The 109,134-nt window shown below is 47.7% G+C and overlaps 6 protein-coding genes, 1 long non-coding RNA gene and 1 other non-coding gene across 19 annotated transcripts in view; 3 read left to right on the top strand and 5 right to left on the bottom strand.

The window, feature by feature from the left end:
- REM2 (RRAD and GEM like GTPase 2) overlaps window positions 1-4,156 on the bottom strand; it is an 8,507-nt gene extending 4,351 nt beyond the window's left edge. For all 5 annotated transcript variants that reach the window (XM_061157767.1, XM_061157768.1, XM_061157766.1 and 2 more), the window contains exon 1: window positions 504-4,156. In XM_061157767.1, the coding sequence (XP_061013750.1) occupies window positions 504-606 (103 nt within the window). In that variant the 5' untranslated portion in view covers window positions 607-4,156. The remainder of the gene's footprint in view (window positions 1-503) is intronic.
- A 141-nt stretch (window positions 4,157-4,297) lies between these two features.
- On the bottom strand, window positions 4,298-9,381 carry LRP10 (LDL receptor related protein 10). 2 transcript variants are annotated; one of them, XM_061157745.1, is made up of 7 exons: window positions 9,250-9,381; window positions 8,804-8,848; window positions 8,154-8,289; window positions 7,130-7,320; window positions 5,997-7,014; window positions 5,515-5,644; window positions 4,298-5,419 (listed from the first exon to the last, which is right to left on the bottom strand). In XM_061157745.1, the coding sequence occupies exons 1-7, from the start codon at window positions 9,278-9,280 to the stop codon at window positions 4,832-4,834; spliced, it is 2,139 nt and encodes a 712-aa protein (XP_061013728.1). In that variant the 5' UTR covers window positions 9,281-9,381; the 3' UTR covers window positions 4,298-4,831. The 2 variants fall into 2 exon arrangements, with proteins under 2 accessions (XP_061013728.1, XP_061013729.1); XM_061157746.1 differs by lacking the exons at window positions 7,130-7,320; window positions 8,804-8,848; window positions 9,250-9,381 and having other exon boundaries at window positions 8,154-8,293.
- LOC133066570 (uncharacterized) lies at window positions 8,836-10,351 on the top strand. Its single transcript, XR_009695164.1, has 2 exons — window positions 8,836-9,029; window positions 9,254-10,351. It is a non-coding gene; the product is annotated as an uncharacterized LOC133066570 (long non-coding RNA).
- An 11,225-nt stretch (window positions 10,352-21,576) lies between these two features.
- Window positions 21,577-31,959, bottom strand: MMP14 (matrix metallopeptidase 14). Its single transcript, XM_061157744.1, has 10 exons — window positions 31,587-31,959; window positions 27,510-27,658; window positions 27,120-27,242; window positions 26,470-26,777; window positions 25,764-25,925; window positions 25,319-25,479; window positions 24,798-24,936; window positions 24,524-24,674; window positions 23,945-24,060; window positions 21,577-23,573 (listed from the first exon to the last, which is right to left on the bottom strand). Exons 1-10 carry the CDS (start codon window positions 31,689-31,691, stop codon window positions 23,239-23,241), a joined length of 1,749 nt encoding a protein of 582 aa, XP_061013727.1. The 5' UTR covers window positions 31,692-31,959; the 3' UTR covers window positions 21,577-23,238.
- Window positions 25,021-25,092, top strand: TRNAC-ACA (transfer RNA cysteine (anticodon ACA)). Its single transcript has one exon. It is a non-coding gene; the product is annotated as a tRNA-Cys (tRNA).
- A 1,903-nt stretch (window positions 31,960-33,862) lies between the features above and the next one.
- On the bottom strand, window positions 33,863-39,746 carry MRPL52 (mitochondrial ribosomal protein L52). 4 transcript variants are annotated; one of them, XM_061157775.1, is made up of 5 exons: window positions 37,401-38,176; window positions 37,236-37,293; window positions 37,092-37,159; window positions 34,408-34,472; window positions 33,863-34,042 (listed from the first exon to the last, which is right to left on the bottom strand). In XM_061157775.1, the coding sequence occupies exons 1-5, from the start codon at window positions 37,504-37,506 to the stop codon at window positions 33,890-33,892; spliced, it is 450 nt and encodes a 149-aa protein (XP_061013758.1). In that variant the 5' UTR covers window positions 37,507-38,176; the 3' UTR covers window positions 33,863-33,889. The 4 variants fall into 4 exon arrangements, with proteins under 4 accessions (XP_061013758.1, XP_061013756.1, XP_061013759.1 ...); XM_061157773.1 differs by having other exon boundaries at window positions 37,236-37,296; window positions 37,401-38,164; XM_061157776.1 differs by having other exon boundaries at window positions 33,933-34,042; window positions 34,401-34,472; window positions 37,401-38,755.
- Window positions 39,747-43,000: 3,254 nt separating this feature from the next.
- On the top strand, window positions 43,001-76,620 carry SLC7A7 (solute carrier family 7 member 7). Of its 4 annotated transcripts, none has more exons than XM_061157749.1 (11): window positions 43,001-43,221; window positions 45,293-45,404; window positions 49,443-49,985; window positions 70,962-71,087; window positions 72,147-72,291; window positions 73,744-73,867; window positions 74,108-74,211; window positions 74,483-74,579; window positions 75,324-75,473; window positions 75,684-75,867; window positions 76,101-76,620. In XM_061157749.1, the coding sequence occupies exons 3-11, from the start codon at window positions 49,487-49,489 to the stop codon at window positions 76,205-76,207; spliced, it is 1,536 nt and encodes a 511-aa protein (XP_061013732.1). In that variant the 5' UTR covers window positions 43,001-43,221; window positions 45,293-45,404; window positions 49,443-49,486; the 3' UTR covers window positions 76,208-76,620. The 4 variants fall into 4 exon arrangements, with proteins under 4 accessions (XP_061013732.1, XP_061013731.1, XP_061013733.1 ...); XM_061157750.1 differs by lacking the exons at window positions 43,001-43,221; window positions 45,293-45,404 and adding exons at window positions 48,368-48,386; window positions 48,991-49,088; XM_061157748.1 differs by lacking the exons at window positions 43,001-43,221; window positions 45,293-45,404 and adding an exon at window positions 48,229-48,386.
- Window positions 76,621-91,436, bottom strand: OXA1L (OXA1L mitochondrial inner membrane protein). Its single transcript, XM_061157765.1, has 10 exons — window positions 91,295-91,436; window positions 90,695-90,856; window positions 80,670-80,883; window positions 78,993-79,136; window positions 78,653-78,738; window positions 78,266-78,430; window positions 77,966-78,070; window positions 77,726-77,888; window positions 77,559-77,639; window positions 76,621-77,474 (listed from the first exon to the last, which is right to left on the bottom strand). The coding sequence occupies exons 1-10, from the start codon at window positions 91,355-91,357 to the stop codon at window positions 77,344-77,346; spliced, it is 1,314 nt and encodes a 437-aa protein (XP_061013748.1). The 5' UTR covers window positions 91,358-91,436; the 3' UTR covers window positions 76,621-77,343.
- Window positions 91,437-109,134: the final 17,698 nt, after the last annotated feature.

Here is a 109,134-nt window from a genome sequence, read left to right as displayed (position 1 = left end):
GCGGGAGCAGGGAGAGTGACAGTGCACGGGTCCGGGTAACTGGAGGAGGAAGGAGACACAACAAAGGGGGATGCAGAGAGGCTGGAAATAGCCCAGGATCAATACTTGACTGGCAGCCAGGGCCTCCAGGAGCCAGAGGAACCCTTACAATAGGTCCCCAGGGTAGCCCCCTGCCTGTGATTCCCAGGCTTGTGGGCTGCCCCTTGTCTTTACCCTTTCCCTCCTGCCCATCCCAACCTCTCAGGAATGAGGCAGACCTAGGGGCTAAGTACCGGTTTCTCCAGCAAAGCCCTGGGTGATGGGTGAGGGGACATTTAGGCAGCCCCCCTCTACCCCTCTACCTAGCCCAGCCCTAGCGTGGGCAGGTGGCTCCCTCATTTCTCCAGTGGCTCTTCCCCTCTTGTTGGGTTCAAGCTCCTTCAACCCCTAGTTCTGACCTCCCCACCAAAGCTTCAGCTCCCACCAGCATGGTTTCAGCCAGAACCTGCCAGCTTAGCTCTCACCTGGTGTGGGTGTCTCTGGAGGAGAGGCCCGGTGGCTGCTGGAGGGGCAGAGTGCTGTGGTTTCCGTGTCGGTGTCCATGTCGGTGTCGAGGTCCGAATGCATCGTTGTGCGTGTGCAGCCCGGTAGCTTGCAGCACCCGCTCGCTCACTCAGCAGCACTGTCAGCTTTTCCCTTTAAATACCACCCCCCCATGCTCTACCCCCCCACACCTGGGGAGATAGCCCCGCCCCCTGATGAGGTCACACATGCTAATGAGCCGTGATGTCAGCGGGATTCCCTCCTTTCTGCCCCCCCTTCCTTTGTGTCTCTTCCCTCTGGGAGCACACCCACAGCGGAGTCTGGTTAAGATGTGAACAGAACAAAGTCAGAGGGGCAGAAGAGACGGGTTCAGAGAAGTGGGGCGAGGGGTCATGGGTAAGGGAGCTGAAGATGGGAGGAAGCAAGGATCCAGGACCTGGGTGGTCTTTTTCCAGGAGCTAGGACTATGTGTCATTTGTCTGCGTATCCCAACCCCTTAGCCCAACGTTCAGCCCAGAGTGGGTGCCCAGTAGCTAGATGGAGGGGCTAAAGGAAGAAACCAAAAAAGACACAGGGACAGAACAGCCACCCTGCCACCAGGTTTTCCTGTCACCCCCTCCTTCCGCCTGTCACCCCTTCTGGGCTAAGACCCACAAAAGTACCCATTTCCCAGCCTGGCCTCTAGGCAGATGGGGGCTTTGAGGAGGGAGACTTGGTGCTTTGTTTGGGCAGCTTCGTTTTTTCACTTGGTTCCGGTGGGTACAAACCACTGTGGAGACTTCCCACCTGTCCCTCCGTGCCAGGTCCACCAACCTCGTGTTAATCAGAGCAGGAAAAAGGGGAGGGGCAGCTAGCCATCTGTAAGTTCCCAGTCCCGAGGCGGGCAAGCCCCCTCAGTGCACTCTGGAGCAGCCCCAGCCCTTCTGGGCTACACCGGGCAGACACACAGTGACACCCACCTCTCTGGGGGAAGCCAAGATAGAGGCACTGCTCTACTGCACCTTTTCTGCCAGGTCCCTTTCACTTTAGGCTCCCACTCTTGTCTTCCTGACATCAAGGACCCAAACACGCATTTTGATTTACTGGCCCCTTCTCACCCCATTTTTGTCAGATGCTGTGCTAAGCACCTTCCTGAATTATCTCCTTTCATCCTCATGACCCTGAGGCTCAGAGTGATAGGTGAGTGACCTGTCCTCCAAATCAATCATGCAGCTGGAAAATGGGGACACCATGATTCCCACCCAGATCCTTCCAGTGCCAGAGACTACCTTTCATCTCTATGCTATGCTGCCTTCTTTGTCTTAAATATTCCAGCTGTCTCCTATTATTGGGAACAATCTTTATTGCCATCTTCAGTGGATTTTTCCAATTGAAGCAAATCAGTGATCTGGGGATTGCTAGTGCAGTATGTGGATGGAGGTCAATAATAGGGCAACAGCGTAGGGTCTAGCGGGAGCAGAACTAAGCAGCTACAGTCCTTGTGTACTTCACTGGATAGACTCTACAGTCCTTGGTCACAGCCTACTTGTCCTTAACTTTATTCACAATTTTAATGTTCCACCTGTGTTCTGTACTTGAAGATTAGAAGTACATCTATAGCAGCTAGTGACCCCTACAGTAGCTAATAGCAAGAGAAACAACATCACAGAAAACTTTTAAAGCAGTCCTAACATTTAAAAAGTGCTCCAAGGTCATCTGGCATTAAGGCAAATAGCTTTTCTGACACTGTTCACAGCTTCTGAAGACATTGCTGCAGAGTTGTTTGGTTTCTGAGTGATCCTCAGCTATCTAGAGGATTTATGTTATATTGCAGATGTGCTGAAGATGAGTGTAATGTTTTAGAATGACTTCCTTCCAAAATGAGTTTTTTTAGAGTTTTAAATTATAAAGGGGTGAACTTTATATATCTGGAAAGTTCATTTAGATGGTAGAATTCATTTCTATGATACTAGATAAGAGTGTCAGCATCTGCAGAGCCCAGCGAGGACTCTTGACCATGACTTCTGCTGGCTCTCAATCTAGCCTCAGGCCACAGATGCAGGCTGGGTTTCATCTTGAACCATCATCTCTCTCATCCCACTGGTAAGTGGCTGTGCACTTGCCCAACTTGAGGCTCCCTCAGGAATTGGAGGTTCTGTATAATAATGGGACAGACTGAGATTTGAAATTGAGCCTATCCAGGTTTAACTCTGCCTCTCAATAGAGACTGGACCAGTCTTGTAATTCTCCTGAAGCTGCTGTGAGCTCGTGAATTGGGGCTGTGGTATCCATGGCACAGCTTTGTTGTGAGGGTTAGCTACACGTGATAAAGGGTCTGATATGCAACAGGTTCCCCTGCCATTTGGTGCTCCACAGCCTCAGGCTGGGTATTCCTCTCCCCTCCCAGCATGACCTGGAGCTTGCTTTAGGCCAATTCTGCTCCTCAAGAACCAAATTCTGCTATCTGCTCAGATTGTCTAATTTTCAGGCTGATTCCCATCTCATAACTGAGATCACCTCCCTCCTTCCCACCAAGGGCCTTTGCTTAAGTCCCATGCCCTGGTACTGGGTGTCTATCTTGACAGGATTTGAAGTCACCTAATTTCTTTTTCCTTGGGCCATGGTGAAAATAAACTTGGGTGACAGCCCCCCAGTGTCCCACCCTTACCTGGATAGGATCCTCTGTCTTCATTTCCCATTATGCCAGTACAAGGTCAACCCCCTCTCCCTGCCACTGGGGCTTCCCTAGGCTCCTACTTGCTGGGAGAGGAAATGCTGAACAATTAGTGCTGGGTGTGAGGACATTGACAGGGTGTAAGCAACAGGGCTCCTCCAGCAGACGGGTGGGGATAGGCCAGGCCAGGCAGGAAGGGGAAAATGAACCTAAGGGGGAGCCCGTTTCTCTGGAGACTGATTCTGTTAGGGAATGCCTCAGCTTTGCTTCTGTAGGCATCACACTCACTTTCATAGGCTCTTTCTAAATCCTTTGTGCCCATTAATTTTCCTTTTAAACTCTGGGACAGCTTTGTCACCTTGCTTACCACAGACTGGTAAGCAAGCATATGTCCCAGCATTTCTCACTGATCATTCCCTCCATTACCCTCTCCAGCTCTTTGGGTCTCTCCTACAGCCCTAGCCCTCACTGTCTGCTTAGTTGGCTTATCCTGTGGCCTCTCACCGTGCCTAAAATTCACAACTCTATTCCAACTACTGACAGCATTCTTTAGGATCTAGTTTGGACCCTCTTCCAGGAAGACCTCTTGGATTTGGCCAAGGTGATGCTAGCATCCTCATACCCTGAGTGATTATGATTTTTCTCTGGATGCATCTTTGTCTGCTTTGAGGCATGCTGGAAGAGAGTTCATCTGTCTTGCCTAGGACAGACTGAAAATGCTTGGTGGGGTGGAGTTTGGAGGGCAGGAGTGTTCCACCAGGGGACAGTCTGCCTCTGTGATAAGTACTCTGAGAGTTCTCCATAAATGGGAAGTTTCCCAGCTGCAGAGCCCAGCTGGCTCACGACTTCTGGCCTGGCAGTAAGGAGGCTTGGTGCTCACTGCTGGTGTCAGTCACTATAGAGATGGGCCCCTGGCAGTAAGTGGAGATGGAGAGCCTTACTCTTGGGGTTCCTAGAATTTTCTTACCCTCTGAGTGGTATAAAAACCAAGGATGGGTGATTTGAAGATAAACAGGAAAAGGGCAGGGGGTGAGGCAGAGAAAGGCCTTCATAGTGAGGAGCAAGGTAAGGGGAGCATAAGCTGAGGTAGGTAGAGAGGCAGGGCCCAGGAGCACAGCTCACTTACAGTCTGAAATCTCTGATTCCTTTATTTTCAACCTTGGCTTCCTGGGCAACAACCTAGCTATGGGACAGAAGCATTTGTTGTGCTCTTTTTATGAGCTGGGCCTTGTAGGAGGGATCACTGTTGGCAAAACCTCAGGCCCTGCTCAAATCCTCCCTTGGGAGCTGGAAGTCTCCAGCCAGTTGGCATTCTGGTGCTTAAGGCCACTTTTGGGTGGGTGTGGCAAGGATGGAGTGTCCAGGCCCATGACCCTTTAAGAACTTTACTTTTTCAAAACAGCCACAACCGGTGGCAGTGTGGGGAGAGGGTGGTGGTGGACTGTGGTCTCTGGCCATGCGCAGAGGGGGCTCTGAGAGGGCCCTCTCCCCGTCTGAGGGACACCTAACTTGACAGCAGCTACATGGGATCAACGGGAGGCCCATCAAGTCCCCTCAGACTGAGGGACAGGGAGGGGAGTAGTGGATGGGAAGCTGAGCTGCCCTCTATAGGATTGCTGTCTCTGTGAACAGAGTGCCCAAGGGAGCCAGGTCACCTCAGGCCAGCAGTGGCTCATCCTCCGCTTCGACCACCCAGACCCCGGGTTCAGCCAGTGGCACCAGCAGCACATCGTCCTCATCCTCTGGGGACAGGACTGTTGTGTGGGGTCCAGGTGGCGCCCGGGTTGGTCCAGGGGGCCGCAGGCTGGGCAGGAGGCGGCCTCGTAGGGCCTGTACCACTCCAGACAGCAGTGATGGCTCCAGGGGCACCGCAGTCAGCGGCCCTGGGGCTTCAGGGACAGTAGGGAAGGCTGGGGATGTGCCGGCAGGTGGCAGTGGGGCTTTGACAGGCAGCGGGGGTGCCTGTTCCCCCTCCTGCCCGCCCACCGCCCCGCCCTCATGGGCTGGACCTGTGCTGCCATCTAAGGTCTCAGGAGGAGCAGCGGATGGTGTGACCTGGGATCTGGTTTCAGGGGTCCGGGCTGGGGGGTTGGTTCGGGGAAGCAAGCCCCAACGGCGAAGACGGCGCACCAGGCGGCGCATAGAGCGGCCTCGCTGGCGGCGGCGGGCACCTGATGTGCTTCCTGGAGTCATGTCCTGGCGCAGGATGTGTAGCAGAGAACGCAGGTTGCCCAGAACAGAGTTCTGCAAGGAGAGGAGGAAGACATCAGTCGGAAGGGGTGGGGACAGCCACAGTGGGGCTGGAGAGGCAGGTGGTCTGGTTGGGGAGGGTGACTTACATCATTAGGGTTCTCTGTAGGGAAGTCCTCTACAGGGGGGATGGCGCCCTGGGCAATGAGCTGCCCGTAGGAGGGAGGCGCCTGCTGCTGCACAATCTCAGCCTCCATCCGAGAGAGGGGGGCGAAGATGCTGGAAGGCATGAGGGCTGCTCAGTCACAGGTGCCGGTGACCAGAGCTGCCTGTCCCAGCCCAGACAGGCCTCTCTACTCCACATCCAGGCCAGGACACCCAGTATTTATGCCCTGGCTCTCCAAAGTCATCTGAGGTCTCTGTCCTTCCTTGAGGTGGCTTTCGAGATCTAGATCTTTCCCTCCCTCAGCGGAGCACACCTGCCCCCAAGTGAGACAGCCCCAGGAGCCAACCCAGCAGCTGGTCACCAGAACCTGTCCCCCACATGGCACCCTCAGGTCTCCCGTGGCCACAGGAGCCCTGTCCCGCCCCCAGCGCCCACTCCTCTATCGCCAGCTGCACTCCCACTGACCTGTACTCCTGGGTGCGAATGGCATAGAGCTTGCAGGTGCAGCCCAGGGCGATGACCAGCAGCAGGCCGCACACGAGGCTGCCGATGACGGCGGCGGTAATGACCTTGCGGGGCAGGGCGTAGGAGCAGTCCCACTCGTCACTGCCATCAGCACAGTCCGGCTGCCCGTCACACACCCACGTCTCATACACGCACTTCTCATCCCGGCACCGGAAGTTGCCTGGCTGGCAGTGCCGACAGCGTCTCTCGTCCGCTCCATCAGCACAGAAGGTCTGGTAGTTACAGCGGTCAGCGGGCAAGTAGCAGGCTGTGGCCCCAGGGGTACCGGCGGCCCCACAGGGGTAGTGTCCAGCTGGGCAGCTGGGGCAGTTCTCCTCGTCCGTGCCGTCTGCACAGTCCCATGAGCCGTCGCAGCGCTGCGCCTCGCTGTAGCAGCGCTCGCTGAGGCCTTCGCTAGCCCCCAAGCCAGAGCCTAAGCCGCACGGTCGGTCCCAAGGCAAGCAGTAGCCCCGCACGTGGTAGGTGGCATTGAAGCCCCGACCAGTGCTCCAAGGGACTGTGTGGTAGTCCACTGTGGCCTGGCCAGACAGCGTCTCCACAGTGACAGCCTTGCCATTACTGAAGTGGGTGAGGCTGCGCAGTAGCCGGAGAGTCTCGAGGGGCCCCGCGCCATCATACACACGCACTACATCCCCATAGCCTAGATCCAGGGCCGTGAAGCGCACGGCCAGGCGCCGGCCATCGCGTGGGTCCAGCAGCCAGCGGCAAGACTGGGGGTGGGAGACTGAGGCCAGGTGTGAGTATCCGAGGGAGGAGAAGACCCCATAGAAGTCTTCTAAGGTGTGATTGCAGGGTGGGGTGAGGACAGGGGCTAGGGCCAAGTCAGGGAAGGGGTCTGAGCTGCAACCTGCCTCGTCAGAGCCGTCGCCACAGGCGTCGACCCCGTCACAGCGCTGGAACAGGGGCACGCAGCGGTGGTTCAGGCACTGGAACTCCTCCTGCAGGCACATCAGCCAATCTGCAGAGGCACCACGGGGAGGGGCTGTGAAGCACTGGGGCGGGCAGGATCCTCCCCTCCTCCCTGGGGCTTCCATTGCCTGTTCTAAGCGCCACAACAGCCCTGTCCAGCCCACCTTGGCTATAAGAGAGCAGGAAGCCCTGGCCCATGGGCGCTCTGGCCCCGACATAGCTGTAGGTGATGGTGACGTTGCCTCCAGGCAGCTGCAGAGGGCTGGCAGGTGCCTCGCACAGGGAGAGCTGCGGCTGGATGGGGGAGCGCAGGGTTAAGCGCTCTGAGCCACAGGCCAGATGCAGTTTTTGGAACCTACAGGGGTGAAGGAGAGCAGGACCTAAGATATTCCTGACCGCTGCTGGCTTCTTCCTCCCCTGACAGTTGTCAAGCCTCTTCTACCCCAAGTAGCACAAACACCTGCTTATCCACAATCCAAATGGTCAGATGAAAATGGAGTTAGCCAAATTCGTTTGTAATCAAGGCAACAGCCCTAACAGAGGCCTACGGTACCTGAGACCATGATACATCTTAGAGCCTCTTGGAAAAACTGGCATGTGTTCTGGACTGAGTTCGATTCACTGCTTTCCTGTTGTTGCAGCACTGTCACCAGAGTATGGTGCCGGCAACTACCATAAGCTTAATTAACCAGAACTCACCATCCCCTCCCAGCGCCCAGTGGTGAGACCTGAGATCACCATAGCATTCTGATCGCTCTGCTCCAACAAGCTCTCCCCAGATGGCCTCTCTTTTCACCTGTCCTTTTCTGGGTAAATTTATGGGAAGTGAACTGTGTGAAGCAAACAGCCAGGTACTTAACATAGGCCCCAACCCCACGGCCCAAGGTTGGAGGAGCCGAGGGAGACCCGGATTGTTTAAAAGATCTGAGGAGGCTGAGGAAGGTTCTGGAGTGACTGTTGTCCTTCAGAGATGACAGGACCCAAGCTAGATGTCCACTCCAGCCCACCTGCAATTCATTGTGTCTGGCCCCAAACAAGCCAGGCTTTTAGGGCAATGACGCCAAATCTAACTCTCCTCTTTCCCCTGTTGACAGGATGGAAGCTCCATGGAGAAGTGATCCCCGCAGGCTTCTCCCTGGTAGAGGAGGGGGGGGTGGGGGAAAGGTATAGGGTTGTGCCTGCACTCACCTGACCGTTACCGTCTGCTCTTTGCTGCCCAGGATGAGCCAGGTACAGTTGGCAGGGGAGCTGCGGCTGTCCCGGCCCACAGGCCTCTGTAAGGTGCCTTGCACTTCCAAGAGCACCGCTGGTGGGTCCTCACAGGCTAGAGAAAGAGAGGAATGTAGGGACATCAGTCGAGAGCCCCTTACCATCACACCCCTGCCCAGGCTTGAGGTGTCCAAGGGCCTGGGCTCTTCGGAAGGAGCACAGACACTCCCCCCACCCCCGCCACACACACACTACAGGCATAATCTTCAGCCAGCCTCCTCCTCTCCTCCCTCATCATAATTCCACTTTAAGTATCAACACCACAAACAACATGAGGTCTGCTCTGTGCCAGCCACTGGGCCAGAAGGAACAGGAAATACTGTTTCTATCCTCAGGGAGAGTACATTTTGGCTAGGCAGATCAAGGATGGATATTTGGCGGAAAAGAAAAAAGTACATAACTACCAGCTGAGGGCTTACTCTGGGTCTCAGTTTCCCTATCTGTAAAAAAAGGGTGGGTGACGTCCACTCTAAAACTATGGTAGGTGCTAGAGGAATGCAAGGAAGAGAAAGTCTTGAGTTCTCATTACCTACCAAGCCCATGGGACCCCTGGGGCATCCTCTACTCACCAGGATTCGGGAAAATGAGCCTATCTGGGTGGGCCACAGTGCCTCCTAGAGGAAGAGCGAGAAAGGGCAAGAGTCATGCTTCCGAGTTTCCTTCACCTGAGCAACTCAAGGAAGAACGAGAGCCATTTGCGGCTTCTGGGTAGTTTACGGGAAGGGGTGGTGAAGCAGAGGAAGACAGCGGTGTGTGACCTCGAGGGAACGTCTGGCAGCACGGCCTATGGGATGGGTACAGTGATTTACGGAAGTCAGGGGAAGACTGAGGGAACGGCTGGAGAGTTCCCGGGGGCTGGGGCAGGCAGTGCCGGGGCGGCGGCAGCGGGTGGAGGGCACGAGCGGGCAGGTTAAGATGAGGAGCTGCATAGCAGGAAGGGAGCTAGAGTCCTCTGGGCCCTGTGATAGCCCTGGGAGCGGGGTGCCAGGCGAGTAGTCTCATTTCGATTTCTTACCCAGGAAGAGGAGAAGGATGGCCGGCAGCATCGTGAGCCGTCCGGAGGTGCAGGAAGAGTCCCGGAGCTTCCGTCGTTTACTCAGTGGGGAGGCGGCGCCGCTCCGGGCGTCCTGGCTCCCCAGTGCCGCCTCCCCCAGGGGGCTCCATGCCCCAGGCTCCCCGACCGATGCTCTAGATGCCAGGGCTGGGGACGGGTGGGGGGCGGCAGCGGCCCCGGTGCAGGGGCGGTGCCTCTAACCAACTTCTGAGCTGTTTTCCCCGGCCACCGCCGCGCTTTCTCCGAGGCCAGTCCCCGAAGCCCCGGAAATCGGCTCGAAGTCTGGCGCTGGAGCGCGCCCTCGCCTAGAGCCCGCCCGCAGGCCGCGAGCGCCCAGGTCCAGGCCTGGCCGCCACCTGCCGGGGCTTGAGGCCACTTCCTCTTCGGGCCAAACTTTACCGAGTGTCAGCCCCCAGGGCCGGGCCGGGCGCTGTTCAACTTCTCCAGCGCGTCCAGCCCGCGGAACGCGGCAGAGGAGTGGGGGAGGGGTCAGGCGACTCGGTCCAGCGCCCAGTCCCTTGCCCAGACGGTACCCCCGCCGGCCCTAGGGTTGGAGAAGCCCGGGCGGAGGAGGGGGCGGGTGACGAGCCTGGCCACACCCCTGCCAATCAACGCGCGCCCCGCCCACCCGCCCGTCTTAACCCCTTTCCGGTTCTGCCGAGTCGTGGCACGCTGGCTTTTAAGGTGCTCACCCTTACTTTTAACTCTGCTTTGTTTAGTCCTTTCCGTGTAACGTTAGTTACAGGACACGTTTGTCAGAGGACTACTGCTTATTCTGTAACTGTCATGTCTTTCCTTTGGATCCTTAAGCTCTCAGTACTTCTCTCGTACCAATGTCTGGGATCCGGTAGTACTTTTTTTTGTGAGCCTCTATTACAACAATTACCACACCGTGTTATAACTATTTGTTTACTCTTTCCTGACCCCGCCCCCGCCCCGCCCCTTCTGTGGAAACCGAAACTTCCTGTAGGTTGGGGCCTAGACTGTTTACCTTTGTACCCACAATGCTTCTCGCCTGCTGAGACACAGTAATTCAACAAACGAATAAATGGTGCCTTCTCTACTTGCTGTCTCTGTGACCTTGAGAAAATTGTTTAACTTCTCTGTGCTTCTCAAAATGGGGTTAATAATGTACAATTCCCTCTTAAGGTTATTGTCAACATTTAGGGGTAATGCAACTTGAACATCTAGGAAGTGCTTCATACCTGCTAGCAATTATTATTAGTCACAAGAGATATTTCTAATTTATGTGAGCTTGGGGTTGCTGATTTCCTGTGGCACTTACAGGTAATAGATAGTTTTTGAGCTTTTTTGTACATTTCAGCACAGATCTAAGCACTTTTCAAGTATTTCCTCTTTTAATCCAGGTGGCCATAGTGGTAAAAAACCCTCCTGCCAGTTCAGGAGCCATAAGAAATGTGGATTCGATCCCTAGGTTGGGAATATCCCCTGGAGGAGGGCATGACAACCCACTCCAGTATTCTTTCCTGGAGAATCCGTTGGACAGAGGAGCCGGGTGGGCTATGGTTCATAGAGTCGCACAGAGTCGTACACGACTGAAACAACTTAGAACATACACATAGTCTTGTGAGGTACTTATTATTGTTACTCCCATGTTACAGGTAAGGAAACTCTGGCACAGACAGGTTTAATATTGCCCAAGACCATGGATCTAGTAAATGCTGAAACAAGGGTTTGAACCTAGTGTACATTCAGAACCTCTCTACAAATGGTACCAACAGTTTTCTGTTTGTGACATTTGTAGTTGACATCAGTTTTGATGTATTCAAAACTGAGGCCTCAGCAGGGCCTGAAGCCATAAAGGTGGCCATAAAAAGGCCCTTCTTCCACTTGGATCTTGGTCCCATGCCAAGGAACTTGGCTCCTTGATCTCTCTATGCTCCCTACTGCAACCCTTGGGATTATGATAGGTGAAATTGAACCCTAAATGTGGGAGGATGGTATTGAAGAGCCAGAAGCAGGGCAAAGAGGCTGGGGAAATTAAAAATATTTAAGTTGTGAAAGTGATCATGGAAGTTTTAGTTCAATGCTGGCTATGTTCTCTATGTTGGGTACTTGGCAGATGCCTGGAACTTGTAAGACTTCACTTTAACATCAAGGAGCTTACAGTCTAGTTGAAAAGAAAGGTCAGACACATAAATTTAAAGTCAGACAGCCATGGTAAGTACCCATGGAGGTGGACTTGTGGGGAGTTTAGAAGTTAATTTAGAAGTGAAACAGGAAAAGTGATGGTGAGATGGGTAGAGTTTTAAGGGGCAAGAGGAGGAGGAGGAAGAGAGACCACGGTCTGTGATACTGAATAAACTAAGAGTTGAAAAAAAAAATCAAGATCTAGGCTGTTGGGAGCAGTCATCATCATAAAGAAAGAAATGGCACCAATTAGAACAAACTTTCACTCTGTATAAATATTTATTAGAGTGTCTTCCAAGTGCAAGGCCCTGTGCTAGCCACGAGGATTAATGTTTAAGAGTGAATTTGAGCCAAAAGAAGATGAGAAGAAATTAAAGAGAACCTAGGTGCTTATAATGAGTTTAAGCTTTAATTTGTTTAGTGAGCTGAAGTGTTCAGGCCCATATAAATCCCCATAGATCATCAAGTACATCTAGAAATGGATCTTTGTGGGGAGGGAGATGGGAGGAGGGTTCAGGATGGAGGAACACATGTATACCCATTGCTGATTCATGTCAATGTATGATAAAAACCACTACAATATTGTAAAGTAATTAGCCTCCAATTAAAATAAATTAATTTAAGAAATAAGAGAAAAAAATAAAAATAAATAAGAAAATAAGAAAAAATTACAAAAAAAGAAATGGGTCTTTGAAGATGTTCTTGGAATACTTTGAGAAATTGTGAAAAATAGTGGAAGTACTGAAAAATGGGCAGATTTCTGGTTTTCAAGATGACAATATCTAACTTTGAAAGAGTACTCACCATATGCTTGGCACTGTTCTCATCACTGCGCGTATATCACCTCATTTAATCTTCACTACATCTCCAGGAAGTAGGTGTTATTTTTGTCCTCATTTCCTCAATTGAGGAAACTGAGTCACATATAGTCATAAACTAAGCAAGTCATTAGATAACTTGCTGAAGATCAAACTACTAGCATGTGCAGCAGCCAAGATGCTCAGGTCTGAATGTTTGTGCCCCTCCCCTTCTCCATTCATATGTTGATATCCTACCCTCCAATGATGATAGTGGACATCTTGGAGATCAAACCAGTCAATCCTAAAGGAAACCAGTCCTGAATATTCATTGGAAGAACTGATGCTGAAGCTGAAGCTCCAGTACTTTGGCCACCTGATGCAAAGAATTGACTCATTGGAAAAGACCTTGATGCTGGGAAAGATTGAAGAAGGAGGAGAAGGGGATGACAAAGGATGATATGGTTGGATGACATCACCAACTCGATAGACATGAGTTTGAGCAAAGTCCGGAAGTTGGTGATAGACAGGGAAGCCTGGCGTGCTGTAGTCCATGGGGTCGCAAAGAGTTAGACATGACTGAGTGACTGAACTGAACTGAACTGAAAGATGATAGTATTAGGGGTGGGGCTTTGGGGGATGCTTTGTTCCTAAGGTGGAGCCCTCAGAGTGGAACTAGTAAGAAAGGCTCTAGAGAGATCATTAGCCCTTTCCATCATGTGATGAAGTCCTAGCTGTGACAGAATGTCCAGAAAGCACTGGCTGTGAACCAGGAAGACAGCCCTCACCAGAAGGTGACTATGCTGGCACCTTGATCTTGGTCTTCTCAATCTCCAGAACTGTGAGCAATAAATTTCGGTTATTTATAAGCTACTTCGTCGGTTGTATTTTGTTATAGTGGCCTAAGACCAAAACTTGGTACTACAAAGCTGGGATGCTGCTGTAACAAGTTCATAAGAATGTGGAAGCAGCTTTAGAACTGAGTGATGGGCAGAGAATGGGAGACTGGAGGTGCATGCTAGAGAAAGCCTATATTGCCATAAATGGACTGTTAAAGGTGATTATTATGAGGGCTCAGAAAAGGAAAGCTATGGAGAGAGCCTCAATCCCTCAGAGCATACCTAAGTGAACAGAATGTTGGTGGAAATATGGATGTTAAAGGTTGTTCTGATGGGTCTCAGATGGAGATGAGGAACACATGTTGGAAACCGGAGGAAAGACGATCTTTTATAAACAGGCAAAGAGCTTGGTTGAATTGTGCTGTGTCCCAGTGTTTGGTGAAAGGTATTAATAGAACTTGTGAGGAATGAAATTAGATATTTGGCTGAAGAAATTTCTAAGCAAAGTGTTGAAGAAGCATCCTGGCTTCTCTTGGATGCTTATAGTAAAAGATAAAAATGATTTAAAGGTGCAGTCGTTTATCAAATAGGATTTGGAACTTAAAAATTTGGAAAATTCTTATCATTATCTAACATAGTATATTTTACTCATTTATCATGTTTGTTCCCTGTGCACTCACAAGAATATAAGTTCCATAGAGGAGACTTCCCTGGTGGTCCAGTGGTTAAGAATCTGCTTTGCAATGCAGGGGACACAGGTTTGATCCTTGGTCAGGGAGCTAAGATCCCATGTGCCACAAAGCAATTAAGCCCGTGCCACAACTATAGAATCCTCCATGTGCCAAAATGGAAGATCCTTCATGACGCCACAAAGATCCTGGACACAACCAAATAAATATGTTTTAAAAAGAAAGAATTCTTTAAAAAAAAAAAGAAGTAAGTTCCACAGGGGGTAAGGGCCTATTCATTTACTGGTGAATCCCCAGTGCCAAAAGCAATGTCTGGCATAAAACAAATACTCAATAAATGTTTGTTGAATGAATAAATGAGTGAGTCGTGACTGCCAATCGTAGGCATCACATAGGTTATGTCTTTTAATCCACTCAACTACCCTCTGAGTTATTAACCCTATTTTAAAGATGAGGAAATTGATGCTCAGGGAAGATATATAACGTGCTGAGGGTCACCCGACCAATAAGTCATAAAGGTTGGATCCTAACCAGGATTATGTCACTCCAGAGTCCTTGTCCTAACTGTTGTGTGGTACCACTTCTCTATGAAGCTATGCTTTTAAAGACTGATTGGTGATAGAAATAGTGAGGGGGGGTCTCTAAGCCACTTCGTGTGAAAGCTGTTTATGGGACGAGAAAGGCTTTTCACCTGTAAAAGCTTAACTTCAGTGAGCGTTTGTATATATGAAAACTACACACAAATATTTGAAGAGCTGTAGTGTGGAACAAGAATTTGTTTATTCTGTACAGTCTGAAGGGCAGAAACTGGATTTAACAGAACAAATAAAGACAGTCCCTGATCAAGGTACAGAAGCTGAGGGCGCAGGGAGGGTTGAGGCAGAGGGACACCCGTCCTGGGCTTTCAGGACTCCTTGGCAACAGTGTGATTCATGGACTGTAGGATGGCAGAACTTCTCAGAAGACAGGGGCATAGGAGCTTCTTGAAGTAAGCCATGGTAAATGTTGATACAAGGCCAAAGAAAGTGAAAGCAGAGAATAGGCCTGGGGTTAGAAGAAAGGGGTCATCATGAGGGCCTTTTAGGGAGAAGTTTCAGTATATTCCTGGTTGGGATGCAGATGCAGAGTTTGGGTTAAAAAGCAATGACAAGGGGGACTTCCCTGGTGGTCCAGTGGTTAAGACTCAATGCTTCCAATGCAGGGGGTGTGGGTTAGATCCCGGTTCGGGGGACTAAGATCTCATGAGCCACTAAGATGTCACATGCCACACAGCCAAAAAATTAAAGAAAGAAAGAAAGAAATGACGGGAAAGAATGCAGACAGCTTTTGGAAAACTTTGGCTTGACAGAAAAGGGGAAAATGAGAAAAATCATTCAAGACCGCGGCAGAATCCAGGAGAGCTTTTCAAGATGGGGAAACCTCTATGTTAAAGACTCTACCATATGGTGTCAGGAGCAAGTTTCCTTGTGCTTTGGAAAAAATGAGATGCAGGCTTGGGGACACCCCTTGGAGGTTTGAGAGAAACCTCAATCATGTCCATTTAGAGGGCCTCTGGCATATTAAAAAGTTTAAAAACTAAGATTGTTTTGAAAATGTTTGGTGTATTTTAAATGCTTATATTTAACAAATGAAAATTTTTTAGCATAAACAGACAATAATAGAGTGATATTCGCAATATACCTCCAGGCATTTTTGAACTACAAAATTTAAGACTTTTATCATTGTAAGACCGGGAGTAAAGGAGTCTCCTGGTCCCAGAGTGTGGATGACTTTGGAAGAATGGGTGCAGGTCAGGAACCCCCCTAGAAGGCTTGGGCATGACGTCTAAAAGCCTCAGACAAGTGGCACAGAAATGTCCCACTCTAAGATACAGGAGTCGCAGAGGCCTGCTTGCCTTGGCCAGAGGTAGTTCTGTCCTAGCATCCTGAGATCCAGGAGTGTAGCTTCACCTGCCGCTGACCTGAAGAGCCCAGGGTCCAGGCATCCTGGAGGGGTCAGTGCCTGAGGCGTCCACAGGAGGGCAGTGTGGCAACTCGGAGGCAAGGACCCCAGTGCCCCTTTCACTTCCTCTATCAGGCACCCTCTCCTGCAACCCCTCCCCTCCCCTCTTCCTTCCTGGAGTTATTCCAGGGCTGTTCACCAACCCCCATAAAGGGGCAGACAACGGAAACTCTTGACTTTTCCCTCTCTGCAGCTGGAAGACTAAGGTTTGTCATCCTGTCGCGCCCACAGTCCCACCCGTTTAAGTACAGGTGTCCTGGGTGGAAGTGTGGAAAGTACAAAGGGGGAAGGGACAGGCCGGCGGTATCCTTGGCCCTGAGTGTGGCAGGCTTTGCCTCCGCCTCTCAGTTCTCCCGGCTTGGTTTGCAGTGCCAACACCTAGCACGAGGGGGCGCTACCACCCTGCAAACCCTGCCCAGCCGGTCTCTGCAGCAGTTTGAGCTGCTCCCAGCCTGAGAGGATGGGGTGGGCGTTCCTCTTGGTCCCCTTCTCCAGCTTTCCTCCCTCCAGAATTTATGGGCAGTTTTGTGCAGGCGTGAGGTAGTTGGGAGGACCTCTGGAGCACAGGCCAGTAGAGTGGAGAAGAGACTCTGAGGACACCTGGGATGAAGCTTAGAGGGATGAAAGAAAGAGAGACCTTCCTGCTGGTGCTCCAGGGTCCTGGCGCTGGCTGTCCTGAGTGTGCAGCCTAGAGGATTGGTATTTCCAGAAGAGCTGGGCTGACACAACCCAATACCAATCATCCTCCGATTAAGGGCACTCTGTGGGGTTAGGCCTTCCCTGGTGGATCAGATAGTAAAAAATCTGCCTGCAATGCAGGAGGACCTGGGTTCAATCCCTGGACTGGGAAGATCCCCTGGAGGAGGGCATGGCAACCCACTCCAGTATTCTTGCCTGGAGAATCCACATGGACAGAAGAGCCTGGCGGGCTACAGTCTATGGGTTGCAAAGAGTCGGACATGACTGAGTGACTAAGCCCAGCAGTGGGTAGGGTTGGCACATGAGGAGGTCTACAGGGACAGAGCAGCTGTTCTGGAGTTATGAATCTCTTCCCTCAATACAGTTTCTTTCTTTTTTGAACCTTTTAAAGATTGAGGTGAATATAAAAAAATTAAAAAATAAAATAAAATAAAGATTGAGGTGAAATATACAGTAAAATTTTTAAAAATGTAATAAACTTAAGTGCATATAGCTCAATGATTTTTTAACCTATATATTTACTATGTCACATACTTTTTGCACATATATAGAATATTTATGTATTCACAACTACAGCTGTTTTCTAAAAAATATGTATTTATTGAAAATTTTTTATTTTGTATTGCATGTGCATGTTAGTTACTCAGTCTTGTCTGACTCTTCGAGACCCCATGGAGCCCATCAGGCTCCTCTGTCCATAGAATTCTCCAGGCAAGAATGCTGAAGTGGGTTGCCATTCCCTTCTCCAGAGGATCTTCCTGACTCGTGGATCAAACCTGGGTCTCCTGCATTGCAGGCAGATTGCACCAGGACACCATTTTATATCGGGGTATAGCCAGTTAACAATGTTGTAATAGTTTCAAGTGCACGGCAAAGGGACTCAGCCATACATATACAGTATTTATTTATTTGTCTGTGCTGGGTCTTCGTTTCAGCACACGGGGTCTTTAGTTGTGGCATGCAGGATATAGTTCACTGACCAGGGATCAAACCTTGGCCCCCTGTACTGGGAGCATGTAGTCTTAGCCCTGGGACCACCAGGGAAGTCCGTATCTACAGCTGTTTATGTATGTACATCAGAGCTCTCACTGGTAATTCAAGTCAGCAAACTTTTATTAAGAGGGGCTCTTGTGTACCTAGCACCATCCTACTCTTTTCTAAGGAAGTGAGAACAGAATGTTTGTTTGGTGGCTGTGATGGGATCAGTGGTGTTACGAATCTTAGTTATTCCTCCACAGAGAAGGCAATGGCTGGCTGTATGATCTACCCGCAGTGCCCGTATTCTTGGAATCCAAAATGGGATGAATTGTCTTGTGTGTCTGAATATACAAACTCATGGAACCTCAGGAAGATATTGTGGGACCCAGGGTATTGGGTCAGGGCAGCCACGCTCCTAGCACAGAGCCAGGCACGGAGTGGCCAAGGAGAGTGTTTTGAGGCATTGATCTTGCTTGCTGGCCTGGTGCTACATGTCTCTGGAAGCTGGGCTCAGGGTGACGTCTTTGACCACAGGCTGGATCAAAATGAGCTGGAGCCTGTCGCGTGTGTGTGAATCTGCTGGGCCCTTCCGAGGCCCCCGTCTTTCCCCTGCTTTGTGGTCAGCCTGGCCTTGCCCTGCCCAGACCCCATCCTGCCCCAGAGCAGGGAAGTGGCCCTAGCGGGAAATCAAGTGAGGGTGCAGGAAGTGATCCATGGTGAGGCAGCTTCCAGACCTGGCCAGGTCCCTGAGTCAATGAGCTACATCAGGCTAAGGAAGTGCTTCCTTCAAGTCACTACAGTGTGGTCACCTCTTCTTTCCCCTCTGGCCCCTCCCTATCCAGGTGTGAGTCTTTGGGAGCAGGAAACTCGTCTTTTCCTGCCTAAGCCACAAAGTCCCATTGGAGTGAGGGAACCTGGGGAGACCTGGCCCTAGTCTGGAGGCAGAAAATCTGCTCCCTTGGGGTGTGGTGACAGCCCCGGGCCTGGGGTGCCCAGTCCTGTTGTGGAACCGCAGGGTCCAGGTCTGGTGAGGGATCGGGGAGTACAGAGGGGGCTGGGCCTGGCTGGGGAAGGCTGGCCTGGAAGGCACCCAGCCACGGCCCTGGGCCAGGGTGGAAAATATGTGTGTGAGCTCATTTGGAAGGTGGCTTCTGGCCAGTCAAGCCTGCCTCCTTTCCAAGCCCTGGCTGCTCAGCCCCCTCAAAGAAGGCTGCCTCTGGGTCTCCCCGGTCTCCCAAGACTGTCTGAGGGAGGCAGGCAAAGATTTGGGGGGTGGGTTTGGTGGGGCTATGGGGACCACAGAACAATGGAGCAACCTCCCCTGGGGTTTCCCTGGAGCCTCAGGGTATGGGAACCATCCTGAAGGCCTCCTCCTCCCCCGAGGCCCCTGCCTCAGACTTTGACCACCCTCATCCCTCCCACACCTGCAGCACAGGAGCTTGGCGAAGTGTGGGTTTGATCTATCTCTGGGTCAGAAAGATCCCCTGGAGGAGGAAATGGCAACCTGCTCCAGTATTCTTACATAGAGAATCCCGTGGACTGAAGGGGGCTGAAGTTCATGGGGTCACAGTGAGTCAGACACGACTGAAGTGACTTAGCACACACACGTCCCTCCCCTAGCTGCTGCCTTTGCCCCTTTCAGTTCCTCTGGCTTCTCAGCGCTATGCCTCTTCCATTCCATCAGAATACCTGTTCTTGCCCCTAAGGAGGAAGGTGACTCCTGGCCAAGCAGATTCCTGAGGAACAGCCCTTCTCCCCGGTGCCCCTGTGACACAGCACAGCACACAAGCACACATATGCTGACAGAGTCCACAGAATCTGCCATGCCCGTGCCCGGCTACGTGGGGGTTCACACTGGAAGGGACTCCAAACAGACATGGTTAGAATCTGCTTGTACAGGAAAAAAATGTCAGACAGGCCCTGATTTTGGACTACCAAGTTGGGAGCTTGAGCACATCTTATCTGGGCCTCAGTTTCCACATCTGTAAAATGGGGGCAATGTCAGTGCCTGTGTCCTTGAGTATTGCGAGGACCTCAGCAGGCATTAGTTTCCCACCACCTCCCTTTAGCTGGAAGAGGAAGTGGGGATACAGAGTAAAGAGAGGACTGGGAAGTCCGTCAGATTGTGGGGAGATGGGGGCTGTGGGGGGGGGGAGGACCAAGACAGCTGCCAGATTGTGTGTGGGGGTCACTCTGCTCAGTCCCCGCTCCTCTAGAGAGCTCAGCTCCTCTTAGGGCTTCCCGTCTCTTTTCCATACCGTGGACCCAGCGCCTGGCTGGCAGCCTTGGAGGCATAGGCCCAGACGGTGGCAGGAACCCCCAGGAGGGAGGTGATGCCAAGGGTGTCCGTGGCTCCCCCTGGAAACATGTGGGATGCTGTGGTGGGCAGAGTGTAGCCTGCGTTCTGTGTTTGCCCCCAGTCCAGTCTCCCGAGAGCCCGCTTCCCTGGGTTTTGCCCAAACCTCCTTGCAGATTCCCCTTGGCTCCCTCCTGGCTGCTCTCACTCACATGCGCTGCTTTCGAATAAAGGAACTTGGAACCATAGAAACTGGGTCAGGCCCAATGGACAAAGCAGGGTAGGGCCAGTGAAGGCAGTGTTTGCAGGTCTCTCGGGAGCCACGGGGCCTCTGGTCTCCCCTCACCCAGCCTGACCTGATGGTTCCCTCAGCTGGGGCCGGGTGGGGTCCCCCAGCCACCTCACTAGGCTGGATCCCTCAGACCCAAGGCACGTCAGAAGCACGGGACTTGCGGCCTCCACCCTGCAATTCTCCCTGCTTGCGAAGCCTCTTCCCCCTCTTCCCCCTTTGTCTCTGGTCCTCCATTCCATCCCCTTGGCTTCAGAGAGCATCTTGTGATTCCAGAATCAGAGCCAAACAATTTCCTCGTGATGGGGAAACCACAGTCCAGCCACGGGAGCCCCAGGCTCCCCCCGCTCTTCCCTCTGGCACCCCCCTCCCCGTGCGCCTCCGCTGGCTCCAGCTGTGTTTTGCAGAACTCCCACTGGATAACATCTGTAATTGCCTCCAGATGTGAGCCACAAAAACACAAAGGGGCCATGAGCTCATCTTTGAGCTCCTTGCCACACGCATGGGCCCCACTGCCCCCAGACGCCCCCGACTTCTCAGGGTCCGCATCCCCTCCGGTGAGGGTGGCAGGGAGGTGGTATCCAACTCCACGGAGACGCACAGGCCGTGCCAAACAGCTGTTGGCAGGAGAGGCGCAGGAGGCCAGGCGTAGGGTCAGGGTTCCTGGCTGGCAGGAAGGTGGGGTACCCCTTCTGCCAAAGCAATCACACCCGCCAGCCCTGAATAGCAGCTGGATAGAACGCCTGGCCTAGGTGGGGCCAGGGCTCTTGGAGGCAGGCCGTGGAGGGGGCCTGGGCTGGAGCCCGGGGAGGGCCGGGCTGAGGCAGGAAGGGAAGGAGGGAAGAATGAGCACTGCTCCCCTTCAGCTGAGCTGACTCAGCAGCTGATTCTTCCCTCCAGGCTGCATTGGTGGAAGGGTGGGTCGACAGCCTGGGAACCCCGTTTGGGGCATCAGTTTCTAGGGAAAGAGGAAACAAGGCCTTGCCGTTCTGCCCTTCCTACCTGACCATCCTGCCTCTCCTGGGCAACTGGGGTGAGGCCGTGGGGCAACCTTCTCCCTTCCTGTCTGTTTCTTCTGCCCCTGCAGGGGAGCCCTGGGCCTGGTAGAGGCTGAGGTCCTGAGGGCTGGGGAGAAGGGCCTGCCCCTGAGCCTTAGGCTGACTGTGACACGGGGATCCCCCAGCAACCAGCACGAGGCCTGAGGACAGAGGGTCTGTGGCTGGGTCACACGACAGGGTAACGCAATTTAGGAAGATTTTCCGAGTAGCCTCAGCTTGGCCACTTCCTCTTGCCTTTGTAGTCCTGGGCCTCAGAGGCCAGGTTGGGGTACAGTAGCTTTAGCTGGCCTCTGTGGACCACTCCCCTGCCCCCCAAAAGCATGCCCGCCTCCCCCCAGCTCTGGCGTCTGCATCCCTTTCGTCCACTGAGAATAAACATATTCCTTTATGAAAAATACCAAAACCCCGCCTCACGGAAAACACTGCAGGGCCCCCCTGCTTTCCATTCCCCTGCAGCCGCATCCCAGGCACACAAACTGCAGCCACACAAAGAATGTGAAACACTGTTTATTCTTTGTGGAAAGGTTGAACAAGGTCAAAAATGTCCTTAGAGGGCAATGACCCAGCCCCGCCCTGCAGGTTCCTGGGGTCGGATGCCTCTGCCCCCCACCCCCACCCCACCCCATGCCCCTTGTTAACAAAAAGGAACGATTTGAAGGGAATTCATATATAATAATTATAATAAAAATATACATTAAACAAAACAAAAACCCCAAACAAGACAACTTTAGCCGAACTGCCAGCACCGTTCACCCCACTTCTCCCACCCCCCTGCCCCCCAACCCCTGACATCCCTTTCCTCTCCCTGCCCCCACAGGGCCTCTCACTCTCCCAAGTCTCTGGTACCATGACCACCCTCGGTGGCCGAAGGAGACTTCAGATGGGTGGGCTGGGTGGGAGTGGGGGCAGGACACCTGTAGCAAGGGCTGAGTGGCGGGGGGCATCGGGAAGTGAGGGGCTAACCTGACGGAAACGCCCAGGCCGGTGCCCCTTTGCAGAAGATGGCTGAGGCAGGCTGATCCTCAGCGCCCTAACTAGGTGGCTGCTCTCATAAAAGTCCCGAGTCACCGATCCCCGACGGGCCCCCTCTCTGCCCCCTGCCTTGCCCTCCATGCTGTCTGATTGAAGCCGGGGCACCCAAACAGGAGCAGGTGTGACTTTCTCAAGCCCTTCCTGAGAGCGCCAATGAAAAGTGCCCTCCCCCGGGTACCACAGCCCACCCTGTGGCGTCCCTGCCTGGCGCTCAGCCATCCACTCCTGCTGCGCCTCCCTGGTTTGCCTTTTGCTCCTGCCCCGTCCCCTGCCCTTGCGCCCCTACCCCAGCTGCCTGCATTATAAGCGAGGTTCTTTCTCTGTGGCCTCCAGGCTCACGCCCGGGGCTCCTGGGCCCCCACCGTGGTGGCTGCACCCCTGGTCTCAGCTCTTCCAACCTTGACTTCCCCATCCGAAGCTAACGTTGGGGAGGGTAGGGCTGTCGAGGGTTTCTGCAGCCCCTGTTTAGTCCTAATGGCTCAGGCTCCTTCTGTGGAAGTTCTCAGGGGCCGGTGGGGCAGAGGCAGATGTTTGTGGAAAGGACTGGCCCTCGCTGAGTTTTCCTCCCAAGGTCTTAGGGTGGCTGTGCAACCCACGCTCTCTCACTCAGGGTCTCCTCCCACCACAACAGGATTAGATTTCTTTTAGCCAGAGGGAGTGGTGGGAGGCTGCCAATTGGGTCCACCTGGGGGCTGAAGTGCCCAGAGCCTCCTGAGGTCAGAGTTCAGAGGTTAAAGGTATGTCAGGGAATGGAAAAGGGGCAGATGACCCCATGTGACCTTTACCAGCGAGGTCTGAGGGTCCTGCCTTCAAGTGCAGAGCCCAGACATTCAGATGGGGCTGAACACACACCAAGCCATGGGGGCCCCTGAGGGGCAGGGGCTGGGAGGGCGGCCCCTGCTCAGTCCCCGGGGGGGGGGGGGGGGGGGACCCATCTAGGGAAGAAGCAATGCCAGCGTGGAGGGTGGGAGAGGCCAGTCATGGGACAGAGAAGAAGGGAGGCGGGGAGTGCTGGGGATGGGGCTCGGGACGGGTGGGAGCAGCCCACCCACCACCATCTGCTGCCACTGGCCTTCAGAGGCAAAGTCCTCGTGGTAGGAGTGGGCGGGCGGCCGTGGGGGTCAGACCTTGTCCAGCAGGGAGCGCTGGCAATATAGCAGTCGCTTGGGGGTCCCGTGACGTCTGAAGAAGAAGACGGCGAGGCCCACGGCCAGCACCAGCAGCAGCAGCAGCACAGGGAGCACCACCGCGGCCGCGCTCACCGCCCCGCTGCCTTCCTCGTCCACCTCGATGATGATCACCTCCGTCTCCTCCTCAGTCCCCTCGTCCGGCTGGCCCCCCGACGACGGGCAGCCCATCCAGTCCCGCAGGGCTGACTTGGGGTAGCCCGGCTCAACCTTCAGCTTCTGGTTGTTGAATTTCCAGTATTTGTTCCCCTTGTAGAAGTAAGTGAAGACTGCAGGGTCAGCAAGAGGGTGGCGTGGAAGCCGCGAGGTGGACGTGGTGTCCGGAGAAGAGCCAAAGAGAAGACGCAGAGTGGAAGAAAACTGTTAAGTGTGTGAGCCCGCTGAGTTCCTCTCCTGACACTTCTGAGCACCCGTCTCCTCAGCTCTGAAGCCAGGTGACTATAGCACCAGGCTGAGAGAGTGGGGCAGATAGAAGGGTCTGAAGCGCTGGAAGCACCTAGGGCCCCGCACGTGGCAAGGGCTCCCCGGTTCTCAGCATCATCCATTTTCTAACACCCAACACCCTCGGTCTTTCGTCCTGCTCTTCCTTAACTCCCCGTTCCTGTCCTCCCTTCACCCACACCTCCTGTGCCCCTCTCACCTTCGTCGCTGCCCATGAACGACCCTCTGGGAGACTCAGGGATTCCTTCCCAGACCTTGATGTTTTTGGGGTACTCGCTTTCCACTATCCTGAGCTCCTCGTTGAAACGGTAGTACCTAGGGGAGAGGCGGGGAAAGGAAGCGGTTTGACGCTGGGCACATCCTCCGAGGGGAGTGACCTGGGACTGAATTCACCAGTGAGCAAAGGGTGGGGGGACAGGGGTTTTGACTAATGAGGGCCTGCAGCTGAAGGCAGCGGAAGCTGGGGGTGGAAGGGAGGGCCCAGGCTGCAAGGAGCCACCAGCAGCCCTTAATGACAGTGCCTGGCAGCTGGGGCGGAGGCATGGTGCTGGGGGCAGGAGGCGTCAAATGACCAGGTCTAAAATGATGGTGACCGGGTCATATCCCACTCAGTCAGCACCCAGTGGAGGCTGCCTCTTGCTAGGCAACAGCGGAGGTTCAGCCAGTGCCTTCTTCAGGGAGACATCTCGGGGGGCAAGTAGATCTTCCACTAGAACTGAGGGAATCTGGTGGTGGTGTGTGACGAGGAAGGCCTGCGGTCAAGGGGCTGAGGTCTTACTTGTTTCCTCGGAAGAAATAGGTCTTTCCGTTGGGCATCCAGAAGAGAGCAGCATCAATCCTGTCAGTAGGCAGTCCTCGGCCCAGCTCCTTAATGTGCTTGGGGTAGCCAGGCTCCAGGGAAGCTTCGTCAAACACCCAGTGCTTATCTCCTGGGGTGGGGTGGGGAGGGCAGGATCTCATTCCACCTGGGGTCTTTGGAGGAATCAAGTGGAACATGCTCCTCCAGGGAGACCTGCCCCGCACCCCAAGACTATGGCAGAATGTCTGGTTACCTTTGAAGAAGACAAACTTGCCATCCTTCCTCTCATAGGCAGTGTTGATGGATGCGGGTAGGCCCCGCCAGAATTGGCCGATGGGCATGGGGTATCCATCCATCACCTGGTTTTTCCTCACGCGCCAGAACCAACGCTCCTGGGAGGCAGTTCATTCAGTCTTTAGCTTTGTCCTCCAGCTCAGGCCCCAAAGCTCCCCCACTGCCTCAGTTTTATTTTGATTTCCCTGGTGGCTCAGACGGTAAAGCGTCTGCCTACAATGCGGGAGACCCAGGTTCAATCCCTGGGTTGGGAAGATCTCCTGGAGAAGGAAATGGCAACCCACTCCAGTATTCTTGCCTGGAAAACCCCAAGGATGGAGGAGGCTGGTAGGCTGCAGTTCATGGGGTCGGGTCGCAAAGAGTCGGACACGACTGAGCGACTTCACTTTCACAGTGTTTGTCCTCCTGCTTCTGTGCCCACCCTGCCACCCGGTTATAGAGCCCTTTTGTCCCCCACACCAGCCCACTTCTTCCTCTTACCTTGAAGACAAACATCTCCCCTCGAAGCATGGCCACAGTGTCAAAGTTCCCATCACAGATGTTGGGCCCGTAGGTGGGATTTTTGGGCTTATCAGGGACGGAAGGCCTGGAGGTGGTCCTGGGTTGAGGGGGCATCTTGGTGGGGAATCCTGACTTACTCCCTGGAACACGAGGGGTACTTCAGACTTTGGCAGAGTAGGAGGAAAGGACAGACACATGGGCAGAAAACACCTTGAGGGGGGAGACTGAAGCAATCAGCTGGGAAAGGACAGAAAGGGTGGGGTCAAAAGTGGGGGCGATGGAGGTGGAGTCATGGGGCGGGGGTTGGGGGGTGGGGGACGGGAAGACTGTAGGGCATGAGGGAGGGGAACATGCCCAGGCCAGAGAGAGCTGGAGGAGACAAGGAGCAGAAAGAAAGGAGCAGATGTGGGCATAGATTAGTCACCATAAAGTTGCTGGATGCCCCGGCGGTCGTCATCAGGCAGCACGAAGTTCTCTGTGTCCATCCACTGGTAAAAGGGTGCCATGATGGCCGAGGGATCGTTGGAATGCTCAAGGCCCAGGGCATGGCCCAGCTCATGCACAGCCACCAGAAAGATGTCATTCCCTGGAAGGACGGGGCTGGTTATGATGGCAGCCTGGGTCCCTCCCCTGACTCACTGCTTCCCCATCAGAAGTTTCACAGTGAAGCCTGCCTGCCAAATTTTCCACCCGAAGTGAGCAAACCCTGAGTTCCAGCCTCATATTTGGCAGATGAGGCACGAAGCCAGTCAGCAACTCTTCTGGATAGAGGAGAGACTGGCCAGATCCCAGTCCCCGCGAGGGTTGTGTTAAGGGAAGCTGAGGTCCTATCTGGGCCTCAGTTTCTCCCAGGAGCCAGATGTGACATTTGCCTGGAAAAGTGGCTGATGCAGATGCTTCAAAGTCTTTGACTGGGAAGTTAATTATTGGGCGAGAGAAGGGACCAGATGTAAATAGGCCAAAACAGGATTCCTGCTTTTCCTTGGAAGTCAGACCAGGAGATCTTTGTGGTTCCCAACAAGCCCTGTGATTTGGGGGGGGTTTGAGGTTTGAGGAGGAGGCCAGAGAACCCGCATGCAAACGACTCTTGACTCTCTGAGGGATAAGAGATCCAGGGCTACCTCGCTCACCATTCAGATCCTCATTCCGGACAGTCCAGGGCTCGGCAGAGTCAAAGTGGGTGTCCCCTCCAATGTTGGGGCCTGGGAAGTAGGCATGGGCCAGGAAGCCGCCCTCGCCATCGAAAGGCGTGCTGTCACCATGGAAGCCCTCAGCAAAGAAGATCATGATGTCGGCCTGCTTCTCGTGGCCCTCACGGATGTAGGCATAGGGTACCTCTCGGAAGCGCAGAGGCGTGGCACTCTCCCACACTCGGAATGCCTTGCGGATGGCCTCGAATGTGGCATACTCGCCCACCTTGGGGGTGTAGTTCTGGATGCTGAGGTCCAGCCACGTGGGGAGAGGATGGGAGCGTGTTAGGGGCAAAACTCTCCTTCCCTGTACTCTCCCAGGTCTGACTGAGCCGCCCAGCCATCTTTGTCTGACCCGGCGTGTCCTGCCGTCTCACGATGCCTCTGCCCCAAGAACTGAGGGCCTTCTGGCCCTGGAATATACCCTCCAGGGACTGCACCTCTCTCCAGGATGGGAGCCATTTTCCTCCCTACTCCCCAGGATGCTTTGCAGGAACAGGTGTGAGTAGGGGAGGGGGCCTCTGAGTCTCTAAGCATCCCTGGTAGGGAAGGGTAACGTGTGAGAAAGGCCGCTCGCCTGTTGGACTCACCAGAAAGTGATCTCGTTATGCTGCCATTTGAGTCCCTGGATGGCATAGCGCTTCCTTCGAACATTGGCCTTGATTTCAGCCCCAAACTTGTCTGGAACACCACAGCGGGGGCGCCTCATGGCCCTGGGGTGGGTTGGGGTATGGGGATTGTGGTCAGGAGAGTACATGACAGAACAACGTCGGTCTTCAGAGGAGAGGGGCAGTGTCTGGCCCCAGGGTCAGTGTGGGGAAGAGTCAAGATCCTGAGGTCCGGGTGAACAGGAGAGGGTCAGGATCATCTTGTGGGGATGAGGTACGGGGGTAGGATCAGGCATTCAGGTGGCAGCCTCTCTGGTGCTGGGTCATGTGGGTGGGAACTGGGCAGAATTCCTGCCAGGTTCTAGCACTTACTTCATGGTGTCTGCATCAGCCTTGCCTGTCACTCGCAGACCGTAGAACCTCTGCATGGCAGCGATGGCAGCTGAGAGGGACTGGGGTGAGCGCTGTGTGTGGGTCCGCAGGTCTCCAGGGGGCAGGTAGCCATACTGCTGCAGCCAGGCCTGTGGGGAAAGGGGTGTGGCCTGGAGCATCCCCACCTGGCCCAAGGGAGCCCCTGCCTCCTCACGGCACCTGGAACACACGCTTGGCTTGGCGTGGAAAGGGCCATGAGCTCCCAGCCTGGCTCTGGCAGTGGGTCTGGAAGAACTCCCAGGCTGGACCCAAACTCTGGCCCAGGTCCTAGTATGGCTGATCCTCTTGGAGGGGAGGGGAGCCACAGCTCTGCGCTTTGGCTGTAACTCTTCTGATGGGAGCCCTGGTGGTTTAATTGAGTTCTAGGATGTCTTCTAAGAGTCGAGATCCCTTCCAGCTCTTTCCTCCTCTGTGTCAGTGTTCTTGTAAATACAGCATGTTCTACCTGAGGCTGGGGTATGTCCCATAGTAGATGGAGAAGGGAGAGGCTGAGGGGGCTCCACTTTGAGGCCTGGCACAAGGTTCTCCTGGGACAGGCATGCCTCCAGGATATACACAGTTCTGAGATCTTTTTGGAAGGAGGGCAGAAAAGAAACTAGGGCTCAGGCTGACTGTTGATAGAGGAAGCTGGGGTCTTTGGAGGTGGTGGGGATGTGACTAGACAAAGAGCCAGGATCCTGCCACTGTCTCTACCCAGGCAGAATGAGATCGAGGATTTGGGACCTAACATCCCATTTAAGGTTCTCAAAAGAGGGAGTGGGAGATTGAGGTGGTGGTTAGCATTACGGTTAATATTTTATTTAGTACTTTGGTGACTGTTGTTTATTTCAGGTATGATTTGAATTGTTCATAATATAAAGGGTGGCATATTGCCTTAACATAACGTTACATTTTCGGTGTTTGATTGAAAGGTACACAGACTGCAAAACCCTGTTGAGGAAAAAGTCAGTTTATTGTAAGAACAATAGAGTGTTTTCTTAAGGTTGAAAAAACTAAATGAGTCAAGTTATACATGGAACATTAACATGCTTAGAGCCTCGATGGGGAGATTCTTCTAACCCTGACTCTAGTCCCTGCTCCAGCTTTGCCTTCTTAAAAGAGTCCAGGGTTGGGGGCTGCAGGTTCCTGGGATAGGAACTTGGAGCAGAGGTGCATCCCCTACTCCAGGTCATTAGGATGGCTCTGCAAGTGGCCCTTCCCCTTGAGGGCCAGGCCTTGGAGATGGAGCAGTGCGCTTGCATTGGGGCTGGGGGTGATTCAGGAGCAGCTGACTGGGGACCTGAGCCCACAGGGGCAAGAATTGCAACATGGTTCTGGGAAGTGATCCCCCAAGGCTGATGACGGGAGTTAGGGATTGAGATGTAAACAACCCAGCTTTTCCTCAGCCAACAGGCCTGGCCAGAACAACCCCAGCACCACCCGCTCTGAGAGCCCCTCCTCGGGGTGGGGGAGGGGGAGCAAAGTTTAACCTCTGGGGAGCAGAGCAGAAGGCTCCTATCCCGGGCTGCTCTCTGGGGAGCTCTGAACCTGCCCTGACCTGTGCTGACTGATGCCACAGCTAGTGCCTGCAGGAGACCTGCTGTGGCCCTGTGCCCAAGTATGCAGGAAACTCCCTCTGCCCCTGGCCTCACCTGTAGGGTAGACACACCCCTGGGCTTATGCCCTCTGTTAGGGGAGCAGCTGCTTCAACTTTGAGAAAAGATGGGAATGGCTCACTGCTGTTGGAGCTGGCAGGAAGATGGAGGTCAGCCCCCGAACCCTCAGCGGGGCAAAGCTCCTAGGGCAGGATGACAGAAGGGAGGGCAGCAGAGAGGTGGGGGAAACCCACATCCAGGAGCTCTGGGATTTGGGATAAATCCCTCATGGCGAAGCGTCTTTCAAGCAGGCAGACAGGTCTGAATATTCACACCCACCCACCCCCACCCTATCCAAATCCAGTAGAGAAAGGTGGGGACTTAGTCAAGAAAGGGACTTTCTGGAGTCAAGAGAGCCGCAAGTCCTGGAAAGGAAGTGCCCCCCATTCCTCTCCTCCTCCCAGGCCTAGGCTCTGAGCAAAGCAAGAACCACAGAGGAGACTATGAGGTCTGAACCACAGAAGAGAGGACTCTTGTGTCTGCGGCCGAGTGGGGGAAGGGCCAAGTGCCAGACTGGCCAAGGGGAGGAGTGCCCTCCGTCCCGAGCTGGTGCAGGACTCCGGAGGTGCTAGAAGGGAGCCGCCGCCTGAGGCCTGGGCCACCCCAGCTCTCTCTCCCTCCCTCCCGACAGGCCCGGAGAGGGAGCAACTCGGTAGGGTCAGAGAACTCAGTTGGCTGGCTTTGTCTTGAAAATCGAGAGGTGCAAGGTATTCCCCTGGGGGAAGTCAAGGACAGGGAACCCCTTTCCACTCCTGGGCCCACTTCTCTGGCCTAAGCATCCTGGAGAGGAGCTGGAGGGATCTCTGGCTCTTCTGCAGGCCCTGGATTCCAGCCTCTGGGCCTGCTCCTCCCTCCTTCTGCCTCCCACCCCTCCATGGCTCAGAAGCAAACGGTGGTTCTGGCACTGTGACTGCCCATGACCCACTTAAAACACAGCCAGGTCTGCGGCCCCTCCTCTAGGGGACCTAGTGGGGCAGGGGAGGGAAGGAAGGCAGGGCTGGCGAAGTTGGCAGCGGGAAGCCCCCCAGATGCCCAGGCTCCTTTTGTTAGGAGCTCTCCCCTTTAGGCCTCTGATGAAGACTCCAGGCCTGGAAACAGGGTGCCTCCTCCTGGACCGAGTCAGGCTTAGCCCGGGCAGATTTTCGCTCTCCCTGGTCGCCCCCCTTCCGAGGGCCACACTTCTGTCAGCTTCAGATCCCTTCAGGACAGAGAGAGTGTGTTCTTTCTGGAGAGGTTTCCTCCGGGGAGTGGGACCAGCGCCGGGACCAGGAGGGAGGAAGCCAAGTCCAGATCCCCTCCCCCTGCTCAGGGGCCCTTCCCTGCCCCTCCCGACCGCACCCAGGCCTTGGCCGAGCTGAGTGGGTTGGGATGGCCCAAAATAAGAAACTGATCAAATCCGTCTCCCACCTTCACCCCAAAATAAAAGAGAGAGAGAGGAAAAACTTTCTCAGACAACTCCCACGCGGCTTCCTCCCGGGCCCGGTGGGCCAGCTTCGGGGAGGAGAAGCGGGGAGCAACCGAGTCAGCGACCTGTGCGGGCGCCCTGGGCCAGGCCCTCACCCCTCTCCCCGTACAAGGCCCCCAAGTCTCCGTGCAATTAACACAAAAAAGCAATTAACCAAAAAAGACTAAAGGCGCCGAAGCGGGAGCAGGGCGAGGAGGCGGCGGCCCGGTCTAGCCCTCAGCTCACAAGGAGAGCTTTGTCCGGAAACGCGGGCCAGGGCGCCAGCGCCGTGACCCTCGACGCCAGGGCTGCGGGCCGGGACGCAGAGGGTCCTCTCGGGGAGGCGGGGGTGGGATGGGGGCCGGGGCCGCTCCGCCGTCCACCCCCGACCGCACCTGGCAGCCGATGTGTCCGAAGAGGGTCGGGACCGCCCGGGAGGCGGCGGCGGAGGGCGCAGCGTGGGGGGCCCGGGCCGCGATCCCCCGAGCCTCGCGGCCGGCCGAGCGCCTGCGAGCTGGAAAGCTGAAGGAACAACAAACTAGCACTGGACAAGAAACCAGGACAGCGCGGGCTCTGAGCGGAGTCCAGATATTTATCAGGCTCCCGACCCGTTCCAGAACTGAGCTTAGAGCCCAGGGGAGCTGGGGAGGGGTGCGGAGGGGGCTTCGGCTGGAAAGCTCTTCCAAGGAAAGGAACGGGACAGAAAGTCGGCAGCGCGCAGTGGGGTGGGGGGGTGGTTGGAGGAGGCAAAGTCGATGGACTTGAAAGTTTGGAGATGAGGACGGAAAGGAGAGGAAGTGGAGAGGAAGGGGGAACCTGCAGGCCGGAGGAGCCGGCATCCCGAGCGCTCGCCCCTCCGATCCGGGGCTGTTCTCTCGGAGACCCCCGGGCTCGCCTCCCCGGGCGCGACTCCGGACAGGGCCGGAGGAGCTCACTTACTTCGGGGCTGAAGCTGCTCTGGGCAGAGCTGAGGGAGGCGAGCGCGGAGGCGAGCGTGAGCACCGGGAGCAGCAGACTGCAGGCGGGTCGTGGGGCGGGAGACATGGTCCGCGACTGTCCGGGCAGCCGGGCCAAGCGGGCTCCGCGGCCGGGCCCAAGCCCTGGGGTCGCGCCGCCACTCCCGCGGGGCGCCTTTGTCTTCCGTAGGCACTGAATTTGGATTCCCAGAGCGCTGTCCACGTGGAGATGAGGGGATCGGTCTTGAAGGCGCCTGTTTGCTCGTCCCCTCTTTCCCGTTTTTTGATCTTTCTTCTGCTTAGTCGGCGAACTGGATTGCGAGCCCTCTCTTGCTCTCTTCTCTGGTCCCTCCCTTCTCCCACAGCCTCCCTCCGCCCCCGCCCCTATGCCCTCCTTTCCCTGTGCGGACGTGGTTGTTTCAGCCTGAATCCAATTACAGCCAAAAGTCGGGTTAAAAAAAAAAAAAAAAAAAAAACTCCTAAGTTGCCTTTCTGTGGTGGAGGCTGCCATCTGCAGGGGTTGAGGCCAAGAGCGGGGGGCTTGGGGGGACTCAGGGGACGGGATGTGGGACACTTTTTCCTTCTAAGCATATTTTGGGTGGCTTGATTCCTCTGCTTTCAGCATTTGTTTCACTTCCGTGGGAAGTGCTAGGCTCAGTGGTGGGGCAAACAAGGAGCTCAGTCTGGGATGGTGGTGGTGGGGTCTTCTATGTTCAAGAGATCTGGTTTGGGGGCTTGTCTGCTGGGACCTGTGGCTTGACAATATCGAATTTTTTGCCCCTTCTTCTTGACAACCACCTGTCCCTCCCGTGTAGCGGGGTGGAGTGGTGGTGAATGCAACAATAACAAAATGCAACTACCCACTGACAAATCCCACAACAACATTAGACCTGGGGTTCCTGTCTTTGTAGAAGGACACATGTGCTCCCTTTATTATTGTCTTTTGCGATCTACTGCCCCTTAAACTACAGCGGGAAAGGAGTGCAAGGCCATGGCATCTGGGGGAAGACAAATGAAGTTTGGTAAGATTGCAGAAAAGAGGGGCTAGGAGTCAGGACTATGGGGGTTCCACCTCTACACTGGAAAAGGAGACAGTCCCTTAGAGAACATACCCTCCTCCTTCAAGGGCAGCCTAGACTCTGAGAACAAAAGATGGAGGTATGCAGAGAAGGGGGAGGGCCGGCCAGGGCAGGCAGTGGGAAAGGGAGACAGATAAGAGGTTGAGGCCTAGATCTGGAAAAGCAACACAACAGAAGCAGGAAAAGTGTGGGAGACAGAAAAGTCGACCATCAGCAAAAGTTAAGATCCAAGAATTGCACTGGTCAGCCAGAGAGGAAGGAGGTAGTGGGGAGTGGGAGTGAAGAGAGGAGGGAAAACAAGGAAAGGAATAAAGGAGGCTGGACAGAAATTATTTCAGGTAGAAAGTTCCATAAATCCTAGAGATCCAGGAACTACCACATTTTGCAGCAGGAAAATGGAAAAGTCCAGTACTCTGTACTGTAATGGGTCCTTTTCCTCTCAGAATCCATGGGAGGAGCCATGACCAATAAAAGGAAATGTTTCCCGAGGCCTGTGCAGCTAAGGGACTTATGGAAGTACATGGTGACCACTGGGTGCCCATTACAACAGTGACTGTTTGGGGGCTGAGCACCTCAGGGCTCCCCTACACAAACGGAAGTCAGGAAATCTGGACCTCTCTCCAACCAACCTCTGGAATTCAGTCAGAACCACAGAAACCTCAGGATCGAACTCTTCAGCAGAACATGCAACACCCGCGTTGGCTCTCATGTCCGCCTTCCCAGTGGGAGTATCCTCTAGGGCCATCTATCTGAAGTGTAGGAAAACTGATACTGTTTTCTTGCCAAAAAGGAGATCTCAGCTAGAAAGCCTTTTTCATCAAAATATTTATGAAATGCGTAACTGCATGTGGCCTCAACTGTGTATGGGCTATTAAAGGCTTGAGTGCCGGGCTAAAACCAGGAAAACTGTTACCCCCTTTTTCATGTTTGCAGAGCAGCTACCACTGCTCATAGTTGGGCCAGTCCTATGGCTTGTAAAAGAGGGAGTAAATACTCCAGAGTAAGATTCTGCTGAATTGGGATGGAGCTGGCGGTGAGGGGACTGAGTCAACCCTTCCAGGCAGTGGTTTTACAGCCCGTTCTTCTTGGTGTCCATCCTTTTGCCCTGATGGGGAACATAAGGCTTTCTTCTGGAAGGGATGACACATCCAGGTAATAGAAAAGAAAGCCAGAGACAGGCTTGGGAAGGGAGACTGGAGTTGCTTTTTTATTGACTTGGTCGTGGGTTTTGCAGTAGAGCCCCTTTGGGTTTAAGAGCATTCTGCTGCTTCCTTTTTTCTTCCTGCAACTTCTCCTGCTGTCTGAGCTGCCATGCCTGTAATCCAGCATCCATTTCCTGTGACAGCAGTACAACTCGTCTCTGAAACAGACAGGAAAACAGTGTGGATAACATCTGGGGCTTGAGCTCTGCACCATATATCCTTTCATTCACAGATCAAAGTCAGGTTTCAGCTGGAAAGTGACACCACTGCCTGGGGAAGGGGTGGAACCAGGTCCTGGGCTGGCAAGCAGGAGGAAGGAAGCAAAATGGGTGTCTACCATTGGTTTTTGCCCTAGGAGTGCCCCAGTCTATTCTCCCTTCTCACAGTACTGTTAAAACCTTCAGTGGCTAAAACCTCCAAGTGAGGGGTACATGTCAGCTTAGGTGCCAACTCAGGACAAATTACAATTTAAATGTTCTCCCGCCAGTTACAGTTTGTTCTGGCTGGAGAGCTAGCCACTTACCGCAAACTTTTCCCTTTGGGCTTTTCTTCGAAGCTGGCCTTTCATTGGAGGAGCAGGGCGGCCATCTGCAGATAGAAGTGAAAGGAGAGGCAAGTGTTATAGAGTCTACAATACCCTGGCCAAGTGGCTGTGACAGCAAAAGAGGGGAGAACCAATCTCAAGCTCCTCTCTTCTATTTCGTACCCATTGTAGCTTCATTCCCCTAGAACACTTCCTTCATCTTCAATGGTGAAGTGTGCCAGAACCACCAAGAATAAGCTCCTAGTCATGTTCCTACTCTACTCTACTCACCCCTCCTTAGCCTAGAATTCAAGGTCCTTTGCGATGCTGAATCTCGCGATGCTGAATCTCCTGTTTTATCTTCAGAAACCCTCCACTCAAGCAATCTGATTACTGTTCTACTCACCACTGAGTCCTTGCTGAATTCTATCTCACTCTATAATGAAATATCCTCTTTTCCTTTCCTTCCAGCCAAATTCTCATTCTTAGGCCTACCTCCAGCCCTACTTGTCCCAGAAACCCTTCTCTAACCTCTTCAACTTTGTCACTCTCTTCTGAAAGAAATGCATCTCCATCATTTAATATTTATCTATTTCGGGACATTTAAGGGCTTCCCTGTAGCTCAGACAGTAAAGAATCTGCCTGCAATGCAAGAGACCTGGGTTTGACCCCTGGCTCAGGAAGATACCCTGGAGAAGGAAATGGCAATCCACTCCAGTATCCTTGCCTGGAGAATTCCATGGACAAAGGAACCTACTACTTGGGGACATTTACTGTACTACTGATTATTTTTAGTCTTATTTAGCTATCTCAAATTCTTGTGGAAAGAGACAGAGCATTGAAATATTAATTAATCTTTAAAATGTCATGCTTTGTTTTTCCAGCTAAGACTTTAAGTTCCTTGGGATCAAGGACTATATCTCTTACTTTTACTGTAATATATATAGTGTAGGCACATAATAAAAATCTCATAACCATCTGCTGACTTGCTGGAAAAAAGAAAGATGCAGTATCTTGATCTCAAGTAGTTTATAATGGAGATTAAAAGGATACTTTCTACAAAGAAATTGAAAACTCTGCCAAAGTTTGAAGGCAAGACAAATAAGAGATATTATTCATCAAGAAAGGGAACCAATACTGTGTACATCAGGTGTTTTACATTGGATGTTTCATTTTCTCCTTACAAGAACCATCTGAGATACATATCCTTTTACAGAAGTGGAAACTGAGAGATATAATTAACTTGTCCAAGACCATAAAGTTAGCAAGTAGAGAAGGAAGTCTGGATTAAGAATCAATTCTAGGACTTTCCTGGTGGTCCAGTGGTTAAGAATCCAATTTCCAATGCAGGGGACACGCTGTGGGGCAACTAAGCCTGTGCTGTGCCACAAAAGCAGCTAAGATCCCACATGTCTTGAGGCCAAAAAACAAAAACAAAAAAAACCAAACCTGGCAAGACATAAAAAAACAGAAACAATATTGTAACAAACTCAATAAAGACTTTAAAAATGGTTTGCATTAAAAAAAAAAAAAAAAACTAAAAAAAATTAACTCCAGAGTCCTTCCAATATTTCAAGAAAGCCTAGACTTCCTACAGTAAATAACAAGCAGAAAAAAATCTTCCCCATCCTCTTCAGCCACCACATATCTGATTAACCAGGTTTATACCCCTATAAATGGCAACCCTCTCCAGGACTCTTGCCTGGAGAATTCCAAGGACAGGAGCCTGGCGGACTAGAGTCCACGGGATTGCAGAGTGATACACGACTGTGCGACTGACTTTCACTATTTTTTTTCATACTCCTATAAACTATACTTCCTGCTGTTGAAGGGGGCCTGGTCTCTGCCCAGTTCTAGTCTTGGCTTTGCTATTACCGAGCTGTGTGCTCTCAGACAATTTACTTCTTTAGGCCTCAATTTTCCCACTTCTGAACTGGAGTTCCAATGGAGTGGGGAGTGGCTTCAGCTTTTCTAAAGTCCTTCTTTTTAAGGCTTTTTTTTTTTTTAAAGAAAAACTTTTTTCAAAGGGAACCCACCACCTCTGTCCTCACTCTTCTAAGCCTCTCTCAGAGGATCATTTAGGCAGCCTTTCAAAAAGCTCTCCCTGCATTTGGTAACAAACTCTCAACAATGTACTCCCCACACAGAAGGGCAGTTCTCTGTAACTTTTAAAAAATGTTTATTATTTAGTTGACTGTACCAGGTCTTAGTTGTGGGTGGCCTGCGGCATCTGAGCTGCTGCAAGCAAACTCTCAGTTGTGGCACGTGGGATCTAGTTCCCCGATCAGATGGAACCCAGGCTCCGTGCACTGGGAGCAGGGAGTCGTAGCCACTGAACCAACAGTGAAGTCCCCTTCTTAACTCTGAGAAAATCACGTCCCTCTTTGACAACACAAAGTCTTGTCTCTCCCCGGTGACCCCCTAAATCAGAATTATTTTCTGCTTATCCTCACAAGCCAAGAGATTCCGTCCAGCTTTACTTTCCACAGGTGTAGTTTAATTCACAAAGTAAACAACAGGGTTTCTTCCCTCCCAACTACAAATATAAAGTTCAGTGAGTTGTCCGCTCAGACACACCTCCACTTTGACACTCCTTCCCCCCACTCCCCTCTCCGCTACGTCCAGGGGCGTTCCCTCAGGGTGATAATCTCCGAAGTGGAGTTAACAATCTGATCAGCGCTCACCCGCGTACGACCAGTCTGGGAGCTCCGTAAGGGGCCCGTAGCCGGAGGGGTTGGCAGCAAGGCCCTGCCTGGGTGGAGAAAAACAGTTCGGTAAGGACTCAGGCCAACTTCTGGCCCCCCAGTTTCTTCCAGATGGGCACTCACCGGAGTCGCCACTGGCTGCCTGCCCGAGCCGCGGCGCCGCAGTGCAGTCTCCGGACACCTGCTGGGAAAACGGGGCAGAGCTGGGAGACAGGCCGCACAGCCAGCCCAGGGATCCGGGGCCCACCCCGACAAACTCCGGAGCCCACCGAACTCACACCCACTTACTAGAGAGCAGTATACCCAAAGCAGCCATGCTGAGGCGCAGGAGCCGGAAGTAGGCGTGGCCTCGCTGGCCACGCGCGACGCTGCGCGGGAAGCAGGAAGTCGCCATCTTTAATCTGGTTTTTAAACACGGGCCCCGCCATCTTGGCTCATCGTACGGAAAAGAGGGGAAAACTGCTTCCAGGGTGTTTTGGGGGAGAGCGGTTGTTCTGAGTATGTGTTCTTAGTGTTGGGTACAACTTTGTGGAAGTCGCGTCCTCTCAGACGAAACCGTTCTGAACTGTCTCCCCACAGCCTTCTATCTCCTAGCCGCGGTCACTAGTTCTTTGAAATTTATCTCAGTTGAGTAACATACACGTGACCTCATTCTGTCTTCTAGCATCACTGTAACATGTTTTCCTCAGCCGGAGTGAAATCTACAGTGAATCAAAATTAGGGTTTCAGTTCTCACTCATTTATCAAAGTTGAAGAGCTTACATGTGAGGAGCACTGTAGTCAGTGTGGAGAGCAAAGCAAAGGTCCCTATTCGGATACAGCTCCCAGTCTAGAGAAAGAGGACAGTAATCATACACATTACAGTAATATTATAGCTGAGATGAGTACTGGGAAGGGAAGTAGGTGTTGCTTGTAAGCATATCATGAAAACTTGATCTGGAGTATAGTGTAAAAGAAGGCTTTCTTGAGGAAGCCGAATTGGAGCTAAGCCCTGATTCCATTTTATAAAGCTACCACCGCACATTGTGTACTATCCATGGGAAAGCCTTGTGAGGCAGGTACTAGTAAGTAGCAAACCCAGATCCTGTGGCTTCCTCCCTTTTTTTTTTTTTTATCTTAAATCATTTACAGACATACTTTTATTGTGCTTTGCAAGTACTGCATTTTTTACGAATTGAAGGTTTGTAGCAACGTTGCATAGAACGTCTTATCAGTGCCAGATTTTTCAAAGAGCATTTATTCACTTCGTGCCTCTGTGTCATATTTTGGTAATTCTTGAGATAGTTCAGGCTTTGGCATTACTGTTAAGGTGAACTGTGATCAGTGATCTTTGATGTTACTCTTGTAATTGTTTTGACATTTTTTAGCACTTTTTCAGTTAAACTTTTTTTTTTAAAGACATAATGATAGGCAGAGAGTGATGGACAGAGAAGCCTGGAGTGCTGTAGTTCATGGAGTTGCAAAGAGTCAGACATGACTGAAAAATAACAACAAATGCTAGTCACACTTAATAGACCATAATGTAGTGTAAACGTAATGTTACATGTACTGGGAGACTAAAAAATTCATGTGATTCTTTATTGTGATATTTCTTTTATTATGGTGGTCTGAAACTGAACCTGAACTATCTTACCCTGTACTATCTTTGCCTGTACTTACCCTGGGGAAGTCATTTATCTTTAACTTCATTGACAAAAAAGCTGAATATATCACATTTATAAAAACATTTTAAAAATGATAACGTAAGTGAAAGTGCTATAAAAATGGTGAAGCTTTTACAGAAGTGTCCATTACTCTTGTGCCAGGCTAGACACTTAAATACATGCTGACCAGGGAAACCTGAGGGAGTGGTGTAATGGTCTATCTGGAAGTTTATCATTTCCTTCTGCAAGACTGGGAAGTTTTTCCACAGGAGGTGGCTCTGAACTGCACTTTGAAAGAGGGGAAGGGTGGATCCTGGTTTAAGGAGTAAAAGGCGGCTGTTTGGATAACAATAAGAATGGTATAGGGGAGGGCTGAACTAGAAAAAAAGATGAGAATGAAACAACCTTGGCTATAAGCCAATGGATGGACCCAAAAACTTAGCAAGGGAAGTAAGACCATAGAGTACCGTTACCATTTTACATTCATACACTTAATTTTCAGTTATCAAAACACTTCTGTATAAATGATATAAACACTTCTATTGAAATTTTCATAATAAACCTATAAAGTAGATAAGACAGAGCAGGAAGCAGTCACTATGGAGATTGCTTGTAATTTTCAGAGATCAGGAAATTGAAGCAAAATGTGGCTGTGGATTTATTTTACAGTTGGAACAATGACTGAGTAACACCTTTCCCAAGCCAGCCTACATGTGTCATTGGCTGGTTCTGAGAGGCAGCTGAGGCAGACAGCACTGAAATCCCATCACATAATTTACAGTTGGACAATCAAGTAATAGAAACCAAGGACTGGAAAAATAAAGTCGGTGTTAACATTCAAGATTCATAGGAAAGCAGGCTGGCACTACCATCAACACTATATAAAGAAGTTAAACCAGCAATACTCCTGTCTTCTAGTAACTCATACACTATGGGTACAAAATCATAGAAAAGGCCACATGCATTAAGGTGAACTAATAATGTAGATGATAATTTCTCCAAAGACATACAGATAGCTGATACACACATGAAGAGATGCTCACCATCACTCATTAGAGAAATGCAAATCAAAACTACAATGATAAATCATCTCACACTAGACAGAATTGCCATAATCAAAAAATCCACAAACAATAAGTCCTGGAGAATGTGTGGAGAAAAGGGAACCCTCCTGCACTGCTGATGGGAATGTAAATTGATACAGTCACTATGGAAGACAGTATGGAGATTCCTTAAAAAACTAGGAATAAAACCACCATATGACCCAGCAATGCCACTTCTAGGTATGTACCCTGAAGAAACCAAAACTGGAAAAGACACATGTACCCCAATGTTCATTGCAGCACTATTTACAATAGTTAAGACATAGAAACAACCTAGATGCCCATCGACAGATGAATGGATAAAGAAGTTGTGGTACATATATACAATGGAATATTACTCAGCCATTAAAAGGAACACATTTGAGTCAGTTCTAATGAGGTGGATGAACCTAGAACCTATTATACAGAGTGAAGTAGGTCAGAAAGAGAAAAACAAATATCATATATTAACACATATATATGAATTCTAGATGGATGGTACTGATGAAACTTCTCAGAGCAGCAATGGAGACACAGACATAGAGAACAGACTTATGGACAAGGGTGGGGGGAAAGAGGGAGAGGGTGAGATGAATAGAGTAGTATGGAAGAACATACACTAACAGATGTAAGTAGAAAGTCAATGGAAATTTGTTGTATGACTCAGGGAACTCAAACTGGGGCTCTGTAACAACCTAGAGGGGTGGGAATGGGCAGGAGGTGGGAGAGAGATTCAAGAGGGAGGGGGCATATGTAAACCTGTGGTTAATTCATGTTGATGGATGACATAAATCAATATTGTAAAGAAATCACCAAAGATAAATAAATGTTAGAAAAAAATAATGTAGACAGTATGAACTCCACATGCAAAAGTGAACACATGTACTAGTTTAATAGCTGTGGGAGTCAAGGAGCCAGGGCTGGAGGATTTCAGGGCAGGATGGGAAGCTAAATCTGAAAAACTGGGGAATGCGGGAAGGGAAAGGTCTTTGGAAGGAAGATAAGTTCAGCCTTTGACGTGGTTGGAGTGATGTGGCAGGGGGACAATCTGTGGGTTGTAAATAGCAGGAAATAGGTGTTAGGATTTTGAGAGGGACAGAGAAAGAGAACTCTAGGTGCAGACAGCTAACATCATCGGCATTCTCAGGGACCTTATGGAACACTGTTGCAGGGGGAGGGTTTTGGCACTTGGACAGCACTCTGCAGTGACTTCACCAGACTCTAAGCCACAGGAAAGCGGCTTCATCATCCCCTAACTCAATGTCTTTCAACCTCTGGACTTCATCTGGCAAAGGCTGGAGGTAACAATGGTGAGAAATATCAGGAATCTGAGCTCTATGTCTTTCCCCCCTTAAAGTCCTTTGCCTCTCAAGGGCTTCACACCATGACCTGTATTTGGCGTTAACATTTTGTTTAACCACTGACGTTTTTGTCCAACACGTTTACTCAAATATCGTTCTGTCAGGTCTGTATAGAGTAATTTCTGTACAAGTGCACTGAGAATTTTGGTTCTTTTCAAACTGTTGTGATGAGTAATGATGACTTTGGAGAAAAAACATAAGTAAGGCTGACTCTGGGTGGCTAATTCTACCTCATTTTGCAACCTCTTCCCCTTTCAGCATTGGGTGACTAAATTCTAAATTTGAAGAAGAGCGGAACTATTTGGGAAGTGTCTTGTTTCACATTCCTTCTTAGGACAGCTCAACAAAGATCTAAATCACTTGTCACTCTACGCAAGAACTGTGGGAACTGACAGCTATAAACCACCCACTCACACAATACATAGCTTTGCATATTATTTCCTTATTGCTTATGTAATTTATTGTAACATATTCCTTTTCTTTTCCCATGGTTGTCAAATCCTTGCTCATTCAGTATAGGCTAAATTGTGTGTTAAATGCCCCAGCTTCAATATGGGTAAATTATAACCTCAGGGCTACAATTTTTTTTTTCTTGCCTTGTCCCTGGGAAGTCTCTTAAGCTGTGTGCCTTTCCACCAGACAGGTCTTGAAGGTGGGTGGTTCGTTATGAATCTCTGCAGTGAATCTTTGGCTTTAAAAGATGCCAAAGCTGGACTGTCCATAAAGTATACAAAAGGAAATTGTATTATTTACAAGTCATCTTTTAGTTGTAAAACGTGGTGAAACATTTCCAGATTCCTTTCCTTGAATTAGCCCAGCAACTCCCTTTTATTGGGTTCAGGAAAGGTACGGTGGGGACTCCAGCCTCTGGGGTATCCTCAGCTCGGACATCTTTGGTTACGTGCTGCCTCCTGGCGGCGGCTCTACGGCCTGACACCTTCCAGCCGGGTGGAGACCACTTGCTTTAATTTGGGATCTCGAAGCTGACGCAACAGCTTCCCCGAGGGGGCGGAGAGTTGAGTCGCCCTTCCGGAAGACCCCTCCCCTGGCTCCTAGCGGGAACGTCTCCCTCCCCTCCCCCAAGGGGCTTTGCGGTCCAGAGTCCCTCCGGAGTTTCAGCCGAGAACGTCTCGGGGCTGGAGGCAGGGTTGCCAGGGTTTGGGGCCCTCGCCCAGAGCCCCTCGGGCCCGCGAGCTCGAGCTGGATTGTGGGGGGAGGGAAGAGGAAGCTGAGCGCTCGTGGGGCGGAGGACGCCTCTAAGGGTATCCGCGGTCATTTTCATTGCCCAAGGGCAGCGCAGCTCTGGCTGAGCGAGGACAGGGCAGGGGAGCGGGTTGCGGGGCCTCTCGGTTCTCGAACCTTTGCGATCTTCGACTACACCCACCACAATCTCCCCGCTTCTAGCGCCTCCTGCAGCCCGGGGAGGGGCGGGGGCCGCTTGGCCAGGTGGAGGGAACGAAGGGGTCCAGGTGAGGTGAGGTCCTGGTGCCCCAGCGCAGAGCCCGCCTCGGCCTCCGCAGCCAGATCTGGACATCGGGGGCTAACCGAGCTCTCCAGAGGGCTTTGGGGACGGGCAGTGGCTGGGTCGGGGTTGGGAAGGCGAGACCTTAGGGCTGCAGACACGGAAAGAGGGCCGAAAGCGGGAAGTAACGGGAAACGACGGGGACGACGTCAAGGGGCGGGGCGGAGAGCCAGGCTGGGGGGCAGAGTGGGAGACCGGGGCAAAGGTGAGCGCGGCGCGCCGGCCCGGCGGGGGCGGGGGGGAGGGGCGAGGGGCGCTGCGGGGGCGGGGCTGGGAAAAGAGTTCCCGCTGAAGGAGCTCCTGCAGGGTCCGCTCTGCTCGAGCCCACCTGCATCTGCGTGAACCTGAGCACTCGCCTCACTCCGCCTTCGTCCCCTCTGTCCTTTCACCGCTTCGCCGACGTCGCGCCTTGTTCTCGCCGCGCCCAGACCGGCCACCTGAGCCTGGGTGTGGGACAGCAGCACAGAGCTTCCGATCGATCGCGGAAGGCGCGTTAATGAGGTGCTTTTTGTTTTTATTTTCCCATTGATGAAACAGAAAGTCCCTTTCAAACCATTCTAGGCCTCCCAGTAAAACTGAGAAAACTATACTTTTTCCTTCCCTTCGACCCATTACTATAAAAAAAGGTTGATACCTTTCAAAGTTTCATGGGAGCCAGGCCAGCAGCAGCATAGGAGGGCCTGAAGAGCAAGTGCAAGACATTCCCGGAGCTCAACTTGGAAACCAGTCTAGGAAGAAAGGCATTATTCATTCAGTTATTCTTCCAGCAAACCTTTTTTTGACTGTCTACACGGACCCTGCGCTGGAGATACCGGTGAATGAAGAAGCTCCCGTGGGGCTATGTTCTAGTGGGGGAAGTGACAACAAACTCACTCCGGGTGATAGCTAGTGCCTTTGAAGAAAAGTCAGGCATGGTGAAGGGGATGGAGATTGGCTGAAGGAAGAAGTTACTCCTTCAGAGACTCCTCAGGGAAGGTCTCTTGAGAGTGGTGTTTAAGCACAGACCTGAATGGAATGAGTGAGACAAGGAGCAATATCATGGGGAAGAATGTTCCAGGCCAAGGGAACAGCAAATGCAGATGCCTTGAGATGTCAGGGCTTCTGTGGCAACAGCAAGGGGGCCAGCGTGGCTGGAGTGAGGGGAGGTGGGTAGGGGCCAGTTCCAACAGGGGCAGCCTTAGGACTGTCTTCCTAGGATTTCCCTCATTTACAACTTGGCCCTGAGTCCAGGGTGGCATTAAAGGGCAGGCCAGCCTGGGTCTAAAGGGGCACTGAATTATCCTGGAGTAATTCAGACTTTTGGAGCCGATGAGCTCTGCTTTCTTTCTCTTGGTGAACTGTAAGTTGGCTACCTTCCACTGACAGAATCCTTGATGACTGTTTACCTAGACCACCTGTCTCTAGAATAATTGTGCAACTTGCAGGTACAGGTATTAATACAAGTTGCCTAAAGGCAGTGGTCACAGCTGGAATTCGGAAAATGCTGCACCTCGCTGTGAAGTGCCACTCCCTGAGACTTGTGCTATTGTCTACATTCAAAATCGTTTGATATGCCTACCAAGAAACTGTCTGCTTCAGAAAACTGCATGTAATGAATTCATGCCTTAAACTCTACTCTTGAATAGAAAGAATGAGGCTTCCAATTTTTATTCTGAGAAAATTGGTATTCCCCCACTTCTGCTAAGTAAACATTCAACAGATATTTAAATAATCTTGGTTTAAGGGGGTGCCAACTCATTAAATTGCCCAGGGTGCCAGGGCTTGCTCTGGTCCACTTGCCTGGCTCTTACCTGGGTTGCCACGTGTCACCTGAACCAGTTGGGGACCTGAGGTGTGAGCAGGTTTGCTTAGTGTTTGGGTGTGTGCATGGCTGTGCCCCCCACAACTGGCCTTCCTCGGCATGTGTTGCCCTACATAGGGATTAAAGTGGCTGAGGCTTTTACAATGAGAGCACAGAGTTCTAATGCCCTAACCATGGATCTTGTGCCCTCCACAGGACCAAAGATAGTATGTGAGTGGGAGTTGAGCAGGGAATGGAATGAGGGGCCAGGGGAGTTGTAAAGTGCATCAACGGGCTTTCCTGGTGGCTCAGTGATAAAGAATCCTGCAAAGCAGGAGACACAGGAGACATGGGTTTGATTCCTGGGTCGGGAAAATCCCCTGGAGGAGGGCATGGCAACCCTCTCCAGTATTCTTGCCTGGAGAATCCAATAGACAGAGGAGCCTGGTGGACTACAGTCCATGGGGTCACAAAGAGTCTGAAGCCACTGAGCATGCACGCATGCAAAGGGCATCGAGAGAGTACCCTAGGTCACTGGGAGAACTTAAGAACTGAGTAAAGGTAGGACAGCCAGGTAGTTCAGGGACTGAGGCGGGTGGGGGAGGAACCGAGGCTCTGGGTTGAGAAGGTGCCTGGAGGCAGGCAGCCGTTGAGGTCCTCAGGGTCTGAACAAGCAGTCCCAGCTCCAACTCGTTCCCTGGCCCCTCCCCACTGCCGGCCAGAGTCACACATGTGTTTTCCTGTTTTCCGTTTCGGTCCCCGGAGTCACCCTCTGCCTTTTCTGCTCCTCAGAGTCAACAGTTACTGGAGCTTGAGCCTTACCCCTTGTTCCCTTTCCCAGCGCCGGCCCCTCTTCCAGAGAGCTGGAAGCTCCTCCTTGCACCTGTCCAAAGGTCTCAGACAGGTAAGTGATGGGATGGGCGGGACAATGGGCAAGAGGGAAAGTGCTTGCGGGAGGAGAATGGAGCGAGTCCTGAAAATTGTTTGTTTCCTAGCCTCAGCCCTCCCCAGTCTCAGCCCTCTGCCATGAGACTTCAGCTCTATGTTAGTGGAAGCCATGGTCATTGAAGTAAATCCTTTCTTGCTTGCTTGTTGCACTTTTTTTTTTTTTTAAGAGACTGTTGTAGTGGAATACAGAAAAACAAATGGAGAACTGGGGAGGGAGGAGCTGAGCTTCCAGCTTGGGGAGATGGAGGGAATTCAGCTGTAGCAGAGTGTGTCTGTTTTCTGTTTCTGTCGTTTGGGGAGCCAGCACAGTCCAGTTGGAGCTAGGATGGCAGGACCTGGTATCTAGGGGAGAAAGTGCCTTCCCACCTCAGCCACCTGAGCTTGACTGAGGAACTGTACGCTGGTTCCTGGAGGAGGTGTGTTTGGGTTTTGCCATTCATGGGAGGAGTCAGGGCAGGGGCTTCACTGGCTGCTGTGCCTGGCGCTGCCTGCTGAGAGCCCTGCTTCTTGTGTTCCCTGAACCCCTGAATCTGAAACTTCTCCTGTTGGATGAGTGTGTTGTCCTGTAATCTCCACTAGGTCCTCAGAGATGTATGTACCTCAGGAACGCTGGTTATCTCCTGAGGTTCTAGACTCTGCAAGATTCTCTTGTAAAGCCTGGGATAAGAGAACATTTCAGGGCAGGTCATGCTGGTCCCAGGCTGCCTGAATGGTTGGAAGCATTACCCTGAGAGCTGGGGTCTTAGGAAGGAATGTGAACCACCAAGGATGGTGCCTTCCTTCCCACAGAGCTGGTGGTGGGCAGTAGTTGAGAAAAGGTGGGGCATCTTTTCCCTCAAGTCAGCCTCCTCTGTCCAGTTTGAGCAGGTTTATTGAAGAGTAGGCTAGGAAGAGGATTCTATTCTTATAGATAAGGCATTTCCTGGTCAGACCACTAGGGTGTGCTGTTTGCTGGAGTGTGAGTTTCACCCCCAGTGGGTGGTGAGGATTTTGGTACTTATCAGATACCACCAACCAGGAACTAAACCCTGCACACGTCACTCCCCACTCACTGTCACGGTTTTCTCTTCTCTCGTCCCCTTCATCCCTTTCCACTATGTCCCATTAGGACACATACCCATCCTTGGTGCCAGGGAATTTGATCTTAAAAAGCCTGGCATGATGATGTGTTTCCGTGTGCTTTGTTTGCGTTAGAAGTGGGCTCCCTAGAAATAGCAGCACTGCCAGGAGGACTTGTAATCACCTCTCATCCCTGCTAAGGGATGAGAAAGGGAAGAAGCAATCAGGAAGGAGATGGACAGGCTTTGTTGGAGTCTTTAGCCTGGACTTCAGGCTGAAGGATGGTGGAGACTTTCTTTTAATCTAATCACATCCTCCTCTAGATAATTCATTAGGGAGCCATCTAAAGTGCTTTCTTGCCTAAGAGGAGGGCTAGAGACTGGGCAGGTCAGAGTGGCTGGGGAGGCTGAAGAGACAGAGCTTGGGCTGTGTTGGCTAGCCTGCCCGCCTACCTTGCTACTTTGGCATCCTGGGAGGTGACTTAGTGTCTGCCTTGTGGGGCTGCTGGCAGAATTAAATGAGATAAGGCATGTAGATGTTCAGCAGTGTGTCTGGCTTAGGTAAGTGCTCGATAAATGACAGTTACTGTTACGGAAGCATTTCGCGGGGAGCTGGGAGAAAAGGACAGTCTTCTGGATGGATTTCAAGATGTTTTTGTGAGGGTGGCTTGGGAGACACGTGATCTCTGGGGAGGCTAACAGCAGAATCAGCTTCCTGAGGGTTAAAAAAAAGTTTAAGGGACTAGATTGGGAGGTTGTAGGGTGGAGATAAGGCCCCCTGGGGCTTTTTCGATCTTAGTTCTCTGATAATTGAATAAGGAAAGTGGGTGGGAAAGGGCTTGAGAAGGGATAGACAGTTGCATTTCAAAATGAACACATTTCTGTTGGTAAAAGAAACCAGGAATACCAAATTTAAGTAGCCTCTAAAAACAGAATTTTTGCTTTCCCCAAAATGCTCAACTTCCTCTGTTTTGGACCTCTCCAGTATAGCTCTGGAGAGGTTCTTTCCAGAATAAAATTCTGGAAATACAATTCTTTCCCCATATTTTTAGGAAATTGGAGTAAACTTGTATTTGGGGAAGGTGTTTGTAGGAATTTATGCAGAGATCCTGGTATGTTTTCTCAAGGATGAAAGGATATGTGAGTGGGGCACAGATGCAGCCAGAGGTTTGAGTCTCATATTTTGATCTTGGAAGCAGCCTGGGCTCAGCCCTCGGGTCATGGCACAAATTTCGGGCAGCCACCGTCACTGTATGTGGGGAAGTGTGCAGAGTTCTCTTAGGACACTTGGTCACGAGTGGGACTGTACTTACACTTCCTCTAATCTGCATGTGAACAAACCCCTGTTACAACGTGCCGCGTTCCTGCCTTTCTAGTGGTGGGGTGAGAGAAGGGGGGCTAAGGTGGGGCCTGGAGGACAGGGAGAGAGGGCTGTGCCTTCCTTCTCGGCTGCAGCCCTGTCCTCAGCTGATGTGCTCGGGGTTGGGCGGGGCGGGGGGGAACTTCCCTGGGGTTGCAGAAACTGCACTCAGCTGACCATGGGTCCTTTCTTCTGGGCCCCCAGTCCTGGAGCAGAGCTGACAAAGGAGATTCCTGAGAGCGCCTTCTTATCGCAGAAACTGCTGAGCCAAGAGCTCCTAGCCTTCCTCTTGTAGTGAAAGAAGTGAAAGGCCAGTGAACCTTGGACCCAGACAGTTGCTTAACACCCCTCCCTCTTCCTCCCCCCTCCCTTCTTGACTTCTTGATTTGACTTAAATCCACAAGCATTTGCCTAGCCTTTCCTTTTACTGAAACTCAGGAGGGATCAGACCACAGCTCTCAGAGGCTGGTCTCTGTGTGGCTGGCTGCTGCCGGCGCCCTGCTTCCTTCAGGGCTGGGGAGTGAGTGTGCTTCCCCGCTTCCCCTCAGCCCTGCTCATCTTGCCCAGTCTGCCTTTACTGCTCTGCAGTGTCCAGTCGCTTCCTTTCCTGAGTGCCTCTAGCCCTAGGATCTGTCCACTTGCTTGGCCGGCCTGGCCTGTCTTCCTTCTAGCTTTTCCTGCTCTGCGATGCCCGGCATTTGCTACCCCTTCAGCTGTTTCCTTGCCTCGGCTTTGGTGCTGTCTCTGCAGTGGCAACACCTGGGTGGGGGGTGGTCATCAGCCGCCTCCAGTCATCTCTAGTTGGGCTGTACATTTGGAGCACCCATCTCTCATCCGTACCTTTTTTGGGTGATGCAACTATGCAGGGATTTGATGGCTAGAGGCCTGCAGTACTAGGGGCTGTGGTATCTGGGAAAGGAAAAGCATGGAAAAGAGAAGGGCCTGTCTTCTTTCTGGATGGGGCTGGGCTGCTTGGCCTTGGCTGGGGCTGAAGAGTTCAGCTGTTGTTATGGGATGCTCCCTGAGCAGGGGCATGGCTGTGAGTTTCCAGAGAAAGGGATCGCTGAAGCTTTTGGGTTTGCCAGAGCCAGGTCCTTGGGTGAAAAGGGCGATGTTGTGTTGAGAACCCACAGGTTAGCTGCTTGCAAGTTTGGTTTCCAAGGTTGCATCTCATCACGTGACAGATGAGGCTGAAATTGGAGGGAAGACAGACTTTTAGGGGGTAAGGCTGAAACACAGGCTTACGTCCTGATAGTGACACCTGGGAACTGCCAAACTGCTTGTCTTCCTGTCTCCAGTGAGCTCAGATAGAACCAGAATTTAGTTTTCTATTTTGTAAATCAGGTGGGAAGTGCCGGCCTAATGATGAGAAAAATGTTTTCTCTCTGAGAAATGAGTGCCTTTCTTTTAAGATTCAAGTTGGGGACATTTTGATGAGCCAGATGGAGAAGAGATTCCATTCAGAGGCAAAGGGTCTCCAAAATGGTGGACGTGGGTGGATTGCCTATGCTGTTTCTGGGGCGCAGAGTTCTCTGTAATTGCAAACCTGATATATATCTTCATCTTTCTTCCTTAGAGGGCAATGCCAGGAAGCTGGTGAAGGCTTTCTTCTCCTCCACCATGGTTGACGGCGTTAAATATGAAGTGGCCTCCCAGCAGGAGAGGGACGCCACCCCCTTGGCTGATGATGCCAGCCCCAAGCCAGAGCAGGTGCAGCTGAAGAAGGAGATCTCGCTGCTGAATGGCGTGTGCCTGATTGTGGGGAACATGATTGGTTCTGGCATCTTTGTCTCCCCCAAAGGCGTGCTTATCTACAGTGCCTCCTTTGGCCTCTCCCTGGTCATCTGGGCAGTCGGGGGCGTCTTCTCTGTCTTCGGGGCACTGTGTTATGCAGAACTGGGCACCACCATTAAGAAATCTGGGGCCAGCTACGCCTACATCCTTGAGGCCTTTGGGGGACTCCTTGCCTTCATCCGTCTCTGGACCTCGCTCCTCATCATCGAGCCCACTAGCCAGGCCGTCATCGCCATCACCTTTGCCAACTACCTGGTGCAGCCCATCTTCCCAAACTGCTTAGCCCCCTATGCTGCTGCCCGCCTGCTGGCTGCTGCCTGCATCTGTAAGTGGGGCTGGGGCAGGAGGTATGGGGTGGAGCCAGGGGCAGAGGCTGGGGTGTGAGTCAGCTTAGCTGATATGGAACTAGAAAGGAATGCCTCAGGCAAACACTTTTGTTGTTGTTACTGTGTGCGCTAAGTGTGAAAATTCAAGGGCTTCAGTGTCCAAAAAAAAAAAAATCCTTTCTTCCAACTTCTCACTGTAAACATCATTAACAGTCTCTGCCCTTGCTGACCTTTACCTTCAAGAGATGTAGTTCTGTTTTACAAAAATGGGGTTCTAGTACACATATATTTCTACAGTTATTTTTTTCCCAGAATTTATCAGTAGTGTTCTTTTCGACATACAGATCTACTTAAAAAAAAAAAAAAGCTTCCATGTTATTGCATGTTAATTTTAAGGCTATATTGTTTATTTAACTAATCAGGCCTCTGTTAATGGCCATTTCAGTTGATTCCAGTTTTTAAAACTAACACGCCCATGAATATCCTATTGTGTTTGCATGAGTTTTTTGTGGGCTAGATTCTTTTCTTTTTTTAAACTTACTTTATTGAAGTGTAGTTGATTTACAGGGCTGTGTTAATTTCTGCTGTACAATGAAGTGATTCAGTTATACATACCTATACATTCTTTTTTTTTTTTTTAACATTCTTTTTTATATTCATTCCCATTATGGAATATCACAGGATATTGAATATAGTTCCCTGTACTATACAGTAGGACCTTGTTGTTTATCCATTCTATATATGATAGTTGTGTGGGCGCTAAATTGCTTCAGTCATGTCCAACTCTTTGCGACTCCATGGACTATAGCCCACTAGGCTTCTCTGTCCATGGGATTCTCCAAGCAAGAATACTGGAGTGGGTTGCCATGCCCTCCTCCAGGGATTCTTCCCAACCCAGGGGATTGAAACCATATGTCTTACATCTCCTGCATTGGCAGGTGGGTTCTTTCCCACTAATGCCACCTGGGAGCCCATGTATAATTGATGTCTGCTAATCCCAAGCTCTTAGTCCTTCCCTCCTCTCCCCTCTCCCTCTTGGCAAACACAGGTCTTCTCTTTGAGTCTGTTCATTTGTGTCATGTTTTGGGTTTCATATATAAGTGATTCATATGTTATTTGTCTTTGTTTGACTTCACTGTGTATGATAATCTCCAGGTCCATCCATGTTGTGGCAAATGGCATTCTTTCATTCTTTTTTTATGGCTGACTAACATTCCATTGTGTGTATATACCACATCCATTCATCAGTCAATGGACATTTAGGTTGTTTTCATGTCTTGGCAATTGTGAATAGTGCTGCTGTGAACACAGGGCTTTGCGTATCATTTTGAATTACAGTTTTGTCCAGGTATCTGCCAGGAGTGGGATTGCTGGATTATATGGCAACTCTGTTTTTAGTTTTTTTTTTTGAAGAACCTCTGTACTGTTCTCCACAGTGGCTGTACCAGTTTACATTCTTTGTGGGCTAGAGTCTTCTTCTTCTTCTTTTTAAAAAATATTTATTTATTTGGCTGAGCCAGGTCTTAATTGCAGCATGTGGGATCTAGTTCCCTGATCAGGAATTGAACCCTGGCCCCCAGCGTTAGAGGCACGGAGTCTTAGCCACTGGACAACCAGGGAAGTCCTTAGATTCTTTTTTTTTTTTCCTTAGATTCTTAAAACTATCATTTCAACCTACCCTGGCCTTTTCTCTATCTCATAAATATTATTTAAATTTGTACATTTAGCAAAGCCACGTGGAGGTGCCCAGGGGCTGATCCTCTGCAGCCCCATCCCTCAGCTGCCTCTGCTCTGGAAAAGTGCCCTCCCAGCGTGGGGGGCCCTAGGACCTTGGAGGTCCCTCCCTGCCCCTGCGGTGGGGCAGCTGTCGATCTGGGGGAGCCATGGGGCACAGGCGTTTGTGTCAGGTCCAGCCGAGCGTGTGCCTGGTGGGCGTCGGCTTGACCGGTGGATCAGGCCTCAGTCACCCTCGTGTGCCGTTCCCCTTCAGTTTTTCCACCGCCCCATTTTACTCTCAGCTTCCTCCCCAGCCTCCCTCCTTTGCCGGTTGTGCAGAGAGCCGCTGTGCCCTGCGGATGCCTCCTGCGCTGTGTGTGCCCGCGCGTGGGCTCTGGCTGTGTGCCGGGCTGTGTGTCATGCTGGCAGCGCTTAGGGAGGGGCGACGCTGTTGCCCTGTGTTGTAGGAAGGGAGTTTTCCCTTGAGGTCTTAAATGCGATCTGTAGTTTCTCTGGCATCATTTACAGATGATTTGGTAGAATGACTTACTAATGAAACTAATTTTAGAATCTGTTGGTCTTGGAGTGCCTTCAAACGTGGGCATATAGTTACATATGTTGTGTAGAGTAAGGATTATTCCACCTAAGTAAAATTTCCAAGACGGCTGCATTCCTTTAAGCACCGGAATTCTACTTTAGCCGCCTTGATTGAAGTCTCTTTAAAATCAGCGCTATGTCTTCTTGCCTTCATAATGTGACTCTTTCGTGTGTGTGACTCGAGGTCACCCCACTGTACATGTCAAAGCTTATATGACTGAGGCCTTTCCAGGCCCGTGGGGTGGGGATGAATATTTATTTGCTTCTTCCGTGGCCTCAGAGGACTGGCTTGACTTCAGGCCCTCAGGTTTTCTCCTTTCATGATTTTGATCTGTGTCTTCTCTGACAGCTATTTTTCCTTGATTCTGACATTGGGCCTGCCTTCGGTAGTCTTTTTAATTTGCTGCTTCTAATTTGGGAGTAGGGAGGTACTCAAACTCTTGTGCACTAAATACACATATGCACACATGTGCGTCCTCCTCAGAATACATGTTAAGTAGCCACAGTTATGATTAGTCTGGACAGCTCCCTGGTTAATATAAGACAGAGTTTTGTGACTGGATTTATGGCATATATTTGAGATAAGCCCGATAGAGTGGAAAGCATACCAGACTTGTGTTTGAGGCTGGGTCAATAACTGTGTGTAGTAACCTTGTTACTTCCAAGGTCCTAGGAGCATGACATGGGATTCAGTGAAAATCATAAATCATGACTCAAGTATACCGTTTTAATGATTGTGATGTTTAAAATTGCCCTCTCCCAGTTGCTTGTAGGACTTTGTTCTATCTCTGTGTTCTATCTCTAATAATCTTCAGAGATACATAGAGATGTGGAAGAAGGTTCAGAAGGGCAACTGAGATTGTAAGTAAGAATTTAGGGGCATATAATTCATGAGCTTTTTCCTTCAGCTCTTGTTTAATGAGCACCCAGTACAAGTCAGTGGAGTAGGAAATGGCAACCCACTCCAGTATTATTGCCTGGGGAATCTCATGGATGGAGGACCCTGTCAGGCTACAGTACCTGGGGCCACAAAGAGCTGGACACGACTGAGCAACTGAACACACACAGTACAAGTCAGATGCTAAGACATTCTGTCCAGGTAGCACCTAGGCAGTAACATCTCATTTATCTAACCATAACCCTTCAGGAGGGCTTCCCTGGTGGCTCCGTAGGTAAAGAATCTGCCTGAAGTGCAGGAGGCCCGAGTTTGATCCCTGGATCGGGACAATTTCCTGGAGAAGGGAATGGCAACCCACTCCAGTATTCTTGCCTGGGAAACTCCATGGACAGAGAAGCCTGGTGGGCTACAGTCTATGGGGTCACAAAAGAGTCAGATATGACTTAGTGACTAAACGACAACAATCCTTCAAGAGAAAACCAAGAAGTAAGGAGAGGAAAAGGTTTACAAGCAGCCAGGAAAGAGACACCCTAGGAGCAGACAAGATGGCTTTCTTCTTGTGGGGAGGAGCGCTTAGGAAGATAGCACAGGGACTGTGATGTGTACACTGAATTTTGAATACATACATAGCTGTCTCCTCAGACACTTCTCACAGAGAGAACTGCATGTGAAGGTACTGGGTGCAAAAAGGCACAGAACCAGTCCAGGTTCAAGAATTCCAGGTGGTTGATGTGGCTGGAATGTGGGTAGGAGAGGGGTGAGAAGGGAGAGGCTGGGAATGTAGCCTCAGGGCCAGCTCAGCGGGGGTAGTTTGTGGTGCCTAAACAGGTTAGATCTTATCTTGGGAGCAGGCAGAAACTTTTGACTTTAAGTGGAGATTTGAAATCAGATTTGCTTTGAAGAGGAACTCTGTGGAGAACGTTTTTGGAAAAAAGTGAGAGATAGAAGATAGGGAGACCAGGTTAGGGAGCTGAAACCTGAAGGGTGGTGATGGCCTGCACTGTCAGGGAGATGAAAGAATAGATAAAGAAATAGTCAGAAGGTGGAATTTCTGATTCTGGTTGTGGAGGATGTAGGAGCTCTCAGAGATGATGCTAAGGATTCAGGCTTGGACAGATGGAAGGTTGATGGGGTTACCTTCTGAAATAGGAAGGTGGGCAGTCAGTCATGACTGATGAGGTTGAAGGGGGGCGTCTGGGGCTTCTGCTGGGCTGTTCATATGCCCTTTCAGGAGCCATGCCTTTGTTGTGACGCAGAGTTGTTGTTTTCCCACCAAGTCACACTTACCTGGGCTTTCCTGGTGGCTCAGTGGTAAAGAATCTACCTACCAATGCAGGAGATGTAGGTTTGATCTCTGGGTTGGGAAGATCCCCTGGAAAAGGAAATGTCAACCTGCTCTTGTATTCTTGCCTGGAAAATCCCACGGACAAAGGAGCCTGTTGGGCTATAGTCCACGGGGTCGCAGAGTCAGACGTGACTTAGCGACTACACCGCCATCACCGCCACACTTACCTAAAAAGAGGCTGATGTGTCCATGATGATGTCAGCCTATTAGTGTACATGGTGAGCATACCTGTATGGTTCATGATCAAGACACCCATTCATGATCAAGACACCCCTTTCCTAATACTGTAGTCACTGGGGAACCCATCTATTAATAGTAATCTGGGAATTGTTCGCAGGGCATGTAACCAGAACAAAGGAAGTTTTGACTGTTTGAGGAAAATTTACTGAATGTGGTGGGTTCTATAGAATACGGAGCTGAAAGGTAAGAGCCCTTCCTGCCGTCAGTGGACTGGAAGAGCAAAAGTAGTCAGTTGTATGTGATGAGTGCTGGGAGTGGGTGGAGTGGGCTAATGAGTGCTGGGAGTGGGAGATGAGATCCACTCTCAACACTGAAGGATGGAAAGAAGTCAAGCGGCCCATGAAACACCCACTCACCACAGCCCACAAGGCCAGTGCCATCTGACAGTAACTTGCCTCAGCCCTCTGTCCCCACTCTCTGCTCCAGCTTCTGACCTTCTTGCTTTTCTTGCAATTTGCCTGGAATGTTCCTGCTTCAAGGACTTGTACTTATTTTTCCTTCTTCCTGGAAGACTTTTCCCCCAGATACCCTTAGAATTTATTCCCTCACTCCACTCATGTCTTTGCACAAATATTACCTTGCTGAAGGCTTGCCTTGTCTAAAATGGTTACTCTCAGTCTTCTAGCTGGTTTATTTTTCTCTGTAGAGTTTTTTTTTGGTCGTGCAGTGAGGCATGCAAGATCTTAGTTCCCTCAAACAAGGATGGAACCCATGCCCCCTGCAGTGGAAGTGTAGAGTCTTAACCACTGGACCGCCAGGGAAGTCTCTTGTCTATAGACTCCTTACCACCTGACACTGATTATGTACTTGCTTATTGTCTCTCTCCCTCTAGAGTATAAACATCATGAGAGTAAGGTCTTGGTTTTGCTCACTACTGAGTCTCTGGCACCTTCATCATGCTGTGTACTGATGTCTGCCAGGTACTTAGTAATTATCTGTTAAGTGGAGAAGGGGCAAGGAATTCTAGGCACAGGGAAGGGCAATGTAAAGGCACAAGGTGGGAAAAAGTGTGGGGGTGTGGGGTGTGTAGCGGGCTGTGGGATGTGGGGACCCCGGGGGTGCAAGGGGTTAGCGCACAAGGCCAAACCTTCCTCGTGGGTTTAGATTTTCTTCCGAAGCATACAAGGAGCTGTTGCAGGATTTGAAGGAGGAAGGGATGCAGTTGGGCTGGGACATAAGAGCAAGGCTGGAGGCAGAGACACGGGTTAGGAAGCTCTCTTAGAGATCTAGGCAAAACCAGAAAAGCCTGAACTAGGGCAGTGGTAGGTGAGGTGGACAGGATAGATAGGAGAGTATGAAGAAGTTATAACTGGTGCAACCAATAGCTCCTACTGGAATGTCTGACATAAGAGAGGCGGGTGATGAGGAAAACATCCACAAGCCTGTGAGTCTCTGCCGCAGGGGCTGAGCCTGTCTTATGATCCACTGGACACCCAACAGACAAACAGAGAGGAGCCGGATACATCTTTCAATGATGAGACGAGGTTTCTGGTTTGGGCAGCTGGTAGGTAGTGGCATCACTTGCGGGGAAGGGGAGGAGAGAATCATGTTGAAGTTGAAATTTACTTGTAGGATGGTGGGTGGATGTGCCCTTTGGGAGCTCAGGGTAGAGATGGGGCTGAGGCTGAACATTCAGCAGATATTCACGAAACACTTGCCGTTTTCCCAGTGCTGGTCATCGTCTTTATGAAGGTCTCTGTGTTGCGCTTGTGTGTGTACAGGGTGGGTAACTCACCATCACAGTGGATCATGCTAAGCATTGTGATTTTCAGGCACAGGGAGCTACAGGAGGAAAACTGAACTAGCCTAGGGGTTTGAAAACTCTCTCAAAGGAAATTTAAACTGGCACCTAAATGAAGAAGAATTAACCGAGAGTAGGGAGGGAAGAGGAGCATCTCAAGCAGCAAGAACGGATGTATGAAAACCTGAGGACAAGAAAGGACATCTTTGAGACACTGAAAGGAGTTCAGGTTCAAGTTTTTTTGTTTTTGTTTTGGCTGCTTGGCATATGGGAGCTTAGTTCCCTGACCAGGGCTCAAACCTGGTCACTCCCTGCAGTAGAAGCTTGGAGTCTTTTTTTTTTTCTAATAAAAAACTTTATTTGTTTACTTTTAAAAGATTTTTATTTATTATTTATCTTTGGCTGCACTGGGTCTTCGTTGCTGCGCCCAGGCTTTCTCTAGTTTCTGTAGGTGGGGACTGTTCTTCATTGCGGTGGGCAGGCTCCTCATCGTGGTGGTTTCTCTGCTTGTGGAGCACAGGCTGTAGGTGTGAGGGCTTCAGTTGCCGTGGTGCGTGGGCTTAGTTGCCCCGAGGCATGTGGGATCTTCCCAGACCCGGGACTGAACCCATGTCCCCTGCATTGGCAGGCAGATTCTTAACCGCTGCACCACCAGGGGAGTCTCAGGGGTTCAGATATTGAGTTTAAGGTAGGAAATGTTGAGAGTTGGCTTGTAGAGGTAGATGGAGGTCTTTCAGATAAGTTGTTCAGGTCTTTATAAACTGTTCCTATTTTTATCACTGTGTAACAAATCACACAAAACTAAGTGACTTCAAACAGTCATTTTATTCTTTCATGGTTCTTAGGAATTTGGAAGGAGCTAAGTGGGGGCAGTTCTGGTTCAGGCTCTTATGTGATTGTAGTTAGATGGTGGCAGGAGCTGTAAAACAGAGGAATGCTGAAGCAGACAGGGACTAGATGGGCATTTTTTTCTCAAGTTGGGTTGGGGCTTTTCCCTGTGGTCTCTCCTTATGGACTATGATGAGCTTCCTCCCATAATGACAGCCTCAGCACAATCAGACTGTTCTAATTGTGACCGAAGGCTTTAAGAATGAGTATCCCAGCAAGCAAAGTGGAAGTTGCCTTGCCTTTTATGACCTAGCCTCTGAAGTTGCATGGTATCCCTCCTGCAGTACTATATGAGTAGAAACACTCACAGAATACCATCCAGTTTTCAAAGAAGAGGCACAGACCCTCTGTCTTGATGGGCAGAGTGTTAAAATCACAGTGTATGAAAAGCACACATGGGATGGGATATACTGCCTAGATATCTTTGGAAAACACAATCTATAGCACACCCTATATTAAGGAGTTTGGTGAGTTGCCTCTTTTTTTTTTTAAAGTTTTTTTTCCTTTTGATGTGGGCTTTTTTTTTTTTTTTTTTTTTTTGATGTGGGCCATTTTTTAAAGTCTTTATTGAATTTGTTACAAAGTTGCTTCTGTTTTATGTTTTGGTTTTTTGGCCATGAGGCTGTGAGGGATCTTAGCTCCCCAACCAGAGATTGAACCCACACCGCCTGCATTAGAAAGTGAAGTCTTAACCACTATATCACCAGGAAAGTCCTAAAATTTAGTGAGAAATTACACTTTTTTTCCTGGACCTTAGTTCCCCACCCTGGGATTGAACCCGTGCCCCTTGCATTGGAAAGCAGAGTCTTAACCACTGGACCACTGGCAAAGTCCCTTGGTGGGCTTCTTCTAAGGCAATGAAAACCTCTTTGGGTTTTCAAAGCAGGGGAATGATATTTGTGATTTACATTTTAGAACTTGTGATTTTTAGAAAGATTATTCTGACTTTGCAGGATGGAAAGCAGGGAGACCATTTAGGAAGCTGTTGCCATGATCTTGAGAGAGATGAGAGATGATGAGATGAGGTGAGAAATGATGGTGGCTTGGACTGGAGTCATGTTTTAGGGATGAAGAGACTGGTTAAGACTTGGATACCGATTAGATACAGGTAGAGGTTGTCGATGATAAGATACTTAGATTTGGCATCTGGCTTGGGCAGCTGGGTGAATGGTGTTGCCATTTACTTATGGGGGCGCACTGGAGGAGCAGTAGGTTTGCTGGAAATGGTTGGGATCAGTTTGTGCCTGGTGATGCTGAGTAGGTGGTTGGATATTCATATGTGTCTGGAATCATGACAGTTAGGCTGGTGATATACTTTTGGGAATCATCAGTGTATATTTGAAATCACAGTAGGAGATGAGATCATCCTAGGAGAGCGTAAGAAAGGGAAGAGAAAAGGGCTTAGGATATACTCTTAGAATTCTTAGAAGAGGAGAGCAATTTGAGGAGTCAGTGGTCGACAGTGTTCAATCTGCTAAGAGGTCAAGCTAGATAGGACCAGGTGGAGTTGAATTTATCAACATGAAGATCACTGGTGACTTTGGAGAGGGAACTTGCAAGGGCAATGAGGGTAGAGTTAGATTTCAGAGAGATGGTTTATTCATCCTGCAAGATTTATTGAGTATCTAGTCTATGCCTAGTTCTAGGTTAGGGCCTGGGAATACAAGGATAAGTGTGACCCAGTGTCTACCCTCACAGAGCTCACAGTTGACGGGAGAGACAGATATGTAAAGTGTTCAGAGGAAAGGCAGCGCTCCCAACAGAGGTTGGTTTGCACTCAAAGTTAGTCTTTTTTGGAGGAACTGTTAAGTAAGATAAGGAACAGAACAGCATTAGACTTGAGAAGAAGGAAGTCAAGGAGTACTTTGGCAATTTTTTCACTGGAGTCCTGGAGCTGCATTGTGGAGACAAGGACAGGTGAGGAGGGAATATAGGTGTGCTTTCTAAAAGATGGACTCTGCAGGCAAGAAGGGCAGTGGTTAGAGGAAGGGACTCAGGCTGAGGGAGGAGTTTATGGGAAAGACTTAAGCCTGCCTTATGTTGGTTTGGGGGTGTATTTATCAACTTGGATGAAGTATTCTTAGCCTACAATGAGGTCTTCTTCATTGGAATGCTTGGGTGCCCAGAGTCAGCATCTCTCTCCCTTGAATGGTGCAGCGCATACCCTCACCCTTTTAAGAGGTAGTGGTGCATGGTGGTTAAGAGCATGAAATCAGGCAGGTTGAATTTATTAGCCTTGGTTTCCTCATCTGTAGAATGGGATTCTACCTCTAGAAGCTTGATCTATATTTCTACCGTACTTTCATCCTTTTCATCAGTGACAATTTCGAGAGAGCAAATAAAGATTCTACTTCTTTTGGGGTGGCATGTATTTCCTTTACAGGCCATAATCTTCCTTTAAAGCTGCTGATGAACTAACTACAGCCCTAGATAAGCTAGTATTGCTAATAGATCTTGAAATGACTGACCGATTATTGCATAAATAAGTTGTTTGTATGCATGGGTGACTCCACTCATTGCTGATTTCATTGTTAGGGTAATTACATGGTGTTCCCTCTGCCAGGAATTCCACCTCCCTTCCACCAACCCCAGCATGAACATTTTCACTCAGTCCAGATAGCAATGGTCCTGCTGTCTACCTAAGCCCACTTTGCTGCCCCAGAATGGATGGGTTGCCTCTCAGTAATTTCATAGCACCTGATTCTTGTAATTGTCCATGTTCACTTCTCTGGGAAGGCTGGAGAATGTTTTTATTTTTAATATTTTTAAAACTTATTTACTTGGCTGCACCAGGTCTTAGTTGCACCATGTGAAATCTTCAGTCTTCGCTGTGGCATGTGGGACCTTTAGTTGCAGCATGCAAACTCTTAGTTATGGCATGTGGGATCTAGTCCCCAACCAGGGATCGAACCCAGGCCCCCTGCATTGGGAGCATGGAGTCCTAGCCACTAGACTACCAGGGAAGTCCCAGGGTACTGGGTCTTAAACACAGAGTCTGCACAGGGTCTGGAATATAGTGAGTTCAGGCTCAACACATGCTTGTTGGATGGGTGGATCCATGGGGGAATGAATGGATAAGTGGATGAATTTTGAGTTCTGAAGGAACCTTGCTGTCCTGTCCAGGGTGCTATAAATGGTTACTTTTTCCAACCAGAGGGGTGTGCATTCGGCCCCTCCTGAAACTAATTACTGTGGCTTCTAGGAGCTCTTTGAGGATTGCTCCAGTTCTTTGCAGCCAGAAGCCCCGATACCCCAGAGGGCAATAGTCCCACTCCCTGGCCCACATCCTTGCATGCAAATAGAGCATATGGTATAGTGGAACATGTCCAAGCCTTGGAGCTGGCCAGTGAGTAGCCTCAGTTCCCTCAATTGTAAGATGAAGATAGTAAACCTACTCTGAATAAATTAGATAATGTATGTAACAATGTTGGGATTCCTTGGTGTCTCAGACATTAAAGAATCTGCCTGCGATACAGGAAACCTGGGTTTGATCCTTGGGTCAGGAAGATCCCCTGGAGAAGCGAATGGCAGCCCACTCCAGTATTCTTGCCTGGGAAATCCCATGGACACGGGAGCCTGGTGAGCTACAGTCCATGGGGTCTCAAAGAGTTGGACACGACTGATCAACACACATACATGCACACATGTAAGAATGTGAGTGACCCAACACATAATTGTCAGTCAAAAAATGGTATCTATTGCTGCAAGTTATACCCATAGTCATATACATTTTATTAATTTCTAAAACCTTGACTTTCTGATTCTGTCTTTTTTTTTTTTTTTAAATTTATTTATTATTTTAATCTGCTTCACCAGGTCTTAGTCAGAGCACGTGGGATCTAGTTCCCTGACCAGGGATCGAACCCAGGCCCCCTGCATTAGGAGCTCAGAGTCTTAGCCACTGGACCACCAGGGAAGTCCGTGATTCTGTCTTTAGATGATTAAAAGCAGTGTTAATTTTAAGTAGCTTAGAGATCAACAGGGATGGCTGAGACTCCTCTTCCTCTTTGCGGGGGAGGTGGAGGTGGCGTTGTTAGGACTCCGTGTCCAGAAATGCAGCTCCACACGGCCGACTGACTGCCCTTTCTTTGGAGCCAATGTGCTTTGGTCCATTGTTTATTTATTTATTTATTTAGACTTCTGGCTTTTGGGAGTTCCCCAACCAGGGACTGAACCCGGGTCAGGGCAGTGAAAGCGCTGAGTCCTAACCACTAGACCCCCAGGGAACTCCCTGCTTTGGCCCACTGTTAGCAGCCCTGGATGTTTCTGCTCCTGTCTTGCCTACACTCACCCTCCCTGTGACCTAGTTTTGTTGGTCTAGATCTTTGCCTTTGGTTAATGAGCTGGTTTATCTCCTGTGTGTTCTGTAGCAGTCAGCTAGCAGCACACACGTGGGGCTGGAGGGGCAGCTGTGAACAGGCTGCTCTTTAGTGTCCATAGTCTTGCTGTCCCTGATGCTTGACCCTTTGATTTGTGTGTAGTAAGTGCTTTTCTCAAGAGGAAAGGGTTATATGTGTGCATATAGCTGATTCCCAGGTAGTGCTAGTGGTAAATGCAGGAGACGTAAGAGATGTGGGTTCGATCCCTGGGTTGGGAAAATCCCCTGGAGGAGGGCATGGCAACCCATTCGCGTATTCTTGCCTGGAGAATCCCATGGACAGACGAGCCTGCAGTTCTTGGAGTCCCAAAGAGTTGGACACGACTGAAGCCACTTAGCAGCAGCAGGTGCTTTTCAGTGAATGTTGGCTGGAGGAATGAACAGAAGGTCCGGCTCCATGTTCATCTTGGCAGAGAAGGGCATTGCCTGCCCTTGGCTCTCAGGGTGCTGGTGGGGCAGATGGCTGCTGTGGGCTGAGGGGAGGGCAACTGCTTAAGCTGCTCATGAACTCCCAAGGACCTCAGATCTCTGAAAGTTTTGGCCCCTGCCCTCGGGCAGCTTCTTCTAGTACCAGAACTACTGACTTCATGTTCTTGCGGCTAATGAGGTGGAACAGCCAGACGCTGGGCCCCCAACTGCCTGTTGCCCTTTGAACTTTCTACTTGGAAGCTGGTTGCCTCTCCCAGAGGGGTTTTCCATTGTACATTAGGGGCGAGGAAGCTTACATTTCATGTTCCACATTGACAGCAACGCAGGGACTAGAGTCGTTCTGGGAGGGGGTCACCATGGACCTTGGAACAGACCCATCACCAGCAGGGAGGGCAGTGGGGCTCTGTGCTGGCCTGATCCCCAAGGCTTTTCAGGGGTTCACCTTAATCTCTTTTCCTGTTCTCTTTCTCTCTGTCTCAGAAGAGGTTAAGGGAATGGCCTAGAGGAGGCTGGTAAAGGAGCTTGGGCCCCAATCTCAGCTGAACATTGGAGTCACCAAGGGGGTTTAAAAAACATTCATGGCCCCTTCCTCTCCCTCTCTTCTTCATCAATCAAATAACTCTGAACCACTGGGTAGAACAATGGGAATAGACTTGGAGGACAAGACTTGAGGAAGCAGAAAGCTGCTGCTGAGGACAACTAACTGTGGCCTTGGGAAGAGAGGTTATCAATGGGCAGCTTTAGAATCACCTGGGGAGCTTTAAAAACATGCCGATGCCTGGGCTCCACCCCAGAGCCTGGCTTCTTTGGCCTGGGTGGGGCCGAGCACTGGACTTTGTTAAAGCTTGTCAAGTGATGCCTTTGTGGAGCCAGGAGAGCTGAGCTAAGTGAGGGTTTCGGCTTGCCTTGATCCAGGTAGTTCTGTATGTGATGATTTTGTTTTGTGATGAACTAAGGTAGCCTGAAGCAAGCAGATAACCAGACTCCCCCAGGGGAGCCCCATCTCAGCCCTTCTGAATCAGAATTTCAGAGGTGGAGACCCAGAGCTGTAGGTTCACATTCCTTGGGCCATTCTGATGCTCACTCGGGCTTGGTGTCCCGTTTCTTAGAACCTGAACTGGACCTAGCTGAGAAAACCAGTAAGAATCCAGTTAACCAGGACTTGCTGGCTTCAAGATGGGAGCTGATGGAGTGGTTTAATAGGCGGGCCTGCCGGTTTGCTTGCTCCATCTGGGCGGTGCGGAGCCACGGCGACTGAAGTGCTGAGTCCACTAGGCAGAGTGGGAGGGATGTGATCCGGTGACCCACAGGGTTTATGCTGTGTGTGTCTTCCTGCCAGCTGCTGTCACACATGATGCTGCTGTAAGCAAAATTTCTGTAGCCTGTAAAAGAGTCTGAGGGTCATCTGTTATCTGGGAAATACAGCGGCTCCTCAGAAGGAAGAAATAAGCCATCAAGGAAGCTAAGAAGAAAAAGGGATTTTTGAGATGCAGAGAGAGCCCTAAACCACCATCAGACGACAAAAAGCAAAACAAGCAGCAGTGGGACTTCCCTGGTGGTCGGGGGTTGGGACTTGGTCCTTCCACTGCCATGGCCCTGGGTTTAATCCCTGGTTGGGAAACTAAGAATCCCGCCAGTCATGTGGCACAACCAGAAAACAAAACAAAAAACAATCAGTGGTAGAGAAAAGAGGGAAACACTTGAAATGCTTGGCTTAAGGCAGCAGATCTGAGGTTTTTTTGGAGAGCTTACATCTGGTCCTTCTGAGGAAACACTGTGGTAGAGGACCCTGGAGATGTCTGGTGTTTGCAGGTCTGAATGTTCCATCTAAGGGGCTAGGCTGCTCCGTAGCAGTTGACTCTGACTACGCACAGCCATGGGCTTCCCTGGTAGCTCAGATGGTAAAGCGTCTGCTTACAATGCGGGAGACCCGGGCTCGATCCCTGGGTCGGGAAGATCCCCTGGAGAAGGAAATGGCAACCCACTCCAGTATTCTTGCCTGGAAAATCCCATGGACTGAGGATCCTGGTAGGCTACAGTCCATGGGGTTGCAAAGAGTTGGACACGGCTGAGTGACTTCACTTCACTTCACACAGAGCCTGGCCTAATGCAGAGACGGGTGGTTTTTCTTGGGTACCATGTGACAAAGAGCTTGCTCACCCCAGTTAAGCCCAGGGACTGCTATCCTGTCGTTGACTGCTGAGGAATGAATGATGTCACCAGTCAGAAGACATGTGAGAGGCGTGACCACTGACTTTGAAGTTTGAGACAGCAAACTGAGTGGCAGGGGGAATCTTCCTCTCTGTCATCTGAAGGCTGTCAATGTGGAAGAAAAAGAACAGAGCTGAGTGCTGAAATGTAAATGCTAAGACACCCAGAAATATACACTCTGGTGAGGAGCAGATTTCATAGAGATTGGGAGAGGTGCATTTGATAAAACTTTAGACTGAAATTTTAGAGGAAAGGAGAAAAATACACAGATAAAAATATTCATCTGGGTATTTTGGAGGCTATGAGATATTATAGGGAAAGAAGAATAAAGGTGAAAAGTTGCTCAGTAATGCATTTGTAGAAGCTAGAAGGCCGGGAGTGATGCTTTTGGACTCATCAGCATTCAGTGAAGCTAATAAATACATTTGCTTTTTACTTTTACTGCGGGAAGAAGCAATTTCATATTTGAGTAGAATATGACAGCGAAAGAGCACGTGTGTATGCTCAGTTGTATCTGACTCTTTGAGAGTCAATGGACTGTAGCCCACCAGACTCCTCTGTCCATAGGGTTTTTCAAGCAAGAATACTTGGGTTGCCACTTCCTCCTCCAGGGGGTCTTCCCGACCCAGGGATCAAGCCCACATCTCCTGTATTGGCAGGAGGTTCTTTACCACTGAACCACCTGGGATGCATACCTTGTTCAAAAGTGATGGACCTGTGAAAGAGCTGAGATTGCTGTAGTATATCAAAGAGAGGTACTTGTATGAGGATCTGCTGTAATAAGGGATGCCTGCTCCCTCTGGGATTGATTGCAGTGAGAGGGGAATTTCAGGACCAAGATATAGAAACCTGTGGAGAGGATTTTACCTCTCCTTTTTCACTTTCCCCATAAATGTAATGGACAATGCTGTCTGCTACTGCTTCCAGTTCTCTCCCTAGAGGAGGGCTGCTTCTCACAAGTAAGCAGGAGAAGTCTCTTCTTTCATCATTACAGATATGTGGCCCATCTCTTAGAAAGGGTGCCAAGGCCCTGGCCTCTGTTAATCCCATCTGCTTACCATGGGAGGGATTACTACGTGGTGCTATCAGAGGGCTCTTGGGTTTTACCTAGGGATTTCTGCTGAAGGTTTCCCTTAGTAAAGAGCATGGAAATAAACCCCTCACCCTAAAGGAAGAAGCGTGGTAAAGAGAAGAGGACAAAAGCAAAAAGAAGTGGGAGTGATGTAATTGTGGGCGTATACTGCACAGCATCAGATGAGAAGAATAAGTATTTTGCTTTCCTCTTAAGTACAAATCATAAAATTTGTACAAAAGGGAAATATGGTAGCAATGGAAACTTCAATTCCCTGAGCTGCTTTGGCTAAAATCAGTTGCCTTCTATCAGAAGCAGTACTTCTCTACATTAAAAAAATGACTTATTGTGGAAATTTTCACATATACAAAAGTAGAGCAAATTATACAATGAACTCTCAGGGTTCAAGCACCAGATCAATGACTGTCTCTACTGTTTTATCAATGTCTATGCTCCACCCAGTCTTTCATCACCCACACTAGATTATTTAAATAAAATCCAAGACATCAAGGTATGTAATCCATAAAGACTTCAATGTGAATATATAAAGGTAAAGATTAATTATTATTATTTTATATAACCAGGGGAAATGTGGAATCCTTGTGAGGAAGTGACTATGCCTTCTCAGAGTTGGTACTTCCCAGAAAAAAAAATTGCTAAATTTCCTCCAAAATGTACTCTAAATGTTAGGCAAAGAGATTGCAGGAAAATTCAGGGCAAGGAATTATAATTTTATAGCCAGGGATTTAAAAACAACAAAGACCAGGAGTGTCTTCAAAATGAAATTCTGATAAAATAGTGACATTATCTTTTTTAGGAAGAACAGGAGAATCATCCGAAGATGATGTGGTTGAACTTACTGATTTTTGATGACCTTAGATCTTTAGAAATAAGATATACAAGAGATAATGAGAGATGACATAATCAAGACTAAATAAATATAGGAGTGGCCCAGACCTGTGAGGAGAGTGTCCTGGAGGTTAATAAACTAAGACCTGAAAAAGTGAGTTAGGTCAACAAAAGGTTCTGAGAGCAATGTGCAGAGTCAGAAGAGCAGGAGAAAGGCTGGATGCCCTAGGGTCACTTAGATCCCTAATAGTAGATGGTAGAGAGAAAGGAGACGCCACAGTCCCACTTTTTCTCTAACTTTACCTGCAAAAGAATTGCTCACCTAGGAAAGGGTTCAGTAAAAACCCAACAAGCCAATAGATCTAGGCCAGCAAAGAAACAAGACCAAGAGAGTTGAGGAGATAGTAATAAAGCATGTCGTTGCTTTAAATGTTTTTAATTACCCACTTACAGTGGACATGAACTTGGGCAAACTCTGGGAGATGGTGAGGGACAGGGAAGCCTGACGTGCTTCTGTCCATGGGGTCGTGAAGAGTCGGACACGACTTGGTGACCTACCCCCTTCAAGCAAATGGAAAGGATTTATAATTAGTTGTGATGACAGTGACCACTAGGCATCTCCTGGATCTTGGAGAATAGGAAGGGTGTAAAAAGGAAGCTATTGAGTGATGTATTAGTTTCCTATTGCAGTTGTAACAAATTGCCACCAATGTAGTGGTTTAAAACAACACAAATTTATTATTCCACAGTTCAGTAGGTCAGAACTCTGAAATGGGTCCCACTGGGCTAATGTCAAGCTGTCAGTGTTGCTGTGTTCCTTTCTAGAGGCTCTAGAGGAGATTCCATTTTCTCACCTTTTCTAGCTTCTAGGGGCTGCCCAGATTCCTGAGCTCTTGACCCCCTTCCATCCTCAAAGCCAGTGGTAGCTAGTCAAGTCTTTCTCACATCAGAAGTCTTTTGCTGACTCTTCTGCTTCTCAGGGTCACTACTATGCCCACCACAAGTGATAACCTGGCTTTCCAAAAAAGAGAAAGAGGTGGATTCTGAGCATTCTGCGCTGGTAATCTGAGCTTGATTCTTGCCCAAATTCTAGGCTCATCTGTTAAAACTGGTTAGCAAAATATGAAGGGAAGAAAGGAGGATCTTTAATAACCTGGATGGATTTGCTAAAAGCAAGCTAACCTCAATTTTAATTTTTTATTCAAGTGTATATAAATAGAAGAAACAGTGCACATTTTTTTTGAAACCGTGCACATTTTATAAGCGTACAGCTTGATGTGTGCTCAGATTGTAGAAAGCAGCCCCCTGAACCTTTCTTGTGTTCAAGTCACTCACCCCATGCCCACCATGCACACTTTAAGGGAAATCTCTGTTCTGATTTCTAGTAGCGTAGATTTATTTATGTTTTTATGTAAATGGACACAGAGGGTATGTCCTCTTGTGGTCTGGCTTGTTCACTTAATGTTCGAGAGGTGTATTCCTGGCTTTGTCTGTGGTTGTAGATGATTCATTTTTATTGCTGTGTAGTATTCCATTGTTTTCATTTAACTATTCTACTCTTGATGGCATTTGAGTTGTTCTGTTCTGGATTAGCCCATGCAGGTACTCTCCTTCGTTTTAGTTCTAGAGTTGATGCTGGGCCTTATTGCTGGAACTAGCCTCCTTCTCTAGGTGTCCATGGAGACTAGGTTTCATGACCATTGAGGAGCATCTCTTTAGATAATTACAGGAGTGACTTCTTCGCAGTTGCTTCTTCCTCCAAAGCAGGGGTCAAAGCAGGAATGGAGGTGCACCTGAGTCAAGGGTCCGAGGTGATTTTCAGGCCATCTTTCTGTGGACTTGGCCCAGCATTGGGTGGAGACTGAGTTGTACCTAGAGGTAGGAGGGTAGGGCATCCCTGATCCTTGAGGTTAAATGTCCTTGTCCTTACATTATCCTAACCCCAGGCCCCACCCCACCCACTTCCCTGCCTCTGAAGCAGGAGGTCGGGCTCTACTTCAAGAACAGTGCACTTGGCTGCGCTCCGGGGCCACTGGAGCTGTATCCACCGCGGGTGGGGACAAAGAGCTCAGTCAGCACTGCTGCCTGCGGGCCGTTTCCTGCTCTCAGGCCAAGAGGCCCTGCAGGCAGCTGAGCGCTGGGGAAGATGAGGGCTGGCGCTCTTGCCAGAGGATTCCCTCCTTCATTCAAACGGAGCCTCCCATGCTTGATGCAGAGAGCAGATCAGGGGGTGATGGTGGGTCCGTGGCTGAGAACAAAGGCTCAGGAGTCGGGGAGGAGGAAACACTGGTTGTCAAAGGAAGGCTACGAATGGATGGATATGGAAGTAGACTAGAGAAGCTATAGGGATTAAAATGTAAGTGATCCCTGAAAATTTTCTTTTCAGAATTTGCTGTAGTAAAGGGTGATGGGTCGGCTTTTCCCTGTCTAGCTCCCTGGACAGAGCTGAGAACAGAACCTGGTGGCATGGGGCTACAGACTGACTCAGAGCTAGAGCCAGTCCCTTAAGCCTCCTGCCCATCCCAGTTTGGTGTTGGCCCCCTGGTGATGCTGAGGGCTAACCGTGAATATTTTTTTCTAATTAAAGAAATGTTGCTGTGTGCGGGCTTCCTCTAGTAGCGGTGTGTGGGGGCTTCTCTTCTAGTTATGGTGCTCGGACGTACTGCCCTGAGGCATGTGGGATCTTAGTTCCCCGACGAGGGATCAAACCCACATCCCCTGCATCGGGAGGCAGATTCTTTACCGCTGGACCACCAGGGAAGTCCCTAACTGTGAATTTTAATTATGGGATCCTGTTCCTTTGTGAATGTGGCAGCTCCAGGTGTCCCGGGTGTTTCTAATCCAGCCTGGCTTAAGTTATATTTGTGTGTCAGCAGCAGAGCCTGAGGGTAAGGGGTGGAGGTTACAGGATGCAGAGAAGTGGGATGAGGGCTGCTGAGTGGCTGGAGGCAGAAGCCAGTGGGGAGTGAAGGATGAGTGACTGGCTGAGGGGGATCAGCAGATCTGAAAGGTTTGGCCATTCTGTGGGGGTGCTTGTGGCAACTGCACACTCGTGCCTTTAATTATTAACTTAACACTGCATTGGCCTGGAGTTCTGGGTGCATTTTTGCCCAGCCCTGTGATAAGGTTTGGTTGTTCATTGTCTTGTTTATTAGGGACAGGAAAGCCCCCTTTCTGGAAGAACAGAAAGAGACTTGGGCAGTGAGGGAGGGGGAGACAGAAGGTAAGACGGCTTGGTTGCTTTTTCCTGCCCCTCAGGAGGACGTAGTCTTGGGCCAGAGTGTGTTGAGACCAGGACACAAAAAACCAGGATGGCTGGGGACCCTAAGGGCCACACCACCGCCAGGATGGAGACAGGGAGTCCGTGGGGCTGAGCTGGGGGCCAGAAGCAGGCAAGCCCAGCGCTTTCTCTCTGGGAAGGCAGCCCTCCTCCTGCTGCCCCAGTTGCTGAGCTGGGAAAGAGGGAGCAATGCCGGATCCGGGATGCACTGTACTGCAGCAGGAAAGCTGCGGGGTGTGCTCCTACCTGCTTGTTTAAGAGGTTGTGGGGGGAGCGGTTGAGGGACATTCTATTGAATTTCAGAATTGTTTCTTTTGATTTTCCCCATGCCCCCCCTGCCCACCCCCCACCACATCCTGGGGCTACTGGTTGACCTCACAGCCTGTGTGGGTTTCCGCTCTAGAATTTCTTCTTCTGAAGTAGCAGATTATAGGTGTTTTTGTGGGAGGGGGATAGTGGATTTCTCTGATATTCTGATGGAAGTTATGGACCCTTTTTCTTAGAGAAATGCATATACTTTGGACATATGAACATAACACTTTACAGAGAATTCCAGGCCTTGTGGAAGCCCTAGGTTAAGAACCCTGGCTCTAAGGGCAATTCATGAACTTTGCTGGAGCTCTTTCAGGTAAAGAGTTTGCCTCTACCCCAGGGTGGAAGGACTTGAGGAATGTCCATGGCTCTGACTTTTGCATTGTCCAGTCAGGAAAAATGCCCCGTTCCCTTTGTATAGGAACCTGTTTCAAGAATCTTTCCAAGCGTGAAAACAAGCAGCTGAACAGGCCGGCAGAGGCAGGAAGTCTGGCCTCCAGCCTAATCCTGGTCACACATCCTGACCTGCTGGCCCAGACACTAGATAAGTTACAGCAGGGCTCATCAAGGTTAACAGTGATCTACAGCATCAGAGTGTTTATTCCTAGGCCCACATAAGGGGCTACGGGGCTGGAGATGGGGAGAGACTGTGACTTTTCAGAGCCAACAGCCAGAACACATCACTAACCCTGTTCTGCCACCAGTTGCCTCCTATTGCTGTGAGCACATTTGTGTGTAAGCAGATCCAGTCACTTTGTATCTCTTATATAAGTGCTGAGTGTGTGTGTGTGTGTGTGTGTGTGTGTATTGCTGTGCACCCAGGTGCTCAGCAAGTGCCTTTGAATGATAATGGTGAGGAAATTTTGGGCAGAGATTTCCAGTGCAGAGCAGGTCAGAGCCCAGACACCTCTTTGACCAAAGGGTCTGTTTTGGTGATGGGTACTAGAAAAATTGCTTGGGGGGTCTAAGGCCCTCTGGATGGTAGGGTCAGTCACCAATCAGCATTATTTTTCTTTCAGGTCTCTTAACCTTCATTAACTGTGCCTATGTCAAGTGGGGAACCCTGGTACAAGATGTTTTCACCTATGCTAAAGTATTGGCACTGATCGCCATCATCATCGCAGGCATCGTTAGACTTGGCCAGGGTAAGAAATAATAGTAACTGCAACTCAACGTTTGTTAAGCATTTTCCATGAGCTGTATGTACCCTTCTAAGTAGCCTTTGTGTATGATTTCATTTAATAGGTACTGTTATTATTCCCTTTTATTTAGGCCATGCCCCACAACTTGAGGGATCTTAGTTCCTCCACCAGGGATTGAACCTGTGCCCTCTGCAATGGAAGCTCAGAGCCCTAACACCTGGACTGCCAAGAAATTCTCTAAAGTCCCTAGCTTAAGCGCATGCATGGGTGCTCAGTCATGTCTAACTCTTTGTGACCCTATGGATTGTAGCCTGCCGGGTTCCTCTGTCCATGGGATTCTCCAGGCAAGAATACTAGAGTGGGTTGCCATTTCTTTCTCTAAGGGATCTTCCTGACCCAGGGATCAAACCTGGGTCGCTTGTACTACAGGTGGATTCTTTACTATCTGAGCTACCAGGGAAGCCCCAGCTTAAATAGTGGAGCTGAAATTGGTACCAGGCAGACTGACCCCAAAGCCTGTCCTGTCGTGTCTATGCATGCTGCCTTCCAGGGGAGGTTGATCTTGAGCTGGCTTTTGCAGATTGTCGAGCCCAGTGCCATGGCAGTGACTGTTCTGCCCCTGGGAGTGGGCATGGGCAGAGATGAACCCGTGGTACTCACGCCTCTCCGTTTCCAGGTGTGAACACCTGTTCTATAACTGCCCTGTTGACTGGGCGCACTGAACCCTGCCTTCCTCCACTCCGTGTCCGCTGTGCGGTTAGGAGGGGAGCAGGCAGAACTGCATCGCTCCTGTTCTCTAGCCCTTGTGCTGTTGTTCCTTCCCCTAGAAATTCACCAGGGTCCTGCCTGTTAAGATCCGGCTGCTGATCCCTGCACTCCGGCCCATTTCTGTAGGTGTCTCTCTTCTGCTCCCCATTCCTTCACTGATACCCTTACTGCTGCGGTGTTCTAAACCACAGGCCTCCTGTTATTGTCATATTCTTCCTCTCCCTTACTGAATCACCTTGTAGCTGGGGCATAGGCCACTAATCCTTCTGCCTTTCTGTGTTCTCTGGGTTCCAGGAGCCTCGACTCACTTTGAAAATTCCTTTGAGGGTTCATCATTTTCAGTGGGTGACATTGCTCTGGCGCTGTACTCGGCTCTGTTCTCCTACTCTGGCTGGGACACCCTCAACTATGTCACTGAAGAGATCCAGAACCCTGAGAGGTAGGTACTTCACTATCAACTCTCCACAGCGAGGACAGCCGTCATTTACTGAACTCCTACTGTGTGCTGATGGCATACTGCACCTGGTCAGTTTTGTCAGCATCATTTTGACAGGCCTGAGGCTGGACAAGTAACTGGCCCATGAGCACAGTAACAGTGCTAAGAGGTGAACTTTCTTGTACCAAAAAAAAATTTTTACAGGGCTTTTCACATTTGTTCATGCATTTCAGCATTAATCAAAGCAGGTTGTATCATGTGCTTGTGTTTTTTTTAATTAAAAAAAGACTTTTCTTGATAGATTTTCACACACCCTTATTCCTATAACTTTAGGGTCACAGACCAGCAGAAACCTTTTCCTTCTGATCCCATGTTTCTCAAATTCGTGACTTAGTGGTATTGTTTGTTTCAGTACGTCACTGAATTGTCCTGTAGTCACGGAGAGTGAAAAGAACACTGGGCAGGAAGTCAGTGGAGGCAGGAAGGGCCTGGATTTGTCTTTCCACTGATTTGTTGGGTGACCTTGAGGGAATTCCCTGCCATCTCTGCCTGCTCCCTATCTATAATTGAGGGGGTTGAACTATATGACTTTCAGAGCCTTTCCTGGCTCTAAAATTTAGTGACTCTAGGAACTAAGATTTGCCAGGAAATGAGGTTTCTGAAAGTTTTAAGTTAAAATAATAATAAACTCCTTTTGGCTTTGAGAAACAAGGGTATTCTTGATACACATCTAGTGTTGCAACCCTGGGAGCAGATAATAGCTGATGAAGGCCTGGGTGGTGCTTCCACCTACTGGACAGAAGCTGAATGATTTGAATATTTGCCCCTCTACACCCTGCCCCCCCCCCCCCCCTCCAAGTCTCACTGCAAAGAACATTTATAAAGATCATGGCTTATTTTGGGCCAGATGGACTATGAGCTGTCTTTAAGTCTTTCTCTTGGCCAAGGGTTAGGGTAGCACTCAAGGTTCTCAAACTGACCAAGGGAGTGGGGCAGACATATTTCTAATTGCTTGTTCAGGTACACATAGTATTCTTACTGAGGGCCTGTCTTACTCTTTAGAGAGGTAAGATTTCACAATTTCCCTCCATAATTTCTTTTCTATTTAACCTTAAGACAAATTTTCCAGTGTTGATAATCTTGGAGAAGGAAGCCTGATCCTAAGAAACCTCTAGAGTAAAACAAAACCAAACCTTCCTTTGCTGTTATCACACTGTGACATGGTTGGTAATCCTTTCCCCTTTTTTTCGTGTAGGCCTTTCTCTGAATGTTATATTTCTTCCACCTGACGCTCTTTAGTGCTTGAGTTTAAGCTACTCTCCTACTTAAAGGCAAAAGCACTGGGGGAATGCCTAGGAGGCCCCAGCTCTGGATTGGTGCAGGCAGTCTAAGAATCAAAGGACAATGGGGATGAGACTGTGGGACTAATGGATCCACTGTTCTGTTTGGCTGCAGGAACCTGCCCCTCTCCATTGGCATTTCCATGCCCATTGTCACCATCATCTACATCTTGACCAATGTGGCCTATTACACTGTGCTCGAAATGAGGGACATCCTGGCAAGCGATGCTGTTGCTGTGGTAAAGGATTTTCACTAGCAGAGGGTGAGGGTGTGTCTGTGGGCCTTGGGGTATCATGTTCCTCCTCAGAGTCCCAGAAATCCGGTAGTCCTTGGAGTATGCTTAGGGCACTGGGCTTGTAAGGTCCCGTTAGCCATACTATGTAAGAAGGGTTGGGTTGCCAGCAGAGGGACATGCTTGTCCTTGCCTTCCATCTCTGTTGGGCCCTGCTAATGACTCCTCTCCATTCCTTCCCCTTAGACTTTTGCAGACCAGATTTTTGGAATATTCAATTGGACCATTCCGTTTGCGGTTGCATTATCCTGCTTTGGTGGCCTCAATGCCTCCATCGTGGCTGCGTCTAGGTATGAGTGTCTTCTTTTACTGAGGAGTATTGTGAAGAGCTGTGGCAGGGCCAGACTTACAGGACCCACTTGAGCCACCGTGCTCCCCAAATGACAGTCAACCCCTTGGCCTCATTCCCATCAGCAGCCTCCAGTGCTCACACATCTTGGTATTCAACTTCTTTCCAAATTAATCAAACCCTTTTGATGGAGGGAAGGACTTGTGGCATATGAACCTGGCCACACCCCTGTCCCCCAGGTTTTTCAGCCTCTCCTATCTTACCCAAAATAGGCTTTTCTTTGTGGGCTCGAGAGAAGGCCATCTCCCTGATACCATCTGCATGATTCATGTGGAGCGGTTCACACCGGTGCCAGCTCTTCTCTTCAATGTAAGTGATCTCAAGACTGGGCTGAAAGTCAGGTAATGGGGAAACTTTAGTAACAGTAGATACAACTGTTCTAGTTTCCAAGAAGCTCTAAATATTTTAATAGAAAAACTATTAGTGGACCATTCACCATGGGCAAGGCAAGGCACTGTGCTAACTGCTGCAGTGGTTCTGAAGAGAATCCATCTTCCCTAAGGAACAGTGGCCTCCTCGTCTAGGGTGAGGCATAATGGTCATGGAATACATTGTAATGACTGCGGTGGCAGATAATGATGTAGTGTTTATGGGGAGAAATGGTCATTTCTGTAGGGGTAGAAGTGAAAGAACAAAGACTTTGGAGAATTTGAAATGGATCTTCAAGTTTAGGGTTGCAAACATCAATGGGCTTTAGGTTAGACAAATGGCATCAGCAATCTGGAGATGTAGAGTTAGGTAGTAGAAGGTAAAAGCTGGAAGTGTAGGTTGGAGCCATTCTGGAGAGGTTCTGGGGCAAAAGCTATTTGAGGAACTGTTTCTAGCTGTGCTGTATAGAGGATTAAGCTGGCAAGGATTTGAAGAACGGGCTGAAAAAGGCTACTGACTTGATAGGCAATGAATGAAGTTAAGGTGGCAAATGGGGTGGGAACAGAAAAGGACAGTTGGAGAAACTGAGGACTCAACAAGGGGGTGATCTGTGGGATAAAGGGGACTGGAAACTGCTTTGCGTGACAGAGGCTGACAGGAGCTGACATGGGCTTGTGCCCACAGGGTCTCATGGCGTTGATCTACTTGTGTGTGGAGGACATCTTTCAGCTCATTAACTACTACAGCTTCAGCTACTGGTTCTTCGTGGGGCTCTCTATTGTGGGTCAGCTTTATCTGCGCTGGAAGGAGCCCAACAGGCCTCGTCCTCTCAAGGTAGCTCCTCTCCATCCCACCTTTGCTGCACCTGCTCCAGCGATTCTGACACCTACTCAGAAACCTCTGCCCAGAACTGTGGGTGGTACTCATTGAAATAAATGAAGGGGATGACAGGAAGGCTCAGTACTCCGCTCTACAGGAGTGGGGGGGTTATCGTGGCTGTCGACCCTGACCTGTTTAACCTCCAATTGTTTTTTGTGCCCTTAGCTCAGCCTGTTCTTCCCCATTGTCTTCTGCCTCTGCACCGTCTTCCTGGTGGCTGTCCCACTCTACAGTGATACCATCAATTCTCTCATCGGCATTGGCATTGCTCTCTCAGGCTTGCCCTTTTACTTCTTCATCATCAGAGTGCCAGAACACAAACGACCTCTTTGCCTCCGCAGGATTGTGGGTAAGCCTTGGATCCTCAGGTCAGCTCAGCTACTGTACAGCTTAGGGTTGTTTTTTTTTTTTTGCTTTTTTCTTCTGCAGCTCTTACTCTCCCAAGCCGCCTTTGCCACAGCCCCTACCTGTTGTTGAGGTTTAACTGCAATTGTCCCCTTGGGCCCAGCCCCCATTCAGTGCCGCGTGGACTCAGTCCCGCTGACTTGCCGTCTTCAGTTCTGACTCTACCTCTCTTTGCAGCCTCTGTCACGTGGTATGTCCAGGTCCTTTGTATGTCAGTTGCTGCAGAGATGGATTTGGAAGATGGAGGAGAGCAGTCCAAGCAACAGGATCCCAAGTCTGAATAACCACAAGAAATCTCGAGATGTGGAAAGCAGGGGCTTTTATCTCCTGCTGGCTGGAGGCAAGAAGTTGAAAAGGAAAGCTCACTTATTTGGAGACACCTATCCAGAAGCCTCTTAGGCAGCTTCAGCAACCTCTGAACTTGCTTTCTGAGAGATGGAGAGTAATTTATTAGTTTTGCTACACATTATTCCAGGTTTCTTTAAAGGGACATAAAACAGACTGTGATGGGAAGCATGCTAGGTGTGAGCTGGGATGTTCCAGTGGCGTGCTCCCATGTGTGAAGATATCCACTCACGTCCACTGTGCCTGCCCACTACTCTTCCACTGGAAAATCCAACAGTGCTTTAACTGCCTGTCTCCTTTAGAGACGTGAAACGGTCACAGGTGCTAGACAATAAAAGGGTATGCTTCTAAATTCTGAGCGGCTTCATCGTTTTAATAGTATCTTAGGGATAGTTTCCATGAGCCAGGCAGGAAGACTAAAAACAATCTTATGTTAGAAAGAATCTGAGTATTTCTTCCCCCTTAAGCCAGTTGCTGAAGGCTGATGCAACCAGCCTCTACACAAGAGAACACCTATGCTGCTGCAGCAAAATGCTAGGTTATTTGATAAAAGCTGTATCAACTTCTGTTCCTCTTATCACTAAGAACTTGAGCATATCTACTTCTTGAAGGATATTTTATAGGTAATCTTGGGATAAGTGAATGTGGTTCCTCCATATACATTCTCCACTTATCAGGCATACAACTCTGACTACAAGGCAAATATGGGCATGACAACACATCTAGCCCTTAAGGCCAGGTTACAACACCGATATGCCTCCTAAGATCATGGGCCAGCAAGAGCAATCATCACCCAAGCTATTCTTTCTGAAGCACGCAATCTGTTTTCCCGTTTAATAAGTGTTAGGAAGCAGTGTGTAGCACAGAGGTTTCCTAACTCTGCGGATGGGAATCACCTGGCCCCCAGGGTTCTTTCACACTTAGGTGGAAGAGTGTAGTGGAATCCAATTTTAAAATGAACATCAACATGTCCCACAGTTTCTAGGTCTGGCGCAAAGACCCAGCATGAAACCGCGTTCGAAGGCTGAGTCTCTGAAGAGACAGAGTTCCTGCCAGTGTGAGCAGGCAGCAGAGGTCAGCCAAGCGTGTCACGCCAGGGCTGCTTGGACTTGGCTTTGCTGCTGCTGCTGCTGCTGGGGGCGTTGGGAGGGTCATTCTTTCCGTGCGGCAGCAGAGGGTTGTGGGCAAACGTCTGTCGTAACGGGCCTGGGGAAGAAGAGAAAACAAATCCTGATAAACGAAGAAAAGGAAGAAACAAATGACAGAATTTAGCCTGGAAGGGTTATTTACCCCTGGCAGCGAGCTCCAAGTGGTTCTGCATGCGTCGTTCCCGCTCCTGTAGCTGATGGGCCATTTCGGCATTCTTCCAGCCTGTGTAAAGGGGAGGAAGACCAATGGTCCTGCACCCATTTCGAGACCACGGTCCCCTGTCCTTGTCACAGAGGGTGGGCCCTTACCTTGTCTGAAGCTCTTTATGAAGCCTTCCCGTGGAGGTAACTTGTCTGGGTCGTGCACAACACGTTGGGGAATTTTCAGCACAGTGCGAACAGCAGGAATACGGAGACAGGCCACCTGGCCCAGGGAAAACATGTTGGAGGAGAGCCAGTACATGAACACTGCCTGGATGAGAAGAGAAGGCACTCAGAAGCTGCGTCTCTGGGCAGCTTGCTGAAGCCAGCCCCTAAGCCATCACCTACCGTGGGGAAATGGACAGTTATGGGCAAGACTGCCAGGGGCATTAGTCTGATAAAATTTCTCATCCACTGAATGTCAGAACTTTGCATGCCAGTTTCAGCACCTAACTGGGAAAAAAAAGAAAAAGCAAGGGGAGAACATGCATTTGACAAGCAAATGTATGTCAGTTTTCATTGATCCTGGCTCAGATCTCTTACCCATCAGTTCTCTCTCTCCAGGGAGTGAAGAATGACCATTCTATACAACTGCTTTCCTTTCACTCCCCACTCTACAGGACAGGCACTTGGCGAACCTGGGCTTACCTCAAGGACAGCCCACATTGTAGCTGTGACCACCAGAGGTAATACGTAGATGGGGTCGGATAGTGTGAGATCCTGGAACCACCAGAGACCACCTGTCTGCAGGCTGGGCACGGGAAGGTTGGCCATTTCTCTCAAGGCAATGAAGAAGGAGATGAAGATCGGGGCCTGTGACACAGGATAAACAGTGTCAGGACTCTTTAGCAGAGGGGGCATTTTACTTACTCTATTACTGAAACCCATAATGGGTTTATGTAGCATAATATCACCACCAACCTGCTTTTAGGGTCTAGGGCATGGGAAACACAGAGGAGGTAATCTGATTTTTTATTTTTGTTGTTGTTCTCTTAATCTGTTTCTGAAGTTAGACGGGAAATGTTTTTTGCTTACCTGAGTCAGTGGTAGAATGAGAGGTCTAAAGAGTTTAATATCATGCTTTTTCTGGTAGAAAGTCATCTCCGAGGAGGCCCTGTAAACTGGGAAGGGAGTGGAAGTTAATGGTTGGTGGAGGTGACCATCCTCATAACCTGGCCCAGGAGTCAGATCTAACTGACCCTGGCCAGGCACTGGAAGCATTAGGCCCAAGAAGCAGGTATATCTTAGAACCTGCCCAACTGTAGTAACTCCCATTTTGAGTTGCTCCCCACCCACCCACTGCCCCCTCCCTGCCCCCAGTTCTATGTAGTGAAAAAACAGGTCCTCTCCCATGCTTATTCTGCAACTGACTCACATTCTGTGTGGTTTCCTGTCAACTTGGCCTCTCTGATTCGAGCGGAAAACTTCTGAATCTCTGGCAAGTGATTGTGAATCTTGGCTGCCTCTCGTTGGCCCTTCACGATGAGAGGAAACACCAGGCAGCGGGCAAGGACTGTACCTGGAAACAAAGTAGGAGTGGAGTGACATTCTGCATTCTCCATCAAGCCATTCTGTAGCTAGACGGCTAAGAGTTTCTACGTCCTGCCTGAGAGGGTCTCTTACCCAGACTTTCCCACCCTGCGACTCATGCCCACAGGGCCCCAAAACAAAGGGCATGGTGTGACTCAGTTCCTTCGAGGCTCGGTCCTCTGCTTTGACATCAAAAGTCTGGCATTAACTTCTCCAAACAAATGACCACGAATCTTATTTCCTCAAAAAGGTGACAGAAGCTACTTTTATAGATCAATGGTTTCCAAACTTTTCTATGATTAATGGACTCCTTTTGTCCTCAATTCTAAGTGTAACCACAATATACATAACAAATAAATTCAAGCTGCCCTGGGTGAGGAGGCTGTCTGACTGTTAAGATTGTTCAATCTCTGGAATTTGCTTTGCTCAGAAGCACTTTCACAGAACTCTGGGGCTCCCAGGAATGAAGTCTGAAAAATGCTGTCCTAGAAATGTCTGGAATAGGAGGTAATCAGGTGGCCTACTGCTTTAACTCTTTCCTATTTCTTTTTTTTTACATTTCACATTTCTTGATCATTTCAACAAGTATTTATTTAGTTGATGGTATCTGTGATAAGCAAGTGGCCTGGGCTGAGAAGAGACGGGCAGATACACATTTAGGCTTTATCACCATAAGGATAAATGGTGTGAAGTGGACAGAGAAGGGAGTTAAGGACAGAATCGGGAATACTAGCACTAGGGGCAGGTAGAGTACTGAGCAATGGAGATGGGAGGATATGGACAGAAAGTTGCAAAAGCCAAGGGGCAGATTCCTCACTCTACTGTGTCTAATGCAGAAAGGGCAAGTATGAAAAGTGGACTAAGAAATGATATCACTGGCAGTTAGAATGAGGTGGTGTAAGTCAGCCTGCTGAGGGTCACAGAACAGAGAGAAAAGCCTACTGGGGGCAGAATACTCTTTTAAATGACAGCTATGAAGAGAAGGAGAAAGGGTAGTAGTTAAAAGTGAATTAATGATGAGGGGAAGGAATTTACCAAGAGACACACGGTATGCTTGCACACGCCTATATGTTCAGAGTAGGCAATAAAGATGGAGAAGCTGAAGACATGGGACAGAGGAGGAGGATCACTGGAGCAACGTATGGGGAGAAACATAATTTAAAGCAGTTTTAACCTTATAAGAGGAGCGATGTGAGTGTCTTCCCATCTGACCTGAACTTCTGCTCTCTTGAATCAGGCTTCATCACTGTTGCGGAGGTCCCCATACTTAAACCCTACCTCCACATTCAAAAACTTACACTTCTTATATCCTAGATGATCTAGTGGTTTTAAAATGCCCCTCAAGAAATACAGTGGAGTGCATCTAAGTGTTATGAATCTCTATCACTCATTTGCATCATCGGCTTTTCTCAGCTATAAACTTCTGCAACTATTTGCTCTACTCACACATAGAGCTGCTATCTTTAAAGTTCTACCCCCAAACCCCATTTCCTCTACCCATGTGCAGATATGTTCCCCTTACATGTAGCAATGGCTCCCCACCATGGTAGGCCTAGGTTAACATGCATAAATTCAAGCAAGTTCTGGATCAGTCCCACTGGGGTGTAGGACCCCAGCCCAAGTTCAGCAAAGCTCTGCTCTGCAACAGCTTGGATGACATCTGCGGCCTCTCCAGAAGCCACTTCAGGTACTGCTGTGGGTGGGGGAGTTGCAGGAATGACTGGAGGGGCCGGAACCTGTGGGGGGAGAAAGTCATGTATTATATTCCGTCCCTAGAGGAGGAAATGGCAAACCACACTAGTATTCTTGTCTGAAAAGTCCCATGGACAGAGGAACCTGGCAGGCTACTGTCCAAAGGGTCACACAGAGTTGGATATGGCTAAGCTACTAAGCACGTTATATTCAGCAGAGGGCAGACACATAGAAAACGAGGTCCCTCTTACAATAACCAACATTGGGGTACTCTCTGGACTCCCTATTTCTTGTTCTCCCATGGTAGCCTATACGCTCCAAAGAATCCAAAGCTTAAAAAGGACATTTAATGTCAGGAAGTCAATTAAAAAATTTATTATTTTTCTGGGTTTTATGATGCTTATGGTATTTGTCAGTTTTTCAAAAAATATTACTTTGTAAAGGTTACTTATTTTAAATACATATTCCTGTTCATGATTTTTAAAAAAGGATATTTTATTTTCCCCTCTAAGCAGGAAGATAAGTTATTCAGAATAAGACTTAATCACTCTCCTTCATATGAGGAAGTTATTTCTTATATTAGTATTTTCCAAACTTCAGTTGCATGAGTATCACTGACACGATTTTGTGTACACTGAAACTATTATAATTTTTCTTTAAACAACTCAGTTTTTAAGATGATATCTACTTGGTGCTGAGAAATAGTAATGTCAATGAAATCAGGGACATGCAAGTTGTAATTGTGTAAACTGAAAAAATGTACAACCTCAAAGTTGAGAATTGTATTTTATTTGGGACATTACTGAGGACTTAAGCCCAAGACACAGCCTCTCAGCTCTGAGAAGGAGCCAGGATATGCAAGAGTTTCTGCAAAACAAACAACCCCAAAAAACCAGATAGTCAAACACCAAAAGATTACTGCTAATTAAAGAAAAACCAGGTGTTTCAAGTAATGAATTTGGTGCTTTTCTATGTATGGAAAGCTACAAGAATCTGGGCTTATTGAAAACATTCCTTTGATATATACCTTAACTTTCTAGGGCCAGTATTCTGCTTTTCCATCCTGATTCCCCTCAGGATGCACTACAGGGGTGGCTGCAGTGGCTAATGGCCCCAATATACTTTGTTTGCTGACGTGGAAGGTGACATTCTTTGTCAGGTCACAGTTTTTTTCTCTTTTCAGGTCATAAATTTGACCAAAAGTCGGGAGGCATTATGACTAGTTTTGTCCCATGGCACTAGGAAGGCTGATGTGTAGATCTGGCAAAGATTCTGCTGATAGGCCACTCAAAGTGCTAGTTTTGGATCAGGCCCTGTTGATCTAAAATTCTCTAGACTGCCTGTGGAAGACTGCTATGTGGAAGAAAAATGTTGCCTGCCATATAAGTAAACAAAGGATGCAGCAGTCATCAGCCACCCTCAACTGTATACCCTGACGGGATTCAGGATGGAGAAAAACAGAATATTGGTGCTATATAGTTAAGGTGCTTATCAAAGGGATGATTTCAACAAGCCCAGACTCTTATATCAGTCTATACACAGAAAAGTGCTAAACTTAGCAACTTGCGATATTGAGTTTTTCTTTAATACTAATCTTTTTTTTTTTTTTAATCTTTTGATGTTCTGACTACCTGTCCCCCGCCACCTCCCCAAACTTCCATACATCCTGGCTCCTCCTTTACCTCTTCGGAACAGTCCCTCAGAGGTTATCTGAGAGGCAGTCTTCCAGGCTTAAGTCCTTAGCAAGTTCACTGAATAAAACATAATCTTCAACTTTTAGGTTGTACATTTTTTACAGTTAACAATTTTGGTAACTACAAAAGGATCCAGAATATACCCCTCTCCTTCACCTGAACTCTACGAGGACCTAGGGCCTCATACTAGCAGAGGCCTCTTGGGACTGTCTGCCTCCTTGGAGAGTCCAGACAATTAGGAGGATTCTTGGATCTCCTGACTATTGGCTGATGATTCTGAGTTTTATTTGGCAGATGACACCACCCTTATGGCAGAAAGTGAAGATGAACTAAAAGCCTCTTGATGAAAGTAAAAGAGGAGACTGAAAAAGTTGGCTTAAAGCTCAACATTCAGAAAACTAAGATCATGGCATCTGGTCCCATCACTTCATGGGAAATAGATGGGGAGACACTGGAAACAGTGTCAGACTTTATTTTTTTGTGGTCCAAAATCACTGCAGATGGTGACTGCAGCCATGAATTTAAAAGACACTTACTCCTTGGAAGGAAAGTTGTGACCAACCTAGACAGCATATTAAAAAGGAGAGACATTACTTTGCCAGCAAAGGTTTGTCTGGTCAAGGCTATGGTTTTTCCAGTGGTCATGTATGGATGTGAGAGTTGAACTGCGAGGAAAGCTGAGTGCCGAAAAATTGATGCTTTTGAACTATGGTGTTGGAGAAGACTCTTGTGAGTCCCTTGGACTGCAAGGAAATCCAACCAGTCCATCCTGAAGGAGATCAGTCCTGGGTGTTCATTGGAAGGACTGGTGCTGAAGCTGAAACTCCAATACTTTGGCCACGTCATGCAAAGAGCTGACTCACTGGAAAAGACCCTGATGTTGGGAGGGATTGGGGGCAGGAGGAGAAGGGGACGACAGAGGATGAGATGGCTGGATGGCATCACCGACTCGATGGGCATGAGTTTGAGTAAACTCTGGGAGTTGGTGATGGACTGGGAGGCCTGGCGTGCTGCGATTCATGGGGTTGCAAAGAGTCGGACAAGACTGAGCGACTGAACTGAACTGAACTGACTGAACTGGTACCTGGCTCCCCAGCTGAAAGATACTAGGGGAGCCCAGATGAAAGACAGGCAGTTGCTAAGTAGAGACACTGAGCAGTCTAAACTGGGTATTAGATGAGAGGGTGGCCTAACATCTTTGCCTCCAACTAACACTGTAGCCAAATCTATGTATGTACAAAACTTATACTTACAAGTGCTCACTTAATTGGGAATTAAAGGAAATCTTGCCCTGCAAATGGCCAATATGGGGCTCTTTTACTGCATTTGCAGTTAAGTTTGACCAACTTGCATAACCACAATGGTGTGATCACTCATGTAGAGCCAGACATCCTGCAGTGTGAAGTCAAGTGGGCCTTAAGAAGCGTTACTACAAACAAAGCTAGTGGAAGTGATGCAATTCCATTTGAGTTATTTCAAATCCTAAAAGATGATGCTATGAAAGTGCTGCACTCAACATGGCAGCAAATTTGGAAAAACTCAGCAGTGGCCACAGGACTGGAAAAGGTCAGTTTTTATTCCAATCCCAAAGAAGGGCAATGCCAAACAATGTTCAAACTGTACAACTGCACATATTTCACATGCTAGCAAGACAATGTTCAACATCCTCCAAGCGAGGCTTCAACAGTACATGAACTGAGAACTTCCAGTTGTACAAGCTGGATTTAGAAAAGGCAGAGGAACCAGAGGTCAGATTGCCAACATATGCTGAATCACAGAAAACGCAAGGGAATTCCAGAGAAACATCTACTTCTGCTTCATTGACTACGTTGAAGCCTTTGACTACGTGGGTCACAATAAACTGCAGAAAATTCTTAAAGAGATAGGAATACCAGAACATCTTACCTGCCTCCTGAGAAACCTGTATGCAAGTCAAGAAGCAATAGTTAGAATGGGACATGGAACAACAGACTGGTTAAAAACTGGTAAAGGAGTACGTCAAGGCTGGATATTGTCACCCTGCTTATTTAACTTCTATGCAGAGTACATCATGTGGAATGCCGAACTGGATGAAGCTCAAGCTGGAATCAAGACTGCAGGGAGAAATCTCAATAACCTCAGATATGCAGATGACTCCACCCTAATGGCAGAAAGTGAAGAGGAACTAAAGAGCCTCTTGATGCAGGTCAAAGAGGAGAGTGAAAAAGCTGGCTCAAAACAACATCAAAAAAACTAAGATCATGGCATCCGGTTCCATTACTTCATAGCAAATAGATGGGGAAACAATGGAAACAGTGACAGACTTTATTTTCTTGGGCTCCAAAATCACTGTGGACAGTGGTGGCAGCCATTAAATTAGAAGATGCTTGCTCCTTGGAAGAAAAACTATGACAAATCTAGACAATGTATTAAAAAGCAGAGACATCACTTTGCCCACAAAGATCCATATAGTCAAAGCTATGGTTTTTGCAGTAGTCATGTACAGATGTGAGAGCTGGATCATAAAGAAGGCTGAGTGCCGAAGAATTGATGCTTTTGAACTATGGTGCTAGAGAAGACGCTGAAAGTCCCTTGGACAGCAAGGAGATCAAAGTAATCAATCCTAAAGGACATCAACACTGAATATTCATTGCAAGCACTGATGCTGAAGTTTCGATACTTTGGCCACCTGATGTGAAGAGTCAACTCACTGGAAAAGACCCTGATGCTGGGAAAGACTGAGGGCAAGAGGAAAAGGGGGTGACAAATGATCAGATGGTTGGATGGCATCATCGACTCAATGGATATGAGTTTGAGCAAACTCCAGGAGATGGTGAAGGACAGGGAAGCCTGGCATGGTGCAGTTCATGGGGTCAGAAAGAGGTGGACACCACTGAGCAACTGAACAAAAGACTCCTGTATCTTTCCTTACACAGAAAAGTGCTAAACTCATTAACTTGAGACACTTGGTTTTTCTTTAACAGTAATCCTTTGATGTTTCAACTACTTTTTTGTTTGTTTGTTTTGCAAAACTCCTTTATACCTTGGCTCCTCCCTCACCTCTTTGGAACAATCCCTCAGAACTAAGAGCCTGCATCTTAGTTAAATCCTCAGTAATGCCCCAAATTCTCCAAGCCAGGCTTCAACAATATGTGAATGATGAACTTCCAGATGTTCAAGCTGGATTTAGAAAAGGCAGAGGAACCAGAGATCAAATTGCCAATTTCCACTGGGTCATCGAAAAAGCAAGAGAGTTCCAGAAAAACATCTACTTCTGCTTTATTGACTACACCAAGTCTTTGACTGTGTGGATCACAATAAACTGGAAAATTCTTAGAGATGGGAATACCAGACACCCTTATCTGCCTAATGAGAAATCTGTATGCAGGTCAAGAAACAACAGTTAGAATTGGACATGGAACAACAGACTGGTTCTAAATTGGGAAAGGAGTATGTCAAGGTGGTATATTGTCACCCTGCTTATTTAACTTATATGCAGAGGACATCATGCAAAATGCTGGGCTGGATGAAACACAAACTGGAATCAAGATTGCCAGGAGAACTATCAATACCCTCAGATATGCAGATGACACCAACCTTATGGCAGAAAGCAAAGAAGAACTAAGGAACCTCTTGATGAAAACGAAAGAGGAGAGTGGCTTAAAGCTCAACATTCAGAAAACTAAGATCATGGCATCTGGTCCCATCACTTCAGGCAAATATATGGGAAGCAATGGAAACAGTGAGAGACTTTTATTTTTTGGGGCTGTGAAATAACTGCAGATGGTGACTACAGCCATGAAATTAAAAGATGCTTGCTCCTTGGAAGAAAAGCTCCAACCTAGACAGCATATTAAAAAGCAGAGACGTTACTTTGCAAACACAGGTCCATCTAGTCAAAGCTATGATTTTTTCAGTAGTCACATATGGATGTGACAGTTGGACTATAAAGAAAGCTGAGCGCCAAAGAATTGATGCTTTTGAACTGTGGTGTTGCAGAAGACTCTTCAGAGTCCCTTGGACTGCAAGGAGATCCAATCAGTCCATCCTAAAGGAGATCAGTCCTGGGTGTTCACTGATAGGACTGATGTTGAAGCTGAAACTCCAATACTTTGGCCACCTATTTGAAGAACTGACTCATTGGAAAAGACCCTGATGCTGGGAAAGACTGGAGGCAGGAGGAGAAGGGGCCGACTGTGGATGAGATGGTTGGATGGCATCACTGACTCGATGGATTTGAGTTTGAGTAAGCTCCGGGAGTTGGTGATGGACAGGGAAGCCTGGCGTGCTGCAGTCCATTGGGGTTGCAAAGAGTCATACACGACTGAGCGACTGAACTCAACAGAATGCCCCAAATAAGACACAACTCTCAACCTTTATGTTGTGCTTTTTTTCCCCCCAGTTGACAACTCGTGTCATTTACCTTTGTTTTTTTTTCGCTGTATCATGTGCCTTGTGGATTTCATAACTTATGAAAACAGCACCAAGTTATTATTTTTTCTTGCTGAAAACTCTGCCAAAGAATATGAACTTACTGACTTTTACTAAACCTAGGTAGAATAAAGGATATGTCTAACTGATTAAGCCAGCATGCTTAAGCTAGCTTTAACACCAGGTATTAATTTATATTTCCTAGATCACATGAACCTGAAATTCATTCTGGCCAGTTTCCTTTATATTTAGAAATAGTTAATTTGTTAAGCACTTACTTTAAAGTAAATTAAATAGAGGCATTTTATAAATTTAATTTTGAAAGTATACCCAGAGGTAGTGACATCTTGTATGTGTAATGTATATACAGACATACAAACAGACAAAACTAGAGATCTCATAGTTTCATTAAAATAGTTATGTGGAGAAGGAAATGGCAACCCACTCCAGTATTCTTGCCTGAGAAATTCAATGGACAGAGAAGCCTGGGGGGACTACAGTCCATGGGGTCACAGAGAGTTGGACACAACTTAGCAACCAAAAAAAAAAAACCAAACAAGTTATGAATCAAGTATTAATAAACTTACTAGTTTAGGGGCTATATTTACATTTCTGATTTGTAGAGATTTTCAAGACAAAAATAGTTGCTTTTAATTTCCCAAAGAGCTGGTCAATTGCCTAAGTGATACTAAAAGATTGATTTGCCCAACTAAATTTTCTTTTTTTTTTAATCACTGACTTCCAACTAAACTGAAAATCAAGAGTTCTACATTATAGAACTTTAGTGTTCAATTTACTATGTCTTCAAAAGTTTTTATAAGGCATTCAACAAAGGCCCTCTTTCTGAGTGCACCAGTTAGACCACAGCAAATCTCTATTGCTATTTTTGTTAGCCCTGGAACATCAGCTCCCAGTTTTTACTTTATGTTGTGTGTGCTCTAGTAACGTACTGGTTTCCTTTAGTATGCTTAATTAATACAGTCTGAGGGGCAGATTTATATGCCCTGTCTTATAACAACAACAGGCAGGGGAGTAAGACATGATGTCTATCCTACAATAAGGCAAAAGAGATATAATCATCTTAAATAAAGCCCATTTAAATATACCAGTTTTGATAACATTTTATCTCATTTCTATCAACTTCTATAACTTTAACTTTAGTCTCCCTCAAGATCACATCAAGTCTTGGTCTCAGAAGGAGTCCAGAAACTTCCTTTTTAATTGAATCATTTGCGCTATTTTTGTATAAAAGGCTCTGGGTTCCCAGTGAGAGGCTGAGCCAAGGGACTCAGGCTCTTCTGTCAATTTTTTAACTTAATCAATTGGCCTAACTGTTGTCCCAAGCAATTGTTAGTCAGATATTTCTGTGTAAGTTTCTTCTAGCCTTTAGGGGGCAGAAAATCTAATACTGGGGACCAGTAATGTTGGTCCATCCAACCTAAGGTAATGTGTTGAAACCTTTTGTTTTAATCCTATTAGCATCTGTTTTTTTTTTCTTTTTTTTTTTTTTTAGCATCTGTTTTATGTATCTTATTTCTTAATATAACCACTTGAAGATTTCTTTATCCATCTGGGACACGAGTTCCTTTAACATTTCCACTTCAGTGGGAAGAAGTTTCTAGACTTTCTCTTTATTTCTTAAGCCTCCGTAATCAGCCTAATCAACATTAATTATCTTCATGTTTTTATTAGCATCTGTAAGACCCACTCACTGAAGGGAAACAAAAACCACAAACAAGGTTTCCCAAACCTTTAAAAAAAAAAAAAACCAACTTAAGAGAATTCTTAGGTTAACTACTGTGTGTGAGTGTGTGTGTAGTCACCTTCTGGTTTTCTTTTCCCATAGGTACCAATAAAACAGCTCTATATAATAAGAGCTCTGTAAAAATGTATCTATTAAGACATTTTCCCAATTTAAAAGATCAATGGTTATTTAATTATAATGGTATTTTAATTATAACTCAAATCAGTAAGACAAAAGAGATACCCCTACAAGAAAGTGCAAAGGATGTAGCCTTCAGAAGATCTATAAAGTTTACTCCTCAAAACAGTATAAGAAAATAAAGGTCGTTGTTGTATAGGCTGATGCAACTAAGATTAAGATGACTGAAGTCTCTGAGAATTGGCATGGTGAGACAAAAGACTGCCCAGAGTCTCAGTCTATTTGATTGGCTGCCAAATGTACACCATACATGTACTTTCTGGATAGCAGAAACCAACTTCTCAAAACACACACACATCGAGGCACCTAAGATCAGGTAGGACATTTACATCTCAAAGACACAGAAAATGCAAGTTCCCTCTAGAAGGGGTTTTGCTTCTTTGTAAGGTCAGACTTCTGAAAAGATGTTTTATCAAGCTGGCTTTCTCTTACTGCATACAAAATAAAAAACCCCATACTGGCCATTTTCAGGGCAAGATTTCCTTTAATTTCCAATTAAGTACATACTTGTAAGTGTAAGTATAGAAATCCAGCTGGCTTCTTGAAAAAATGTTAGACCAGCTTTTCATCTAATCACCCAGTCCAGATGGCTCAGAGTCTCTCAACTGAGCAAATCCTAGTATATTTCAAATGGGGAGCCAGGTACCTGTTGGACATTGCCAAATACAAGGATTATCAACCAATAATTGGGAGATCCGAGAACCAGGAGAGACTCACCCACATTTGTCTGGACTCTCTGAGGAGGCAGATAGGCACAAGAGGTTCCTGCTTGTACCAAGGCTCCAGTTCAAGGGAAGGGGAAAACTACTCTGGGCCCCTTGGCTGGTAGCCCAAACTGCCCACTGGAAAAAAAAACACAAGACCTAAAAGTTGAGAATTGTGTTTTATTTGGGGGTATTACTGAGGGGCTTCCCTGGTGGCTCAGATGGTAAAGAATCACCCTACAATGCAGGAGACCAGGGTTTTATCCTTGGGTGGGGAAGATCCCCTGGAGAAAGGAATGGCTACCCACTCCAGTATTCTTGCCTGGAGAATTCCATGCACAGAGTCTGGCGGGCTACAGTCCATGGAGTTGCAAAAAGTTGGACATAACTGAGTGACTAACACTTATTATTATTATTCAGGTCTTAAGCCTAGGACACAGCCTCTCAGCTCTGAGGGACTGTTCAGAAGAGGTAAGGGAGGAGCCAGGATATACAGGAGTTTTTCCAAACAACGCCCCCCAACCCCAGCCCAACCAGGTAATTACAACACCAAAAAAATTTCTGCTAATAACACCCAGAAGTCTCAAGTTAATGAATTTAGTGTTTTCCTATGTATGGAAAGATGCGAGTTTGGGCTTATTGAAATCATTCCTTTGATATGTACCCTACCTGGCTACAGCTAGTATTCTGTTTCTCCATCCTCAGTTCCCTCAGGGTGCACCTGTTGGGGGTGGCCACTGGGACTGCTGGCCTCATGAACTTCTGTTTACTGATATGGCAGGTGACATTCTTTATCCACATTGACATGCAAATTATAATTTTTCCAATATACAAACAGAATTGCATCTTATTTCACCATCAGTGGCTTGCCACCATTTTGGCAAACAACACCTTGTTTACAACATAAACTTTTCCTCTGTGCTCTCAATAATTTTACCACTGATGTGAAAATCTATCCCAAGTAGAGATACTATCATTTGGGGAGTTGGGTGGTGTGTGGACAAGAACACAGCTCCATATTCCCCTCCTCCCAGTCAAAGCAAAATAAAAATAAAATCTGCAAGAAGCACCATTCCTAACATTTCAGGGACGAAATGTCTCTTACCTGGGCTTCTGCAAAAGAGACGACAGAGGTACTGAGGCCGCGGGGGCCTGGGGCCATGAGCAGGACATAGCGCGGATGCCCGCGACACCGGTCGGCTGGGAACCCGAGCCCAGCTGTCAGCGGTTTCCGGGGCCACTGGCAAGGCCCTGCGACGCTGTGGAACTGAGTGGGTAAAAGGGAGATGGAGTCCTTTTATCAGATAAAATCGATTATGCTCACCCCTCCCCTCAAGAGAGAGGCAGCCAATTTCCACAGGTGAGGAGTTTTCTACTCCCCGCGCTCAGACTGCGAGCCTGAAAGCATGCCAGCTCTGAGCCCTGCATCTCAGCAGCCGCAAACCCAGCCCGGGGTCCAGAAGTTGGGGCTGAGGTTTCTCTAGAAGAGGCGACGCTTGTCCCAGGAACAGACTAAAATACGAGGCTGCTGACCCGGCGGGGTCTGGGACGTAACCCTCCCGCGTCCTCCTATGACCCGAGGCCACGAGAGGGCGGTCCGGGTGAGCAGGTCAGCGTCTCCTCATGCCCGTCTGCACAAGCCACTCCCGGCTCGGCTCAAAGGGACAGTGAGGCATCCTGGCGCTCGGCCCCGGGGTATCCTTACCTGACGCTGGGGCCACAGTAAGCGCAGAAGCTCCCGGCGTCCGCACATCAACGCCAACGCCATCTTGCCGGGGAGAGGACGTACGTTCGCGTCTGCGCACTGAGAACCGCAGCCTCGCGGGAGGAAGCCCTTTTGGAAATGGGCGTGAAGTCAGAGCTTTACCACGCTCAGAAGGTAATGGAGACTGGAGCTTGGCGGCCATATTTGAAGTGGGTAAGAAGCCGCAAAGGGAAATTAACGATATCGCGCTGATACTGTTTTCAGGAGATGGAAGCTCAGAGCCTTATAACCGGCTTTTGTTTGTGGCTGTAAATCCTGAGTAGTTTTTCCTCTATCCTTTAAACCCGCTGTTCTCTAAAAAATACTCTCTAGGGGGTCTTGGCTCTCCTCGGTGTGGGTTTTCTGTACCCAGTGATGTTTGACTTTTGTTGCTAGGTAATGTTGTAATATACAGGGAAGCCTGGCGTGCTGCAGGCAGTCCGTGGGGTCGCAGAGTCGGACGCAACCGAACTACAACAAATATTGTAATTACAGTGCGTGCTAAGTTACTTTAATCGTGTCCGACTCTTTGCGACCCCATGGACTGTAGCCCACCTGGTTACTCTCTCCATGGGATTCTTCAGGCGAGAATATTGGTGTGGGTTGTTATTTCCTCCTCCAGGGCATCTTCCCAATTCAGGGATCGAACCGGCGTCTCTTGTGTCTCCTGCATTGGCAGGCAAGTTCTTTACCACTGGCGCCAGCTAGGAAGCCCCTGTAATAACTGATCCAGTGAAATTTGAGAATGGTCTGGAATTAGAAATTGAAGGAAGGCAGCTTCTAGGAAATACTTTCCTTCCAGAGAAAGCTTCAAGAGGAGGCTCTATCTTGCGCTTTCCTTGGGGATTGATTGAGGAGCCTCTTGTGACATTGAGGGGACAAATATTTATTTATTTATTTATTTATTTATTTTTTGGGGACAAATCTTTTTTAAAAATATTTGTTTAGTTGCAGCATGTGAACTCTTAGTTAGGACATGTGGGATCTAGCTCCCTGACCAGGGATGAACCTTGTTGGCCTTCTGTCTTGGGAGCAAGGAGTCTTAGCCATTGGACCACCAGCGAAGTCCCCTAGGGGACAAATCTTTAAAGATGAGAAGTGAACATGCTGAAGATGGTTGTATGGAAAGATAGAAAATCCCCTGGAAAATCCCCTGAATACTTGATGATGTCATTGAGCTGTTACTGCAGCAGAGTTAGACCCACCTGTCTCTAGATTTTGTTGGGTAAGATAACTAATGGTCTTTATTATTGAAATCTTTATGACATTAATGACATACATTGGATGTCATCGTAAACAAGCTTTTAAAAGTTGCTTTGAAAAATTAATACAGAGGTAATGACAAATATACAGCTATAGAACACTTGGCAAAAAATAAAAAACCAGAAAACCACAAAACAAACCACCTGTGGTAGACTGTTACTTTGGTCAGTCAGTTCAGTCGCTCAGTCATGTCTGACTCTGCGACCCCATGGACTGCAGCACCCCAGACCTCCCTGTCCATCACCAACTCCTGGAGCTTACTCAAACTCATGTCCATCGAGTCAGTGATGCTATCCAACCATCTCATTCTCTGTCTTCCCCTTCTCCTCCTGCCTTCAATCTTTTCCAGCATCAGGGTCTTTTCCAATGAGTCAGTTCTTCGCATCAGGTGGCTAAGGTATTGGAGTTTCAGCTTCAGCGTCAGTCCTTCCAATGAATATTCAGGACTGATTTCCTTTAGGATGGACTGGATCTCCTTGCAGTCCAAGGGACTCTGAAGATTCTCCAACACCACAGTTCAAAAGCATCAATTCTTTGGTGCTCACCTTTCTTTATAGTCCAACTCTCACATCCATACATGACTACTGGAAAAACCATAGACTTGATGAGATGGACCTTTGTTGGCAAAGTAATGTCTCTGCTTTTTATTTATTTATTTATTTTTTTGATGTCTTATTTTTTTTTTTTTTCATTTATTTTTATTAGTTGGAGGCTAATTACTTCACAACATTGTGTCTCTGCTTTTTAATATGCTGTCTAGGTTGGTCATAACTTTCCTTCCAGGGAGCAAGCATCTTTTAATTTCATGGTTGCAGTCACCATCTGCAGTGATTTTGGAGCCCAAAAAAGTAAAATCTGCCACTATTTCCACTGTTTCCCCATCTGTTTGCCTGAAGTAATGGGACCAGATGCCATGATCTTAGTTTTCTGAATGTTGAGCTTTAAGCCAACTTTTTCACTCTCCTTTTTCACTTCATCAAGAGATTCTTTAGTTCTTCTTCACTTTCTGCCATCAGGGTGGTGTCATCTGCATATCTGAGGTTATTGGTATTTCTCCAGCTTGGGCTTCATTCAGCCCAGCGTTTCTCATGATGTACTCTGTATGTAAGTTAAATAAGCAGGGTGACAATATACAGCCTTGACGTTCTCCTTTTCCTATTTGGAACCAGTCTGTTGTTCCATGTCCAGTTAAATGTTGCTTCTTGACCTGCATACAGATTTCTCAAGAGGCAGGTTAGGTGGTCTGGTATTCCCATCTCTTTAAGAATTTTCCATAATTTATTGTGATCCACACAGTCAAAAGCTTTGGCATAGTCAGTAAAGCCGAAATAGATGTTTTTCTGTAACTCTCTTGCTTTTTCAGTGATCCAGCAGATGTTGGCAATTTGATCTCTGGTTCCTCTGCCTTTTCTAAAATCGGCTTGAAATTTGGAAGTTCATCGTTCACATATTGTTGAAGCCTGACTGGAGAATTTTGAGCATTACCTTACTAACGTGTGAGATGAGTACAATTGTGCGGTAGTTTGAACATTCTTTGGCGTTGCCTTTCTTTGCGATTGGAATGAAAACTGACCTTTTCCAGTCCTATGGCCACTGCTGAGTTTTCCCAATTTGCTGGCATGTTGAGCACAGCACTTTCACAGCATCATCTTTTAGGATTTGAAATAGCTCAACTGGAATTCCATCACCCCCACTAGCTTTGTTTTTAGTGATGCATTTTGGTAGCCCCAAATGAATCTTGCCTCTCAATTTTGCACCATTGATAGTTCCCTTCTCTTGAATCTGAGCTGGCCTACCACTTGGTTTGGTCCTTAGAATTCATCCTAGGCCTATGCCGTGTGTGTGTGTGTGTGTGTGTGTGTGTGTGGTGTGTGTGTGTGTGTGGTGTGTGTGTGTGTGTCGCTCTGTCGTGTCTTACTCTTTGTGACCCCATGGACTGTAGTTGGCTAGGCTCCTCTGTCCATGGAATTCTCCAGGCAAGAATACTGGAGTGGGTTGCCATTCCCTTCTCCAGGGACCGTCTCCACCCAGGGATCAAACTTGGGTCTCCTGTATTGCAGTCAGATTCTTTACCGACTGTATGCCTTAAGAAAACGTAATAGCTTCTACTTTTGCATTCAGGGGGAGGTGGCATTGGACTTCCATGCTATGTAAAGTGTAAAGCCCAACCTAACCACATGGAGGAATGCTGGCTGAGGGCTTGGCTAACAGCACCCACTGAGCTCCCAGCCAACAGTCACAACCAACTCTCCAGCCATGTGAAGAAGGTAATTTTGGAAGTGGCTTCTTCAGCCTCTACTGTAGCTGTTGATACTTTGGATGACTCTATGTGGGGCAGAGATAGGCTGTCCAGCTCTACCCAAGTTGCAGAATACAAGCAAATACAATGATTGTCATTTTAGCCACTAAGTTTTAGAGTACTTTGTTGTGTGGCAGTAGATAACTGAAATGAATTAAAATGTTATGTGAATAGGTTTTTGTACTTGAGAAAACATTTCATTACCACTAAAGCTAACTGAGGTCTGCTTATATTAGTTTGCACTTATTTCTGACTTTTTTTCTGTGTGCTTTTATTGCCTTTTCATGAAAATTAGCCCTGTTTCCCCCCTCTAGATTATACAATTCTAGAGGCAGGGAGCAAGCCTCCTATCTTTTGCACTTTTCCCCTCTCATCAAGCTTTGTTTTAGGACTTCTCTGGTGGTCCAGTGGCTAAGAATCTGCCTTCCAGTGCAGGGGACTCAGATTCAATCCCTGATTGGGGAACTGAGATCCCATGTGCAAAGCCTATACACTACAACTAGAGTCCGCATCTTCTAGAACCCATTCTCTGAAACTAGAGAAGCCCTTGTGACTAGAGAAAACTCTTCCTTGAGCTGCAATGAAGACCTAGCATGACCAAAATTAAATAAAAGGTTTGTTTTAATGGAACTCAAAATTCTGTGACAGACTTTTGGTCAAGTTGTTTCCATTAAAAAGTGCTGATTTTCATACATGCTGCTATATTTAAATAGATAAACAACAAGCACCTACTGTATAGCACAGGGAATGCTGCTCAATATTCTGTAGTTATCTAAATGGGAAAAGGAATTTGAAAAAGAATAGATACGTGTGTAAGAATAACTGAATCACTTTGCTATACACCTGAAACTAACACAGCATTGTTAATCAACTATACTCAAATATAAAATAAAAATTTAAAAATGTTCAAATAAAAAATTGCTGATTTTAAAAACTAACTTTAAAACTGCCCATACAAAACAAATGGTCCACAAAACATTCTCCTTTCCTTCTGAAGGTTTTGTGATGCAGTTTTATCATTAACCTTTTATTATTATTGAATCTTTTATTTATCTCTATTTATCTTTATCTATCTTTTATTATTGAATGTAAATGGCCAATTGAGACAAACAGTTCTGAGACTATTCTTCCACCACTCATCAAGACTGGGGTGGCAGGTATTGGGGATAATATTCATTTAGTCTTCTGAGCTTTCTGGGAAGACTTGGTGATCTTGCCAGCTCCAGCTGTGTTCTTGTCCACTGTTTTGATGACACTCACAACCATCTATCTCATGTCATGAACAGTAAAAAATGACCCAGAGGAGGATAATCAGAGAAGCTCTCAACACACATGGGCTTACCAGAAACCATATCAATGATGGCAGCATCACCTGCTTCAAGAATTAGGGGCCACTTCCAGCTTTTCCTCAGAATGACCATCAATCTTCAGCTTAGTAAACTTGCAAGTGGTGTGAGCTGTGTGACAGTCCAGCACAGGTGTGTATCCAGCACTGATTCAGCCTGATTGGTTCAAGATAATCACCTTGAGCTGTGAAGCCAGCTACTCCCATTGGTGGGTCATTTTTGCTGTCCCCAGCTGCATTGCCACAATGAATATTTTGACATCAAAATCCACCTTGTCCCCAGGAAGGGAGTCACTCAGAGGTTCATGATGCATTTCAATAGACTTTACTTCAGTTGTAACATTAACTGGAGAGCACCAGTCTGCATTGGACATATAGGGACAGTACCAGTGCCACCAATTTTATAGATGTCTTAGAGGAGCAGATGCAAGGGCTGGTCAGTTGGAAAAATTGGTGGCAGGAGGCAGTCCAGAGCTTCAAGCAGCATGGTTCCACTGTCTTTGCCATCTTTACAGGTGAATTTCTAGTTCTTGAACCAAGGTGTGTTAGCACTTGGCTCCAGCATGTTGTCACCATTCCAACCAGAAATTGGCACAAATGCTACTATGTCAGGGTCGTAGCCAATTTTCTTAATGTAGGTGCTGGCTTCCTTAATGGTTTCCTTGTAGTATCTCTTCTGGCTCTAGGGTGGCTCAGTAGAATCCATTTTGTTAACACTAATGATTAGTTGTTTAACATTCAGAATATAGGCCAGAAGGGCATGCTCACAGGTCTGCCCATTCTTGGAAATGACTGCTTCAAATTCATCAACACCGGCAACAACAATTGGGACAGCACAGTCAGACTGAGATATGTCTGCAATCATGGTGTTGATAAGTCTTTGTGTTTTGGGGCATCAATGTTGGTCACATAGCACGTGCTGGCTTCGAATTTCCTTGGGGAGATGTTAATGGTGATATCTCACATTCAGCTTTCAGTTTATCCAAGACCCAGACATACTTGAAGGAGACCTCTCCCATCTCAGCAGCCTCTCTCTCAAACTTTTTGATGGTTCTTTGTCAATTCCACCACATTTGTAGATCAGATGGCCAGTAGTGGTAGACTTGCCTGAATCTACCTGTCCAATGACAGCAATGTGGATATGAGTCTTTTCCTTTCCCATTTTGGCTGAGATTTAGGGATGGTTTTTATGACACATGTTCCTGGTGGCACACCCCTTGTGAAAAAGCCTTTTGCGCCTGCTTTTAAAAAATTTTAAAGTTGCCTTTCATCTCATTTATTTACTAAAAATAATTCTCTGTTGTTTATTAATTTATTTTTTGGCTGTGCTGGGTCTTTGTTGCTGCTTATGGGCTTTCTCTTCATTGTGGTTTGAGGGCTTCTCACTGATGGCTTCTCTTGTTTGGGAGCACAGGCTCTGCACTAAGGCTTCAGTAGTTGTGGCATGGACTTAGTTGCCCCAAGGTATGTGGAATCTTCCTGGACCCGGGATTGAAACTATACCCCCTGTATTGGCAGGAGGATTCTTAACCACTGGACCACCAGGGAAGTCCTAACTTGAGAACTTTTAATTTCCTCTTCTCTCCTCTGCTTGTATGCATAATCTTTCTTCCCTGTATTGGAACATACAGACACACACACACACACACACACACACACCCCAAAAAACTTTGTTTGACTTTGATGGAACTCTTTGCCTCTTTTCTAATCCTTTTATTGTTGCTCATTTAAGAATGAAACTCCATTTTCTAAATGCACAGTCGCTCCTAGTTCTGCTCTCTTGACTCCTCCTGCTCCTTCAGCTTCTGTTCCTGTGATTCAAATTGCTCATTGAATAGCAGTCCTGGCTTCTTAATCACAAGGCAAAAGTGTTTTTTTCCAATCCTCCCTGTTTTAGCTTCTCTGTGGTATTTGACACTGTTGATCTCCCTTTTTTCTAAAACTCTCTTCTCTTGATTTTCATAGCACAACATATGATTTTCTTCTCATCTTTTTGCTCTAAAGTTTCAAAACAGTTTGGATGACTAAATGTCATTGAGCCTAATTTCCATTTCCATTTTGCAGTTTGAAGGGGTCATGAAGTGGTTGTGGGTGTTAACAGAAGCCAGTTGCGGTTCATTAGGCTTTGTAGGATGATGTGCAGCGATGTCAAAGCTTCCTCATATGGAAGTATAGGTATTTGACTGTGTCCAAGGCTGGTTAAAGTAACCAATCCTATAAGAGATTAATGCTCCCTATGTAGTGTTTTCCCTGAACAGAGCTTACCTTTCCAATTCTATAATTCTCTGTTGCAGTCTTTCAATTTCTAATCTCTCTGATAGATTAATTCCACTGCTGGGGCAATGGTCAAACTCTCTCTTCTGATTTTTGCTTTTCATTTCCTAAGGCTGTGTGTTGATTTTACTTGTCGGGTTTTTAGAGTGCTGGAGGTGTTTGCTGCCAACTCCCAATGTTCAATGTGAGAAAAAAGCCCCACTTTCTTTGACAGGCTTTTATCCGTAAATGTAGGAGTTATTTAACATAATCTAGATTTTGAAAGGTAGAATGCTTCTTAGAGATTTTGTTTGTTGTTCAAGATGCAGAAAATAGAGCTCATTGTCTGAGAAGAATTGTCTCTCCATAAATAAAGAGCGATTACTTAAAAACATCCTACTGAGAAAAAACAACCTGGTCTTATAAACAATTTCTTTTTGTATTGTGCTGAGTTATAGGTGAACTTCTAGTTCTTACTATTGTTAGTTGATACTTATCATGAAGCCTTGTGTGTTAGTCACTCAGTTGTGTCCAACAAATGAAAATGGAAAAGGGAGCTTTTACAACAAAGAAAATAGAAGCCTGAAGTTATTTCTCTGTGAACTTTAACTACTGTTTATTCCTGATTTAAAAAATGGCATATTTTAACAGAGCCTTAAAAATCCATCCCTGTTGTTGTCGTTTACTTTGAGCTAACCATTTATTACTGAAACTTAAAGATTAAAAACTAGGAAGATTTCTCAACTTATGGTTCATAGCCTTTCTCTAATTTTCCCTCTTTCTTTTCTTATTTTGTACTGCCTTTCCCCTATACATTTGTTGTACTTGGGTATGTTGTGAAGTCCAAACTCACAATCTACTGTTATTACATTATGAGGGAATTTTAGAATATAAGGTCACTTGGCTGGTGATAGGTAAATCAGGTCAAGAATTTAGCTTAGATCTCTGAATAGCCAAATGGAGAAAAATTAGAATGTCAGAATTAATGATAGTAACACAATAATCCACTAACTAGAATAAGAATCTGTGAATGCATACTGATGTATACAAGTTAATGAATAAATATATAAAAGTAAGGATTTTCCCAGCAAAAATACTGGTGTGGGTTGCCACGCCCGCCTCCAGTAGATCTTTTTGACCTAGAGATCAAACCTGAGTCTCCTGCATTTCCTGCATTGTAGATGGATTCTTTATCATTGAGCCACCATAACTCTTTACCACTTCTTACCACTGGGAAGTCCCCTAAATGTATATAATGGAAAGTAAATATTTAAAAGAAAGAATAATAAAGCAAATGGGGCAAAATGTAAACACTTGGTGGATCTTGGTGAATATTGGAGTGCTTTGTATGAGTCTTGCAAATTTCCTGCAAACTTAAAATTATATCAAAATAAAAAGTTACCAAATAAATACAATTCTGAATTTTGAGGGGGTAATTTTTTAAAGTAAAACCTTTAAATGAAGTATAGTAAGCATACAGAAGAGTGCAGACACCAAAAGTATACAGGCAGATTCTTCAGTTTTATGAAGTGAAACCCTCCAACCCATGTAGTCATGATCCAGGTCAGGATTTAAAACATTACCGACATTCTAGAAGCAACTTTCCTAGTCATTAGGCCATCCTTCCTCTGCAAGTGAGTGAGTGAGTGAAAGTCGCTCAGTTGTGTCTGACTCTTTGTGACCCTGTGGACTATACAGTCCATGGAACTCTCCTAGTCATAATACCGGAGTAGGTAGTCTTTCCCTTCTCCAGGGGATCTTCCTGACCCAGGAATCAAACCAGGGTCCCCTGCATTGCAGGTGGATTCTTTACCAAATGAGCTATCAGGGAAGCCCTTCCTCTGCAAAGGCAACTTTTATACAATTTCTATTGTCACAGATTAGTTTTGCCTCTTTTTCCATGTTATATAACATGTTATATATGTTTCCATGTTATATATATATAGAATCACACCATATGATTATTTTTTGTGTGTGCTTATTTTTTTCCCAACATTTTGTCTGTGAGTCATTTCTTGATGCAAGTAGCTGTAATTAGTTTCCTTTAGTATTTCACTGTATTTCAGTAGACCATAATTTATTTACCTGTTATACCACTGTTGGACACTTGAGTTGTGTGGTAGGCAATCCCTAAGATGGCTGCTAGTAATCCTTACCTCCTTATTTATCACCTTGTGTAATCCTCTCTCCCTGAGTGTGAGCTAGATCCAGCAACTGGCTTCTAGTGAATAGGAAAAAAGTGATGGAATTTCACTTCTAAGATTAAGTTGTAAAAAGACTTGGCTTCCATCATGGGTTCTCTCTCAGTCTGCTTCAGTTCAGTTCAGTCGCTCAGTCGTGTCTAACTCTTTGTGACCCCATGGACTGAAGCACGCCAGGCTTCCCTGTCCATCACCAATTCCTGGAGTTTACTCAAACTCATGTCCATTGAGTCAGTGATGCCATCCAACCATCTCATCCTCTATCATCCCCTTCTGCTCCCACCTTCAATCTTTCCCAGCTTCAGGGTCTTTTCCAGTGAATCAGTTCTTCACATCAGGTGGCCAAAGTATTGGAGTTTCAGCTTCAGCATCAGTCCTTCCAATGAATATTCAGGACTGATCTCCTTTAGGATGGACTGGTTGGATCTCCTTGCAGTCCAAGGGACTCTCAAGAGTCTTCTTTAGCACCACAGTTCAAAAGCATCAATTCTTCAGCACTCAGCTTTCTTTATAGTCCAACTCTCACATCCATACATGACTACTGGAAAAACCATAGCCTTGACTAGATGGACCTTTGTTGGCAAAGTAATGTCTCTGCTTTTTAATATGCCGGTCTAGGTTGGTCATAACTTTCCTTCCAAGGAGTAAGCATCTTTTAATTTCATGGCTGCAGTCACTATCTGCAGTGATTTTGGAACCCCCCAAAATGAAGTCTGCCACTATTTCCACTGTTTCCCCCTCTATTTGCCTGAAGTGATGGGACCGGATGCCATGATCTTGGTTTTCTGAATGTTGAACTTTAAGCCAACTTTTTCACTCTCCTCTTTGACTTTCATCAAGAGGCTCTATATTTCTTCTTCACTTTCTGCCATCAGGGTGGTGTCATCTGCATATCTGAGGTTATTGATATTTCTCCTGGCAATCTTGACTCCAGCTTGGGCTCCATCCAGCGCAGCGTTTCTCATGATATACTCTGCATATAAGTTAAATGAGCAGGGTGACAATACACAGCCTTGACGTCCTCCTTTTCCTATTTGGAACCAGTCTGTTGTTCCATGTCTGGTTCTAACTGTTGCTTCTTGTCCTGCATACAGATTTCTCAAGAGGCAGGTCAGGTGGTCTGGTATTCCCATCTCTTTCAGAATTTTCCATAGTTTATTGTGATCCACACAGTCAAAGACTTTGGCATAGTCAATAAAGCAGAAGTAGATGTTTTTCTGGAATTGTCTTGCTTTTTCGATGATCCAGCAGATGTTGGCAATTTGATCTCTGGTTCCTCTGCCTTTTTGAAAACCACATTGAACATTTGGAAGTTCATGGTTCACGTACTGTTGAAGCCTGGCTTTGAGAATTTTGAGCATTATTTTACTAGCGTGTGAGATGAGTGCAATTGTGCGGTAGTTTGAACATTCTTTGGTGTTGCCTTTCTTTGCGATTGGAATGAAAACTGACCTTTTCCAGTCCTGTGGCCACTGCTGAGTTTTCCAAATTTGCTGGCATGTTGAGTGCAGCACTTTCACAGCATCATCTTTAAGGCTTTGAAATAGCTCAACTGGAATTCCATCACCTCCACTAGCTTTGTTTGTAGTGATGCTTCCTAAGGCTCACTTGACTTCACATTCCAGGATGTCTGGCTGCTTACCTGGGGGAAATTAGTGCCATGACTTGAGGTAGCTCTTTGCAGAAGTCCAAGTGATAAGATATGAATGAGTTTGGAAGTAAATTCTTCAGACCAGGCAAACCTTGAGATGACTTCAGCCCTGGTTGACAACTTGACTGCAACATCATGACAGACTGAGCTAAGAAGCCACACTGGATTCCTGAGTTATGGAATCTGCAAGATATTAATGTCTATGATGTTGTTGTTCAGTCACCAAGCCGAGTCTGACTCTTTGCAACCCAGTGGACTGCAGCACGCCAGGCTCCTCTGTCCTCCACTGTCTTCTGGAGTTTGCTCAAATTCATGTCCATTGAGTCAGTGATACTATCTAACCATCTTATCCTCTGCTGTCCCTTTCTTCTTCTTTTGCCTTCAATCTTTCCCAGTACCAGAGTCTTTTCTAATAAGTTGCTGATTCAGGACTGATTTCCTTTAGGATTGACTGGTTTGATCTCCTTGCAGTCAAAGGAACTCTTAAGAGTCTTCTCCAGAACCACAATTCAAAAGCATCAGTTCTTTGATGCTCAGCCATCTTCAATATCTAGCTCTCACATCCGCATATGACTACTGGAAAAACTATAGCTTTGACTAGATGGACCTTTGTTGGCAAAGTAATGACTCTGCTTTTTAATACACTGCCTAGGTTTGTCATAGCTGAAGGGTTACAGTTAGATAAATGAGATATTACTGCTGTGTTAATTAGCTTCTAACTTTTGGGGTAATTTTTTGGGCAGTAATTGATATTTGATAGAGATTTTTTTTCTAGTTTTTGGCTATCACAAATAGTGCTGGCTGAATCTTCTTTTTTGTGTAATGTACTTATATGGTCATCTCTTTTGGGGAATATACCTAGGAATAGAATTACTGGGTCATGAGGGGCTTCCTAGGTGGCTCAGTGATGTAGAATCCACCTGCCAATGTAGGGGACATGGGGTTCAATCCCTTGGTTGGAAAGATCCCCTGGAGTAGAAAACGGCAACTCACTCCAGTATTCTTACCTGGAAAATTCCATGAACAGAGGAGCCTGGTGGGCTGCAAGTTCATGGGGTCTCGTCAGAGTCACACGCGACTGAGCATGCACACGCAGGGTATATTATGACAACTTTAGTAGATACTGCCTTATAGTTTTCCACAGTAGTTGTCTCAGTATATACCTCTATCAATAATATATGTTCTTCTACAGTCTCGGCAGCACTAGGCATTATCAGTCTTTTTAATTTAGTCATTATGGCATCTCATTTGAAAATATTTTATTTTGAGATAATTTCAAATTGAGAGAAAAGGTGCAAGAGCAGTATATAAAACTTCCATTTTCTCTTTTCCTAGAGTTCCTAATTTTTAACGCTTTACCACATTTCTCTCTGTCTCTAATGTATATGATGATTCTTTTTCTGAGAACAAGTTGGAGAACGATGACCCATCCCTTAAATACCACAGTGTATTTCCCCCAAATAAGAGCACTTTCTGATATAATTATAACCAACCAGAGTCAGAAAATCAACACTGATACAGGGTCCATAGACCCTGTTAAAATTTTGACAGTTATTCCATTCTCTCCCTCTTTTTTTCTGGTCTAGAGTCCAATCCAGTATAATGTTGCATTTATTTGTCATGTCTGTTTAGGCTCTTGCAACCTAGAATAGTTCCTTAATGTTTCACTGGTTTTTATGACCTTGACAGTTTTAAAGTCTGTACACGTTTCATTCTGTTAGCACTATTGACTGGGGCTTGTCTGACTCTTCTCATGTCTAGACTCGTCATGCGCTCTTGGCAGGAGGAACCTCTGAACTGGTGCCGCGCTCATCTCAGTGAATCACATCAGGAAACATGTGATGTCAACCTGTCCCATTGCTAATGAGGTTAACCATAATCACCCGACTAAGTTGCTACAGTACTATTAAATTTCTCTAGTGTGAAGTCATCATTTTCCCATTTGCAATTTAATAGTGTTTTCTGGGGAGAGAGTCCCAAGACTATTCCAATATCCTGTTCCTCGTCAAACCTTACCAATCTTAGTATCCATTGATGATTCCTGCCTAAATCAGCCACCAATATCATGGTTGCCACATGTTGATTTTTAAAAGTCCATCATTCTTTCTACATGATTAGAGAACATTCAATTGTCAGAAAGCTCTTTCCCTGCTTTCTTATTCACTCATTGATTCATTCATTTATTTATATCAGTATGGAGTGAATCAATGGATCATGGATGTCCTATGTTAGTCAATGCATTAGGATCTGGTACTGTCATTATCATAATGATCAGATTGTTCCAGTTTTGGCTAGTGAGAACCCACTCAAGCTGACTCCCATGTCCTTTGCACATATCAAAGTGTTCTTTGAGCACTTCCTTATTTTCTGATACAATAGAATATTCCAGACTCATTTATGCCCTAGTCCTGAAATCAGTTATTTCTTTGAGGAGCCCTGGTTCCTTTTATTTATTTTTTATTATTTTAAAATTAATTTTTGTTGGGAATGTAGTTGATTTACAATGTTAGTTTATGCTGTAAGGTGAATCATTTTATATATATATATATATCTCCACTCTTTCTTCAATTCTGTTCTCATATAGGTCATTACAGAGTGCTGAGTAGAGTTCTGTGTGTTATACAGTAAGTTCTTATTAGATATCTGTTTTACATCTAGTAGTGTTTACATGTCAGCCCCAATCTTTTAACTTATCCCTCCCCTGCCCTGGTTTCTTTTAGTGGAGAATGGTATTTAGAAACCAAGATCTTGGTGTTTAGTATGCTTATAACTATGTATCACAAGCATCCACTGATTATTTCTATCTATCTATCCATCCAGTCTTCTTTCATCTATTTATTGTATCTAGTGTGAGTTCACACCAACATCTCCAATTCCAATCCGATACCTCTAGTTTTTTTCTAGTGTTCCTCCATTCCAAATGTGTAAATGCTTCCTCAGGCTCTGTAAACCGGGCTCTCATCATCATATATTTGCTTATTTCTCATTGTTCACAACCAGTCTCCCAGCCACAAAGACTGCCTTCTTGGCCGACCTTCTTCTTGGTCCTGCCAGCTTCTCAGTCCCAGCCCTGATGCCATCTCCTTGGCCAGCGTCTGCTTTGGTTTGTGCTTTCCCCAGTGGCTGTTTTGGCAGCTACACTGCCACCTTCAAAGGATCAACAAGGGAGGGCAGGGAAGAAGGGAGAGGAAGAGCCATCCTGTATTTTAACTCTTAGGCCAACATTTTATTGATATGGCTCCTTAATGAGAATTCAACTTTCTTTAGGAACTTATACCCAGTGGGTTTGGCTCCTTAAGAATCCCAGGGTACTGGGTTATTTAAGGATTTAAAGTGACTAACTGAACTGAACTGAACAGTTGCAGGATTAAGCATTGTTTGCTGAGAATAGGGGAAAGAGAAACAGCAGCAGCAGGTAGGGAAGAAAATGTGCTGAAGGATAAACAATCACCACTCCTGTTGGGCCTTAGAGCTCAAGTCGGTTTTATAGTGAGAATGGGGCAGGAGCACTGATAGGAACCAGAGTGTGAACTTGCCATAGGAAGGCTGGGTTTGGTTGGAGTGGGGATGGAAGATAGGTTTTCAGGTCTATCCTGAAGTGGAATGCACATTTTAGGATGATTTTGGAATCAACTTGGTCTTCCCAGATGCCTTGTGGTCAGGCTAGAACTTGCAAGCAGCTTGAAATTCCCAGGCCCCTGAGCCAGGCTCGAGTCAGAATGGCCTCTGGAGGGCAGAGGAGCACTGTGTGATCCTCCTCAACTTAAACCTGGTCTAACTACTTTCATTGCCTTGTTTGTTTATTAGCAAACTTACAGAACTCCTTGGCAGACTCTCTTTCACATTTTTGTCTAATAAACTAGAAAGAATAAGAGTTGGATGGCCTGGGATCAAACTCAGACAAGTTAAGTGACGTTTATATAATGTTATAAAGTTATATACATGAGATGCTTTGGTTCATATGTGTAAACAGGTGATAGTAATTAACAAGTTCATGAATCAGAGCAATGTTAAGTACAATGATTTATTTGTTATAGCCATTACTGACAGTCTGAAAGATGTAGTTTGAATTTCTAACAGTGGGAGATAACTGGCCAGGTCCCACATTTCTGGCTGCGTAGAACAGTGGCTAGGCTTGAGAAGCATCTCAGATTGCCTGGGCGTGTATCCTGATAACACTGCTTACTAGATGTGTGTCTTTAGGCATATCAGTTACCTTTTCTGTGCTTTAGTTCCCTCATCTGTAGACATACTACCTGGGGCTCTCATGAGGTTTTTATTTTATTTCATAAGAAAAATTATTTATTTGGCTGTGCTGGGTCTTAGTAGCTGCACACGGGATCTGCAGTCTTCGTCATGGCGTGCAGGTTCTTTAGGTGCAGCTTGTCAGATTTAGTTCCTTGGCCAGGAACAGAATCTGGGCCCCCTGCATTGGGAGCACGGAGTCTTAGCCACTGGACCCCCAGGAAAGTCCTCAACACACAATTCTTAGGTTGGTTTCTGCATATGAGAAGCACCCAATAAAGATCAGTTTGCAGTTGTGATTGTTATTATCATTTTAAGCTGCAGATTCATTCTTAACTAAAAAAATTCCGTAACAAATCTAATCAGCATTATTGTCTTGATTCTCCTATCAACATCATGAGCTTATTATTTACTATTAAAAATGTAGAGAGATCACCTCTATTTGCTTCTCCATTAGTTTGAAATAGATGAGATTGAGTTAGTCTATTTTAGAAAAATAGCTGGTTGGGTTCAGCTGCAGTTTTCTTCAGTTCCATTTATGTTTTCATCATTACCTCCCCAGGAAGCTGGAGCTGCTTTCATAGGTACCAATGTTCCACTAATCTGAACCAGTGTCTGCTGACAGCTTTTCAATCATTGTGGTCTATTCAGTTCTTTTTACTCTAGAGGAATTTCTCTGCCAAGCAAAACTGAACCAAGCAATTTCAAACTTGTACTTAACACCCATTAAAAAAATCCTCTTGTTATTGAAGAAAGAGTGAGTGATGTTGGGTGGAACTCTGAATTGGGAGCCAGAGGGTCAAAATTCAAGTTTCAACTCTGCAGCTACTTGCAAGTATGTATTGTGTCTCTTTCTGAATGTGAAGCAATATGCCTGCCAAGCATTGAGGGGATTCAAAGAAAGGATTCAAACAAGAGGACTTTCTTCTCAGAGTCTTACAACCTAGTTGGAATAACAAAGCAGCTGTGATAGGAGGCTGAATGAAATACATGTAGAATCCAGCATCCTGAAGTACTCTGGAGGAAAGAACGAAATTGAAATAAGGGCTTGGGGGAAGGGTGCCCTGGGCAGTCAGTGACTCTTCCGCCCATTTTTTTTTTTTTTTGTATCAATAAGTCTAGAAACCCGGGAACTATATTCACCAAATGCCCTTGCTCTCGTGGTTCTTGCTGCAGTTTATGTTCTGCCAGTGACGGCACTTGGCAAGAGTGGAAAGCAGAAGAGAAGCCCAAGGCATTTACCCCCTTCTCTTTTGGCAGCATTGGTAAGTGGATGTATGAGCTTCCTGGACGTGAGTTTTCACACTGGCAGTGGTGCTCCCCAACTGATTCTGGGTTGTGAGGTCTGTATGAGTAGTAGCTTCTAGCAGATTCCTAGAAGCAGCAGTTCTGGGAAGAGCAGTTCCTCATTCAGTGCTCACTCTCTAATAAAACTAGGTTTCTGGAATGACGTGCTCTTTTCCACCTCTGAGTCTTTACTCATCTGTTACCCATGCTGTCTTCCTTCCCACCTCCTTTGTATTTTATTCATCTTTATGGCCCAGCAACTAGTAATTGATTGTTGCATATCAAGTAACCAATCAATATTTTTTGTATGAATAGATGAAGGAATGAATGAAAGAAAAGGAGAAGTTACAGGCTTAGGCAGATTATAAATGGAATGGGGGTGGTGAACATGGTGGAGAGGCTAGGATATGAAGAGACAAAGCAGAGTAATAATGGAAAGGGTTGGGAAAAGGATAAATGGAAATGTGACCCTTCACTAGAATAATGTTATTGGGTTTTTAATTATCTAGTATATATGAAAAAAGATAAAGCACCATGGTTTGCTAACTATGTGAGAGTCTATTAAAGAATAAAGGCCTAGGAATTTCCTGGCGGTCCAGTGGTTCAGACTCAGTGCTCTCACTGCTGAGGGCCGGCCAGGTCCAATCCCTGGTTGGAGAACTAAGATCCTGCAAGCTGAACTGCGCAGCCAAAAAAAAAAAATGGCCAAAGGTAAGATGGCTGAAGAAATGAATCTGTGGGAAGAATGAATTGTCTGGTAGTCAACTGATGTGGAGATGACCTAGAGAATGTAAGAAAGGAGATTTCAAACAGGAAGACAGATTCTATATATGAATGGTGGGAAAGATTTAGGTTGTGGTGGTTTAGTCACTAAGTCGTGTCCGACTTTTGCAACCCCATGGACTGTAGCCTGCCAGGCTCCTCTGTCCATGGGATTTTCCAGGCAAGAATACTGGAATGGATTGCCATTTCCTTCTCCAGAGGATCTTGCCAACCCAGGAATCGAACCCAGGTCTTCTCCTGCACTGCAGGCAGATTCTTTACTAACTGAGCTATGAGGGAAGCCCTGATTTAGGTAGAGTAGGGCATAATATTTGTGTGCATCCCACCCCAATGTTCATCACAGCACTGTTTATAATAGCCAGGACATGGAAGCAACCTAGATGTCCATCAGCAGACGAATGGATAAGGAAGCTGTGGTACATATACACCATGGAATATTAGTCAGTCATTAAAAAGAATTCATTTGAACCAGTT

This window comes from Dama dama, chromosome 12 (genome assembly GCF_033118175.1).
Source record: "Dama dama isolate Ldn47 chromosome 12, ASM3311817v1, whole genome shotgun sequence".
Classification (NCBI taxonomy): Eukaryota; Metazoa; Chordata; class Mammalia; order Artiodactyla; family Cervidae; genus Dama; species Dama dama.
This window is presented reverse-complemented; position numbering and strand designations above follow the sequence as displayed.

Excerpts from the sequence above, each read along its gene's own strand:
- LRP10 (XM_061157745.1), bottom strand. The coding sequence starts at position 9,280 with ATGCTGCCGGCCATCCTTCTCCTCTTCCTGG. Across the intron at positions 8,849-9,249 it reads CATCCTTCTCCTCTTCCTGG|GAGGCACTGTGGCCCACCCA; the intron begins GTAAGAAATCGA and ends CTCTTCCTCTAG. Across the intron at positions 5,420-5,514 it reads CTACAGAGAACCCTAATGAT|AACTCTGTTCTGGGCAACCT; the intron begins GTAAGTCACCCT and ends CTCTCCTTGCAG.
- MMP14 (XM_061157744.1), bottom strand. The coding sequence starts at position 31,691 with ATGTCTCCCGCCCCACGACCCGCCTGCAGTCTGCTGCTCCCGGTGCTC. Across the intron at positions 24,937-25,318 it reads GGGAGATGTTTGTCTTCAAG|GAGCGTTGGTTCTGGCGCGT; the intron begins GTAAGAGGAAGA and ends ACTGCCTCCCAG. Across the intron at positions 24,675-24,797 it reads CAAGTTTGTCTTCTTCAAAG|GAGATAAGCACTGGGTGTTT; the intron begins GTAACCAGACAT and ends ACCCCACCCCAG.
- MRPL52 (XM_061157773.1), bottom strand. The coding sequence starts at position 37,506 with ATGGCGACTTCCTGCTTCCCGCGCAGCGTCGCGCGTGGCCAGCGAGGC. Across the intron at positions 37,160-37,235 it reads GGCAGCCAGTGGCGACTCCG|GCAGGGCCTTGCTGCCAACC; the intron begins GTGAGTGCCCAT and ends TTCTCCACCCAG. Across the intron at positions 34,473-37,091 it reads CCCAGACTGGTCGTACGCGG|ATGGCCGCCCTGCTCCTCCA; the intron begins GTGAGCGCTGAT and ends TTCTATCTGCAG.
- SLC7A7 (XM_061157749.1), top strand. The coding sequence starts at position 49,487 with ATGGTTGACGGCGTTAAATATGAAGTGGCCTCCCAGCAGGAGAGGGAC. Across the intron at positions 49,986-70,961 it reads GCTGGCTGCTGCCTGCATCT|GTCTCTTAACCTTCATTAAC; the intron begins GTAAGTGGGGCT and ends TTTTTCTTTCAG. Across the intron at positions 75,474-75,683 it reads ACAGGCCTCGTCCTCTCAAG|CTCAGCCTGTTCTTCCCCAT; the intron begins GTAGCTCCTCTC and ends TTGTGCCCTTAG.
- OXA1L (XM_061157765.1), bottom strand. The coding sequence starts at position 91,357 with ATGGCGTTGGCGTTGATGTGCGGACGCCGGGAGCTTCTGCGCTTACTG. Across the intron at positions 90,857-91,294 it reads TACTGTGGCCCCAGCGTCAG|TTCCACAGCGTCGCAGGGCC; the intron begins GTAAGGATACCC and ends TTACCCACTCAG. Across the intron at positions 78,431-78,652 it reads TCATTCTACCACTGACTCAG|GCCCCGATCTTCATCTCCTT; the intron begins GTAAGCAAAAAA and ends CCTGTGTCACAG.